This window comes from Callospermophilus lateralis, unplaced genomic scaffold (assembly GCF_048772815.1).
Source record: "Callospermophilus lateralis isolate mCalLat2 unplaced genomic scaffold, mCalLat2.hap1 Scaffold_45, whole genome shotgun sequence".
Lineage (NCBI taxonomy): Eukaryota > Metazoa > Chordata > Mammalia > Rodentia > Sciuridae > Callospermophilus > Callospermophilus lateralis.
The window spans coordinates 5536117-5680295 of NW_027514398.1; the positions used below are offsets into that span (position 1 = coordinate 5536117).

The 144179-nt window shown below is 41.8% G+C and overlaps 1 protein-coding gene, 1 long non-coding RNA gene and 3 pseudogenes across 2 annotated transcripts; all 5 read left to right on the forward strand.

Moving 5' to 3' along the window:
* The first annotated feature begins 1972 nt into the window (after positions 1–1972).
* LOC143388831 (uncharacterized) lies at positions 1973–3483 on the forward strand. Its single transcript, XR_013090076.1, has 2 exons — positions 1973–2062; positions 3449–3483. It is a non-coding gene; the product is annotated as an uncharacterized LOC143388831 (long non-coding RNA).
* Positions 3484–20882: 17399 nt separating this feature from the next.
* Positions 20883–21476, forward strand: LOC143388857 (F-actin-monooxygenase MICAL3-like). Its single transcript, XM_077108325.1, has 3 exons — positions 20883–20980; positions 21117–21190; positions 21281–21476. The coding sequence occupies exons 1-3, from the start codon at positions 20883–20885 to the stop codon at positions 21463–21465; spliced, it is 357 nt and encodes a 118-aa protein (XP_076964440.1). The 3' UTR covers positions 21466–21476.
* A 19419-nt stretch (positions 21477–40895) lies between these two features.
* Positions 40896–42384, forward strand: LOC143388927 (C->U-editing enzyme APOBEC-1 pseudogene; annotated as a pseudogene).
* Positions 42385–43836: 1452 nt separating this feature from the next.
* On the forward strand, positions 43837–81927 carry LOC143388877 (BH3-interacting domain death agonist-like; annotated as a pseudogene).
* Positions 81928–99192: 17265 nt separating this feature from the next.
* Positions 99193–107187, forward strand: LOC143388928 (synaptotagmin-2-like; annotated as a pseudogene).
* The last annotated feature ends 36992 nt before the right edge of the window (positions 107188–144179 follow it).

Here is a 144179-nt window from a genome sequence, read left to right on the forward strand (position 1 = left end):
TGCTATTTCAGTTCCCTTCACCAGGTATAATCAAGAAGTAGCCTGTATCCCTGTGTCCCATGGTTTAGGAACATGCCAGGAGAGAGCTTTTTGGGAGAGGGTATGAGGTTCAGTACCTCGTTTCCCTCTTATCTGTGTCTGACATCAGGAATCTCCTTCATCCACCCCCATACATTAGCAGCAAGAAGTGTTCTAAATTTCCACAAGTAAAGGAATGGGATACTAAAGGAGAAAGGGATACTGAGAAAAGAGAAGATTGGGGGAATGATAAAGAGGCTGTTTCTACTCAGGAGAAAAGTAAACCCCAGTCTTACTCAAAACCAGTGTTCACTAAGATGCAGCTGTACATGCAGTTTGTACATGCAGATTTCTCCTTGCACAGTCCTGTGTGACATTGTGGAAAATAATCATGTTTAAGTCCTGTATGTTTGTTTTAAACTTCTAATTTTACTCCATTTCTGTGTGTCATTTTAATTTTTTAAATCATCATTGTCATTACTGTTCTGTTTTGTTTTCTGTTACCATCCCCTTAAAAGTCGATTTATGTACCACACGCCTTGGCATTCAGGAGATCCTATTCATCAAAGGTAGTATCTCATTCCTGATGGCTGGTCGTCATTGCATGCCTGTCTGTGATTAACCACCCAGAGCAACCTGAGCCCAGGACCTGTGGCCACATCCTCACTAACTGTGTTCATACATGCATGTAGCTGTAGCCACCAGACCTCCTTTAGCTATGTCATGAGGAAGAAGGAGGATGAGACACACCCGCTCTTCACTGACTGGAGTGCATGTGGTAATGCTCCAGGTGCCTGGGAGGGAGGCAGAGCTGCCCCTGTGGGTCTGGGCACCACAATAAGAGGGGTTGTTCATCTCAGCTCTGTGGACTGAGACCTGAGCTTCCCAGGGCACTAGAATGCCACAGCTGTCCTTAAGGACTGCCTGTTGCCTCTTCACTTGACACTCCACTGTCTTTAAAACTCTTAGAGGAAAGACAAAGAGCCTGGACTTTGAGTTGAATTTGGAAGCCTTCTTTAAAATCTGTAAAATCTCCTAGTTTGGTTTCTTTTTTGTTTTGGTTTGGGTTTTTTTTTTTTGTTTGTTTGTTTGTTTTGTTTTGTTTTTTTAAGAAACAATACAGATGGCCTTGTGAATGAAGGCAAATCCCCAACATGTACCTCTTAGGGGTTGCCCAGTATCTATGCAAAGCGTGGGATTCTCCCCATAGCCTTCAACCTGCATTAAATTTGCCCAGTCACCTCCTCCATTCTTGATGGCACTAGCCACAACCACCTGGCCAGGCCACTTCCTCCCTTCCTTTTTGTGGCAACTGTTGCCTATGCAATCCCCAGAGGCCATCAAGGGTCACCTCCACAGTTCCTTCTTCAGCCTATATTGGTTTGGGGTTTCCCCAAATTTAAAATAGAAGCATTCCTGTTTTTTCTAGTTCAGATGTTCTTAAAGGAACCTCATGAATACCACTCATCTGAAGAAAGTGGCTTTTGATTCCAAGCAAGAAAATAAAAGGATTCTGGTTTATCCTTTTTTTCTTTTCCTTCCCCATATATTCAGAAGCATGAGGCTTGGGAAACATTTTACTTACATTTTTTACCCCCTCAAGGTCTTTAAAAAGCACAGAATTCCTTAAATAGGAAACAAACAAAGTGATCTCAATGATAAAGGAGGCTCCCAATACTCATTCCCCACATAGACTCCTTTCCTGGTCACAGAGGGGAAATGTCTCACCTTGGGGGTATCTAGGTGTGTCCTGTGGCATTTGGAGCTCCAATAGGGAAAGGTGCCAGGGAAGTCTCTTCAGTGGGGGAGCTTCACACTGGTGTATGCCAGCCACCAGCTCCCACTTAGGAGTCAGTCTACTCCATGCCCCTGCCAGGCTGCTGCACAAATGGATCTCGGACCTGACTGAGAAGATCTTTTTCATTCCCACTAGCCAAGAACCTACACAGAAGAAGAGCTGAATGCCAAGCTGACCCGGCGTGTGCAGAAGGCAGCTCGGAGACAGGCCAAGCAAGAGGAGCTCAAGCGGCTCCACCGAGCGCAGGTACAACCACAGACAGTGAGCCAGTCAAAATACACAGGTGGAAAGCCATGTGACCACATCTTTGTGTACACCCAGTTGACCCCTATCCACAAGGAAGGAGGGTGAAGAAGGCAGAGTAGAAGCAGATGAGTTGTCCCTGTCATCTGAGATGACAGCCGCAAAGTACAGTTCAGTGCAGATGTAGTGGCCCCATCCTTGCAAAGTCATCAGTAAAAAGGGAAGAACCACATTTGAGTTTCCTAAATTCTGTGGTCTAGAATAGTCATTTTAGAGTCAATTAGTTCTCTTACTTGTGAGCAATAGTGTCAGAAGTCAGTTTGTGGGAGGGTACATGTCATACACCTGTAATTCCAGCAACTCAGGAGGTTGAAGCAAGAGAATTGCAAGTTCGAGGCCAGCCTGGGCAACTTAGAGAGACCCTGTCTCAAAATTAAAAATTAAAAGGGCTAGGGATATAGCTCAGTGGTAAAGCACCCCTGAATCCAATACCTAGTACAAAGGGGGAAAAAATCAGTTTGTGACCTACCATGGACTTTGGACTTTGTGGGAGAGGTTAGAGTTATCCTGTAGGTATCAGCCTCTGTCTTAAGGCCTCATATCCTAGACCATTCTTTCCTTTTTTTTTAAACTTGTAGAGACAAGATTTTTAATCCAGTTTAGCAGTCTTTTTATCAGAAAGATCTGAGGTAGCCAGGCAAGTAGCATCACCTGTAGTCCCAAGAACTTGGGAGACTGAGGCAGGAGGATCATGAGTTCAAAGCCAACCTCACCAACTTAAAAAAATTAAAAGGACTGGAGTATAACTCAATGGTAAAACATCCCTGGTTTCAATCACCAGTGTCAAGAAAAGAAAGAAATTTTGAGGTGCCAGATGCGGTGGCCCATATTTGTAATCCTAGCAGCTCAGGAGGCTGAGATAGGAGGATCATGTGTTCAAATCCAGCCTCAGCAAAAGCAAGGCACTAAGCAACTCAGTGAGAACCTGTCTCTAAATAAAATACAAAATAGAGCTGCAATGTGGCTCAGTGGTCAAGTGCCCTTGAGTTCAGTCCCCAGTATCCTGCCCAAAAAAGAAAGAAATTGTGAGGTAATAGTATTAAAGGCTTCCTGCAGGAATTTCTTTTCCTCCAGCCCTTTAACTGCTCTAGAGAGGGCTGACATCTGCTTCAGCTGCTTCCATATTCCATGGACTTAGAACAGTGGGCCCAGAGTCTGCTAAGTAACAAGGCCCTGGGGGATTCAGATCCAAGTGGGATGCAGCCCATGAACTAGAGCTCTTTCCACCGTTTCGACATAACTTCTCTTTCTCCCTCCTTGAGTTTGCCAAGTTTAGTTTTCCTCCTGAAAACTAGAAAGCTGAGTGCTCATACGGCTGTCTTTTGACAGATCATCCAACGGCAGCTGGAGCAGGTGGAAGAAAAGCAGAGGCAGCTGGAAGAGAGAGGGGTTGCAGTGGAGAAGGCACTCCGAGGTGAAGCAGGTACAGTCTGGGTCCTTGTGAGGAAGTTTATTCTGAAGGAGACCCCAAATTCCCCACTGGGGAAGCCAGTTTTGCATCACGTGAAATTCAGTCCTTCTTCAGTGGGGTTTTCTGGGTCCCTGCATCACATCTGGGGCTTTCCATTAAGCAAAAGAAAAATGCATTGGGACAGCCCTGAGGCCCAATCCTGCTGTATAGCCCATCTTACAGCTTGCCATTTCCAAACAGAACAAAATCTTAGGCCCCCATCATCTGTTGATGGCAAACTCTGGGTTTGTTCCTCTTCCTTCTCCTCCTCCTTTCGCACTCCATCATTTTCCCTGGGGGAAAAATGCCTATGAATGATGGAGATTGTATCACAAGGAACCATCACAGAACTGCACTGAGCAGAACCCCAGCTGTTCCCCTACATGCTCCTCCTATCCTTAGTGTTGTGGGCCCCTTCTGCCCAAGCTTTAGAGCCCTTATCATCTCCTGAGGGTGGAGCTTACAGGTACTCTTGATACTCTTGTGTTTCCCAGGCTCAGCCCAGGCTTGATGTTCACTAAGGAGAGACAGGGGGTGGGGACATGATGTGCTAGCACAGGGTAGACACCAGGAGCAGCTGTGAGAGCCTGTGGTTTATGACTACCACTCTAAAAGGAAATGCTGAAGAATGTAATGCAGTCCTGTCTACTGCTCCCGGGAGTCTATTCTATGCATTTTGGCACAGAGAAGGCAAGGGAGTACCAAAGTCATCTCTGGACCAAAGTCTAGGAAACTGCTAGTTCAAGACCTTGCATCCACTGGGCCAGCCCCAGCCTCAGGCATGAAGTGACCAATCTCTGCTTTCTCAGGCATCCAGAATCTCATCCAGTCCCTGGATGAGGAACCTCCATCTCTTTACAAAAGAAAACGAAGGCCTCCAGGCTCAGCATGCAGATTGTGAGGCTGAGATAAAGAAAGGCAGTGGCTTCTTACCACTTCCTTATTCTAGAGTGGCAGAGGGGAACAGGGTGGTACATCTCCTGGCAGGTAAACTGTGTGTGGAACTGAAGAAGAACTGGTAAGGGGCAGCCATGTGACCAATGAGCTGGCTTTATGGTATGTGCCTGGTATCAAGATGGATTTTTTAAGATTGAAGTTCATGTGTTGGGGAGTGGGGATGAAGCATAGAAGCAGGTCCTCTTGTCAGGCCCTTTAAGGCCCAGAAATTGAAGTTTATCAGTAGGTCAGTGATGACCTTCAGGTGAAAAGGGCTGGTAGAGAAAGATGAGAATGTGGATATTCTTGGTTTTTGTGCCTCACCTAATGCTGGACTTAACCCTTGAAGTCTGGGTCACCAAAGGAAATGCAAAAACTTGAATCACTTAGTATCCAGAAAACTAGAAGACTGGGATGCTACCACCTGGCAAGCACTGGCTCCAGTGCCAAGAAGTGGAGATCCAGGTTCACTTAGAAGGGTAATCAGCCTTCCCAATAAACCATGATGTCCCCCACCAGTCTGCGGGGACTCCTTTCCCTGCCCTGCACACTCTTGGCTTCCTAGTCAAACTTTCCCCAGAGGGAGTTAGCCCTCCAGAGGTGTCCTGTGCCAACTAAAATAGACCCACAGGGCCCTACCCTCCTTGCTTACCTCTTGCAGAAGATACCAAGAGGGACCCTGAACCCATCATTGCTTTTTATTTCATAGATCACTTCTGCCAAGATGGAAAGTAATAAGTAGATCTCACAACACATAGCGAGAATAACTCCACAGTTGTATGCACATACATTCAGGGTAAGAGTTCCCCAGGAAAGGGGGACTATACCCCTCCATACAAGATTCTGAGTTTCAGGGAAGAGGGTTGCCATCTGGGTTGATGGTTTCTGTAAAGAACTCAGATCCTTGTCAGCTGCATGCAGTTGGAGTCTACAGCAATACTTCAGCACTTCTGTAACAATCATGTTATTCCAGCTGCTGAATAAGGGCCAGAAAATAACACCATTAAAAATGGACAGAGGAGGACTGGGATGTGACCCAATGGTAGAGTTTACCTAGAAAATGCAGAACCCTGCATTCCATCCCAATACACACACACACACACACACACACACACACACACACACACCAAATTGGCAGAGGATTTTACCAAAATTATTCTTTTCAATTGTTTAGATAAATTATATTTTCATGACCATGTACAACTGAATATCATACAAGTTAGTGCTTTTCAAACTTGCTTTTAGCAGAAGAGCCCTTTTACAACATTATAGATTCAAGTTAAAATAAAAAATAATTGCCCTAAAAAGTTAAAACATATACAAAACTTGACAACACAGGATATGGTCAAGAGCTGCACCAGCATCCAGTTCATTTGTGGGAACAAAGGTGAGAACAGACTGATATACACCAGTAGTTGCTGTAAATAGCAACAGTGTGTTTTTAATGACTTACCTGGAACTCTCAGGGTATTTTCAATTTAAAGATGTAGTTACTGGAATTTTTAAAACAGAACAGTAGCATTTTTCCAAGTTGAATCACTAACAAATCTAACAACTCGTATTCCTGATAAAGAACCAATCAAAGATGCTCCTAGAGTAAGCAAGAAACCCAGATTCACTATGATATCATGACATAATGTGTCATCCACCCTTAGTGACATGCTGATAAGTGCATGCTCTGAGAGGCTGGCATCACTATACTTGCAGGCCAGGATTTAAATGAATTACATAATTTCTTTTTTACCAACACATTTACAATGAATGCAGATACTTGCACACAGGAAGCAGAAGAAACTTGGTCCTGAGGGCCCCACAAAAGCAAGTTCACCTGGCTGCACAAATTAATTCGTTCAATGGGTTAAAAGTTGGCATATTAAGCATTGAGTATGGTATACATTTTCAACATTTTTTAAAGAGGTAAAAGCATTTGAGGTTCTTGGAAGATCCCTAGAACATTGTGAAGAACCCTAGGGTTCCACAGAAGTTTGAAAATCATTGTTCTAATCCAACTTCTTCCTGTAGATGAGACTTTGCCAAAATATCTTTAACCAAAATGAAGTCTGTGCTTTCTCTAAAGATGCACCTCAGTAACTCTGTTGAGATATTTCCCCATGATGCATTTAGTGTTGTAGGAACAGATGAGGCAAGGCACCGAAGATAGCAGGAAACAGTTTTATTTGGCTGTAGACAGGTTCAGAGGGCAATCAATCAATCCCCTGAACCCTGAGTTCAGGTAGTTTCAGAGTTTATGCCCAGCATGTAAGGGGAGGGGCTCAGAAGTTCACAGTCTGCAGAAATTCACATAAAAGCAGCTTTTTCTTTAACTATTTTGGGCAAGTTAACCCTTCAAGGACAACATCTGAGAAGGAAAGAGCTTCTTGTCCCCTTTCTTTCCTCCCCCTGCTAGCTGTTACGATGGAGCCCAGTTGGTAACTTATCTTAAAAATGTAAACATCTCTGTGGAGCGCAGCTCAAGGCCAGAGGATTTGATTGCACATTTCCACAAACTACTATACTGGATATATTTGTGAAAAACTAGTAAGGGGGTGTCCAGCAACTGGAGTGCTGGTATCTTCCCAGCCAGTGGCCAAGTAAAACAGGGCAATGCAAAAGTAGGAAGTGTATCTACATTGAACTCTTATGCAGAGATTCTTTTGCTGAAAGTCCCAAAATCAGCCATGGTGAAGATTTCTGGAGAAGCCCAGTTACACTTTTCTGTAGAGAAAGAGGTGCCACTACATTAGTTAACTCTCAAGATATAGTGCTACTACCATAACATCTCCAAATATGTTGTCTTTTTCTTATTTCAATATATCCCCTCCAAGGCTGGTCTAATGTCACTTCCCAGTGGACATATTCCTACTCGGCAGATACCATCTTTGAGGCTAAGTGTGCACATTGGCCACTCTTTCCTGCTTGTGCATTGCATCCTTGTTAGTCTCAATGCACCTAGTTGAACCTTGAAGAAATATCCTCAGCTGAGTCCAAAATCTGGAATTTTCCAACATGCTGGTCAGCCCCATCCCTAAGGGCTATACTACCAAACCAGCCAAATCTGCCATTCTGTCTCACTTGATGGTCTCAAGCTTCCATTGTGTCTGAAGGGATCAGACTTTGTTAGCCAACCTGCCCTTCCAGAGAAGAGATCTGATACAGACTTGCTACCCAGTTAATCTCTATTTGTCAAAGGCTTCTATATATTCAGAGCTCAAGAATTAGTTTCAGAGCTTTCAAGCCTAGGACAAGACCAAGACTTTTATGTGATTTCTGGTCCTGGGACATCCAGGTCACTTTTTTGTTTCTGGAACACTGATTCAAACTTAAAACCACTGGATCAACCTTGAGCCTGAGCTGGGAAGACTTTGCAGGATTGCATTCAGTTTTCAGATGTATGTCCATTCTTGAAGAGGAAACCCCATGTGGAAAAAAAGGCTGCCAAGAACAGCTTTTAGAATGTGAGGTTTAGAGAAAGGGTGACACAATAGCAACTGAGTTTTGTTGTGCTCTGTACCTCCTTACAGTTCTGGAGAGATGAGGATCACCTGCTCAAACCCAGTGCTCAGCTCCAGACTTTACATCTCAGGCCTTGCTGGGCTACCACAGGAGCTGAAAGTGCTGGCTAAGAGTGCTGGTGGCCAGCAGACCTCCAAGAGCCTCAGGGCAAATAGTTTCAGATTCAGAAATCTGCATAAGACTCAGCTCATTTCCAGAAGACTGACTAAAGTTATAAGACTAAACCTCAGAAGAGACAGAACCTCCATCTTAAGCTCCTCCAGCAGCGTGATTTTGCAAGGAGTGTGCTACAGTCACTAATGGGGCCATACACAGGAGTTCTTGGAAGTGCTGCCAACTGTGTTTAAACCCAAGGGTTGGGGCTCTTCCAGGGCTTTTTTAGGGTGTTCACATCTTGGGGCCTCAGCCTGGGGTTTTTAATGTTCAGAAATAAGTAGGAAGTAATAGCCCCTTATCCACTCTTGAACTTCTTAAATCTTCTTTTATAAGACTGAGTTCCTGTAGGGTCAGATTTCCCAACAAAGCCAAAGCCTTTTGTCCTTACTGAGCCAACATATGAAAAAGGATCACACTGGTAGTGATTGTTGGCTCTGCCCCCACTGATTTTAGTTAATCCCCTTTCACACCATGAGGTACACAGAGATGGCCTGCATGTGTGCATATAATGTACATATAGACATGCATGCTTTCTATCTGTTCCTTTTTGCCCTCTTGCTATATATATCTGCATGTTTCGTATGCTTCATGTCATTGATGGCTTTGGGTGTGGGGGACAACAAGGTCATCTGGTCAAATAACTCTCTCTTCACCAATTCCTTGTTGTAGACTATTGGGGAGAGTCTTATTACAGTGACCTCATCGACTTGCATCTGGGTGGTATGTATAGCAGCAACTGTTGCTGGTACTAATCCCTCTGACACCCTTCCCCTTCGTTTCTCCCAGTCCTTCCTCACAAATATCGAGAAGAAACCAACCTGATAACCAAATGGCAAAAGCACAAACCCTTTTCCAGGCTCAGTGGTAGAGCACTTGCCTACATGTGCAAGACCCTGGGTTTCATCCCCAATACCACCAAAAAAAAAAAAAAAAAAAAAAAAAAAGGAGCAGCATGTCAGATCCTCTCTGCTGCCCATATATACTCCAGAGGAAGATTAAGATAGCTTTTGCTGCCCAGAATTTTTCTAATGTCTCATAATAAGACTTTATCCACCCCACCTCAACAACCTTGCAGTCCCTTTGCTAGTCCGCTTGTTTGGTTGTTTGATAGCAGGTACACACACACTCAAATCCAACACAAATTTTGTCCTGAATCTTATCTTTCATAACTTGTAGGTATCATATCTACTATGAAGCTCACTGCCAATCACACTTTAGAGGCAGACATGGAGCTGGGGATATATATAGCTCAGTGGTAGTGCACTTGCCTAGCATGTTCAAGGCCCTGGATTCCATCCCCAGCACTGAAAAAAGAAAAAGAAGAAAAAAATAGATGACACAAACATGAAGAACTCAGCCTCAATCATTTTCATTAGGGTAGGCTCATGTATCCCCCAAAAGATCCCAGTGCATGCAAAAGGCTCCACTGTTGTGATTTTGACCCAAGTTCATCAGACTTGAGTTTATAAGTAGAGATGTCCATAATGATGGCCCTCCTCTTTGTCACATCCTGTGTCTTACTTTATACTTTTTTAGATAAAGACAGGAGAAGCCTCAGGCAGTAGTTCTCAAAGTGTAGTCTCTAGACCAGCAGCAGCATCACCTGGGGGCTTTTTCTCAGGCTCCATCATGCACTTTCTGAATCTGAAACTCTGCAGATGAGGCTATGGTATCTTGTGTTTTAGCAGACCTTGCAGCTGATTCATGTGGCTTCTAAAACCAGAGATCCACTAGCTGAAAGGAATTCAGTATATTTGCTGTTTTTCTGTACGAGACTTATCTTTTTTTTTTTTTTTTTTTGGCTTAGAGAAATAACCAATCTATGAGTCTTGTTTCTAAACTTTGGGCATCTTTTTTCCTTGAAAGCTGCCTTGTGGCAGGAATGTCAAGCAGGGGTTCAGGGTTTCTGCACCTGCTTAGTGTTCCATGTCTTCTTTTTTTTTTTTTCAGCAAATAGTAGCGATTTTATTTTTTTCATTCTAAAGCTTGCACACTTTCTTTTTCTTATGTTCCCTGTCTTCAATCAAGCAATCCAGTCTCTTGCTCTTTCCGTAGAGATTCAGTGCTTCTAGCTTGGCCTGAAAAAAAAAAAAAAAAGAGCTGGTGAAGATAATTCTCTCATTTTTTATTCCAACGCCATCCTTTTAAGAGAATCATTTCTTGGCTCATTCATTTTAAAACCAAAGCCAAGACTGGAGGTATGGCTCACTGATAGAGCATTTTTCTGGCATGTATAAGGTCCTGAGTTCCATTTCCAGCACTGCCAAGGGGTGGGGTGGGGAGGACCAAGGCTGTAATTCTGATTCCTATTATAGGACAGTGCCATATCCTTAGAGTACCTCCACCCACCAGCAGCTGGAGCCCTTGGCTCCTTGGATAGGTGGGACTGTGGTCTCTGTTCTCTGTGTCCCTCATCCCTTGATCCCATGGATCCCACCCCTCTACAGGCTCCTGGAGCTTTTGGAGTACTGAGGGATCTCCACACTCATGGCCATTGATGCTGAAAAAGGGCTGATGCTTACACCCTACTTAACAGATCCCATTTATCCCATTCCCTGTCTAATGTCCCCAGTCCCCTTCCCACTCCTCCTAACACTTCCTGGGCAATGGTAATGTCAATTCTAAATAAATCTTAATGTGCAAGAAGACATTATTACATTTAGAACCTTGTAGAAGGAGCTCTCAAAGCCCACTTCTTTGAGCTCATGCTTGCCTGGCCTTCCCAGTTGGAGCCCTGTTGTTGCCTCACAGTGAGTCTCATATATGTCTCTTCTGTTTTCTCATCCCCACTGTTCAACTGAGAAAATGCAGTAGGCCGTTTTTACAACAGCTCTTAGCTCTTTGGATCTAGAATGCCAACAAGTTCCAGGGGGAAATGAAATATATGAAAGAAAAAAAACTTAGTGTTCTTCCAAATTATAAAGTACCCTACCATCAGACACCTTATGACCCCTGCTACTTGGTTATCATCACTTCCCCTTTTGTCAGTGCACTCTCACTTGTATGTAATGTTCAGACTCTTCCTGTGAGCTCTGCTCACCATATAGGCTGCTGCTACTGCCTATTAATGACGTATGGAAGAAACATTCCTTTGTGAAGGGAGTCACTCTGCACACCAGGCACAGGGTAAAGGTCACCAGGCCCTGTCCTCATCAAGCCCCAAGAGGAAGCTTACATACCACAGTTAGATCCCTGTTCAGTTTCTGCTGATGTTTACTTCTCAGGGCAGTTGATAATATTCATTAATCAAGTGGGGAAAAGATACCCTTTGAACTGGGCATAGTGGAGAGCATCTGTAAATCCCAGCAACTCAGTAAGCCAAGGTAAGAGGATTGCAAGTCAGAAGCCAGCCTTGGCAACTTAGCAAGACCCTGTCTCAAAATTAAAAATAAAAAGGGCTAGGGATGTTGCTAATGATAGAGCACCCCTGGGTTCAATCCCTAGTACTGGGTGGGCAGGGGAGAGGACCTTTTAGAATCTGGAGCTTGAAATGTAGTTAGAATCAGATTGCTGTTCTACCCTTTCTCCCCAAAAGGCCTTACATCAACCTCATTTCTGGGTCATAGCAGCAATCTTGTTTCTCATGTGGGTGACACAGAGCTCTAAGTAACACTCAGATTATTAGGAATTTCATATCCTGCTCAGAGGAGTTCAGACCCCTAGTATTCTGTCTGTCCCACCATAGTGTCTCAGTGGGGTCTTTAGTGGCTTTCAGCTAACTATTTAAAGGCTCATTTTGAGGTGGGTTTATAGCTTAATGGCAGCATATGGAAGACCCTAAATTCAATCCCCAACACCCAAAAGTAGTCTCCTTTTAAGCCACGGAGTATAGAGAATAAAGATTTCACTTCCTCAAATAGCTGGATCTTGTGATTTGAAAAGAAAATAAACCATTTTACAGAGACATAATGACCCTTGGTCCAGAAAAGAAGGGTTTGCAGTGGCCATTGTCTTTCCCTCCTATTCTGGGAGAACACAGAACAGGTGTAGCCCAATCCACCATGCTTTGTTGCACTATATCAGATAAATAAAAGAAAAACTATATTTTTTTCTGAAAAAAATATAAAGAAAAACTATATTTCTTCTGAAACTTTTAGATTAAAAAGACCCACACCTGATTTTACAGGACCTTACCTCTTGATTTATGTCTCATAGGGAAATGGAAGGTTTAGAAATATAACATGAATTCCTGGAAAGTGATCTTTCATTCTTGCCAGGAAGTTTGGGTGGGAGGCACAGGGAGGCCTACTCCAGGCCTTGCCCCTTCCCACCTTCTGAGTGACTGTCTTCTATTTTCTTCTCTTAATTTGATGTTAGTAGATTTTTGCATCTCTGCTCATGCTGAGCATTAGCCTGGCTAGTTTTGCTTAGGAACTTTGAAATTACCAACATTTTCCAACATTCATGTGTCTGTATGTATTGGATCTCAGTTCTTAAATGAACCTTTTTGTTTTTTACTTTCTCTCCACCCACCCCACCCCATCCCACACATTCAGAGTCTAGAAATTCATTCTGCACTGAGTTTTTTGTAGCACAAGCATCTCCCCAGCCCTGTCATATGTATGTAGGCTAGACCTGCTATCCTTCTCACCATTTCACAGCCCTGATAAGGCCTCAGTGTTTGTTATTGCCCACAAAGGCTCCTGCGTTCTAGGGCATGCCATTGGCTGGGCAAATGGGTTTTTTGGGTTGGAGAGTGAGAATAGTTGAATATAGTCTTAGTCAAGAAAGCTTTTGCCAATTATGTAACTTGACAGCTGGGATATAGCTCAGTGGCAAGGCGTCTGCCTTGCATTTGCAAAGCCCTGGGTTCGACCCCCAGTTCCAAAAAAGACAAAAAAAAGAACCCCACCCAAAACAAATAAGATTAAAAAAAACCCAGATTATGAAACTTGAACAAGACAAAATAGAGGCAGCCACAGTGACACATGCTATAATCCCAGCTCCTTGGGAGGCTAAAGCAGGAAGATCACAAATTCAAGGGCAGCCTGGGTAACTTAGTAAGACTCTGTCTCTAAATAAAAAATATGGAGGGCTGAGGATGTAGCTCAGTGATAGAGCATCCCTCAGTTCAATCCCTAATACTGAAAAAAAAATCAATTATAGCCCCATTTCTTTTTTCTTACATGAGAATCACAAAGAAATTCTCCTGAGTTGAGTGTGTGATTCTGGCAAAATGCTTGCCCAGCATGTTCAAGGCCCTGGTATCCTTAGCACCACAAGGAAAAAGGAAGAGAAATTCTTACAACTCTAGACATGTTGTTCTCTGCAGGTTTAATCTGGGTGACTGAGCATGGTAATGACTGGGGAAAACCCCTGGGGTCTCTGAGGAAAAGGTGGACAAAAACCTCTGTAGCATCACTGAATTGGATTAAAAGGCATTGGATTCCTTAGCAGTAAACATGGTGCCTTTCTGCAAAACAAAGAAGAAATGCAAGTCCCCTCAGGCAAGATGAGGGATACACAGTCTGAGTAGAGATCATGTGGTAGGAAAATAGAACCTCAAAATGCAATTAAGAAATAAGCATGCCTATTGCCTGTTTCTGACACCTTGGAGGAAGTTGTTCAGAGACCTTAAGGAAGTCAAAACCAAAAAGATGAGGTTTTAGGTAGCTCAGTGGTAGAAATTCTCTACCACTGAGCTACCTAAAGTATAGCTGAAAAGGGAGTAATCTAGCTCAAATTCTAGTGTATCAAAAAGGAAGATGTTATGAGCCAACTTCCAACTTATAAAAGGATGATATTCTATAATGTTTATAATCTTATTATTTAGAATTCTTTATTCCCATAGAAGTATAGTTATAAATGGTGACTCAGCTCATAAAAAGCCTATTTTCCTTATAATGTCTCTGTGAACAGAGACTCCAGTACCTAGCCAGTGAGTTCTGAGGAAATGCAACACTCCAGGCTGGGACTTCTCAGGTCTAGATGCCCCATTAATAAACCCTCCCAGGGTCTGCCAAGTACTGGCTAAAGAGACCTTTCCAGCTTTAAGCATGTGGTGATGGCTCCTTTCTCTCACAGGGAGGATCTAGGGGCCTAGATGATGGCAGAGATGGATTCTAAGATGAGGCAGATCCCAGGGCTAGTTCTCAGCTGCAGGCCAGCTCCCTGATCATCCACTTCCTCTTTGTCCTCCTTGAGACTGGCCACCCAACTTGCCTTCCTGCTGCAACTACCCTCATCTTACAACAGAAATTTGTTCCTGATTTGGGCATTGAACAGAGGGGCACTTAACCACTGAGACACATCCCTAGCCCATTTTTATATTTTTATTTAGAGTCAGGATCTCCCTGAGTTGCTTAAGGCCTCACTAAGTTGTTGAGGCTGGCTTTGAACTCATGTTCCTCCTCCCTTAACCTACCAAGGCACTGGGATTGCAAGTGTGTGTCACTGTGCCCGGCTTTGGCTCTTAAAGAAAATGGGTTTAGCTGGGTGCAGTGGCTCGAGTCCCATCAGTTTAGAAGACTGAAATAGGAGGATCGCAAGTTCAAAGCCAGCCTCAGCAACTTAGTGAGACTCTAAACAATTCAGTGAGACCCTGTCTCTAAATAAAATACAAAATAAGGCTGGGGGGTGTGGGTCCGTGGTTGAGTGCCCCTGAGTACAATCCCTTGTACCGCCCCACCCCCGCCCCCCCAAAAAAAAGAAAGAAAATAGAGTTAATGGATGGCCTCATAGTGCCTGGTTAATTAGAGGTACTCAGCAAACATATTTTATGAAGTAATTAGTCTCTCACCTTGTCTTAAAATAAGCCCATGATCTTTTTAAGGTATTTCTAGTTATTTCTGATATTAGAACCAGTGTAGAAGCCAGTGGGCTAAATAAAACCAGGCAGAATCAAATGACTGAACCGGGAGTACAAAGCCTTAGGTCAGCTCCTATCACAGCAGTTATCTCTAGGCTTTCTGGGCTGTGAGTAAAGTTAGGCCTTGCTCTTGGCCACACCAGACTTCATTATCACATCCTTACTTCCTAAAAGAAAGGCACTAAACCTTTTTCTACCTCTCAGCCTCAGGGTTAGGGCCTTTTGGATTTTGAGTACTAAAAATGTAAAGTGGGGTTTGTCTTCATTTCAGATGAGTAGCCATGCTCCATATCTTGAGAACTGGCTTGTTTGCTTAATTTTTCTAGCTACCAAAACATTTTATTCTGTTAACTCGTAGGATGGGGGGGAGAAGATACAGCATGTTGAGATAAAGTATCTTAGAGACCTTTATGAGGAAGTAGGATGAAGATAGAAATATAGAAAAAACAAACCAGCATAGTGGCATACACTGTAATCCTAATGATTCAGGAGACTAAGGAAGGAGAATCACAAGTTTGAGGCCAGTCTGGTAAAATTAGCAAGACCCTGTCTCAAAATAAAAAGGGCTAGTGATGTAACTCAGATAGAGTGGTAGAGGTAGAGTGCTTGCATAGCATATGCTTGACTCTGGATTGCGTCCCCAGCACAGGGCCAGGGTGGGGGTGGTCTTCTATTTGGGGTGATGCCTTTGCTCTTAGAATCAATGAACCAGATCATCTGTTTCTCACATCTCCCTAAAAGGCAAAGAAACTTCTATCAGTTGGTGCCCCTGTGCCTCGTTTGAGTGTCCTTTCAGATTCTCTTGCGGTGTGGAACTCCCCATTCAATTGGGTTTTCCCTTCTATTTCTTCCTAAAATAATATCCAGTGGGTGTCCTTTCTGATTATAAAAGCAGTACAAATTCATTGTGGAAATTGTGGACACTAAAGAAAAAAGTACCAGCCCTGAAGCACCAGTCTTACTCACCTCCTCCTTGAGGGATAAGAGGAACCAGCCCTTCCAGTCTTCCATACCCTTCCTTTTGCCTTTTGTTATCACAGTGCCTTCCCCCTTTCCTTTTCTTTTTTTAAACACATGCTTTACCTGATGCCCCCTTTTTCTAATTTTGTTTCCTAATTTCTGTTTTCAATATCTTGTTATCTCAAATTGTATACTGTATCAGAAAGGGTATAAGAGGAATGTGATCTATATAAAAGGAGATAAAGGCTATATTTTGTGATGTCCAAAAAGTAGAAATGCACACATACATGCATATGCTTGTTCCTACTTGATTTTGGATGTGTATTGATTGTATATTGTGTCACTGTCCCTTGCTAATCAATATGGATGCTATTCTACTGCACAACACACAGCCTTTTTACATATAACGTTGGTTCTAGGAAGTAACAGAAGTGGTTTATTGACATTTTATTTAAGGGGTTTATCCAGGTATTCTGAACCTCAACACAGACTCTACACTTTGAAACCAAGAAATTTGAATATAAGTCTGCTCTAAGGCAAACAGAGTTTTTTAAGAACGAAATCCTCCTCCCATGTGACCAGGCATCAGCTCATCATGGTCTGATCTATTGAGAACACTGAATGTAATCACCATTTCACACACCCGCTTTCTGTATCTGGCTTTCGTATTAAAGTTGTACCCGGTATCAAATTGACTGTACAAAGCACTGTGCAGAATGGCGAAGGTCTGAGAAGAAAAAAAAAAAGTGATCCCTGCATTTATTCCATTGCAAAGTAGAAAGGTTTGTCTGTTTGGCCCTCCTGTTGACTTAAACTCCCTTCTCATTATAAGCCACCCATGCAGCCCTTCCCCTTCGATCCCCACCAAAGCCTTTTCTTGGACTTCACTGTCCCCTGTGTGTGCTGCTGTGGTTCTGTGATGGTCCCTTGCTCAGCTCCTCTCCCTCTTCCTTGAGTAACCATCAGGTCTCCCCTACAACTGGTCTGGAGATGTCTCTCTGCACACTGTCTCCTCTCAGTTGCCCCACTCTTACCAACAACATTAGTGTGAGTTGTTGGCCTGTCCTGTCAGCACACCCCTCTTGATCCTAAATCCAAAAGCATCCCCCAGCTGTGACACTGAACCCCTCCAAGAAATGGAAAGGCCAGAAGAAAAGGTGGGGTGGCTGGCTCTCCCTGGCATGTGGAAGAGATAGTGATACAAACCAATGGAAGACACTTCTGTGTGTCCACATTTTCCCAAAATTGTCCTGGCTCAGAATTTAAACACTGCAGGTGCCAGAGCTCTGCAGGCCCACCAACAGTTAGGGTGCCGCCTCCATAGACTCAGGTCCTTTCTATAGACACAGCACCAGAAGGTAGCAGACCCCTCATTGCCCCTTAAGACTTATCTAAGGTTAATTTAATTTTGAGCACATCTTAGAAAATTTCACTTAGGTTTGGTTGGCGCCACTTTCCTACCTAGAAACAATATTACCCCCAAATTCATGACAGTGTTTTACAGAGGTAGGCAGACATACCCAGGGGCTTTGGGCATTTTTGAGGAGGGAGCTCAACACCCAAGACCATGAAGGCCACCTAAATTTCACATGCTACCAGTAAGTTATAGAAGAGGAAGGCACAGCCCACTTGGTTGTGAGCTGCTGCTGCATGAAAGGAGTATCTGCATCTTTAGGAGGACCCCACCATCCCTCCCTCAAGTCACACCCATATCAGTGACTGCTCCTGATGCCTGAGCCCACTCTTGTTCAGTTTCTGTGCTGAAAAAAGGACTTAATTCATTTGTAGACTTTGTTTCCCCTGTTTCTGCTTCTCCATTTCTTGTATTTTTTCTTTTCCTCCTGTTGTTCCTTTCTCACTTTTTATGCTTTTTGTCCTCTGCTTGTTTTTTATTTCACCCTCACCCTGTCCCTTTCCAATTCCAAATTCCTCCTCCTCTTTTCCTCTTCCTTTTTTGTCTTTCTCCGTTTCCTCCTCCTCCTCCTCTTCCTTGTTTGGTCCTTTTTGAAGTTGAGCCCAGTGGCGGAACTCCACGGCATAGACCTCTCTCCTTCTGCCCTTGCTGTGTCCAGGAAGGTAACGTAACCTCACCCACATCATCCCACTGCCTCCGAGGGTCAGAGCCACATTAGTTCCACAGGGAGCCACAGCCCAACTATTTCTCTTTCTCTCTGATATGTGACAGTCCAATTTTAGAATGTCATGAATATGTGGCAGTTTCTGACAAGGCACAGTATCCCTTTGACTATCTGAGGGGAGGACCCGGGTACAGAGGGAAGCTGGAGAGCCTCCAGGCCCGGCTACTGAAGTCTACAGACTTCCTATAGCCTGCAGAACTTCTGCAGCATTTCCCCCCATCCCCCATAACCATTTGTACTTGGGCCTTTAAGCCTCAGGTTCACCAGATGGACTTGTATTGACAGAGTCAAGGAATACTGTCCTTACAAAGACTGATCTACACAAATGGCCCCAAGTTCTTTACCAAAACAAACACTAAAGCAAACTTCTCTACTTTGTGTCTTGCTGAGTGTGTTTTGTTTTGTTTTTTGGTGTTTATTTTTTGGTCTGACTGAAGTCTGTTGTGGTGATAAGATTTTTGTCATTGACAAGGCATGTGGGCAGGGGAAGGGGGAGTATGGCCATGACTAACCCTTGCTAATCTCTTACTCTGCTCTCCATGGCTCTCACATGTGATCTTCACCCTCGCCACCACATCCCCTTACTCATCGGCTGTGAACAAGCTCCACCATGGCTCATGAGCAGTGTTCAGATGTACCCTGGTGGAAATTTTGTCTTTATACATGGGAAGGTGGGAAGGAGGGAGAGACTTCCCGGTGTGCCCTCAGCTTGCCACACTGGACAGGCTTGCATGTCTCAGGGCTCCATCTTCATGGCCATGTGGGCACACTGTGCAGAGACGCTCCGGAAGGAATGCATGGAACTGAGCTGTAGGCTGGTTTAAAAGCCAAAGACCCAAGTCTATTGGATCGGGTGAGGAGAGCTCAGGCCCCCAGACACACATGCGGCACTGCACAGTCGCAGGCTCCACAGGCCAGGGGTTGTGAAGTGGGGAGCTTCCATCCTTGAGAGTAGAGCTCAGAGATAGCATGCCACCTCAGGAGCAAAGTTGTATGTTCACTGGGGCACAATGCAGACACTAACTCCTGCTTGTGTGAACGCAGTGCATCTCTGCCTCTCTAGAGTGGGGCCATTGGTTGACTGACTTAGGCCTTATGTGAGTCAAGAAGACAACATCACAAGAGCTTTGTCTTTGATTAGTGTGCAAGAATGCCAGATGATAGAATGCGGTCAAGAATGAGTAAGGAGCAAATCTGAGAGCCACCCACCTGAGGATGTACATAGTACATACTCCTGGGCTATAACACTAATCACTGTGCTGGGACATCCAACCAAGCAACTCAGAAAATAGAGCGTACTTTGAGAGATTTCCCAGTTCAGTGCCTCTTAACCTGAGACCTATAGATATACTTCAGAAAGCCCCTGAGTACCCTGAAATTCTGTCTAAAATTGTTTGATGCTGTAATGGGAGTGTAGAGTGCACTACTTAGTGGTAGAGCACTTCCCTAGCATGCTTAAGGTCCTGGGTTTCATCACAAGCACCACAAAATAATAATAATAATGCATATATATAAGCATTTTTCTAGCAAAAGTCCTTAGCTTTCATGAGATGCTTTAAATGGTTTGTAACCGCAAAATATTAAAGAGCCACTGACATAGTCTGTCTCTTAGGCAGGACCAAACTTTGACCATGAGCAGATTGATGCTCCAAGGAAAGGAGATTGTTTCCTCCTTGGATGGTGTGATTCCTTGTAAGGTTCTTCCTGTATCCTCCTACTGCAGTTAAGCCCAGAGGGTTGTGTTCTTCCTTATGGAGACTAGTCCTGTGCTGGTTCAGGTTGGCCTGAGGCAGCAGTCAGGTACCAGGCCCGAAAACTGGTGGTGGGACTGGATCAGAACAGGGGGTGGCCACCTTCCTCAGTCTCTAGGGTGTGTGGGTCTGCTGGTGGTCTGCTGACAGCTATCCTGGATGCCCTGTGTCTACCACACAGTCCCTTCTAGAGTGTTTGTCAAGAAGTATGTCCAGCCACATGTTAAGAAATGGTTTCTTGGCAGGTATAATGGCACATGCCTATAATCCCAGCATCTGGGGAGGTTGAGGCAGGAGAATCACAAGTTCAAAGCCAGCCTCAGTGATTTAGTGAGGCCCTGAGCAACTTAGCAAGACCCCATCTCAAAATAAAAAGGGCTGGGGATGTAGCTCAGTGATTAAATACCTCTGGTTCAATCCCTGTTACCAAAACAAAAAAGAAGAAAGGGTGTCTTTCTGATTAGGATACAAAGCAATTATGAGGCCTCAATATTAGTGGCCCCAGAGAAGAGCAACAGCCTAGGAAAGAACTAGGTTAAATGAGGGTGAAAGAGTAAAGTGTAGTTTATAAATTTAAATTTGCCATTTTTATTAGACTGGTTTTCTCCTCCAAGGAGACCCAGAACATAGCAAGTGCCAAATAAATATTAAATGAATTAAAAAAATTAAGAAGGAAGAACAAAGCAATTTAAGACATACAAAAGAAAGCTTCTAAGCAGAAAAAGTAACAACAAGCCTATGAGGAGGGAACAGTCACAACCAGCCAGGATTACTGGCAGGGATGAGGGCAGGGCCTGGACTGAACAGAACAGACAAAAAGCATAGGCTCCATTAGGCCCTGGGATCTGCACAATGCAGGGGCCTATCATTATCTGCCCCCCACCCCCCACCCCCAAGGCTGTAGGCAAACTTTGGACCTGGCTTGGGAGTGTTCCGGCAGCATCTTGCTCGGCTCTCTTTGCACATTTGCCCCAGTGTGATGATTCCTGTGGGCCAGGGGAGACCAAGATACCCTCCCTTGCTGCCTGACACACAGTCTTTTTCGGCAGGCATGGGCAAAAAGGATGACCCTAAGCTGATGCAAGAGTGGTTCAAGCTGGTGCAAGAAAAAAATGCCATGGTGCTCTATGAGTCGGAGCTGATGATTTTGTGTGTAGTCTGAGATTTGGGGGCCTATTCATGAGGGAACATAGGTACTGGGTCTGTCATAGATATACCAATCCTAACTTGGTGGGGTGAGTAGTTGCCCCCCAAGTCATTGTCTCTGTCTCCTTCCCCATCTCAGTGCCCGAGAGTTAGAGCTGGAAGATCGGCAGAGCCGACTACAGCAGGAACTGCGGGAGCGGATGGCAGTGGAAGGTAAGTGGGTGAGGGGAGATGCACAGGGGAAGGCTGGTATGGGCTTCCACCTCCCAAGCCACACACCTTGTGACTTTGGCTACTCCTCAGATCACCTGAAGACCGAGGAGGAGTTGTCAGAGGAGAAGAAGATCCTGAACGAGATGTTGGAAGTTGTGGAGCAGAGAGACTCTCTAGTGGCCCTGCTGGAGAAGCAGCGGCTCCGGGAAAAAGAGGAGGACAAGGACCTGGAGGCGGCCATGCTGTCAAAGGGTTTCAGCCTGAACTGGTCCTGAGTTTGTGCCCATTACACTACTTGGAATGTCAGCATCCACCTGGCTATGTTCTCCCAAACCACCTGGATCTAAGGTCCAAGGAAGCCTGGCACTTCCTGGGAGTTTGCATTCAGCCACCCACATGCTCATGTGCTATGGTGAAACCCCAGGTGATGATGATTATCTGAGATGACTCCACCTCCTGAGAAGAGGCCCACCTGGACTTCCCACTCAAGAAGGAGGAGCAGAGCAAGAGATGTACGATGCAGTGGGGGAACCCCGCACAGTCCCTGAGGACCTGTTGCCTGGTGCCCCTTCCTTCCGCCAGCATGTTTGGTAAGAGAAGGGAGCTGCTCCTTCTCTTCAAAGACACCGCCACTACAGAGAGCACCCCACAGAATGGGGCAGCTGCCTTCTTCATGCTCCCTGAAGCACCACCAAAGAAAGAAAAAAACACCCCACAAGCAAGATGTGGATAGAGTATGGGAGAGGGGCAATGACCGGTCAGGGCAGTAACCGCCCCAGCATTGCAGGGGAAGCTGAGGGATAGGCAGGATCTGAGTTCATTATGCAAATTATGAGAATGCAAGAGGGGTCTGTCCCCAGCCCCCACACAACACACTGGACTCCGAGTGGCCAAATGCCCCAGGCCTCTCTCTGGCTGAGGCCCGAAGCCCATGGATTGCTGCACTTTGCTTTTAGTTCACAACCATTTTGACACTGGAAAGTACTAACTTTGGGGACGGGGGGACCCTCCACATCAAGCCCCCCATTGACAGACAGGCATTGTCACAATTTAGCGCTTCACAGTGGGGCAAGAGATTCCCTTCTTCCTTGGTGTTTTTTCCTGTGTTTGCACATTGAAATGAAGTTGAGGACCTGGCAAGATGCTCAGCCACTCAGCCATTTCAGATCTTTTTTGTCAATTAACTTATTTTTTAATACTTGAAAAGAAGCAACTTCATTTTTATATCTTTACTAGAGACACTGATCACCTGGCACCTACATGTAGGGGTAACAGAGGTCTGCTAAGTCCTACACAGCCTGAATCAAAACTGACCGAACACTTGTTATATGCATCTATTTATTAGCCTTCTTCATAGTGTTACTGATCTGGTTGGCATCAGGGAGCAGCTTGAGACCCTCTGGGTCCTTGCTCACAGCTTTTCTGTCCCCCTGTAACTGTGTCCAGCCCTCTCCTCCTCCACCGGCACCCTGCTCTTGCTGTGGCACTGGACTTTAACATCAGGACCATTAACTTGTCAAGGATACATTTCAGCACTGTCAGCAGCCATGCTGAAAGGCAAAGATGCCAGCCGGTCTCTCGCTGTTGGAATGTTGGCTCTGTAGACCCATTGTTTTCTCAATCTTGGTGCCAGGGTTTATGTCCCTCCACGCATAAGTTAAAGAAGATTTGGGGATAAGCCCTCTTCTAGCTGGCTGAGAGGGTGTCCAGTGGCTCCTGTGATCTGTCTGACTGATAGGAATTCCCTCAGCCTAGCTGAAGGTCCAGCCAGACAGGAAAACATGTGCTGCTGCCAGTATCAACATTTAGGCTGGTCTCTCACCGACAGGCAACTCCAGCCCTGTCTTCCCTCCCCTGAATTAGAATCTTCTTGAGGTGGCAAGGGCTAATAAGTACCATGTAACTAGCTCTACAAGTCAAACTGTTCATTTTTCATGGTTCAACCAGAGAACGGGTGTGTACAACTCATCAAGCCACTGACTAAGAAGGTCAAGTTGTATTCATTAAATAACCCTATACACACATATATACACTAGATATAAGATTCACACAGATATCACCTATCTAGAAAGGCAGGTAGTGATATGAAAATGTATCCTGGCTCATTGCCAAGTACACTAAAATGACTCAAGAAATACACTTTATTTTAAAAACTTTTATTGCGCATAAAACAGTCCATTTCCCTTTGTGGGTCAGATATTACCACCTTTTAACATTTTTTTTCTTGGCAGTGCTGGGGATGGAACCCAGGGCCTTGTGCATGCTAAGTGCATACTCTACCACTGAGCTACACCCTCAACTTGTGAATTTGTTTTAACTCTTTCCTCCTTTCTGCTCCATTGAAAAAATTCTTCTCCTTTGAAAGTGTTAAGAATAGTCTATCATTGCTGGTCAAAATCAGCTTTAGAGTGGCTGCTGGGGGAAAAGGTCCAAAGAGTGGCTGGGATTGTAGCTCAGTGGTAGAGCATTCATTTAGCATGTGCGAGGCCCTGGGTTCGATCCTCAGCACCACATAAAAACAAATAAATAAAATAAAGATGTTGTGTCCAGTTAAAATAAATAAATAAAGATTAAAAAAATAAAAAATAGAAAGAGCTGAGGATGTATCCCCCTGTAATCTCAGCTACCCAGGAGGCTAAGGCAGGAGGATTGCAAATTTGAGGCCAGCTTGGGCAACTAAGTGAGACTATTTCAAAATCAAAAAGCACGCCTGTAATCCCAGTGACTCTGGAGACTGAGACAGGATGATTACAAACTTAAGACCAACCTCAGCAACTTGGTAAGGCCCTAAGGACTTAGTGAGACCCTGTTTCAAATTAAAACATTAAAAAAGGCTGGGGAGGGGCTGGGGTTGTGGCTCAGTGGTAGAGCGCTTGCCTAGCATGCTTGAGGCACTTGGTTTGATCCTGGGCACCACATAAAAACAAACAAATAATAACTAAAGGTATTATGACCATCTACAACTAAAAAAAAAAAAAGCCAGGTTGGGGATGCTGGGGAATGTGGCTCATAGGCTAAGCAACCCTGGGCTCAATTTCTAGTACCCCCCCTCCAAAAAAAAAATAGAGCTGGGACTGTAGCTTAGTGGAAGAATGCTCTTGGGTTCAATTTCCAATGCTGAAAATGACAACAAAAACAATGCCAGAAAATAACAACAAAAAGATTTTGTCCTACTCTCCTACCTACCATGCCCACCATTGTCCTGGCCAGGACCCTTTTCCTTCTGGAGTAGCTGGAACGCTCTGGCTGCACCTTCCATTGCAGTGACTGACTCAAACTGGTTCCACGTCTGCAAAGTTCAGTTTCATGTTCCTGTTGCTGGTCTGTCCCTTTCTGCTGCTTCCTTACTTCTTAGAAAGGAGCCATGATCATGAACTCAGAGATACTACTATTCACTGACAGATCAATATATCACAGATAGGGTAAATGGCACTGAAATGTGCCTTGGAGGACTCTCAGAGAACAGAGGGAAAAGAGCTGGTCAGCACTTTTCCTTTTGTTCTCTTGTGGATGATTCCAGGCCAAAAGGTGATGTCAACCCCTTCTGGGACTTTATGCACTGAATGAACTTGGGGATATTGAAACATGTGAATGATCTGAGCTTGAAGACTACAAATCTCAAGCCCCTGGGCTCCCTGGTCAGCTGGAAGGAAGGCTGCCAGGAACCTAGGATTGCTTAAACTTTGAGAATCTCTATTTCAAATAATATGCTTTCCTACAAGATGCTACTGAGGCTCAGTTATAAAGGGCAGATTTTTACCTAATGTGGGTGTTTGCCTCAGATAGTGTCTCAAGTGACAACCCGAAGCAGAATATGAAGAACAAAGAAAAGCACAAACACACACACATTTTGTGTGTGTGTTTGTGTATGTGGTACTGGGGATTGAACCCCCAGTGGATAAAATCTTATAACCGGCTCAAGTGGGAATATATGATGGCCTTCGACTCCTGACAGGAAAGATAATCATGGCCCAAGTAGAGTTGATGGGCACCTGGTCCCTGTCACCTATTGTTTCCAGAGGGGTTCTCTGGACCAGAGCACCCAAAAGCAGGATTTGAGGACAATTGATGGCATCACCTGATGGCAGGAAAAGGCGATTTTGTTTAAGGTAGGCCACTGGGGAAACCTTAGAAGTCCCCCCCTCTCCTCCCAACAAACTGCCAGAGCTGATAGTTCCAAAACCTCACCTGAACCCCGAATCTTCTCAGAGTCCCTTCCTAGGAATCACATTCAAAAGTGGAAAAGAGAGGAAAAGAGAGAATGTGCCATCTCATTTCACTTCATAAGCTGGCCAGACTGGCCCTCTTAAGAATACCCTCTTTCGTGTCACCCACTCAGATCATCCTCCCTGGTAATATCAAGTGAAGACTAAGAAACCAACCTCCATGGCCTGCTAAGCCAGGGAGCCAGTTAGACCAGGGCCTAGAGCCACATAGCTCTTCTGTTAAGGCTCCCAGACAGTGTCACACAGCTAAGCTTCACCAGGTAGTGATTTGGGGGCAGCTCCTCCTTTTATTTCCTACTCTTAAGGTCTTTTTACAGGTGGGGCTCAAAAGGAATTGGAATTTCAGCTATTGTAGGTAAGTTACATGTGCCACTTGCTCTGCCCAACAAGCCATCTGCTACCCAGACCAGTGTGAGAAGGAGACTGTCTCCATGATGTGTGTGTGCTTTTCAGGCCCCCATAGGATTTCTGAATCAAAATGGACAGCTGATTCTGAGGTATGGATTTCAACCTTTGGTTTCAACCAAGGGTGGGCCAGCTATGGAGATGGCCCAGGCCTCAAAACTAGGCAGTATCTGAGTTGAGGATCTCCCTGAAAAAATAAATAATGGGCCTGACAAAACTACAGCTTGCTTTGAATGGTCTCCATAGTGGGCAGTTATGGTATACTCCAAACCTAGAGAGAAGGTCCTTTATAAGTGGTGTGGAGCTGCCAAGTTCAGCTGCTGTGAAATGAGAACAAGGTTGTTGGTGTCCTTGCCCAGCCAAGAGAGAGTATTAGGGAGTGTGCATCAGTGAATGTGGGGTTAACATTCATGTGTAACCCTCACCCTGCTGCTTCTCCTGATTTCATCCTTAGGCACATCACTTTAAACTAGTCAATGCCTCTCTTTCTCTCTAAGGTGGGACTGTACCAATCTGCAGGATCCATGGGAGGACAATAGCTCAAAGGGTTTGAGTCAAGCCTGTGTAGATGCACATAGCTCTCTCATACTGGTCACTGGTGTGCATCTTGGAAAAGGGGTCATAAACCTCCAGGTAAACTGAGTGTTGACCAGATAGTCCCAAAGTCATTTCCTAACTATCTTGTGAGCCAACATAATTATGCACTCATTTTTTATTTTAAGTGTTAGACCAAATCCTCTGTCTATTCTCACACACTCATCAGGTTAATATAAGTAAGCTATATGCTTCCAGAACATTTATATTGGCCTCCACCCTCCCTGACCCTGAAGCCAGTTCCATCAGATCTGCTGTCCCAGCAAAACAGCTCCAGAACATGCCATGGGGACGTCCTCCACAAAGCCATTGTCAAGGATAAGAGATTTTCCAGGTAAAGGTTAGAGCGTGAGGGTGCTGAGCAGGAGCCAAAGGAATGAGGGTCTCGTATACACAGGTGATTGGTCCAGCAGGCAATGAAAGAAGCAGGAGAGAGCCCTTTTAAACATGGAAGGTGTGGGCTCCCAGCCTCTCTTCAGGTCTCTCTCCAACAGTCCAGATGCCATGTCTCTCTCCTTGGGAAAAAATAAAAAGGATGCAGTAGCAGCTGACAACCAATATCTTCCTCCCAGCTGCATTTCATTTTATTTAACTATTTTTAAAAATGTTTTTGAAAAATAAAATATTTTTTACAAATGTTATCAGGGCCAGATCACTGAATGACAGCTTCATATTGTGATTGAAAACATTTCTAGCACCAGTAATGAAGGTTTCCAGCTTTCGACAAGTTGTTCTTATCCTGGGCTGGGGGTGAAGCTCAGTGGTATAGCACTTGCCTAGCAGGCGCAAGGCCCTGGGTTCCATCCCCAGCATCAGAAGAAAATAAAAGAAATTGTTCTTAACCCAACCCATGAAAATCTGGGGGAAAAGGAAGGTCAGGTCAAGGAGTGTGGGCCTAAGACTCCCACTTCCTGGGCTGACTGCCAACGCAATGTTGGACAGTCATGGGCCTGAGCCCTCACTCCATGAGTTACTGGGAACAACCAGCTGAAGAGTTGCCCCCATTTCTCCCTCATTTTTGGTCCTGCAGCCCTGTCCTTGGGCTGTGACAGCACTTGGTCATTCAACCACCTCAGCAAGCAGGTGAGAGTCAGCAGAACCCCAGTTCCTGAGTAGTGGCTGCCCCAAATGTTTCCTCCCAGCTACCCAACAGGGCCTTAGCCTTGTCCCTGGGAGGCAGCCTGGGGCCTTCTAGAATTCCCTTAAAGAAAGATATTGTGCAGAAGCATTGAGAACAGACAAGTTTTCTCAAACACTGTACCTGAGAAGAATGGGTAAAGGAGAAAATTTCATGTTGCAATAATTTTGCAGTAATTTAAATACAAAATATGTCCCAGCCAGTGTATGTGAAATCATTCCAGAGAAGAGATCCACTCCCCTGGAGCAGGACATCCCCACCAATCCTGCTCATGATCTTTGGAGTTGTTCTGTTGGGAGGAAAGAGGGAAATGTGGTCATTTTTCCTTTGATTTTCATTGACTTGTTTGCATTCCTCATGTGGCCAAAAACTGAAATAAAGTTAATCATTATTTTTTCCCTTCTGTATGGAAAAGGATAATTTCTCCCTTTAACAAGCAAAGTTACACCCTTGAGGAGCTGGGATGTGCTCATAAAACTGGAGCTCCAGGGATGGCTTCCCGACTTGAGGCCTCAACATGGGAATACCTACCTACTAGGCGAGGGGCTGGTTCCCACGAAGTAAGGAGAGCTATCCCCTCTGCACCCCCCACAAGTTCCTGTGATGTCTTCCCCTCCCACAGACCTCCATGGGTTATTTGTTTGTTTATTGTGATGGCAAGAATGTCACTGCCAACTAGTAAGACTTTTCCTTCCTGTCCTTCCCTTGGCATTTGTTTATCTTTTTTAAATTTTTAAATTTTTTTTTTTAATTTTTAGTTGTAGATGGGCACAATGCCTTTATTTATTTATTTTTATGTGGTGCTGAGGATCCAACCTAGTACCTCACACATGCTAGGCAAGCACTCCACCACTGAGCTACAACCCAAGTCCCTCTGTTTATCTTTTTTAATATTTATTTTTTAATTATAGGTGGACACAATGCCTTTGTTTTACTTTTTGTGGTGCTGAGGATCAAACCCAGTGCCTTACACATGCTAGGTGAGTACTCTACCTCTGAGCCACAATCCCGGCCCCTGTTTATCTTTTTATATTCATGTGTGTGTGGTACTGGGGATGCAACCTAGGGCCTTACACATGCAAGGCAAGCACCTTACAACTAAGCTACATCCCCACCCCCACCTTTTTTCTTTCTTTCTTTTTCTTTTCTTCTTCTTCTTTTTTTTTTTGAGACAGGGTCTCACTAATCTGTGAAGCTGGACTTGAATTTGTAATCCTTCTATTTCAGCCTCCCAAAGTAGCTGGGATCACAGGCATGCACCACCATGCTCAGCTACTACATTATTATACATATTACTATATATCTTGACAAAATATGGTAGGCAGAAAAATTCTCTTCTTTCCCAGAATTTCTATGAACATTTCCTAATGCTTTTTCATCACTGTCATAAGGGGATTATAGCTAAAGCTAACCATTTTCATATAGGAGTTTACTCTGCTATAGGGAAACAGGATAGAAGGGGTCTGACATACAATAGAAAGACATATGGTAGCGGCTGGCTGTGTATCTCAGTGGTAGAGCTCTTTCCTTGCATGTGCCAGGCTCTGGTGTCCATCCCCAACATTGTTTAAAAAAAAAAAAAAAGCTCAAGAACCTGACTGTGTGATCATGGATGAAAAATGAGGAATCTGCCTATTTCGAGTCAGAACTGTAATAAGGACATTAATGAACTGACCCGGGATAAGGCCTCAACAAACAGAAGAATTTGGATGGTCCCGAATAGAGTGCAGCCACCAGGGCCCTTTGGAATCCTGAAAGATGAAAAAGGGCCTATTCTCATCCAGGTATGTCCTAACCACCTTGCCCGCCCAGCCCAACCAGCCACAGGGAAGTTGTGCTTTCCTGTTCCTACCATGTCTAGATTGAGAAAAGGATGAAGAACAACAGTTGGAGGCAACAGAAAAATTTTCACCCCCCAGACCACTCATCCCAGCCCCCAGACTTCCCTCCCCAACTTCTCTCCAAAGAGGTCTCCAGGGACCCAAGGGGAGAACTGGAGAAAGCATTGACAGCAGGAGCTAGGCAAACTCTATGGCAACAGAGGATGCTAAACAGCCTCTTCCAGCTGAGTTTAGGACTATAACCCTATATTTGGCAACTGAGGAGCACTTAGGCATAAATATATGTGGTCAAATCTTCAGGTTTCAAAATTCCAAGTGGCCTTAACTTTGAGAGCTGAAAAAGGAATTTAGCCAGGGAAGGGAGCCAGTGGCCACTGTATACTATTGAAGCTGGTTTCTCTACACTGGGAAAAGTGTCTGCAGTACCTCTTCCAAGCAGCCCTGAGGGTATCCTTGGTCCCATAGGTTCTGAGTGGTCCCTTATACCTCTCTAAAGATGAACCCATAAGTCTTCTCTTCCCCTCCCCAAGAATAAAATTCTTTACTGGAGGTCACTCGACCAAGAAATGAAATGAGCATTGGGCCAGGAATCTGTTCTAACATCTGGCCCAGTTTGGCCACTACCTGATTGGCTGATCTCAGGCATGGTTCTCCAAACCTGTTTTCTACCCTTGAAATAGTGAAAATAACATTTACATCCCTGCCCCATAAAGTGGGGCTGAAAAGGGACCATCAATGTGGTCTGAATTTTGAGGGGTACTGTGGTTGCTGAGTCATACAGTCATATGCCAGCCACCAGAGCCAAACATGGGTATCCCCTCCCTGTAGGCTGCCCCAGGATCTGCCCCCACCAAGGGACCTGCAACAGGAACCAGCATCAGCTGCTCAAGTTTGGTTTCCAGGAAATTTATGATAACATCTGGATCTCAGTGCAGTTTATAGGAAAGACAGGAAGTCATGGTGTTGGGTTGGATGTGGGGAAAATCCGGCACAGGACAGAAGGTGATAGAATCTTCATGTAGGGAAGGCACACATCTCCTGGCCTTGATAACAAATCCTGCCATAGCCTCTGCTTTGCATGAGGCTACAGGAATGGGAGAAACACAGCCCCTCATTCAAGGGACAGAGTTCCACTCTTGCACCCACTCACCCTGACACATGGCATTCATCACCTGTGCACCTTAGAACATAATTCTGTATATAGTGACTTGCCCCCTCTTTCTTACCATCCCTCACTCTAATAATTGGCATAGAGCACATTTAAGCCAGTTATAGCCACCCCAAGCCAGGCCCTCCCACTCCCTTCCCTTTATAAATAGGATTCTGCCAATAATCCAAAGGACTGACTTCAGTAAGGGTAGGAACAAGATGAAGGATGGCAGATAGCACAGAACTCATGACTAGGTCATTCCTGGGGGCCAAATACTGGAGGGCCTATCTCTTTGGCAGAGTCAATCCCACTCCCCCCTAGGAAAGTTGCTTGCCCCTACTATGGCCTGTCTGAGCCATAGCCAAATTCTGGAAAGGTCTTTGCCTTCCAGAGCTTCTTTGCCTTAGAAGTTAGCCCTCTAAAATGACTCTGCTTTACTTCCTTGAAAGGAGCCTTACTATCTATCAGCTATGATTTCTGGCCCAAATAGAATAGCCCAAGAGGAAGGACTGCTGAAGGTAATTTTGGAAATCCCAGACTGGTCTGCTAGCTCAGTGCAGATGCTGAGTCACACAGGGCAGAGCCAGCTTCCAACAGCTTCCCCAGGGCCACACCCACCTTCCTACTTGGTAGCTTACAGAATGGGACTGGGCAGACTGCCCCTCCTTCCAGTCCACTGAGACAGCTCAGATGTATAGTGCTAGACATTACTTTTATCCCAGATCCTGTTCCTGAATCTCACCATCTCTTTCCTCTCCTCCATCAGGATTTGTTTGCCTTTCTTCTCAAGAGAATTCTACTTTCCAAAACTCACCTATCCTTCAAGGTCCAGGGTTAGACAGAGTGGTGGGAAAGTACCTTGGAGGTTGGGGAGCTGGCTCAACCAGCCAACCATTAAGGGATCCTGCCCCTACAGGCTGCACCCAGCCTCCTCCTAGGGGCAGGATAATCATCCCTTCCTCTCACCCACTTCTTCCCCTGCCTCAGGCACATTTCCTTCAGCCCTTTTCAGGCCACCCAGACTGGCCTTCTTAGACAGCAGGCACCTTACCCTCATTGTTTTCTGTAGACCCATGGTAAGAGACACTGGCCTGACTCTTCCTTTGAATCCTTTTGGACCTGTTTTGGATATGATGGGGGCCAGGGGGGGAGCTCTGGGAGGCTTACTATTTGAGTCTTGGAGAGTGCTGTGGTCGTTAGAAATGAACCACCATCCTTCTGCTCTCTGCAACTTTGATGTTGGCTGAGAGAGCCATTGGGGGCCCAGCCCCCTGCCCTAAGACCTTGTAATAGTGAGCAGCTATGGAGATCTAAATGTAGGCAGTGCTCTGCACATGGCCCTGTATCTCTTCTGTCCCCTCGGCCCCCAGATGGTATATATGCATCTCCATTTTGCCACCCTGGATCTTGGGCAGAGATTGGCTGTCAGTTTCCTTCTCAGAGGTTAGAAGATGGAAGTGGCCAGGATAGAGAAAGCCTTAATTCCACAGATCAGAGGTCAGTTCAGTCTTAGGAGGAAGCAGTTGAGGGCTTGGAATAGAAAGGGGTGTGAGGAGATGGGCACTGGGAGGTGGGGCCTCCAGAGCCCCACCCCATCTGGATTTGTCTCTGGGGAGGTCAGAGGCCCCACAGCAGGCCTCTCCACATGCAGTTTGCAGGGACAAGATATATAAAAGCAAGAGAGATAATGGACTCGTTCACAGCCTGAAACAATATTCCAGCCCTGGGGCCAATTGTGAACAATTCAACCCTGTCCCTGACTTCTTAGAACTCAGCCAACTAGCCAATGGAGTTCTACTTCCTCCCTTCTTTTTTTCTCAGATTAGCATTGCGATTAGAGGTCTTCTCTGTCCAACCCAGCTTTTTCCTCTCTTCTTTCTCAGATATCACCTCCCTCCAACTTTTTCTCAAAGTCTGTTTACCAGAGGATACAAATGGCTACTTTTTTTTCCAAGATCTTTTTTTTTAATATTTTTATTTTTTAGTATTTGGCAGACACAACATCTTTGTTTGTATGTGGTGCTGAGGATCGAACCCGGGTTGCACGCATGCCAGGCAAGCGTGCTACCGCTTGAGCCACATCCCCAGCCCTTCCAAGATCTTTTTCTTCTTCTTTTCCTTTTTTTTTTCTTTTGTTTTTCTGTACTGGGTATTGAATCCAAGGCCACTTCACCACTGAGTTACACATTCCCAGTCCTTTTTAACTTTTTTTATTTTTGAGACAGGGTGTTACTAAGTTGCTAAAGCCAGCCTTGAACTTGGTAACCTCCTGCCTCAGCCTCTGGAGAAACTGGGATGACAGGCATATGTGACCATGCCCAGCTATAATAAAGCTACTTCTATGCTGAAGTAGCTCTACCACTGAGCTACATCCCCAATTACTTTTTTTATTTTTAAACAAGGAGCATGTTATTGTAAGAAGAAAGGTAACAAAGTAACAGACTTCTCCCAGAAGCAGGGGAATCAATAGGAAAGTACTGATTTGTTCTTTTCATGGGCTTTGGCCTCTAAGGGTCTGGCGAAGCGTCGGAGAAAGAGACCACCAAGAGACTGCTCATGCAATTGCAGAAGGGGATTTATTGGGGATCCATTCCAGCGTGCTGGGGCTCCCGGCCCACTCAGGAAGGGAGAGCAGCCAAGAGCCCCAGGAAGGGGTTGAGCAGCGCTTAAGTACACTTTTTGAGGAGGGCGGGGGCTTTGCATACATCGGAACAAATCATCATGAGGCACGGGAAAATTGAACAACAATTCTTAGACATGATTAGTACGTTCATTGGTGGGAACAGGTTGGGCGAGGGTGATTGGTCACTCCTAAGCGGGGTACACATTCAAACTGATTGGTTTTGGGGCCTGAATGCCTACGTGCCAGGCTACACAGGGTCCTAGGTTATTAAACAGAGAGTCAGGGGGAATAATTATTGGGCAGTTTGGGTATTGTCCTAACAGCTACAGGAATTTCAGGTTTTTGGGGGTAGCAGAGGAACTTAACAATACCTGGTCCTTTACTTTTTAACTCAGGCCTTGCAGCTTAGAAACTTTACAATGCCCGGTCTTTTACACTTTAACTTTTACACTTTAACTTCAATTTCTTTTACCCTTACAGGCCCTTCCTCCTCTTTCTATCTTCTCCCCTTCCACACTCTCCTTATTATCACTCACTGGTACCCCATGTCCATGCATCTTAATCTTTCTGTTGGACCTCCCCAACGCTCATATCCATAAGCACTTTTGTGAGCTAGGCCGTTGACCTCATTGGGAGACCCTTTTTACTCTTTCTGTCCAGACTTGGACCTGCCCGTCCCTTCATCATTCACCATTCTGCCCTGGCTGCCCATGCAGGTCTAAATCTCCCTCACCTCAGCCTCCTGATTAGCTTGGAACTACAGGCCAACATCACCACACAAGGTTCAAAGCCTATGTTCTCAGCTCAAGCACTTCACTGTTAAAACTAAATCCACACCAGACAAACCTCTGTAACCTTCACTTCAATGGCAACTTTGTCTGGTAATACAAGGTGTGGCCCAAATCTAAGCACCCATCCCTCTGGTAAGTTAGGCTGTCTCTTCCCCTCCATGCTCCCTAACAGGGAGCATGTTAAGAGGTGTGTGCTAAAGTACACTTAACCACTGTTTCTGGATTTTCTGTTCCTGTGTTGACTGAGGGTAGAGGCCCAGTTCGGTGACTTAATAAATGCATGATATTGTCCCAGTCTTTTTATTTTTTATTTAGAAATAAGGTCTCACTAAGTTGCCTAGTCTGGCCTTGACTTGGAATCCTCCTTCCTCAGCCCTCCAAGGTGTGCTGGGATTACAGCACATGCAACATGAAACCCAAAGCACTTTTGTACAAAGATGTTACCCATTGCTTACCACAGAAATGCAAAAACAAAAACATGGTAAGGTTTTTGTTTTGTTTTGTTTTGTTGTTTGGTGCTGGGGATGGCACCCAGGGCCTCATGCATAGCAGGCAAATGCTCTATCACTGACATATACCCCCCAGTCTCCTGAGATATTACTTCTTAATTGGCCTAGTAAAAATTAGAAAATTAGATCATGCCAAGCACTGATGAAGATGGAGAAAAATAAGACCATCAAGCCTTATTGTGGCAACATAGATGGAGTTCAACTGCTGGGGAGAGTGGCTGGTCTTACCTGCTCAGGTCCATCTCATGTCAGTAGTTCTGTTCCTGGCCGTCTGTTCCTAGATATCTCTCTAAAGAAATTCTCATTCAAGCTCCTAGTCCATGTTTGAGAATATTTATCTGAGAGTTATTTGTCACAACAGAAAGTTGAAGGTAATCTTGGGTTCCATACTTTGGGGAACAGATGTATTAAATGTGGGAGATGCCCACATTGAAGCACTCTGAGGCACTAGAAAGTAATGTATGTAGCAACATAGAGGAATGTTACAAACAGTGCTGAAAGAAGAAAAAAATGATATCAAACATATTAATAGATGCCTTTGAGAAAATACCAGGTTATATACAAATAAACGATATGTGATGTGCAGGATGGTTCGTCTTCCTCTCTGTTTCCACATGAAATTGTGCCAGATATTATTAGATGCATCTTCCTCAAACCAGTTTCCAGCCCTGAGTTTTCCTCTTTCCTTCCCCCCACCTTTCTTTTTTGTACCAGGAATTGAACTCAGGGGCGCTTAACTACTGAGCCACATCCACAGCCCTATTTTGTATTTTTTCTAGAGATAGGGTCTCACTGAGTTGCTTACACCTCACTTTTTGCTGAGACTGGCTTTGAACTCATTATCCTCCTGCCTCAGCCTCCCAAGATGCTGGATTACAGGCATGCGCCCCCACGCCTGGCCTTTTTGTTTGTTGTGGTGGTGGTGGTGGTGATACTGGGTATTGAACCCGGGGACATTACCACTGAACTACGTCCTCAGTTCTTTTTATTTTTTATTTTGAAATAAAGTCTTGCTAAATGCCCAGGCTGGCTTTGAACTTGCAATCCTCCTTCCTGAGACCTCCAAAGTGCTGGGATTACAGGCACATGTGCCCCATCTGAGTTATCTTCCTCACACAAGGACCAGACATCTGGATGTCCATATTCTCAGCTCCCCACACTCAACCTTGAACATGAAAGACCATAAACAGGGACTCCAAACAGAGCTGTCACCAAGTCCCTATGCTTTACCCACCTTACCACAACCTGTGTCTGTTGCAGATGTCACACTGGGAAAGGCTAGGCCTTGGTTCTTTCTTCCTAGAAGCTAGGTCTGTAGTGAGAACTGCCCTGAGGCTCCAGGCCTGAGCCTAGGTCATAGCCAACTGCAGGAGAGTGGCGCTGGTACTCCCCAAGCTCCAACACTATCTGGAGATCCCATAGGTTGAGGGTTCAGGCTTCGAGACTCTCACCCTACCACTTTAGATGTCAATCACAAGCTCAGAGTGGTTTATCTGTGTTGGAGACAGCTGTAGACTGGGGTTCCCACACCCCCTCCTTGGGTTTTAGTGACTCAGAACTCAAGGAAGTACTTATTTACATTTACTGGTTTATCGTAAGGATATTGCAAAGAAAACTGGGGTTAATACCAGATGAAGAGGTACACAGGGCAAGGTACAGAGGAGGGACAGAGCCGTCTCTGTACCTTCTTCAGGTACACCACCCTGCAAGAACCTCCATGTGTTCAGTTATTGGAAGCTCTCTGAATCCTGTTCATTTTGATTTTATGGAGACTTCATTACATAGGCTTGTATGATTAAAGCATTGACTATTGGCAATCAATTCAACCTTCAGCCCTAAACTTGGGAGATGGGACTGAAAGCCCCAAACCTCTAATACTGCCTTGAGTCTTTCTGGTGACCACCTCCACCCTGAAATCACCTAGGGACTACAGCCTATAGGCAGGCATCTCATTAGCATACAAGATACTTATCAGTTTGGAAATTCCAAGGATTTTAAGAGTTCAATGTCAGGAAATGGGCAAAGACCAAATGTACACAGTATTTCACAACATCATAGGGCACAGGGGTAGGATTTGACCTTAGAGAGGGTGCACACCACATAGGACTTTGCAGGCTACTGAAAAGACAGTGACTTTTATTCTATCATAGAGAATTTAAAAAGTGTAGTGACAAGTCAGGCATGGTGAATGCCTACAATTCCAGCTGAGGCTGAGCAGAAGGACCACAAGTTTGATGCCAGCCTGGACAAATTAGCAAGACATTATTTCAAAAATTAAAAACGGGCTAGGAAAATATAACTCAGGGGTAGAGTGCTTGTCCAGAATATGTAAAAATGAAACAAGAATATACAGCAAGGTCGTGGGTTCAATCCCCAATACTCCAAGAACAAAAATTTAAAAGCATTAAAAAGTGGAGTGACAGGAGCTGGGTGATAGTGAAACTCAATGGTAGAACTCTTGCCTACCATATGCAAGGCCCTGGGTTGATCCTCAGAACAGCAAAACAAAACAAAAAAAAACATAAAGCGCTGGTGGCGCAAACCTGTACTCCCAGCGGCTCAGGAGGCTGAGTCAGGAGGATCACGAGTTCAAAGCCAGCCTTAACAACAGTGAGGTGCTAAGCAACTCATTGAGACTTTGTCCCTAAATAAAATACAAAACAGGGCTGGGGATATGGCTCACTGGTCGAATGCCCTGAGTTCAATTCCCAATAACGCCCAAACAAACAAAAAACATAAAGCAACATAATCTGACCTCTTATAAAAAGAGAAAGAATGGGGGCTGGGGATGTGGCTCAAGCAGTAGCACGCTCACCTGGCATGTGTGCGGCCCGGGTTCGATCCTCAGCACCACATACAAAGATGTTGTGTCCGCCGAAAACTGAAAAATAAATATTTAAAAAAAAAAAAGAGAAAAAATGTAGGGAACAAAAATATAAGGAGACGTGTGTGGTGGCACACAGCTGTAATCCTAGTAGCTAGGGAGGCTGAGGCAGGAGGATACAAGTTCAAAGCAAGCCTTAACAAAAGTAAGGCACTAAGCAACTCAGTGAGACCCTGTCTCTAAATAAAAAATACTAAGTTCAATCCCTAGTACCAAAGAGAGAGAGAGAGAGAGAGAGAGAGAGAGAGAGAGAGAGAGCGAGAGAGAGAGAGAGAGAGAGGGGTGAGGGGGTGGGTGTACCTATTAGGAAGTCATTGCAACAATCCAGGAGGGAGAGAGAGGATGGTGACTTGGTGGCAGAGGTAACATAGCAGGTGTGCCAAAAGGAGGCTATGGAGCAACTTGGTCCATATACTGGTAGGAGCACAAAATGGCATCGCCATTTTGGGAAACCAGCACTGTTTAATGAAAATATCCCAGTCAGGCATGATGGTATATGCCTGTAACTCCAGCTGCTGTGAAGGCTGAAGCAGTTGTAAAGGAAATTTGAGGTCAGCATGGGTAATTTTGTGAAACCTTATTTCAAAATAAGAAATAAAAAGGGCTGGGGATGTTACTCAGTGGTAGTGATAGACCCAACCTGATCTTTTCTTAAAATTGGGAGCCATCTCGCCACAAAGCCATGAAAAGCTAATTTTGGCTTTACTATAAATTACTGCAAATTCTGAACCTGCTTTGAATGCCTGCCCGTGCCTTGAACTCACCCATGCCTGGCTCTCTGACCAGATAACAGCCCTCTCTGAAACTTTAGTGATGCCTCACAAATCTTGGCCTTTCCTGGCCAGATAACTACCCTCTCTGAGGCTCTAATGACCTTCATAAATTCTGATGTTGGGGCCAGCAAAAATGTAAACTACAATTTGTGTTACGCTAGTCAGAGTTCTGTTATCTGTAACCCCCCTTTGTATAACTTTCTGGTCTATAAAGCTGGGCTGCAGGAAAGCTGTGGGTGCTGTCTTGTTCCCGGTTTTGGGAGGGAGAGGCAGCCCGGCCCGTCAAAATAATTAACTTGCTTTAATTTGATTTTAATTGGAGTCAGTGGTCTTTTCTTGTGTCCTTGTCTAACAGTAGAGCACCCCTGGGTTCAATTCCCTGTACTGAAATAAATTAAATATCTCCCAGCTCTATGACCCAGCAGTTCCAACTCCTAGGTGTCTTACTCAAGACAAGTGAAAGCCTATGTTCACAAAAAGAATTTGTACAGAGTGATTGCGGTAGTGCTAGCCATACCAACTATATCTGGGAACATTAGGGTTGTTGAGCAGCATGTTCTTATGGAGACTTTCCACAATAGCCTGGAGCTGTATTTCACAGTACAGGAGGTCATGTTTGTCATGATGGCCCTCAGTCTCTAAACAAAAAGAAATTATGTTAGGGGGCTGGGGTTGTGGCTCAGCGGTCAAGCGTTTGTTCGCCTAGCGCTGGTGGGACCCAGGTTTGATCCTCAGCACTACATAAAAATAAAGCCATTGTGTTGTGTCCATCTGCACCTAAAAAATAAATATTAAAAATTATGAAAAAAAAAAGAAATTGTGTTAGGTGCCATAATGTACACTTGTAATCCCAGCAATTGGGGAGGCTGGGGTAGGAAGATCTCGAGTTCAAAGCCAGCTTCAGCAACTTAGCAAGGCCCTAAGCAACTTAGTGATACATTGTCTCAAAAAATAAAATAATGGGGTTGGGGTTGTGGCTCAGCAGTAGCGTGCTTGAGGCACTGGGTTCGATTCTCAGCACCACATGCAAATAAGTGAAAATAAAAGTCCATCAACAATTTTTAAAAATATTTTAATTAATTAATTAATTAAAATGGCCTGGGGGATGTGGCTCAGTGGTTAAGCACCCCTGGGTTCAAGTCCCAGTACCAAAGGGTGGTGGGGAGAGAGGGGGAGAGAGAGAGAAATTACATTCTGAGCCCTATTTTTTTTGTGTGTGTGTGGTACTGGGGATTGAACCCAGGGCCTTGTGCACAGGAGGTGAGCACTGTACTAAATGAGCTATAGTCTCAGCCTAACCCCCCATTTAAAAAAATATATTTTTAGTTGTAGATGGACACAATACCTTTATTTTATTTATTTTTATGTGGTGCTGAGGATCAAACCAGTGCCTCACACATGCAAGGCAAATGCTTTACCACTGAGCTACAACTCCAGCCCCAGAGCCCTATTTTAGAGGGCAGAGGAGTATGCAATTTATCATTCAAAGTTCAACAACTGGAAGTGATGAGAGGAATAAGAGGAGAGTTGAATAGTATTGAGACTGCAAGAATTACTAGTTATATGCATTTGTTAGAAATTAAACTTCTAACAAGAGTATGCAGTGAAGGCCCGAGGACAACTACTGGAGCCTAATTCAGTCTGGGTGGTCCACATATGGTATTAGTAATGTACTTACAGGCCTAGACCTTGGGCCAGAAGTCATTTTTAGCTTATGTGTACGGGTATACTAGGTGCAGAACAAAGGTGACTGTCACTCTACCTTTCTTCTTTTGAGGACACAGTGTTGAGCTGGGATCACTAATAAAATCATTTGTTCTGTGAGCTCAGACATCCTAATGAGTATTATCCCTTCACACCAGCACCTAGGGAGGAAATGAATGTATTTGAATAAACCTGCTTTCATTCAACATTCCTAGACTGTCTCTTTGACACTTCAGTCAATTAAAACTGCACACAAAATCCAGAAGCTTCATTAAAGTTAAGTGATAAAAAGGGATAGGGCTGGGGATGTGGCTCAAGCGGTAGCACATTCGCCTGGCATTCGCGGGGTGCTGGGTTCGATCTTCAGCACCACATAAAAATAAAATAAAGATGTGTGTCCACCTAAAACTAAAAAATAAATATTAAAAAATTCTCTCTCTCTCTCTCTCTAAAAAAAAAGGGGGGGGGGATAGGCATGTGGCTCAGTGGTAGCGCCGTTTGTCTACCATGTGTGAGGCCCTGTTTGGGGGGGGGGAAGACTTTCATAAATTTAAGCCATAAAGTTGGGCTCTTTTTTTTAATATTTATTTTTTAGTTATAGGTGGACACAATACCTTTATTTTTATGTGGTGCTGAGGATTGAACCCAGTGCCTCACGCATGCCAGGGGAGCACTCTACCTTTGAGCCACAACCCAGCCCTAAAGTTGGACTCTTAATGTGAAAATTGTGTGCTTCATCCTTTCTTTGTGTAACTGTAAAATTAATCTCTTTTTTTGCTTTGACTTCCAGGAACCTCGCAGATAACCCCATTCAAAATATTGTTATTTAGGTCCCACCTCAGAGGCCATGCTTCTTTCCCTGCCATTTTTTAGCTTTTGGCTTCCTGTTAACTGTAGCCATGGGCCATACATTTCAATTTCACTGGAGCATGACTTTCTCCAGTTTTGGGGCATAGACAAGGTGCCTTCACCCCACACATTCCAACCTGTGCCTTTTATCTTGAAGAAAATTCTCCAAGATCGAGAGGCAGCAGCAACCACTGGGGTCTCCCAAGATTTTATGCTACATGAAGGAGCTGGGTGTCCGTGAGAATGTGCTTCGACTTCTCTCAGACCAAGGTCCTTCAACTGGTGATGACACTCTGAGGAGGAGAATTGAACCCTGGGAATTTGAAGTCATCTTTGACCCCAGAGAACTTCACAAAGAGAACTGTCTGCTTTACAAAATCAAATGGGGCACAAGCCACAAGATCTAGCGAAACTCTGGCAAAAACACCACCAATGTTGAAGTGAATTTTATAGAAAAATTTACTGCAGAAAGACATTTTTGCCCATCCATCAGCTGTTCGATCACCTGGTTCTTGTTCTGGAGTCCTTGTTGGGAATGTTCCAAGGCTATCAGAATTTTTGAGTCAACATCCTAATATGACTCTGGTTATTTATTTATTTATTTTTATTTTTTTTCTCTATTATAATTTACATTTGTGTTCTTAAAAGTTTATTTTGATTGCTTGTCTGGTAATCAACTAACATGCAAGTATAAATGTTTAACTGATAAAATGCAAACTTTATCACATATTCTCAAGAAGTTTTAGAACCAAAAACTTCTTAAGACACCTGTCTTAAAACATGTTGTGTGTAAACTATTTCTTTCTTTTAAAAGAGTTTCTAGTTAGAGAAAGATTAAAAACAGATATATAGACCTTCAGTTTTTTATCTTGTTGCTATAACTGAATTCCACAAACTGGGTAATTTTTAAAGAATAAAGGTTTATTCAGCTCATGATTCTGGAGGTCCAAAGTTGATGGGTCATATTTGGTGAAAGCCTTCTAGCTGGAAGGACTCTGCAGAATCCCAGGGCAGTGTAAGGTATCACAAGGAGAGACAGAATGTCCTAACTCAGGCCTCTCTTTTCCTCTCCCTATAAAGCCACAATCCTATTGGGTTTGGGCCCCACTCTTCCAGCCGCATTTAATCTTAATTATTTCCCAAAGATCTCACCTCCAATACTACAAAGTTTCTACCCTCTTAATATCTCTTAAAAAATGGGGATAAATTTTTAAAAATGTTTTTATTTGTGTATTATAGTCATATGCATCAGCAGGGTTCACTTTGACATATTCATTCATGCATGTAATATAATTTGCTCCATTTCCATCCCCACTGCTTCTGTTTTCCCTCCCGACTCTGGTTATTTATATAGTACAGTGTTTTCAGCACATGGATCAGCACAACCAGCAAGGACTTAAGGACCTCATTAACAGTGGTGTAACTGTCCAGATTATGACAGACTCAGAGTATTGTTACTGTTGAAGAAATTTCACCAACTACTCACTAAAGAAGAAACTCACTGGCCAAAATATTCTCTTGATGGGCCATGCACTGGCTCTCCACTGCATCATTCTAAGTCTTTACCTTGCTTAAAGATTTCCAGAAGATGTCAAAATCAGCTTACATTTTTCATCCTTACTCTTCAAAATTGCTATTACCAGACAATTCCACCCAATATCCTTTTAGCTACAGGGCTGATAACAGCCTTCTGTGACTTGGAGATGAATAGAATGATTCCTGTATGTACTGTTTTAAGAACAAGCAATGGTGACACACCAAGAAGTGAGTACCATTAAGAATCTAGAAATTGGGGCTGGGTATGAAGCTTAGTGGCAGAGCACTTGGCATATACAAGGCTCTGGGATTGATCTGCAGCACTGGAGAAAAAAAGAGAAGAATACAGAAATGTTCAGAAGCAGCATTATCATGAATTGTTTAACTTCCTGCCATATTCCAAATTACCCTAAAACTTCATATCTTTTGTTTTAAACTTTGTATCTTAAAGCAATAAATATTTATTATCACAAAAATATTGTTACTTATTCTTCTTTTAAAAATATTATTTTTAGTTGTAGTTGAACATAATACCTTCATTTTTTTTATTTATATTTTTATGTGGTGCTGAGGATCAAACCCAGAACCTTGCACGTGCTAGGGGAGCACTCTACCATTGAGTCACAATCACAGCCCCTTATTATTTATTCTTTAATTATGTGGATATGCAATTCTGAAAAAGAATCAAATTGCAGCCTAAATTTAACAAATTAGTTCATTACACAATTCTTACTATAATAGTTTTTATTCCTTGTGAAATGAATGTCTCAAAAATTTTCAGAAAAGTTGAAAAAACATAAAGGCACAGAAGAAAACCTATGGGATTTTATTATCCCTATGTAACCATGTGTTTTTCTTCTTTTCATTCTTTTTTTTTTTTTTTTCCAAATTCAGTTTCTATTCCTGTGTTCCCCGGTCTGATACAGTAACTTTCTTGGTCCTATTTGCTTCCTCATTCTTTTCAGAAACTTTTTTCTTTGTTTATTTCTGTTTCTCTTTTGTTGGCATTACACGTAGTTGTTCTTTGGCCACACCACAGTCCTGTCCCAGCAGTGGGAACTATCTGGACAAGGGGACTGGCAAGTGGCTGGACTAGATTATCTGCACCCCACAGGGCTTTGCATCTTTTTCTTTCTCCCTGGTTCCTTGAGAACTGAGAACTGCCACCCCAGAGGTTATCTCAAAATAGCCTGGGAGGACTCCGAAAGCAGTTCCTCACCAAAAGCCTTAGGAATTGTCCTGGCAACGTTGGAATAAGTGGCCAAATTTGACAGCTATAACAATTGTTTGAAGGTGCCAACCCTGACAAGAGATGAGTGAAGCCAATGTCATTTTCATTGCTACCAATTTTTGTGCCGGGCCAGAATCAGGCCGTGGCAGCCCTTGTGGCGGGACAGAATCCCGGATTTGGAGACCTCCCCAGCCGGCTCTGGGATTCCCCTTTCTCGCTCACTCCCAGCCTGGCCGGTGTTCAGTTTCCCCAGAGGCAGGCGGGAGGCGGGAAGCTGGAGGCGCGTCGGAGGCGGGGCGGCGCGGTCGGAGGCGGGGCGCCGCGTGAGGGCGCGAGGGACGGAAGCTGGTCATCCGGCCCGCGTCCGGGCTCTCTCCGTGCGCTTTGGGGACTTTGCCTTGGTGCGGACGCGCCCTGCGCCCGAATTCCTGCGCGGCGTCTGGGTGGTGAGTATGCCTTGGCTCTTGGGCGCCCGGCCCTGTGTTCCCCGGCTCGGTGCCATCTAAGGGGTCTCCACCGAGCTCAGGTTGGGGCACGCCGTCCCCGTTCTCCTCATCTCGGTCTCGGGCTGTCTGCGCTTTGGGTCGGGACCAGGGGAGGGCTGGAGAGACGCACGCCTCAAAGTGTTTCCCGGAGCACTCCGCCGCCCTGCGCCTGGCGTCGGATGAGAGCCCCCAGCCTGGCCGTGGGTCCGCCCCGCCGCCAACCTCGTTTCTGCCCAGCCCCTTCGTGGGCAGCCCGCACACGCGGGAGCGCGTCCCCTGTAGCCCGCCCGCCCCGCAGCAGGGGTCCTGGACAAGGTAGCGGAACCCCATGTTCTCATCTGTGGCCCAATGGTCCTCCCTTTGGGCGGCGGTACTGACTTTGTTGTCTTCTCTTCACGTGGACGCCGGCGGGGCGGGCGGGCCGCGCCCCTCACCCGCAGGTGCTTGAGAGAGCTGGGAGAGGCGAGGCCACAGACACCTCCGCCAGGGTTCCGTGGACTGTTCAGCCCCGGCCATCTCTAGAGATGAGAAAGCTAACAGGAAGGACAGGCTCTTGCCTCACACCTGCTCTGTGGCAGATCCGGAACCCCAGCACAGATGCAGATGGTACTCCAGTCCAGGGCACTTCCCCTATACTTGCTGGTGCCTCAGAGTTCAGAGCTCCATGGCTCCACAAACGTGGCGGGAGTGGCAGCCCACAGGGCCGCTTGGAAACCCCAAAGAGTCCTGAAACTCTCATCCACCAAGTAGCTGGACTAGCAAGGGTTTATTCATTCATTCAACAAATATGAATGTGCAGCTGGTGCTGGGGTCAGGATAAGACCAGAGATGGCCGTGAGGGGATAGACTGAGGAACACAGGGAAGGGCTCTGTAGCTCTGCCCCTTCTTGGCCGGGATTAGCTTTCATGTGGCAGACCTGGGGATACATCCCAGAGCCCCTGACTTATTTCATGGCTACACTTGACCAATCTTCTGAGACATCTTCAAAGCCAGTAGTAGCTCAGCTGACCTGCTATGGAAGAGAGCTAGTGGAAGCTGCAAAAAAGATATGGTTTTTCCACATTCCATCTCCACCTGGTCAGGGCACTTGGCAGGCTCTGAGATGGGGAGGGCTTCCTGCGCTGGGGCTTTGCCATCTTGGGACAGACCCTGAAGACTGCCTGACATCCCTAGGAGTTAGCCATGATTGTGCCTGGAAGAGAATGTGGTCTGGCAGCCAGGGGTAAATAGGAGAGAGAGCGAGCACCAAACTATAGTGAGGGGGGCCTTCTTGGGAAGATGACACATGCCAAGCCTTACCTGCAGCTAAGTGTGACCTTGCCTCTTCTGTCCCTCCAGACCAGGGATGGAATGAGAGTAGGGTCAGCACTTAATAGCTGAAGTTTAAAAGCAGCCATCTTGGCCTGGGGTTGTGGCTCAGTGGTAGAGCACTTGCCTAGCATGTGTGAGGCACTGGGTTTGATCCTTAGCACCACATAAAAAAATAAAGTTGTAAAATCTAAAAAAAAAAAAAGAAAAGAGCAGGCATCTCACTTGGGATTGTTTTCCTGAGGAACAAAGTGCTGCCTCAGGAATGGAGACCTAAGACTGCGGGGACATGTTTCTATAATTGATCTGCAGTAGGATAGGACTGGCAAAGAAGGCCAGACTACTGGGGCTCTCTGAAGGATGAATAAGGGCATGGTTTTTCCACAGGAGTCCAGGCTGTGCAAGGAATGCCTGGGGAGGAACACTTATTTGCAAATGAGTATAAATGGGCCTTGCAAGGAGCCCCAGCCACACCCAGGCCTTTGGACTTTGAAGGAAGGATGAGGACCAGGAGGAGGATGGAGGTTTGATGATAGAGCCTTCTAGGCTAGCATTCTCAGCCTTGTGAAAGGCAATGAATGATATTCCCTTTTTTTTTAATTAATTTTTATTGTAGGTTGTTCAAAACATTACATAGTTCTTGATATATCATATTTCACACTTTGATTCAAGTGGGATATGAGCTCCCATTTTTACCCCATATACAGATTGCAGAATCACATCAGTTGCACAACCATTGATTTACATATTGCCATTCTGGTGACTGTTGTATTCTGCTGCCTTTCCTATCCTCTACTATCCCCCCTCCCCCCTCCCCTCCCCTCTTCTCTCTCTACCCCCTCTACTGTAATTCATTTCTCCCCCTTATATTTTTCCTCCTTTCCCCTCACTTCCTCTTGTATGTAATTTTGTATACCCCTGAGGGTCTCCTTCCATTTACATGCAATTTCCCTTCTCTCTCCCTTTCCCTCCCACCTCTCATCCCTGTTTAATGTTAATCTTCTTCTCATGCTCTTCCTCCCTACTCAGTTCTTAGTTACTCTCCTTATATCAAAGAAGACATTTGGCATTTGTTTTTAAGGGATTGGCTAGCTTCACTTACCATAATCTGCTCTAATGGCATCCATTTCCCTCCAAATTCTATGATTTTGTCATTTCTTAATGCAGAGTAATACTCCATTGTGTATAAATGCCACATTTTTTTTATCCATTCATCTATTGAAGGGCATCTAGGTTGGTTCCACAGTCTTGCTATTGTGAATTGTGCTGCTCTGAACATGGATGTAGCAGTGTCCCTATAGTGTGCTCTTTTTAGGTCTTTAGGGAATAGACCGAGTAGGGGAATAGCTGGATCAAATGGTGGTTCCATTCCGAGCTTTCCAAGAAATCTCCATACTGCTTTCCAAATTGGCCGCACCAATTTGCAGTCCCACCAGCAATGTACAAGAGTACCCTTTTCCCCACATCCTCGCCAGCACTTGTTGTTGTTTGACTTCCTAATGGCTGCCAATCTTACTGGACTGAGATGGTATCTTAGGGTGGTTTGATATTCCCTTTTGTCCTCTTTCTAGCAAGGTGGAGGGGTTGGTGACCAAATGGGAGTCTGTAACCATCAGTTTTCAAGGACAGGCAGCCTTCTTACTCAGGGACTGAGTGAATCATGGTGGTAATACCAAGAGTGCTGGCTCTGAAGTCAATCTGCAAGGAGCCAGGATGTAGAACAGTGGCTTCTGGAAGCACATTCTGTGGCAGCATCTCTGGCCAGGTTGCAGCTGTGAAGGACAGCACAGTTCTGCAGTGCCCCCTGAGGCCAGCTGATATGTCTACCCCTGCTCATCTCATCTGGTCTCCACAATTAACAGGATTAACAGCTCCTTGGCTAGCCCACCTGGCTGGTCACTCCAAGAGGTCACATGTATCCTTGTTTAAAGCCACTGATAGATCTAAGGAAGACAGCTAACTAAGGCTCAAAGGGTGGGGGATGTAACCAACCATAACATACAGAGTACCTGATACACAGAAGATATATTTGTAAGTTTTTGTTTTTGTTTTGAGTTGAGGTCTCTATGTTGCCCTGGCTGGTCTTGAATCCTGTGCTCAGGTGATCCTCCTGCCTTAGCCTCCTGAGTAGTGGGAACTATAGGTGGAAGTTGCAACTTCCACCTCACAATGCTATATATGTTTATTAGTTAACTTATTTAGGCTTTATAGTAATCAGAGATTAGATTAGCATCACCATTCTTCAGATGATGAAACAGACAAAAAGGGGTGTTAGATAATATGCCCAGGGCCACAACTGAGGGATTCAGACTCCAGGGCCCTAATTATAACCATTGCACCACATTGCCAACCTCCAAGGCTTCTCTCTGTTCTGCTATTTAAATGCAACCTACTTACCTGCACACCTTCATGCCTATTAGAAATTCATGGGTAAGCGGCAGAGAGAATGACCATGACCTGTAGCCTTTCTTTTCTTTTCTTTCTTTTCTTTCTTTCTTCCTTTCTTTTCTTTCATCAGGGCCTGGGACATGCTAGGTAAGTACTGTACCACTGACTTACCCCAACCACCATGGCCTTTCTGTTGACTCCTCCCTTGCTAGACCTTAGGAGGCAGACAGGCCTCTGAAGTTACAGGCAGCTAATGATGTGTGTGAGAGAGGACTCCCATTGGTGGAATTTTTACCCAAGAACTATCCTGGCAGATTCCCACAACTCTTTACCTGCAACTCTATCCTCCCCCCACCCCCACACTTTTTTGTCTGTTTGCCTCTCTTGGTCTAAATAGTAATGTTTTAAATAAAAGGCCATCTCAGTGAATCTCAAGCAACCATTTCTGGAAGTGTTTCTGCCTGAAATTGATTGCTTGGTTGGCTTTATGGGTGTTGTGCCTATGATCTTTTCTGGAAAAGACACACCAACTAAGAAAAAGAGGAAGAGCTGGGGTATGTCTCAGTAGTAGAGCACCAGCCTGCCTGGCATGCCTGAGGCCCTGGGTTCCACCCTTAGCACTGCAGAAATAAAGAAAGAAGGAAATGGAGGGGGCCAAAGAAAAGGAAGAAGTGTTTTGTTTAAGTTACCCTCCACTATCAGTATTACAAATGGACTTCCTTGAATTTTGTGAGCTTTGGAGGGAGAGAGTTTTTTGTTATTGTTTTGTTGTTTGTTTGTTCTGTACTGGGGATTGAAACTGGGATGTTCTATCACTGAGCTACATCCCAGCCTTTTTAGCTCTTTTATTTTTTTTTTCTTTTTCTTTTTCTTTTTCTTTTTTTTTTTTTTTTTTTGAGGCAGGGTCTCGCCAAGTTGCCCAGACTTTTCTTGAACTGGCAATCCTCTCCTGAGTAACTGGGATCATAGGCTCCTGTAGGGAGGAGGAGTTTTGAAGGTTAAAAGACTATATCTGGACATAGACCAGACTTAAAGAGGGGGTTGGTTGCTCTTAGGTATGCAGAATAACTGGAAAGACATTCTGCCCTAGTGAAAGGGTGTGGGTTCTCATGGCAGCTGTGGCTCAGGAGTGGGCAGCATAGCAGTGTGGCAGCTGCTCCTGGGGAGATCCCTGTCGTCTGGGACTAGTGCTCAATCTGCTTTGATGTCCAGATCATCATGGAACTTTCTGCAGAGCTTCCTGCCTGGACTTGTTCATCTAGATGGGATCCCCCAGCTTGCAGTTAATCATCCATGCTGATGGCTATGCTGGTGACCAGCAGAGCAGGTTGCCATCTACCATAGGATTGGGTTTCTTCCTTATTTGCTTACCAGTCTTCTTTCTTTAGAGGAAGGAAGTCAGTACTGTGCTCTGGGTGGGTGGGTGGGGGTAGGCTGGCCTTTGAGGTTCCAAATGCAATGTATGGGTAGATGAGCTGGAACAATCCAATTTGTCTGATATGGACCCTTGACCATGAGCCTTTATCTGAGACTGCTACTGGAGTCCTAGGCTAGAGGGTTGAGGGTCCCAGCAAATCAGGTTTAGCCACCTTCCCCACAAACCAAACAGAGGAGAGGAACTTGAATCAGTGTAAGTGCACTGGGAAGACAAGAGGACCTACATCCTTAGCCCTACCTTTAAGGGGATGACAGTTAATTCAGGGTTTTATAGAAAGGGGAACGAAGGCCAGATGTGGTGGCTCATGCCTATAATCCCAATGATTCAGTAGACTAAGGCAAGAGGATCACAAGTTCTAGGCCAGCCTGGGCAAATGTTGTAAGACTCTGTTTCAAAAAATAAAAAGTGCTGGGGGTGTAGCTCAGTGGTATGGCACCCTAGTAACAAAAAAAGAAAAAAAAGGGCAAGAAAGTGGGATTTGTATAGCTAGAGGGTTCGCACATCTGACAAAGAAGGTTCATCTTATTACCCAAGCCCTAGGAGAGATAGCTGACTCCAGGAATTCCAAGATCCAAAAACCAAACAGAAAAGGTAATGATAAAAAAAAAGAAAGAAAGAAACTTTAATCAAATGACCATATTGGGAAGGCAGAGTCACATGCTTCCTGATGCTCACAGGAACTTTAGGTTTAAACAGAGGAAGAATTGGGGCAAGGGCAAGAGTTACACATATTCAAGCAGCCTTAGTTAAACTATGGTCTGGTTATTTTATTTCTGGTTCTATGAGGTGGCTTCGACTAAGTCCTTGTCACTTGAGGAAGCCATCTCCATTTGCTGCTCAGGATATTTATCTATTAAGTGATCCTGGAAGGAAGCAATTTGGTTCCCATGAGACAATTGTTCCTGCTTGGGGGAGGGCAGTTGCATTATAGGGTGACTTGCCTGTAGGGATCTACTTTACATGGAAAGTGTAGGGAAATGACTGGAAGCTTCTAGGCACTCCTCTAGGGTCCTAAAAGAGGGTATCCCCACAAATCTTACCTCAGTCTTGAAGGGGGATGAGATAGATTAGGTAAATTTAGGACTATTACTAGTTTTTATATGAACATTCCTTAAATGATTATGAAGAGCTGAGCAGATCACAAAATTGAAGGTGATTAAAGGAGACAGATATGAAATAAATGCAGAGATGCCCAACTTTACCCTACTTTTAGTTACCGGTTGAGCATCTGCAGGTCTAAGAATCATTGCCTAAGTTCCTCTTATAATCTTGGACAGGAATGATCTGGTCCATTACATTTGGATTGGTCAGTGAGGGTCTTGTCAGCAAAAAGAAAGTTACTGTTTTTTACTAGGAAGGGGAAGAAGGGTTCTACTCATCACAAGATATTTACCAATCAGACCTATTCCTAGAATCCAAGGTAACTCAGAGCAGAGAAGACACATGCAAAATGGAGGCAGAGTTGCCAAGTTTTTAATCCTATTTTTAGTTACTAGTTACCCACTTAATATTTACAGGCAAAAATGAAGAGTCTTAAGTCTTTATTACACGGCCAGCAATAATGTTCTTTTGTGTGTAGGGGGGGTACTGGGGATTGAACCTAGAGAGGCTTTATCACTGAGCTCTATCCCCATCCTTTTTCGTTGTTTATTTTAAGACAGGGTCCTGCTAAGTTGAGTAGTTCTTTGCTAAGTTGCTGAGGTTGGCTTTGAACTTGAGATCCTCTTGTCTCAGCTTCACAAGTTGCTGGCAATACAGGTGTGATAGCACACCTGGCTACAATAATATTCTTGTATTTTTGTTATTAGGCATCTCTGCATCCATATTTCATTTAATTTGCATGAATATATACAGATGCTCCTCATCTTACAATGGGGCTGTGTTCCACTAAACCCATTATTATTGGGGTAGAAGGTTCTACTGCACATCACTCTACTAAAGCTCTGGAGACAGAAGTTGCTGGAAGAAGACAACCTTCAAAGCTAGCATTGAGGAAGACAAAGATAATCTTTTCGCATCAAATCTCTATGTTCATTAGGGCTTAAGGGCATAGACAGCATTTATGAGAAGAAAAAGGGAGTTCAGTGGGACAAAAAGCAGAAAATCCATGGGGCTCCCTCTTTCAAGAGCATCATCATCTCCTTCACTTGGGTTCTTGGATTCTTGGAGTTGCCTCCTTATCACATCCAAGGGAACTTTTGGAGCCTGCCTGGCTGGTGATGCATACCTGTAATCCCAGTGATTCAGGAGGCTGAGGTAGGATTCAAGTTCAAGGTGAGCCTGGGCAACTTATTGAGTCTCCAAGTAGAAAATAAAAAGGGTTAGTCCAGTGGTAATTCTGGGTTCAATCCCCAGTACCTTAAAAAAAAAAAGACTCCCCAAATCATTGTTATATGATCATAAATTAAAAAATGGTTGTTAAGTTATAAAGGCATTTAATTTACTTGACCTACCAAACATCCTAGCTTAGCCTAGTCAACCTTACATGTGCTCAGAACACTCATGTTAGCCCACTGTTGGGCAAGATCACCTAGCACAAAGCCTGTTTTATAAAAAAGTATTGACTCTCTCATGTAATTTATTGAATATTATACAGAAAGTGAAAAGTGTAATAGTTGTAGGAGTACACTTTTACACCAACCATCAGAAAGTGGAAAAATAAAAGTTGGGACAGTCTGTATTTTAATTCTTACATTAATTCTGTGAAGTTCTACAGTTGTGACCATTAATGGTAATGTGCATCCCACATGGATAAGCATTGAGGTGACTGTAGTCCTGAGCCCAGAACATGTCCCAAGAGCTCCTACTTGAGTCTCTGTCCTCCAGAGCCAAAGAGAAGGGGAAGACCTTCTTCAAGTGGCATTTGGGGACCTTTCTGTTTTTCCATTTGGTCCCCACAAGGCAGGAGGTGGTCCTTTTTCCACATGGGGAAAGTGAGATTACATTGCAAGTTCAAACCAAACAGGACCTGTTTACCTTTAGAAATTCTATTCTGGGCTTGAAAGACCTGAGCCTCTTAACATGCATATGATCTCAGTGGGGTTCAGCTGTTTCTGTAGGGGGAGCTGGCTGAGGTCAGAGTGGGAGGACTGAAGATCCATTAAGATTTGAGAGCAGCAGGAGTACTGGATAAGACTAGGGACTCAGAGCCAGGAAGGGAAGCAGGGTCCAGGGGCATTTGGGGCTGTGGCATGAAGGTGAGGTGGTAGGCATGTGTCCTTCCTGGTAGACAGTCTGGGAGAGTGAACTAGGGCTGAGGAACTCTGATCCTTTGAACATAGATGTCTCAAAAATCTATGTACCTCAATTCAGCACATAAGCCAGCTGGGTGAATGAGTCACTCCCCACCCACAGCCTCAGCTCAGCCAGTGTGTTATTAACATAAGATTTGGCATCAGAGGGGGCTGGAGAGGCTCCTGCCTTGGGCATTCATCTCTTTGGAGACAAGGAACAGGAAGTCACTGTGGGGTTCAGTGGGTGAACCCTAAGCTTTGAGTTCTAGGAAAGTCACTGCATTAGGACTATCTCTCTTCTTCCAGACTCAACTGCCTCTACATGTGTGTGTAGGAAGTAGAGGGAACACAGCCAGGCTAAGCACCATCTGGGGACTCTGGAGTCCATCAAGGCAAGCCCTGGTATAGTGGAGAAGATAGAAAAATCTTTCTTTCTTTTTTTTTTTGTATTGGGGATTGAACTCAGGGGCACTTGGCCATTGAATCACATACCCAGCCCTATTTTGTATTTTATTTAGAGAAAACAGGGTCTTACTGAGTTACTTAGCACCTTGCTTTTGCTGAGGCTGGCTTTAATCTCAAGGTCCTCCTGTCTCAGCCTCCCAAGCCACTGGGATTACAGGTGTGCACCACCACACCTGGCAAGATAGAGCAATCTTGACTGAAACTTCTCTAGAAATTCTAGCAGGCTCTAAGACCACTTGGCCCCAAAGGGTGTACAACCTCTGAAATGCCTTATTTTCTCTCCTGGGTATCCATTAGGAACCTTAGAGATCTCTTACCTCCAAAATCCTTACCTGGTCGACTAGGGAGCTGAGTTTGGGGCCCATGGTGACCATCTCCAGAGACATCTGTGAGATGACTGTGAAAGCTGCATCTTTTTATGTTCTAGTAATCTGCCCCCCCACCCCCCACACCCCTGCACCCTGATGTAGGTCTTTGACCCCTTTCACAGCGGAGGAAAGAAATTTTTCTGCCAGAGCTTGGGAGGCAGGAGGACTGCTGATACCCATGCACGCCCTTCTGTCTAGCCAGTAGACTCCCTTGTTCCTTGCCAGCTCTGACTAAGCACAGTGTGGGTAGCAGCCCCCTGTCTGTTTTAGGTTCTGTGCTGTGCTTTATCCCTGGCAATATCCCATTTTTCTCCATAATTAAGCTCTAAAAAGAAGAAAAAGAGAGTTCAGGAACAAGGTAGTAGGACAAAAGCTCATGTAGACATTTTAGAATGGCCTCTGGGACAACTGTCTCCCTCCTTGCTGGCCTATCTTGCCCCACTCAGTGTCTACAGGCCTTTTAGAAAACTCAGGGCCTGGAAGCAGGAGATTAGGTGTCGGAGGGCTTTAACATACAGAATGCCTGACTTCTGTGGGCCTGGTGGTGCCAGAGACACTCATGAAGGGATGTTCCAAATTATCTGATAAAGAGGCCCCTCCTTCCTTATGCTACCCTCCCTCAGCTGCTATATGTATGTATGTATGTATTGCAGTTTTGAGGATTGAACCGAGGGCCTTGTACATGGCTAAGCAAGCATTCTACCAGGAGCTCTGTGACCTATACCCTCAGCTCTGTTTTCTTTCTTTGTTTTTATTTCTTTTGTTACTGAGGATTGAACCCAGGGTGCTTAACCTCTGAGCCACATCCACAGCCTTTTTTTTTTTTTTTTTTTTTTGGAGACAGGGTCTCTCTAAGTTGCTTAAGGTCTTCACTGAATTGCTAAGTCTGGTCTTGAACTTGCAATCCTCCTGCCTCAGCCTCCCAAATTGCTGGAATTATGGGCATGTTCACTATGCCTGGCACAAATTAATTGTTTTCTTAATTTCTGGATTGTTTATTGTTAGTGTATAGAAATACAATGGATTCTGAAAATGCTTATATCCTACAACTTTTCTTTACTCATGTTTTAGTCCCAATAATTTTTGGTGGATTCTTTGGGCTTTTCTGTATATAAACTCATGCTGAATTAGTATGTTTAACAGCTTCCCCATTGGTTCCAGTTGCAGCCAGAGTTGAAAACCAGAGGGTGATTAGATAAGTAGTTCCCATGCCCTTGAAAATGAAGTAGGGGTGGTGAGACAGAGTAAAAAGAGATCATTTGCATTTCTAAGGAATGTCACTAGTGTCTGCAGAAAAGACTCCAGGGCCTGGGAGCTCAGACTAGCCTAGGTACAAAGGAGTTGGACTGGACCATTGCTCTAAATGCCAGCTTCTTCTTTACTGTAAATTTCAGTTTGGCTGAGTGATTGGAAGTGTGGCCTGCCTCATGTGTTTTTCTGGAGTGAGAGTGTCAGCAAAAACCCCTGACCAAACTGATAAGTGTCAATACCCAAAGGAATAAGTCAGCCAGTTAGGCAAACTGTGGTCCTAGAGACCATGGGAAGGAGAAGTCTAGGTCTGTGAGCACCCAAAGGCTTGAGTGTCACCCCCACAAAGGGCAGAGGTTGTCTTCTTGAAGCTCTGTACTGTTAGTTTTATATCCATGGAAGTGTGTACTAGAACTAGCAGGCACCTAGTAATCCTAGAATGGTTGAAGCATCCTATTGATTCCTTCATTAATTAATTAGCTAGATGAAATCTCTGACACATATCATTTTGTCATTTTATATTTGTATCAAAGTCAAGGTTTCACCTTTTTTTTTAGTTGTAGATAGATACAATGCCTTTATTTTATTTATTTATTTTTATGTGACACTGAGGATTGAACCCAGGGCCTCATACATGCTAGGTAAGAGCTCTATCACTGAGTCACAGCCCCAGCCCACTTTATTTTAAACTACCCTTTGGCAGTTTTGAAGATCAGCCACTGAAAAGCTTACTCAGTGGATCCACCTGGTCCTAGGTGAATTCCAAGCAACAGAAGAACTTTGTTGACTAAGAAGTTTGTTGACTAAGTTTCTCTTGGGGCCCCACCCTTCAATTTGTGTTTCCTCTTGGTTTTTGTTTATACATGGCATCTCCTCCCCTCCTTCCCCCTCCTTCCCCCTCCCTCTACTCCCTCTCTCTCCCACTCCCTCCCACTCCCTCCTTCCTTCCTCTCCCCCTCCTTCCCCCCTCCTTCCCCCTCTTTCTCTCCCTCCCCCTCCCTCTCTCCCTTTCCAGTAGTGGGGATACAACCCACAAGTATACATTTTATTTTATTCTACTTGCTTTCCCTCTACCTTAAACTTATACAGGTTTACTTAAATCCGCTAACATTACTCCTTTTTTGGGGACCTGGTGATTGAACCCAGGGGTGCTTAACAACTGAGCCATATCCCTAGCCCTTGCTTTTTATTTTGAGACAGGGTTTTACTAAGTTGCTTAGGGCCTTGCTAAATTGCTGAGGCTGGCTTTGAACTCAAGATCCTCCTGCCTCAGCCTTCCAAATCACTGGGATTATGGGCATGTGCCACCATGACCAGCTAACATTACTCAATGTTTAACATTATAAAAATTGTAAAATTGGGCCTGGGATTGTGGCTCAGTGGTAGAGCACTTGCCTAGCATGCATGAGGCACTGGGTTCGATCCCAGCACCACATAAAAATAAACAAAGGTATTGTGTCCATTTACAACTAAAAAATAAAAAAAAATTTAAAAATTGTAAATTTGCATTTAGTTAAATTAAATCATTCATGCTTTGACTTTAATTATTTTGGTTCTGGGAATCAAATACTGGAACTCATGCATGCCAAGCACCATGCTGTGTCACAGGCTGCATCCCCGCCTTGACAATTGTTTCTATTTTAATGGTATGGGAAGGTAAAGCTTTAGATAACTTAAAAACTGAATTGAGATAATTAATGAGTTGTCATTTTATATCCACATAATTTATAATACAGAATATCAAAACATTGATTATCAGGCATAACTTTTAGACTTTGGGTTTTGTTTGTTTCTTTTGGCACTAGGGATCGAATGCAGGGGCACTTTACCACTACATCCCCAGCCCTTTTTATATTTTTTATTTTGAGACAGGGCCTCCCTGAGTTGCTTAGGCTAGCCTTGAACTTGTGATCCTCTTGTCTGAGCTTCCTGAGTCACTGAGATCACAGGCATGTGCCACCACACCCCGCACTTTTAAACTTTTTAAAATTTCTAAACAGGTTATATCTCTGGCTGGTGTTAATGAATGTACTTTTCACTTCAAGAAAACATAAAAGAAGGAGCCGGGGTTGTGGCTCAGCGGTAGAGCACTTGCCTAGCATGTGCACACCCTGGGTTCGATCCTCAGCACCACATAAAAAATAAATAAAGGTATTGTGTCCAAAAATAATACTTAAGAAAGAAAGCATAAAAGAAGTCATCATGGTGTTGTACTCAGTGACTCTGGAGGCTGAGACAGGAGGATCACAAGATCAAGGCCAGCCTCAGTAACTTAGACCCTGTCTCAAAACAAAACACAAGAAGGGTTAGGGATGTGGCTCAGTGGTTAAACACCCCCAAGTTCAATCCCTGGTACTAAAAAAGGCATAAAAGGGACGTGTAGCTATAAAAAGTTGTGTTTATAAACATCTGCTAAAATGTTTGTATGTGACAGATAGCTCTCCAATTGTCACCTCCCAGTTCATTAGAACTAATATATCTATTTTTTACGTATAATAATTAGTTATAACTAGTATGGAATACAAAAGCAGTTGTGGATATGCTTTTATTTTTCAAAGAAATGGGGTAGTATATTTCTTCCAATTGCTTGGTTTCCAGATCTCTTTACACATAAAAATTAGGAACCAAAAGCCTTTTAATTAAATGGGTTTTATCTATTAATATTTTCTATGTTAAAATTAAAACAAAAATTTTAAATGCTTATTAAGTCATTTGAAATGTATGAAATTGCTTGTTAGCATAAATATTTTAAACAGTAATTGTATTTTAAAAAACAACATTTTTATTGAGAAGAACAACATGGTTTCATGTTATTTTGCAAATTTCTTAAATATCTGGGTGAACGCAAGACATCTAACTTCTCAGACTGTTGTAATATCCATATCTTCCAGCCTCTAGAAAACTCTACTATGCCTTTGTGAGAGAAATAATGTTAATATTGTTGTGAATTATTTATTTATTTATTTATTTATTTATTTATTTATTTTAGAGATGGGGTCTCGGTATGTTGCCCACATTAGTCTCAAACTTCTGGGCTCAAAGGATCTTCCTGCTTTAGCCTCTTCGTTAGCTTGGACTACAGACGTCCCTGCACTCAGTTTATTACGGAATACTTTTGACCTGATAGATTCTCTGAAAAGGGCCTCAGATACCCTCTCCTAAAGTGATTTCCCAGTGTATACCATAATACAGGGGGACAAAAGTAGAGGCCAGAACCTGAAAAGTGATTATCATGATAGCTTATTACACCTGAGTCTGAAAAGAAGCTATGAAATACGTCATCGCTTGCTTGCTTTGGTGTTTACTTTTTTATTTTACTCATTAATGCCTTCACTTCAAAATGAAAGATTATTCCTTACTTTATCCATAATCCACGGGATAACAGAGACTCTGTATGGCCGAATGTTGACTTTGTTATGTTCTTGATTTTTTTTTTTTAAGGGGAAAACCAAAGAACAAAGGTTCATCACTTATGAAAGAGCCAAGGTTTGTGAATTTCATTAATGGATAACCAAGTCTCCTCTCTTAGGCATGTATGATCCTTTCTTGATAGTGTCTTATCAAGACACCTGGCAACACTTTGACCTTGCCTTCCAAAGATAATACCCTGAATTTAGAAGAATTATTTTGTGTGTGTGTGTGTGAGATTTTTGTTTGGTTTTGTTTTACACTGTACCACTGACCTGTATCCCAACCCTTTTAGGATAGCATGGGACACTGAGACAGGAGGATGACGACAAGCCCTAGCAACTTATTGAGGCCCTAAGCAATTTAGTGAAACCCTGTCTCAAGATAAAAAACAAAAAGAGCTGAGGATGGAGCCCAGTGGTAAAACACCCAGGTTTTCCAGTATCAAAAAAAAAACAAAACAGAAAAAGACTCTAAATTAGTACCATTGGAAAATCTCAAATATTTGGTCATTTGCATTATGAAAAAGAAAAATAACTGTACCAGCAGTGCAGCTCTGTGTATGTGTGCATGTGTGCATGTGTGTGTGTGTGTGTGTGTGTGTGTGTGTGTGTTTTAAATATTTATTTTTTAGTTGTAGATGGACACAACACAATGCCTTTATTTTTATGTAGTGCTGAGGATCGAACCCGGGTCCCACTCGTGCTAGGTGAGCGCTCTACTACTGAGCCACAATCCCAGCCCCAATGTTTGTGTGTTTTTAATCTTTTTTTCTTTCTTTTACTGCAGTGCTAAGGATCATACCTAGTGCCTTTTGCATGTTGGGCAACATCCACCACTAAGCTGCACCCTCAATCCCATAATACATTTTTATTCTTAGCGAAAGCATTGATCAAATTTGTTATGATAGTTACGTACTGGTCATACTCTCAGAATTTGACTATCCATTCTTCTGTTCTGATTACAGGTGTGCACTTCCATGCCTGGCTGATTTTCTTAAGGAACTGTCATCTGTGCCCATATTTTTAAAAACTAGGATATAATTGGATGAATTGATAGTGTAAACAGAACCTTACTTGGAATAGCGTATTTTTTAATGATGCTCAAGTAATCAGCAATGATGACCCATTTTTATTTATTTGTTTTTTGGTATTGAGTATAAAATGTAATGGGTGTTTTTATCACTGCGCTACATTCCTAGCCCTTTTTATTTTTCTTAATTTGAGACTGGGTCTTACTATGTTCAGCCTCCTGTGTTGCTGGGATTATTGGCATGCCCAGCGATGACAAGCCATTTTTAAAGGAATTGAGACTGATGTTTTGTAAACAAATACCTACAAAGCCTCCCTCCAGGAAAATTGGCCTAGTCCCTGGCTTATAGGGAAGTAAGGAAGGTCACTTCCTAGTAGGCCCAGAAATTTAAGATATTTGGGAGACTTGAATAAGGAAGATAAAAGGCTGAATATACAGACAAGGACCAGACCATATATAAAAATAGAGCTGCAGTCAGATGTCATGCCACATGTCTGTAGTTCTTAGGAGGCTGAGGCAGGAAGATCACTTGAGCTCCAGAGTTCAAGACCAGCCTGGTCAACATAGCAAGACCCTACCTCAAAAGAACAAACACAAACAAAACAAAACCCACCCAGAATTCTGACATAAAGTCTGCAAAAGCCAGCTTGGAAAAACAGCCCCTTATCTACTACAAACTGCCCTCATGCCAGCCTGCTGTATAAGGCAACCTGTGGGAAGCCTGATTGCTATCTTTAGTAACAATTCATCAAACCAAACAATGACTTCTGCCAGCCTCAGTTGGCCAGGATATGATAAAGAACTGACAGCTTTCCGAATTTTTGTTCCTGTCTCCAACTTGGGACCAAACTGAGAAAGCCACACATGCCTCCTAATCAGTCAGTGGGATGCCCAGCTTCTACTTCCAGCTTCCCCATGCCAGCAGCCTCTAGCCAAGGCACATCAAAGCCTTCCTTTTTTCTACCTCTTGGGATGGGGACTGACTCCCTGCTATAGCAAGCTCTGAATAAATTGCCTTTGTACCTCTCATTTGGTTGGCCTTCATTTATCCCACACAGGAATTCCAGAACATTTACAGATTTTGTGGGTGAAACTAGGTACAGTTTCTTAGATATGGTATTCTTCCCTCAGAATAGCAAATACTAGAAGCTTTTAAAATTCCAGTCTGTGCTGGGTGCTGTAATCCTGGCTAGTTTAGAGGGTGAGGTAGGAGGATTACAAGTTCCAGGCCAGCCTGGGCAATTTATTGAGATCCTGTGTCAGAATAAAAAGGGATAAGGGTGTAGCTAGTTTAGTTTCCCCCAAAAAAAGTCCAATCTGAGAGATACGTTATGAAAATTTCCAGACAGAAGTTGCCTTTATGGCTTTAGCATTTATTCTATACTGTATTATGATTTTATATTTGCAAAAGAAATATAAGGAGGTTTAGCTTGTTAGCCCTCTTGCTGCACCTATGGAAATTATCAGGTAAGCCCGGCAGGTGGCAAAACCTGTAATGCCAACTACTTCTGAGGCAAGAGGATCAAAAGTTCAATACCAGCCTCTGCAACTTAGTGAAACTCTGTCTTTAAACAAACTATATATATGGCTGGGGATATAGCTTAGTGGTAGAATGCCTTCGCACCCCACACACACTAAAAAGGAAAGAAGGAAAGAAAGAATTATGTCCATCTAACAAGTCTAGACCTTTTTTAGAATTTTTATTTTTATTTTTTTGGTGTTGGGGACTAAACCCAGGGCCTTGAGCATGCTAAGCACCACTTGACCACTGGACTACATCCCTAGCCCTGCAACTGGGTCTTTTCCATATACTTTCACAGCCTTTGAGCTATTTTATTGTTGTCAGATTATAGAAAACTGTCAATACAAATGATCGGACTAATGATTTTGTTCATAGAAGTGCAAATGATGGGCTGGGGATGTGGCTCAAGCGGTAACGTGCTCGCCTGGCATGTGCAGGACGCTGGGTTTGATTCTCAACACCATATAAAAATAATGATGTTGTGTCCACCAAAAACTAAAAAATAAATATTAAAAAAAAATCTCTTTCTCAAAAAAAAAAAGTGCAAATGAACTTTGCCCAGTTGAATGCAATTGATTATCACCTTTTGGATATTGGCCAGTTTTGCATCTCTATTTTTTTCTGATTTCCCATTGCTTATACATGTGGCTCTTTTGAATAATTTTAACATTTTATTGTTTTCCCCATTAAATAATGAGCTAAATAAAATGTTCAACAGGTGTTCATTTAAGACGATGGGGCAGGGGGAATTCCCTTCTCCAAGCCCATTCTTCCTGCCCCCCCTTTTCCTCTCTCCTTTTTTGGTGGTACTAGGAATTGAACCCAGGACTTTGCACATGTACAAGACAAGCGCTCTACCTTCAGCTACAACTCCAGCCTCCTACCTTGGCCTCCAAGCTAGAATTATAGGCAGTGCCACTGCACCTAGAACATTATTTTTTTGATGAAGGCAACAAGGAACAGAAAAGCAAAGTGTTAGTGGTGCCTTTTCTTTTCCTTTTTCTAGTTAATTCATACTTATCAGCCCTAAATCTAGGTGGCACTTTTTCTTCTCCAGATTCCAAATGTAGGTGGAATTTTATGCCTCATTTTTTTTCCATGCCTTATTTTATATCATACAGTTTAAGCTTTTCCTGGCACCTGGCATATAGTGGACACTTGGATAGTTGATGGATGAATTAATGACCATATTCTTAATGTAAAACACACTTTTTTCATAGTTTTTTTATAATTATGTATTTTGTACATAAACCCTTTATAGGTCATATTTGCCTTTGTGTGCCTCTTCTGTTCATAGTGCTGTACCTTGGACATGGGTCCATGCTGGCTAATGGTGGATGTGGCACACATTGACACATAGCTAGCTAAGTGATGGACCTGGAGACGAGCAGAATTGGGTTCTCCTGACTTCTGTTTCATGTGTTCTTGCAGTGCCATATTTGAGTGATCTCAAGGTCTGTGGGTGGTGGGGGGATATGAGAGGTAGGTGCACACAGTTAATATTCATTTGTTCTGTAAGAAATTCTGGGAGTCAGCTATCATCTTTGAATAGGACTATGAGGACAGAGTGACCATATATTAGCCAAGGAGATGCTGCCCTGCCCAGGTTTGGGACACTGGGTAGCTGCAGTAGTGCACACCTGTAATCCCAGCTACTTGGGAGGCTGAGACAGGAGGATCACAAGTTTGAGAGCAGTATCGGCAACTTAGCAAAACCGTGTCTCAAAATAAAAAGGGCTGGGAGAGCTGGGGTTGTGGCTCAGCAGTAGAACGCTTGCCTAGCACATGCAAGGCCCTGGATTCTATCCTCAGCATCACATATAAATAAATAAATAAAAGGTGTTGTGTCAACTACAACTAAAAAAAATATTTTTTAAAAAAGGGGGGCGGGGCTGGGGATGTAGTACAGTGGTAAAGCACCTCTGGGTTCAATTCCCAGTATCACAAAAAGGCAAAAGGAAATACCTTTTTATTTCCATTGACCCTTACGTGCGCTTGCTCCTGCCCCAGTATGGCCCAGTCTTTTGCTTTGACCATGTGTGATGGTACAGGGCTAGGCCTTTTGAGAACTTTGGGGGTTTCACTGAATTCAGGGACATTTAGCTTTCCAGATGTGAGTGAGGTTCCTGGGGCCTCTAAAAAAGGTTTACATCTGTTGTCTGTTTATCTTTCTTGAAAAACTGGCTCTGAGGTGAGTGTTCATGTGGCTCACACCCCCAGCTTGGGTGACTTTGCAGCTGCCAAGGCGTTCAGTATCCTTGCTGGGCATCCACAGGCAGAGGCCCACCTGGTACCAGGCCTGTTGCATTCAGGCACTGTTAAATGGTAGGTACTGTTTCCTTGTTTTGTTTTGTGATTGAAACAAGGTCATGCTGTTTTGCCCAGGCCTCAAACCTCTGGGCTCAGGCATTCCTCCTGCCTCAGCCTCCTGAGAGCTGGGACTATAGGCCCTCACAAATGTACCTAGCCTGGGCATGGGCTCCTTGTTATCAGTAATAATACAGTTGACCTTCCATATCTGCAAGGTATGGAAGCATGGGTTTATTTTTATTTTTTTTAATCATATATGTACTTAACACATAGAGATATTTTTTTATCTTTTCTAAATAAAATAGTATAAGAGCTATTTACATAGCACTTACATTATTAGATATTATATAAGTAATCTAGAGAGTTAAAGTATATAAGAGAATGTGTTTAAGTTACATGAAAATACTACATCATTTTATATGGCATTGAGTTTTGGTATATAAGGAGGTTCTGGAACAAATCTCCAAGGATGGTGAGGGGTGACTGTGTTTGCTATCTTGGTACTACAGAGATAAGGCATAAAAGGCCTCCTAGTTCTCAGTCTGCATGTTGCATGGGGCCACTTTATATAAGGCTTTCTGGTTCCTAAGCATGTTTTCATCCATTATCAATGGTAAGTTGGCAGGTTACTATTTCCTGTTTCCTGCCCACCTAGCCAGTTTCCCACTGGTTCTCAGAAGGGAGGAGATATACTGGTGGCTACTTGAGCTTTTCTTCTTGCTGGTGACTTAGGTCAGGAGTTGGGGGGTTGAGATAGAATTATTGTTGACTCAGAAGTCTTTGGTTTTTTGTGGGCCTCATTGTCCCTATCCTCCTGGGCCCACTCATAGCAGACAGTTGATTCATTGAATTTCTTCCTAAATCATGAATGAAGCCAGATGCAGGGCATCTGCTCAGAAAGTTTACACATTCTCCAAAGCCCCAGCTGACCTAGGGAATACAGCATCCCCACCCCCCAATTCTTTCTAGGTTTTGTCCTAGAGGAGCCTGCCTATGTCCTCACAGCCCAAGTTGAGCCATAGTCACAGTCCCCTGACTACCATGAGACCTGTACACAAGGTATATTTTACTTTCACATCTGGCATCATTTGATTCTGGACTTAATAGGAAAATGCCACAGCAGGGTATTTATCATGATTATTTTGTTTGTTTTTGAGATGGGGGGTCTTGCCCAGAGTGACCTGGAACTCCTGGGATCAAGCAGTTCTCCTACTTCAGCCTCCAAGTACTTGGAACCACAGGAGTGTACTCTGGCTCCCAGCTGACTTAGCTCTATTTTTCAGTGGTGAAAATACTCAAATTATTTAAATGTCCAATAACAGGAGATGGAGATGCATTATATTTTGTTGTGTGTGATACACTTACACACACACAAATAGGGGTTTCAGTTTGGGGCACTGTTGACATTTTTGGGCTGGATAAGTTGTGAAGGGCTGCTATGACACTGTAGTATATTCCACAGCTTCCCTGACCCCTGCCTACTAGATGCTAGGAGCCCCTTCTCCCCATTCTGACAATCAAAACTACCTCCAGACACTGCTAGATGGCTTTCGTCGTTGTTGTTGTTATAAATGGACAGCATGCCTTTATTTGTTTATTTTTATGTGGTGCTAAGGATCAAACCCAGTGCCTCACATGTGCTAGGCAAGCACTCTGCCACTGAGCTACAGCCCCAGCCCTGCTAGATGGCTTTTGAAGATCAAAATCATCCCTGATTGAGAACTACTACATTAAGTTGTAGGCATTAGAATATTTTTGAAGATTGTTTATTTAGTGGTCCTGGGGATCGAACCAAGGTCTTTGTGAATGCTTTCTGCTACTGAGCTATACCCCCAGCCCCAAAAGACTATTTAAGTGAGAAAATGACCAAAAATGAGTGAAAATAGCAAGATATGAAAGTTTCCATGTAGATATAGGAGCTTGAGTATTAAAATCTAGAAGGAAGTTGATCAATGTTTGCATTAATCCTCCCCCAGCTGCCCACCCCGCTTCTGTCTTTTAGTGCTAGGGATTGAACCCCACTGGAGATAGAACCCAGGGCTTCACACTTGCTGGGCACGTTCTGCACCACTGAACTACATCCCTGCCATGACAGATGTCTCGAAAAGATGTAGTAGAACAAGACAAAGAGCTCAGACCTTGAGGTAGAGGACTGGGTTATTGTCCGTTGTGCCACTACTTGGGCAGTGACTGGGAAAATGGCTTGATCTCTGTGGCCTCTTTCCTGAGGAGTAGGTTCTGTTTAATCTTTGACTTGATGCTGGTAATGATTCTGAGTTTTCCCCTTGCCCTCGAGCTGCCATCCTTCCATTCGTCCATATACACTTCTATCATTTGCTTCTGGACCTTTTTCTGTCAAACAAGTACCATACCCACCCACCAGTGGTAGAGCTAGACAGATGCTCTACCACTGAACTACACCCCGAGTCCAACCACCCTGATTTGATCATTACACACTGTATACATATATTAAATAATCACACAGTACCCAATAAATTTGTACAATTAAGACAAAAATAAAAATATATCCCAGTGGGAGAGCCAGCACAGCCTCCAGCTGTGCAGGGTGCCTGAGGTCAGTGAGCATCTGAGACAGGAAATGCAAGTGCTGAGAGTGGGGTGGTCCATGCCTGGTTTTGAAGGCTGAGTATCCCTGTTATAGCCAGCTTCCTTCCTGGCCTCTTCCTTTCTTCCCCAGGACAAGTTGGTTATTCATTCTCCTGCTTATTTTTTATGTCCTATGCATGTAGGAACCCTATGAAATTGCCAATATTGTTTTTGCCCTTCAAAATAAAAATTTTATTTGGCTTAACCCGATATTTTGTGTAAACTCACATATACAATTACTTGCTAAATAGAATTACCCTATTCCAACTATTGCATAGACGTTTTTGTTTAGTCTCTTGGACATCTTTTTTTTTTTTTTTTAAGAGAGAGAGACACAGAGACAGAGAGAATTTTTTAATATTTATTTTTTAGTTTTCGGTGGACACAACATCTTTATTTTATTTTTATGTGGTGCTGAGGATCGAACCCAGCACCCTGCCCATACCAGGCGAGCGCGTTACCACTTGAGCACATCCCTACCCCTCTTGGACATCTTAATACTGATACGCAACAAAACTCTTATTCTGTTTAATGATTTTATGTGTATTCAATTGTATAGATACATTTTTATTTTTGTTTTAATTGTACAAATATATGGGGTACAGTGTGATAATTTAATACATGTATACAGTGGGTAGTGATCTAATCAGGGTAGTTGGACAGGAGGTAGAGCTCAGCGGTAGAGCATCTACCTAGCATGTGTATGGCCCTGTGTGTATCCCCAGTACCCCTCTCACACACAAAAAAAATCAGGGTCATTGACATTTCTTATAAACATCTAAAAATTATTTGATTAATACATAGTGTATATAAGTATGAGGAACAGTGTGAAATTTTCATACATGTGTACAATGTATACTGATCAAATCAGGGTAATTAAGATTTTTTTTCTTATTGCTTTGTGTTTGAAGCCTTAGAATTCTTCTCTTCTAGTTATTCATAAAATATATAATAGGTTTTTATGAATTATAGTTTCCTCACTGATCTATGGAACACTGGGACTTATTTCTTATGGTTTTTTTTGTTTTGTTTTGTTTTGTTTTGTTATCCAATCTTCCTCTATCCTTCCCACCTTTCCAGCCTCTAGTAATCACTGTTTTACATTCAGGTCAACATTTGCTTTTTTTTTTTTTTTTTTTTTTTTTTTTGTAGTGCTGGAGGTTGAACCCAGAGGGCCTCACTCACACTAGTAAAGTGCTTGTACTGAACCACACTTCTAGCCTGCATCAACTCTTTTCTTTTCTTTTTTTAAGATAGGGCATTTTTTTAACCGTTAATTAACTAACTAACTAATTAATTAAATGTGTTGCTGAGGATTGAACCCAGTGCCTCATACATTCCAGGCAGGTGCTCTACCATTGATCTACAACATGCATCTTTCTCCATTTGAATTATTTCAGTTAACATAATGTTCTTTAGTTCTATCCATTTTGCTGCAAATGATAGGCTATCATTCATTTTTATGGCTGAACATTATTCCATTTATGTGTGTGTGTGTGTGTTCGTATGTATGTATGATATATGTGTGTGTGTGTGTGTCTGTATATGTATATATATTTATACACACACACACCACTTTTCTTTATCCATTGAGCCATCAATGGGTCCCTAGGCCGATTACATTTAGTAGTTATTGTGAATGGTATAGCAATAAATATGTAGGTAGGTAGGTAGATTTTTTTTTTTTTTTTTGGTACTGGAGATTGAACTCAGGGGCACTCAACCACTGAGCCATATCCCCAGCCCTCTTTATTTTTTATTTTGAGACAAGGTTTCACTAAGTTGCTAAGGCTAGCTTTGAATTTGCTATCCTCTTGCCTTAGCCTCCGGAGCTGCTGGGATTACAGATGTGTGCCAACACACCCAGCTAGATGTATCTTTTGTGTGCCAATTTCATTTCCTCTGGATATATACCTGGGAGTGGATAGCTGGATCATATGGTAATTCTATTTTTATTATTTTGAGGAATATTTATACTGTTCTTCAAAGTATATGTTCATCCCCAACAGTCTATAATAGTTATGTTTGTTTGTTTTTCCTGGTATTGGAGTTGTTCTACCACTGCATGAAATCCCCAACCTTTTCACTTTTGAAAGTCTTGCTTAGTTGCATGGGCTGACCTTGAACTTGTGATCCTCTTGCTTCAGCTGTGCAAATAGCTGAGATTTTAAATATGTACCACTTGTCTGGCCAGGACGTATTTTTTGACCTCAGTTCTCAGTTGGCATTTGTCTAGTTAGTAGTGGGTCATTTAGTTTGTCATGTGTGTCCAATGTAAGACTTAATCTTTTGTATGTCAAATGCAGTCTCTTTTTTCATCATTTTTATTGGAAATTTTTTCTTCATAATATGAACAATTGAAGCCATGTGACCTGATCGAAGGAATTGATCTGCCCCCTCCTGTCACTTACTAGTTCTGTGGCCTCAAGAAAAATTCTTCCTAAAACTATATTTTCTCCCTTTTAAGTCAGGATCAATGCTGTCTGCACAGCAACATTGTGTGGAATGCAAGATCATAAAACTTGTCAAAGATATGGGTTGGTATCTTTGTTATTGGAAGGAATTGCTGTGATAGTTGTCATCCTGAGGAGATAGATTTCCTGGAAATTTTTAGATATATGTTGAGAGCCACAGCGAGTCTGAATGGCCCCTGGCATTTTGCCAGAAGTAATGGTTGAGAGGCAAGCCATTAAGATGATGCTGGATTGATTCAATTGTATATTAGACCTTTACACCAGTAATAGGGCGGCTCTTGCTGCCTCAGGCGCCTGCTACTTTGGAGTTCCCGTGGAGTTCTCGCGGGGTTCTGGGAGAATTGGCACGTGGAGCCCTGTGGAGGGAGTGTATTCCCGGGAAGTGTGTGTAGAGTTCGGGAATAAAGAGTTGCTGTTTGAACCTACAAGGCTTTGTGGCAGCTTGGTTATTTGTGCCCAGACAGACTGCGACAGATATACTTTATTTACTGAGTATATTCTTATAGGAAACTTACTAATGTAAATATTTACTTTAAAATAGTTTGTAAGCCAGATCAGCCCATTGGCCTGATCCATGAGGTCTTCCTGAGAATGGAATAGGAGAGTTTACTCTTGGATGGAGGACTGGCCCTGGGGAGTTCTAAGGGATCTGGCAAGTCTCAGGGAAGATCCAGGAAAACTTCAGTTTGCTCAGTAGGTTGTGGCCCACAATTCTGTGCCAAGGGGAAAGAAAGGAACCCGACTGAATACCATCTGCTGGCAACAGTGACCTCAGCTGCTCGGTTGCAGTGGCCAAAGTTCCTGAGCCAGAGCTGAGGCCCGTCTTCTCCATTCTACCCTGTGGGGCATCCCTTCAGGATACAGCCACCCACCCTCTATGTGTGTCCTTTTCTAGGTGGTGATCTTGGACCTCCGTGAACCAAAACTGAGTTGGAGCTACCAGGTGCTGCCTGTGCCATGGACTCTGAGGTCAGACTCCTGAATTCTTTTGGAGGAATTCTTGGAAAGGGGACGTTAGAGGGTTGAGTGTAGGCTTGTTCTTCATGCATTTGCCTGTGGATGCTGATCTAGCCTGACCCCAGTTCCCAGTTCCCATCTGAAAGCTCTGCTAAGAGGAACCACAAATCTACAACAGAATTACCATTTCAACATCCCTGAGCCTATGGACAGTACCCTCGGTGCCTGAAAAGTCTTGTGTTAGTTGGCTTTCTGTCACTGTGACAAAATATCTGAAAAATTCAACTTAAAAGTAAGATTTATTTTGACTCATGGTTTCAAAGTTTGATTCCGTAGTAACGTGGCGCTGTTGTTTCTGGGCTTGTGATGAGGTAGAACATCATGGCAGAGAGAGTGTGATACAGCAAATCTGCTTACCTCTTTGCAGCTCGGAAAGAGAGAGAGAAGGGAGCAGAGACAGGATATACCCTTCAAAGATACATCTTCGAGTGGCTGCTTCCCCAAACTAGGCCCTACCTCCTAAAGTTTCTACTACCTCTCAAAAAAGCACATTAAGTTATGAATCCATTAATGGATTAATCCACTGATGAGCTCAGAGCCACCATGATCCAACCACCTCCCATAGGCCCCACCTCTGAATACTGCTGCTTTGGGAACTAAGCCTTCAACACAAGGACAACACAGAACTTTTGGGGGGCATTCTAAATCAAAACCATAGCAGGTCTCAGTATGTACTTGTTGAATATCCTTTCAGAAGAATGGGAATTGTGGGATTTTTCAGGTTGATAACTGGAGAGCCCACTACCTAGTGGGCTCTGGAGAGATGTTAGTTGCATAGACAGAAGAAATTTTAGAGCTCCCACTTGTCCCCATAAGGACCAGTTATCAGTGTGGATAGTATTCTATGTTGGTGCCAGGTGAACTTGCCCATTGTGTCTTCCAGTCCACCACATTTACTTCCTCTCCCATATTTTTTTTTCCTTCCCCAGAGTGCAAGGAGTAGAATTTATCCAGGTATAAAGAATAGAAACAGAACTCTGGCAGGGACAAGAAAGGACCCCAATAAGTGTTGCCTTCTCTCCCATATTCTTGAGATGTCTTCAGGTTAAAACACAACTGCCACATCCTCCTTGCATAGCACCCTAGACAATCTTTCCTCTCATAAGGTAGCACTTTTCCTGACACCCTTTCAGGATAGGAAGGGTGAATGTCATTACTCCTACTGTTGTTTTTTTCTTTACCTTCTGGGTGAAAAAGCTGAGACACTGAAGGTTACCCAGTGTTTTACAGAGTTGGGATTCTCACTGAACCACTGAGCAAAAATTTTCTCTTACATTTTGGGGTTTGGTCTTTCTGTCACTATCAGAACTTTCATCCTATTGTAGATACTTTGACTTTCTCAGATATTTTCCCCCACTCTGGAATTTTAAAAAATATGGTAAGATCCCATAATATAAAATTTGCCATTTTCACTTTTTTTTTCTTTTCTTTTTTTTTTTTTTGGCAATGGGGATCGAACTTAGGGCACTCGACCACTGAGCCACATCTCCAACCCTATTTCGTATTTTTATTTAGAGACAAGTCTCACTGAGTCGCTTAGTGCCTTGCTTTTGCTGAGGCTGGCTTTGAACTTGCGATCCCCTTGCTTCAGCCTCCTGAGCCACCAGGATTACAGGTGTGTGCCATCATGCCTGGCCTGTCTTCACTATTTTTAACTGTGTGGTTCAGGGTCATTACATGCATTGTTGTTGTACAACCATTGCTACCATCCAGCTCCAGAACATTTTCATCTCGCTCAACTGAAACTGTCCCCATCAAACACTAACTTAACTCCTCCCCGACAGCAGCCCCCAATAGCTACCATTCTACTTTCTGTCTATGTTCAAGGACCTCATATAAGTGAAATCATACAGTTTTTATCTTTTTGTGACTGGCTTATTTCACTCAGCATTCTTCTTTGAATTTATTTGCAGTACTAGAAATCAAACTCAGGCCCTCACTCATTCTAGGCAAGTATTCTACCACTGAGCTATATCTCTCTTTTAATCTTTTATTTTGAGACAGAGTCTAAGTTGCTGAGGCTGGCAATTTCCTGCCTCAGGCTTCTGAGTAACTGGGACTATAGGCATGCACCACCATATCTGGCTTGAGATATATATGTTTGTAAAAACAAATGAGACTGGTTTCACTTTTTGTTACTCTTATCTAGTGTTCTTTTTGCTAGGTTTGAACACCAGATTTATTCTAATTTATCAAATGCATTGGAGGTTTTCGTCTTTCTCTGCATCAGAACTGATTCTATAGCATAAGAATTATTTTTACTTCATTGCATCAGTTATGTAAAATATATAGCAGAATTTCTTAAGTGTTCCTCATTTCTCTCAATATATTTTTTCCTATGATCTAAAAAGATAAATATTAAATTCCTTCTTCAGCTTTTATTACTGGAAGATTTAAAAGAAGTATAGTTCCATACTTGGCATGTCACAAGCTCTGTTTGTTCATGGAATGAAATAAATTCTGTTTCCCAAACCACTTCCTTTTTCATGGCACTTGCCTGTCCTCTTGGCTTTTCAGCTCACTGCAACTAAACATTTCCAGATCCCTCATTCTCTAACATGAAATACTTCCCTTTCCTTTGCCGGCCATCTCTCTTTATTTTATGTAATAAAGATTATAGAATGTATTGGATAACCTGATCTAGCATGACTGGCAGCTGCTGTATCTCCACATTCAGGCTTCAGATTCTTGTTTACCAACTCTGGATCAAAAGGTGGTCCTTGGGCAAAGACCACCTTTATTAATTTCCTTGGGCTGCTGAAACAAACTGGGTGGCTTTTAAGGACAAGAGTTTAAGCTGGGCGTGGTGGCACACACCTATAATTCCAGTAACTTTGGGAGTTGAGGCAAGAGGATCATCAGTTCCAGGCCAGCTTTCACCACAAAAGCAAGGCCCTGTGTCAAAAAATAAAAAGGGCTAGGGCTGGTTGCGGTGGCTCACGCCTATAATCCCAGAGGCTCGGAAGGCTGAGACAGGAGGATCTCGAGTTCAAAGCCAGCCTCAGCAATTTAGCAAGGCCCTAAGCAACTCAGTGGGACCCTTTCTCTAAATAAAATACAAAATAGGAATGGGAATGTGGCTCAGTGATTGAGTGCCCCTGAGTTCAATTCCCAGTACCAAAAAAAATAATAATAAAACAAAAAGGGATATGATGTAGCTCAGTGTCTAAGTTCAGTCCCCAGTACCACCAAAAACAAACACAAAAACCCAGGAGTTTATTCCCTCACAATTCTAGTGACCAGCAGCCTAAAATCAGGTCATCATTGTGGTTGCTCCCTCTTTCTGAGGGAGATTCTGTCCCAGCTTCTGGAATTACCAGTGATCCTTGATGTTTCTTATCTTGGACATGCATCACTTCAATTCTGGCCTCTATCTTCAGGTGGCATTTCCCTGCATGTCGTAGTATATATATTTTACTCCTACAAAGACACCAGTCATTGGACTTAGGGCTCACTCTGATGAAGTTTCTTAACTTGAGTATGTCCAGATAAGATCCTATTTATGGGTACTTGGGGTTAGGACTTGAACATTTTTTTAGTGGAGACACACTTAACCCATGATACTGCCCCCGGGTTCCTTTCTTCTCTTCTAATCAGGACATCTCCTTGTGACAGAAATGGCCATGTTTTTTGAGTTTCTAAGCTGTTTTGTACCCTCTTGGCCTCATAGTACAGGAATTGTAAGAATTAGATTCAGTAGAACTTTTACATAAAGTTTGCTTTTATTTGAAAGTAATCCTGAAGAAGTAACAGCCAAAGAGCAATAATACACATATTTTTTTAAAATATTTTTTTAGTTGTTGATGTACCTTATTTTTTATTTATTTATATGTGGTGCTGAGGCTCAAACCCAGTGCCTCACATATGCTAGGAAAGTGCTCTGCTACTGAGCCACAACCCCAGCCTCTCAAGTACCATATTTTATTTAACCTTTTTTTTTTTTTGGTGGTGTTGAGGATTGAACCCAGGGCTCATTGCATGCTAAGTACTTGCTATATCAGCAGTTTTATTTATTTTGTCCTATTAAAAAACTTTTCTCAGGGCTGGGGATATAACTTAATTGGTAGAGAGCTTACCTCACATGCACAAGGCCCTGGGTTCAATCCCCAGCACCACCAAAAAAAAAAAAAAAAAAAGCTGTCCTGGGAGTTTTTTTTTTACTTTTCTAATAAATACTTTTTTGTGGGACTGGGGTTGTGGCTCAATGGTAGAGCGGCCGCCTAGCACATGCGAGTTGCTAGGGTCGATCCTCAGCACCACATAAATAAATAAATAAACAAATAAAAAGTTGTTTTGTTTTTCTGATGCAAATTATTAAGGACTTAGAGGATTACAATATCTTTTCACCAGCACTTTTATCTTCCTTTGTTCTTACAGCCCCTGTGAATATTTGGCATACATCTGGACAGGTCTTGGAATCCCGAGCCTTCCAGACTACTTATTCCCTCTTTATTTTAGAGCTATGGTTGCTCTGGGCACATGGTGCCACTGATGCTATAGGTACTCACCTTTGTTTTCAAAAAACATCCTCACATGCAGTCAGCATGCTAGAAAGGCCCCTCCTGGCTCCCATAGTGCAGGCATTTGCAGGAGCTGCATGCGGCTTAAGTGTTACCAGTAGAGATGGACAGTGAGTGGGGACTGTGTGCTCCAGCCCCTCCTGGTCAGAGCACTCTGGGGTTTTCATTAATTAAGCCTCTAGAAGTAGACCAAGCTGGGCCAAAGGCAATGTTGACCTGTGGGTACCACCCCCAGTATGTATTGAGAGTCTTCTGTTGGCCCAGTATCATCCTAGGCCTACAAAAGAGATTATGGAAAAGAAAGAGCTGCTAACTTCTAGAAGAATAGCCAGGAAAGCTGGATTTTATTTGGTGAAGTATCCCTGGTACTTTTAAAAAAATAATGTAAATACATGGATGGCATCTAAATGATATTTGCCTGAATTCCCTGAATCAGACTGTAGCATAGGAAACTCACCCCAGCCACAGATTTCAGGTAAAGCAAATGGTGGATGAATCACTTGTAGAATTGAAGCTCTCTCTTTGGCATCTACGGAGGCATTGCTGCAGGGATCTTGAATCTACATGATATTCACCTCTTAGGCCAGTAAGGTTCTTTCAAGACCATCTGTACCCCATAGAACTGTCTGCTCAGGTACAGGAAGGGCTTCTGGCCCTGGCCTGGGTTCCCAAGAGCCTTCCTAATTCCTCTTTTATCTTAGGTCAGCAATGGTTCAGGCCTCAGGATGAATACATCACAAACTTGCTGGTGCTTGACTTCCTCCAAAGCTTCTCTGACTGTAAGTTTCACCAAGAGCTGAGAACTCTGGGCCAGGAACTACCTGTGCGAACTTACCTGGAGGGGGAACGTGAAGATGAGCTGCAGACTGACGGCAACCATGCCAGTCTCTTCATGGGAAGAATAGAGGCAGGTAGGCACCTGACTCCATGTCCTTTGTGCCAATCCTGGGCTTTGTTGTTACTAGTAACATCTGGGGATATCCATTGCTGGGTTTCTGTTCTCGTGACTAAAAGGCTAAGGGGTCACTCTAGTTAAACTGGGCTAACTGGGATGCACGAAATAACCACACAAGAGACACAAATACCTTTTTCTTTGGGGTTGCTGTGACCGGCTCCTCTGACCTTAAGGGTCCACAGAAAGAGAGAGAGAGCGAGAGCACATGCTGACCCCTTTTATTGAGGAGAAGCTATTCAAATGAGGCAAGGGGTCAGGTTTCAGGGGGCTGAGTCTATCTTCATGATGTCCACTGTTAGCAGGTTGACTGACACTTGGGTAGGCCACACCCAAGGGCACAGTAAGAGGAGGGGACACACACAAGGCACTTCCATGGAAGATTCTATCCAAAACAGGGCAAGGGGTTATATTACAAAGGAACAGGTGAGCATAGCTTCACCCATGAGGCTGTAGCAAGACACACCCATTTCTGTGACTGAGCGCCTCAGCACCTAGCTGGAGAGTGTAACTCAGTCACCCGTAAGGTTGGCCTCCCACAATCCATGGGCTAGAAGGGACATTTGGGCTCAGTCTTGACCCATGGAGTTTTAGGCTACTATATATGTTCATATTATATGGTTTGATCTGTGTTTGATTGCCTCTAGTGGTGCTGAACTTATTTTAGGTGCAGCATCTACCTTCTTATGTTCATCTACCAATATGAAAAGTGTTTTCCCAAGTAATTCTGGAAACCACTGAGCTGTATTAAATAACCTGAAGGACTCCCCAGTTTGGGTTTATGTAGTTTCAAGAACCAGAAAGCTTTAAAACAGTGGTGCTGGGGTCCCATCTTTAGGCAATCTGATTTGATAGATCTGGGGCATCACTGGTGTGAGTAAAAGCCCCACAGGTGATTCTTACACAGCTCTACACCATCTTGAGCAGGTCCCAATCCATGTATTTAAAGGAATTTTTGTATCCCATATAGAACTTCACATTTTTCCTTTTTTTAAATATAAGAAAACTGAGCTAGGGGATCTCAAGTGGTTGTCTGGCATACATGAGGCCCTGGGTTGGATCCCTGGCACAAAGGGAGGGAAGGGAATAATTGAAGTATTATGAACCTCATTTCCAGATGAGGAAACTCAGGCCCAGGGACATATAAATGACTAGACCCATTCAACTGATGGGTATGTCCAAGGCAGTACTTGAGCCAGACCCCTCTTGAACTTCTTGGGTTGCCTCCCATCATAATCAGTGCTGCCTCCTGTTACCTGTTTCCAGATTTTACCATTCTGAACTTTAATCCCTGTGCTCTCTTCCTTGCCTCTATTCTTACTAGTATATATATTTTTAGATGTTGATGGACCTCAGTTTTATTCATTTATTTATATGCGGTGCTGAAAATTAAACCCAGTGCCACTAGGCAAGCACTCTACCACTGAGCCACTAGTGCTGCTTCTGGAGAAAGAGCAAGCTGAGGAGCTCAGGACGTTGGTTCTCAGTAGTGTGCACACAGACTTTACATGAGGAACTTTTTCAAAATGTGCAGGCCTTGAGTCTACTCCACCGACCCAGGTCAGCTGTTAGAGTGGAAGACTTCCAGGTGATTCTGACCTTGATTAGAATCACTGCCCTGGGACTGAGGGTGTAGCTCAGGGGTGGAGCATTTGCCCTATTGCTCAAGGCCCTGGGTTCCACCACTAGCACTGCAAAAGAAAAAAAATCCCTGCCCTGAAATTCCACAGTGACCCAGACCTTCCAACCTGTCCTGCACAACCTGGTTGTCTACTCTGAAATTTCCTGTCACCGAGATTCCAGTGCCCCCTGGTGGCTCTGGGGGAGACCAACAATTGATTCTGCCTTTTGCCCAATCTCATCTTAAATCTGGTGAAAGGAAATGTGGCCCAGTGTTTCCCACTAGTCAAGGTATGCCAGAAACTTTCTTTGAGCCTAACCAGTATGTATTCTGACAGTCCTAAACTGAATAAAAGCATTTGATCTCTTGGAAAGTTGTAGGAAGGACTGAGGACAGGCATGGGCCCGAATGGCTTCACTGTCAGAAGGTGATACAGCAGTAACTACAACCAGAGTCTGTCTCCTGCGCTTTTCTCTTGCTGCTCTCTACACTGTCCCTTACCTTTAGACAGCAAATCCTGACTTGACCCAAATGGCATTTGAAAAGTAGATTAATGGGGCTGTATACTGACCTTACTAGTGCTCTGAGAGAACATTGGCCTATGAATTAAGTACCTGACAAGTTTTGGAGGCAAGGAACAAAATAGAGACTCTGAAAACCTCAAAACAAAATCAGATATAATTTCTGATGTTGCTGATCTGGTGGTTAGAGGGAAGAGAGATGTGTACATGATTCACAAAAATAAGGTGGAAAGGCTTTGGCAAGTAAGTGAGGCACACATCATTTCTGAGGGAACTATAAGGAGAAGTGGGGACCCTTTGCTCTGAAGGGAATCAGGAAGGAATTCATGACTCAAGTGAGGTTGAGCTAGGTCTAGAAAGATGGCACAATGTAATTCTTTGGAAATAGGGAAGAAGAAATAGCCATTGATTAAGCAAAACCCTGAAGATGGGAAAGCCCAAAGGCTATGAAACACAGAAAATGTTTGGATTTGGCTAGAACATTACAAGAGTAGAAAGAATTAAAGGGAATTGGAAGCTAGAAGATGACTTAACCACTTAAGTAGAAGTGAGCATGGGGAAGGTCCTGAGTAGAGAAGCAGTGTCGTATCTTGTTGTGGTGAGAGGCTAAGGGTGCGACTCAGTGGTGGACCGGAATACTTGCCTGGTGTGTCTATGGCCCTGGATTCCATCCTTAGAGGCCTAATAGGACAAAGAAAGAAAGAAGACTGAAGGAGGGGCAGATGAAATCCCTAGAGTGCAGAATTTAAGAAGGCTCTTACCCCTGAGGTTGGTAAGCATATTAGACTTCTTACTGCTTCCTTCAGTCCTGCCCAAGTGCTTGTTATGCCCTCCTGTTTCTGAGGAAAATAGACTGAAGGACAATGTTATCAAGATGAGAGCTCAGAGAAAACCCTGAAAAGGGTGGCAGCAGCAGATAGGAGTTCTAAGATCAGACCTGACAACGCACTGAGAAAGGGTGCAGTGGGAATAGCAGAGACCTCAGGTAAGCCAGGTTTCCGTCCTGGATAAATAGGAGCCAGAGGGGAGTTGCAAATACAGGAGAAATGCAGGACTTAATGAGAGAGATAACAATAGTTGTCATTTATTGATATCAGAAGCTAGATACAGGATCTGTTCATTCATTTATGCACTTATTTGGTTTTTGGTTTATTTGCTTTGATTTATTTTGCTGTGCTGGGGATTGAAGCTAAGCATACATTCTACCACTGAGCCACACCCCCAGCCCCATGTAGTTGGTTTTTGTTATGTTTGCAGGAATTAAACCTAGGGGTGCTTTACCATAGAGCTGCATCCTCAGCCCCTTTTTACTTTTTATTTTGAAACAGGGCTTAGGACCTCGCTAAATTGCTGAGATTGCCCTCCAACTTGTGATCCTCCTGCCTCGGCCTCTTGAGTTGTTGGGATTATAGGCATGTGCCATAATGCCCAGCTTCCAGACAGTTGTGTATTGAGCACCTGCTGTGCGCCTGTGTCAGTTTAAGTGCTGAATATTTAACAGTAAACCAAACTGATTTTCAGAATTATAGGTTTGCTGGGCATGGTATCACATGCCTATAATTTCAGCAACTCACAAGGCTAAGGCAGGAGGATAGTAAATTTGAGGCTAGCTTGGGCAAGTTAGTGAGACCCTGTCTCAAAATAAAATTTTAAAATGGCTGGGAATATAGCGTATTGCTTGCCTAGTATATATGAGGCCCTGGGTTCAATCCTCAGTACTAGACCCCTCCCCCTGCAAAAAAAAAATTACAGCTTTTAGGGAGTTTATATTCTGGTTGAGGGGTGTCAAACAAATCATAGAGTTATGTTTAGGGTAATGTGTAAACGTGTCAAGGAAGGAAAAGAAAGAGGAGAAGACTGGGACAGAATAAAGGAGGTGAGGAAGGAGCTGTGTTCTGTTGGGGAGTGGCGTTTAGGCAGAAGGGGCAGCATGTGTGGAGGCCAGGAATACTGTGGAGGGACTAACATCAGGTAGCAGAATCTTAGTTGACCAGGTGGGGCAGATCATATAGGGCCTGGAAATTGATAGAGAAAACCTGGAGTTTTACTTAATGAGGTAAGATTGGGGAGGGGAGTCAGCTCCACCTCTTCCCTGTAAGGAAGTAGGACATATGCTTCAAATTCTCATGGCCAGGAAGGTGGGGGGGACTCAAACCTGGTCTGACTGTAAATCTTCCTTCCTAAAAGCTTCTAAGATTGACACCTGTTAAGTGTTATACATCAACACTTAACAGGTGATAGCCCTGAAGATTGCTGCCAGGTTCTTCTTTGAGGCCCATGGTGAAGACTGCTAGAACATGACTGACCCTCTTTGGGGACAGTTCTTGAGTCTGTGTTCAGGGAGAGGCCTGCTTCTGGAGCTGGTCTGCTGTTCACTCAGGCCTTTCCCTGGTCTGACAGCCAGTCCAGAAGTCACACAGGGGCTCAAGCTGAGTGGAGCCAATGTTAGTGAGGACTGTGAGCGCGTGCTGTGGAGGCAGGAGCTGTCCTTCTTCCAAAGCAGACTCCTTTCCTGTGTTGGGTGGGGTGGAGGGGGATGAGAGTATCTAATGGAGCCATTGTCTGAATCGTCTTTGTCCTTATTGCCCTCTTCCTTTCAGATTCTGAAAGTCAAGAAGAAGTTATACAGAACATTGCCCGGCATCTTGCCCAAGTCGGGGATGAAATGGACCGTAGCATCCAGCCAGAACTGGTGAATGAACTGGTGGCATGTTTTATGAATACTGGACTGTCAGAGGAAGTAAGTGAGGGAATACACTATTGCTACTTCTGAGTAAGATGGGATTTTATTTTATTTTATTTTTTTAGAGAGAGAGATTTTTATTATTTATTTATTTTTTTAGTTCTTGGCAGACACAACATCTTTGTTTGATGTGGTGCTGAGGATCGAACCCGGGCTGCATGCATGCCAGGTGAGCTCGCTACTGTATGAGCCATATCCCTAGCCCCAAGATGGGCTTTTATGATTGTCACTGGAGCCAGGGCCTGTTCTGTCTCTCATCAGAAGACCAGTGTCCCCTGAGATAGCTCCATGACTGTCTATCTGGAACTTTGACAAGAGAATTGGGAATGGAGTTAGAACATGATTGTCTTTCAGGAGAATTTAATGGAGATTTAGAAAACCTGAACCTTTATAAGTGAGAGGGATAGAAGACTCAAGAAAAATGAATAAAGTATATATATATATATATATATATTTTGTGGTGCTGGGGATAAAACCCAGGGCCTTGTTCATGAGAGACAAGCACTCTACCAATAGAGCTATATCCCCAGCCCCAGCAAAATATATCTGACTCTTACCAAAATAACTTTTTTTTTCTGATTTGGAGAGTAAAGATCCCAACACAGAATTTTCAGTTACTTTCCCAGGTATAACAAAAACAGTGATAGTTTAGCCTTCTCCTCTTCCCAACTTCATGGCTGTGTTTAGTTACATAGATATTGCTGCTCACATGGACCTCTGGGGGCATCCAAAGATTGGTGCAGGTCACACCCTAAAGCCTTCAAATAAATACTTGTAGCTGTAGGAGGTGAGAGGAGAGAAAGTTTAATTCTTTTGACTTCTACCAACTGAGAAGGCTGATAACCTCACTACCTTGTTGGGCGCCCCCTTCCATGACAGCTGGTCTTCAGTCTGGCATTCTCTCCCCATCTGCTATTCTCCAGCAGCTGTCTAAGAATACAGAAGCATCTGGCTATGCACTGCCTGGGGACACCTCCCACAAGGGTAATTGTGCATGTAAGTCATTGAGCCTAAGGTCTCTCAAGTCCAATGGTCTAGTATTTGCCTCTCACCTTTGGTGAGTAGGTTCTGCTTGTCCCCTTAAGCTAGGGTGCACAATAGTAAGATGGGCCTAAGTTGCTGGAGATAGTTATCAGTCTTTTGAGGTTATGAAAGGGAATGGCTTCAGCTCCTTGTGTTCCATTAAATAACATACAGTGTTCAGTAAATGTGTATTAGGTTAATGAGCATTCCCTGCAGGAAGTAGTCTCCTATTCCCTTTGCATTGCCTCAAAACTAAATTGTCTATCCTTCTCTCTGTCCTGTAGCCTTAGCTATTCCATCAATACTTCCTTCTGAGATGCCCCTTTGTACTTACCACCAGGAACTGTAAGAGGAAAGACTATTAGTAAACTGTCTTTATCTCTGTATAGGACAGAAGCAACTGCCTGGACACCACCCTGAAAGCAGCAATGCAAACTTATCCTAAAGACATGGAGAACGAGAAGACCATGCTTATTATGACCATGCTATTGGCCAAAAAGGTGGCCAATCATACACCATCCTTACTCCATGATGTGTTTCATGCAACAGTCAACTTTATTAACCAGAACCTATTCGCCTACGTGCGGGACTTAGTCAGAAATGTAAGAATCACTGATGCCAGCTCCTTTCTATTTCCTGGAGTCCCCTGGTCTCTGCCTGCTTCCCATACCTTTTTCCTCAAAGAACCCTAGAACCCAGCAGAGCCCTCTGCTATGGGGCCTCTCTCAGCCCTCCTCAATCTGATCTCCCCGAATGATGAAAGCGCAAGGAAAGCAGTGACAAGACATGTTGCTGTCAGGAGGGACTTGAAGCCTTCCTCACACCATGGATAGAATCATAGCAGCATGGTGGGCATAAAAGAAAGTGTCCAGAGGGACCTTGACTGAGCTTCCTCAGTCTGCCCTCAGCTTTACCTTGTCACAAACATAAGTGCAGATTCTCAGAATATATGGTTACAGAGGAGAATGGGGAGAGATACCAAAAGGAATAGTCAAAAAGGGTCGGGGGGCAGAGATGATGTGCATTTTCCTATACACAGAGAGCATATCTGTCACATAACCAAGACATTAAAAGTCAGTCTTCATGACACTGCCTAAGAAGGGTAAGAAAGACATCCTTGAAGACTGATGCTTCAGTTTCAAAAACCCCAGTGGAAGATAGGTGGATGTTTCTTATTTCAAATTTTAAAACATCAGTGTCTGAATTTTTTCAATATGTTAGAGCATTATTCAGGCTTACTTTTTAAATAAAATAGCACCTAACCCTGTGAATAGTTATTGATAGGCCTTAAATGCCTCTGCTGCGTGCTATTCAGTTATAAAGGCATCTACAAAATAGGGGGTAAAACATGCTGAACTCTTGAAAGAAGCCAGAGAAAGCCTCTGAACAGGTCTCCCCCCAACCAACAACCATTTTGAGGAATAAGAGGCAAAATGTTAACATTTGTACTGTTGGGTACCAAATAGATACAGCTTAAAGGGAATAGTGATTCCTCTGACCTCCTAACATGTCTTAACAACTGAAGTGATTATGGAGAGGCTTGAATTTACCTCTGAGCCTTTGGAAAGCCTGTGGTTTTGTACTTGCCCTTGTGTAACAAAAGGGAGGGTGCAGGGATATAGGATTAACAGGATCTGGAGGCTCTGTACCCCAGCTTCCCTCCTGTTAAGACACTAGTAAATGTCTTAAGTACTAAATCCTGGTTGTGAATTAAACTGGTTATTCTGACTGGTGTTCTTTTCTTGCTTAGGAGATGGACTGAATAGATGACTGCAGAAGCACACCAGGCTAAACTTGACGTTGTGACAGCAGTGTAGCTGCCTCCAGAGAGGAGCCATGGCCACGTAAATAGACATCTTAGAAAAGAGAGGCCTGAAGAAGAGCTCTTTCTCCCTGATTTCAGGATATTTTCAGCTGGTGACCCATTTAGAAATTTCTACATTGATGTATTTTGGACGAAAAAGTCAACTTGCACACATTTGCCATCTCCTACATGTGTACCTTGTGCCTTTATCTCAACAGCTTACAGGCTCCCATTTGTAAATTACATTGAAAAGTAAGTTGTAAGGCAGAAGGGAAAACATACTCAGTGATTTTTGATTTTTTTAAATTGCTGTTTATTAAGGAGGAGAACTGCACATACCCCATACATATTAAAATTTCTGCTAAAAGCAGGGGACATTATGTTTCCAAGAGAGTAAAAAATATAATCTGTGTGAAATCCTGGCCAAATGGCTCAGAGGTTCTGGTCCAAGGTGCTGTTCCCAGACGATGGCAAACTCTGGCCTCAACACAGATGTTTAGTTTGATTTCCTTGTGGATTTGGGGTTTTTTTTTTTGTTGTTGTTGTTTGTTTGTTTGTTTTGTTTTTGTTTTTAATATTTTTATCTGTAGATGGACACAATATCTTTATTTTTTTATGTGGTGTGGCAATTTGAACTCAGTGCCTGACACATGCTAGGCAAGCGCTCTACTACTGAGCCACAACCCCAGCCCAATTTCCTTGTGTTTGAGTCAAGAGAATTATTTAAAAGGTGTCATGGCAATATGAGGGCCCATGTAAACCACTGTGTCCAAAATCAAGTAGCTAAATATATTTTTCCTCTTTCCAAGAAGTCAATGCTTTGGTAACATTTGGAAGCTCATGGAATGCCAGATGTCCTATTAATAGCCTTATCATAATTGTTTGCAGCCCCAACCCGCACTGAGTTCATCCAAGCATGGAATCTGCCTCAGGACAGAACAGGCCTCTAGGCATAAAAGACAAACACTGTTAGATTTATCAGTTATGCAGGTGAAGTGCTTCCCCTTCTGAGAGACAGGGTCCAAATAAATACGGGTAACTCCAACTCACTCAGGTAGAACCTTTCCTTTATGGAAGGAAAAGCTTTAGGTTAGCAGTGGTTCAGAATAGGCCTTTCACACCTGGAAGCCACGGTCTAGGATTCAGTCTGGAAGGGTGATGATGTGCGTTGAGCCCACATCACTTGTGTCACCTTCAACAGTAAAGTTCTGTGTCTGCAAATGTAATGCTTTGGTCTGGATGTGGTGGTGCACACCTGGAATCCCAGCTCTTCTGGAGGGTGAAACAGGAGGATCAGAAGTTTAAGATCAGCCTATGCGACTTAGTGAGACCCTGTCTCAAAATAGATGAATAGGACTGAGATTGCAGCTCAGTAGTACAGCACCCCTGGCTTCAATCCCCACAACCTGGAAAAAAAACAAAAACAACAAAAAAAAAATGAACAAACAAAACAATGTGATTACTTAGGGGAAACTTATGGACAAGAGCACAGAGGGACTAATACACAGTTTCTTCTTAACCAGAAACATTTTTTTCTGTTCCTTAAGAGTTTAAATTTGCTTTTGGAAACTATCTTGTTTGTGAATGATACTTCAGGAGCAAGAGCCATCATGTGCTCTCCCATTCACCGTTGCAACCAATAAAAGCTGTTCCTAGTGTTTAAAAAAATGAGTTTGAATTCATCAGAAAAGAAAAATCTCCTACTTTGGTCAGCATTCAGCACACACCACCCCAGGGCTGGGTATCCAGTGTGACCAAAAGGTTACAAATACTCAAAGCAATAGATGCTGCCTGCAGTATGAAGGCCACCATTTGAAATAAATCTTTAAGTGACACTATTATTTTGAATATTTTTGAGTGGGCTTTTTTTAAAAATAAAGATTTATATCACAGTAGAAATAGGGTGAATCACACAGATGCCTCCATACACACTCATACATGCAGCAGTCATTACAATTAGGCTCATTAGGAGAGAGATTTTCATCCAAAAGAAGCCATTTGAAAAAAATAATCAAATTTAAACTGATGGAAAAGAAATCTGAACAGCAAGTAATTTCAGACTATTTTCTATCACACTGATGATTCATAAAATCTTGACCTTCTGCTGTTTCACTTATATTAATATCCTTGGCCACCATTTAATACAGCTCACACAGGTCTTGGTGTCAGTTTTTTTCATTCTGTGTCTGATACGCTTTCTTGAGTATAGAGCAAGGTTAAAAATAGGGCTGGGGATGTGGTTTAGTGGTCAAGTGCACTTGAGTTCAGAAAAAGAAATGAGGTATTAATGGACACTTTTAATCTGAAGAGAAAAGTAGAAGACTACAACATCAGGGAAAATATGACTAGGCAAAATCGTTTGATGCTTGCCAACAGCTCACAGTACAATTCTCTTACTAGAAATCAGGAAGGAGCAGACCCATTACAGACTCAACAGGGAACATGTACTTCAACTCCCTTTTCATGGGGTAGCAAACCAGTAAAAATGTCAAAAACCAGGGCTGGGGTTGTAGTTCAGTGGTAGAGTGCTTGCCTCACATATGTCAGGCACACTGGGTTCAATCCTCAGCACCACATAAAAATAAATTTTAAAAATAAAGATATTGTGTCCATGTATAACTATAAAATATTTTTTTTTAAATGTCAAAAACTTGGTTTAAATTGAACATTGTTTCTTCTGGCGGTGTAGAGATCACCCACTGAGGTTAACAATATCACTATAAGAGGTTCCCTCAGAAAAGATGGGAGCAGGGTAAGACTCAGTAGTGGCTACTGTGAGCTTATGACAAGGCCTTGTAAATATCCCTGAGAACAACTCCCATGTGAGCTACAATGAGGCCACTTTCTGCTTGGGGTCCTGTGGAATAAACATCAACATATGGAGGACCAGGAAACAAGAAAGCCAGGTGGGGGCTAAAGGGAAGATGGGATGTATTGATATTTTAGTAACAGGACAGTTGTTGACTCTCCATGGAGTCCTCTTGATAAAGGAGGTAACTACAACACAGTGTATGAATTTCACTCTTCCCTGATATAGAGTCAGACTCTATTAGCAAGGCAAGAATTGATGTGACATTGTGTTGTGGATTATAGAGGAAGGGTTTTCACTGGGAGGTCATGGGTCAACATGTGTGTGGTCAGTTCTCCTGGTCGTGACCTCTGAATGTAGGGAGTAAAGCCTACAGGTATTCTCCACCTTGCTCCACATCCACACTACAGGTCTATGGCATCAGCCAGGGAGGAGGAACAGAGGATCAAGGACTAGGGGAAGGGAAAGAGAGAAAAATGTGCCGTGGTGCCACCTGCACCTGGTTCGCTTAACACTTGAGGATGATTCTGTGTCAGGATGCCTAGCCTTGCTTACAAGCAAAACCACTCAACACATTAACCACGAAAGCAAGAGAAGCCACCAGCACAGTCAGCTCTTCTGCACCCACAAGGCATCTCCTTCAGCATCTAAAGCAAAGATCAGCTGCGATTAGAATCCCTGGAAATTACCTTCCTTTTTTTTCTGTAATGGAACATGCTATGTACTTGGAAGAGCCTACACAGTATCTTACAGAAATTAGAAAAAGGCTGTGGTGAGCAGGGCACAGATGGCACTCTGACATTTGCAGCCTCCTGCCCCAGCTGCCCTTGTACAGTAAGCAACTGGTACAACTGTCTGTCAATACTGCTTTGGAGGGTCATAAGTGTTTTTTTTTTTAACAAAAACAAAAAACACTGGACTTTAAGTCAGAGTAATTCAAATTATTGCTTTGCCCTTCATACAAAAGGTTTTAGGAAAATTACAGTTTCTGATAAGGTTTCCACAATCAGTAACATGGGAAGCTAGGCGTATGAATAGGTATCAGAACTGTGACAGTGTGTGAGGGCACTGGAACAAGGGGACATGTTGCAAAGCTCAACTAATATTTGCAAAAATTACGGCTAAACTTTTTTTTAACTCCTTAGAAAGTGGAGATTCTAATATGGAAAACACACCTCCTAATGCACCCCAGTTTGGAGGTTATAAGTGATGTCAGGTCTTGGTTCTGGCATGGAGTGTTTTGCTGAGACTTCACATGGATACTGTTGGGTGAGGGTTTATTCATGGGCTGAAAGTTGAACCTCTTAGTGATCAGATGGCCTCTTGCCCTCTGGCTGATGACTACCACCTCAATTTCTGTGAAAGTGAAGTTGTGTGAAAAGACAAATTGAAAGAGAAGGGATGAAGTTTCTTAACCTATAAAGCCTTTTATTTCTCTATAACAGCTCTTAAAATGAGAAAAGTCAAATGTCTACATAGCACACCTTTAGGGAAAAGGGCAAGGATCAGGCATTGCTTTTATAGTATTGAGGGAATTAGCACAAAGACTGAGAAAAATTAATGGCTGTTGTGGTTCAAATGTGTCACTGGGTTCATTGTTTTCTACAACAAACCCATGAGAGATGTGACAGAAACACAGGAGGAATCAGGATGCCTTTGGGTGGGGAATACATGAATCAGGTCAGCAGTGGCATTTCTTTATCTAAAATATTCTGTAATTTTATTACTATTACTATTCTAAGCCTACCCCAAGGACCCTGTCTGGATCCCAGTGAATTGGATTCCACCATAAGAAATAGGCAAAGGATGCAAAAATGAACTTTATACAGTTTAGTGAAAATGAGGAGAAACCATTTCAATGCTTCCCCTGCTGGTCCCACAGAAACTCTTACAATTTATAGAAACAAAAGCCACATGATACACACATGAAGTGAGCCTGTGCTAGACAGGTGGGTGCAGAGGGTAATCTGCACTCCCAGCTTCCTTGTTGTCCACGAGGCTGCAGGTGGGTACAGACCTTCAGCGTCTACTCTCACTATGAGCAAATTTGGGATGCAGAAAACATTATCAGGAAATTGTCCTTAACTTCAGTCTGGTTCATACTGATCATAAGAGTCCTCCTAAAGCACAAGGTGATTACTGATTCCTGTGGGCTTGGAATTAGCACGTTAGAACAGAGAGGTAAGTTGGCATTCTTTAATTCTAGTATTTTTCTCAGGAAACCTTCCCCTGGCTTTTGGTTAACTGATCAGAAATCATGAACAGAGCAGTTAAGAGCTCTACACAGAGCATGCACAAGGCCCTGGGTTCAATCCCCCAGTACGGGGGGTGGTGAGGGGCGATGGAGTTTTGCAAAAGGTTGAGGACATAGCACAGTGGGACAGCATTTGTCCAGTGTGCTCAAGGACCTGGGTTATATCCCCTGCACTGGGGTAGCAAAAAAAAAAGTTTTACAGAACTAACAAAAACTTTTCCTCTATAGTTCACAAAGAACAAGGGATGACAAACAGGGTAATACATTTAATTCTGACATTTGTGTCCCCTAAATAAGTTGGATGTAGGGGCTGGGGTTATGGGTCAGTAGTAGAGCACTTGCCTCACATGTGTGAGGCACTGGGTTCGATCCTTAGCACCAAGTAAAATAAATAAATAAAATAAAGGCATTGCTTCCATCTACAATTAAAAAAAATCTTTTAAAAAGTTGAATGTATTCTTAATTTTCCTTTAGCTTGGACCTGGATATCATCTAAGACAAGGGACAAGAAGAAATGGCTTCTACAATCAGCACCCCAAAAAGAGGAAGGGGATTTGAGAAATAAATTTGTTTAAAACACAGTAGCAAAAAACAGGGACTGTGGTAAGAAACAGTCCTCATTAGGCTATTCATGCAGCTGCTAGAGGAGGAGGATCAGAAATTAAGGAAAGAATAGGGGCACTGACATCCTATTACTCAGCAAATAGCAAAGATGCCATCTAGATAAGTCAATAGAAAACGTATTTATCATTATCCAGAAAATTCACTTGGCCTAACTACTTTAGACCAGTGTTCAATAGCTGGGAAAATAAAGCAGCAAGTAGCCAATTAATATCATACTTTTTCCTTATTCTTGCCTTGTAGAGAACATAGGCCCAAATATCCTAAGAAATTATTTCAGGGGGCTGGGGAGTAGCTGAATGGTAGAGATCTTGCCTGGCATGTACAAAGTCCTGCATCCCATCCTAGTGCCCAATAATCAAACACATAGTAATTTTAAAATAGTGGGAAGGTAACTCAAAATCTTATATTGTCTTCAGCAGGGCATGGTGGCTTTCACCCACAGGCCCAGCTCTCAGGAGGCTGAGGGAAGCACATCACTTGATCCAGAATAATAGCACCAGCCTAGGCAACATAGAGTGAATCTAAAAAATTAGACAAAAGTAAAAAGCTTTAAAATTTTGTCTTTTAAAAAACCTAAATAGAGCAGTTAAAAATATAAGCAATAACCAAACACCTTTTGTGTTTGTATGCTACTGAGGAAGAAACCCAAGGCCTCGGACATTACGTCAAATATTCTGCCCCCTCGCATCCCCAGCTAATCCTCAGCCCCTATTTTATTTTATTTTTTTAATTTTATGGCAGAATCTGGCTACATTGTTCAGGGTTGTCTCAAGCACTCCATCCTCCTATCTGAACCTCCTATTTTGTTCATTCTAATGCCAGTAAAAACAGCATCGGAAAGATATGCCCCATATTTTTAGCTCTGAGAAGCTAATTACACTTAAGATGTGTGTTCCTGGGGCTGGGGATGTGGCTCAAGCGGTAGCACGCTCGCCTGGCATGCGTGCGGCCCAGGTTCAATCCTCAGCACCACATACAAAGATGTTGTGTCCACCGAAAACTAAAAATAAATAAATAAATATTAAAAAAAAGATGTGTGTTCCTAATTCAGTGAACATCGAACCTCAATCAATTGTTCCCTTCTTTTGCCTTCTCTTTGCACTTTGAACACACCTCTATCACTGTATGCAACATGATGCACAACTATTTGCATTTAGTCTCTTCAACTAGGACTGAGCTTAAAAGGACCTATATTTTATTCAATGTTTGTATACACAGCATCAAGCATGGTGCCTAGCATAGCAGGTGCAATCAATGAAGGCTTATGTATACTGAAATTAATCCCTGATGGGCTTAAAGAGCATTACACATTTCATTCATTAACCTTCAGAAAATCCTTTAATCAGGCAGATACTACTAGTGATTTAATTAGCAAATTAGAGCTTATTTATAGATAATCCAAAGAATATTTAGGAAAGTGATTTCTCTAAGGCCATGTTGTTAGGCAAAAATGAACATTAGGTCCTGGGGTTGCAGCTCAGTGGTGGAGCTTTTGCCTAGTCCAGATGAAGCACTGGGTTCAATCTTCAGCACCACATAAAATAAATAAGGGAATTGTATCCAATACAACTAAAAAATAAAATAAAAATTAGTGGGTCATTCTGATTCTTTCTGAAGAGAAAGAACATGAGTTATGCTGAGTGGGGTGGTGCACACCTGTCTATAGTCCCAGCTACTCAGTTGGATGAGGCGGGAGGATTGCTTGAGCCCAGGAATTCAAGACCAGCCTGAGCAATAGAGGGACACTCTGTCAAAAAATAAAAAATAAAATGAGTTGGTGCTATCTATGATTCCTGCTCTATAAATCAGAACTCCACTTTTGATGATCCACACCGATGCTTAAAAGACACACAGAACTAAGACCCACCCTCATTGGACAGGAAAAAAATCAGTAATTATGATTGAGATTTTAAAATATAAAAAAAATTTGATCTATATCACCAAGTCCAAGTTTGATGGATAATGTTCATGGTTGAAATAATTAGAACAAAATCATGTTTTGCTGTTGGGGACAGCAAATCAAGTCAAGATGGTGCCTGGCAGTTTGCCAGGAAGAGTGGTTTGTGAGGCAACGCCACCGAGCCATTAAGATGATGGGGATTCCTTATTGGCTGACTGCTGTAGCTAGATGATGCTAATTGAGTCAAGCTGTGTGTAATCAGTTAGGTATCTATACCTCTGCTGTTCCGCAATAAGGCGGCTCCTGCTTGGGTGCCCGCTACTTTGAGTTCCCACTCAGTTCCCACTGAGTTTCCCTGCAATAAAGCAGTTCCCGCTTCAACCTTCAAGTTGCTTGTCACCTCCCGGTTATTTTGCCCAGCTGGACTGCGGCATTTTGCTTTTTTTAATCTTATTTTCACTTTTTTTGGGGGGGGTGTACTGGGGCACTAGACCACTGGGGACTGGGAAGGCTTCCTGATCTGGTCAGGCCACCTGCACAGGCACAGGGACTGGCCTCAAGCAGGAGGAGAAGCCCTCCAGTGCCACGGGGTCGGGAGAAAGGGTGGCCCATGGTGTGGTTTGGATGTGTGTGAGGTGTCCCCCAAAAGCTCACGTGTGAGAAAATGCAAGAAGGTTCAGAGCAGAAATCACTGGCTTACAAGAACCTTGACCCATCCAGTGACTTGATCCCCTGATGGGAGTAGCTGGGTGGTAACTGGAGGCAAGCGAGTCATTGGGGGCGTGACTTTGGGGTCTACACTTGTCTCTGGCAAGTGGAGTCTCTCTGCTTTCTGACCACCATGTGAGCTGCTTCCCTCTGCCACACTCTCCCGCCATGATGTCCTGCCTCACCTTGAGCCCCAAGGAATGGAGCCGGCCTTCTGTGGACTGAGACTCTGAAACGCAGCCCTCAATAAACTTCTCCTACTTTATAATGGTTCTGGTCGGGTCTTTTAGTCCCAGCAGTGAAAAAGCTGCCCATGACAGCTCATGAGTACATTTGTCTGTGCTTTGGGCTGTGGAGGGGGTATTTGGGGAGATTTCTCTCCAATGGCTTCCAATTTTTTTCTTGTAATAGCAGATGAGAGAGAGAGAGGGAGAGAGGGAGGGGAGGGTGTGTGAGCTGCAGGCCACCGAGGTGGGGACCTTGGGGATCCCCTGTGAAGGAGGCAGGGCAAGCTGGGGAGGTGGCAGTGGAGGGTGGTGCTGGGGTTCAGCCTCGGTGCTGCCCGGGCTCTGCCCTGTGGTGCTCAGTGCCCAGGGAAACCCTGGAGCTGGAGAAGCTGATGGCGGCATTTCTCCAGGGCTGGCATCTTGTCAGCTGAGTGACATGAACAGAGCAGCCAAGGGAGTGTAGGGGATTGGGGGAAGGTCACATAATTACAGGGGGAAACGAAGATAGGAGGGGCTCATGGTAGCCCCAAAGAGACTTCCACAGAAGACCACGTGAGGCTGAGCCTGAGGGAGCAGATGCAGAGGCTGAGATAGGGTCTGTTGGGAGGGTGAGTGACAGGGTGCTATGGGGACAAGAAATGCACTTGAGAGCCAACCAGGCCAAGCAGGGCTCTTGGTTGCAGCGTGACAAGAAGCCGTGGGTGGTTTCAGGTAAATCAGTCTGGCTTCAGGGTGGAGATGAGACTGAGCTTGGGAAATGGAGGCTTCCAGATGGGAGGCCCTTGTGGTACTCCAGATGGAGGGGTAGGAGGTGGCTAGGTTTGGAAAACACTGAGTTGGGCTGTCCAGTCTGCACATGGCAGGATGTTGGGATGGCCCCATCTGGACAGGAGGGGTGACCCCAAGGCTGTGGGTCTGAGCACCTGGTGGCATTTCCTGGAGGTCTGACTAAGCAGAATCTATTCCACCTCTTAGGACGTGCTGCCCCATACCTGCCCTTTATCCAGGGTCAAATGTGTCACCTTTGTGAGCATCTCATGACTCTCTCACTCTCTGGGCAGCTACAACCCCATGGTGTTTTTCAGTGAGGGGCTTAAAGGTGGTCCAGGCTCTGGGCCCTGGAAAAGCCACCTGTCCACCTCTGCTGCTCCGTTAATGGACCCCCCCCCCCTTGGCAGCAGTAAGTCATTTCCCTCTGGAGGCATCTCCAGGAACGTAGCCTCATGTCTCATAAGAGCTCGGGCTGACAGAACTTCGTTGCTGATTGTCTCCCCTTTTCTCCCTTCCCTCTGGGTCAGGCTCCATAGTCTTCCTCACTCACTAAGCCAAAGTGGAAATTTCAAAACAGAAGTTTGTACGTGTAACCCCACCCCCATCCTCTAGTCTTTCAAACATCTTCCTGCCACTCTTGGGGAAGGACAAAACTCCTAGATGCATCCCAAATGTACGTGCCTGGTCTGGCCTGGCATATCCTGCTGGCCTCGTTGGGATCCATGCTCGCTCCAACCCAGGTTCCGTGGCCTTCCGTGAAGTTCCAGGCTGTGTGCTCACCACACTCTTCTCACCCCTGGACCTTTGCACGTGCTGCCCTCTCCGCCAGGGCTGCTCTTTTTCTGCCTCTTTACCTGGACACTTCCTGCTCTTCCTTCGGGTCACAGCTCAATCCAGATGGGAGGCCCTTGTGGTACTCCAGGTAGAGGTGGAGCTCCCACCACCAGCTGCCTCTCCTTCCTGGCACTTCTGTTACAATTTTACATCCATATGTGTGCAAATATTTCACATCTACCTTATGATAAGTTCCACAAGGACAGCACGGGACGAGTTTGACACGTACTTAAATGAATGAGTGAGTCTCTCTCGCATGTTCTCTCTATGCCAGCTCCTATGTTCTTTCCCTAGTCTGGGTCTGTTTCACTTCTGGTCTGTTGATCTGGCCTCCTACTGGCCTTGGTCACCAGCCTCCCCTCCCCACCCACTGTGCTAACTTCCCAAAGTCCTGTGTTTAGCAGGTCAGGGTCGGTCCTCTGCTCATAGACCTTCCATTTCCTGGACTTCTAGACCTCCACAGATGTACCTTCCCCACTGGGCATCTTGGTCTGCAGGGGGATCTGAACCCCAGGAGCCCCCGACCTCCTCATTCCCGGCTCTTTTTGCCCCGGGGACTGATTCCTGGTGGTCAGCTCGTGGAGAGAAGGTCCATATCTAATATGGACCTTGGGTTTCTCTGCTGTGCTGAAGCCATTTTTAGACACCTCCTAAGGGGCCCCAGGAGCCCTTCCCAGATTCAGACCCAACCTACATTTACTGGATGTGTGCCAGCCAAGGTCAAATGTGTTCTCGAAATTTTCAAAAAGTTTCTGAAAAAATAGGTATCATTTTCTGCAATTGTTCTATAAGGAAATGAAGCTGTGGAAAGGGATTGGTGGGGCGTCACCTGAGCATGTGTAGTATGTTCAGGGCACTCTCCTCAGCCCTCCCCCAACTGGTGCTGCTCTGCCGGGGTGGGGGTGGGGTGGGGCTGGGGGACCGCAGGGACCAAGCAATGGCGGGGTGGGGGGTGCGTGTGAGCGGTGGCAGAGCTGGGTGCAGGATGAGGAGTAGGACTGCCAGGCCCAGACGTGAGAGTGTGGAATCCAGGACAGATGGCCATGTGGGTCCAGTCTGAGTGGTGGCATCTACACAAGACCCAGAGCTACCATTATGCTTCATGGAGAAAAACTGAAAATTTCCCTCTCGAGACAGGAGCAAAGACAGATGTTCCTTCCCACATTACAGTCAACATAGGTTCTAGCCAGGACGGTTAAGATCATAAAGGATGACGTAAAACAGTGTCCATTTGCATGACTCTGTATTTGGAAAGTCCTAAGGAATACACCCCCCAAACACACACACACACACAATTAGAATAAATAAATGAGCTTATCAATGTGGCAGCATACAAGATCAAGAAACAAAAACCTATTGTATTTCTCTCTCTCTTTTTGTGTGTGTGGTATGGGATTGAGCCCAGGGACGTTCTACCACAGACTTACATCCAGCCATTTTTATTTTTTGAGACAGGATCTCACTAAGTTGCTGAGGTTGGCCTTGAACTTGCAGTCCTCCTGCCTCAGCCTCCCAAGTCACTGGGATTACAGGTGTGTTTCACTGTGCCTGTCAAGAACTTATTGTAGTTTTATACACAAACAATGAACAACCTGAAAGTGAAATTCAGAAAATAATTCCAGGGCCAGGCACAGTGATGCCTGCCTGTCATTTCAGTGGGTCTGCAGGATGAGGCAGGAGGATTGAAAATTTGAGGTCAGCCTCATAACCTAGCCAGACTGTGTCTCAAAATAAAAGGGCTAGAGATGAAGCTCAGTGGAAAAGTGTCCCTGGGTTCAAGGCCCAGTGCCAAAAAAAAAAAAAAAAAGTAAAACAACACACACACATTCACAAGAGAACAATTTCAGGCTGAGGGTGTAACTCAGCAATAACCCATGCCTGGCTTATGTGAATTCTTAGGTTTCATCCCCAGCATCCCCAGTAAATAAATAAATGAAAGTAAAAAAAAAAAATCTATTTACACTAGAATAAAACACCTAAAATAAATATCACAAAATAGGCAAGACTTGTATGTTGAGAACTAGGAAACAATGTTGAAGAAATTAAAGACCTAAATAAATGGAAAGACATTGTAAAATTTCATATATACACAATGGAACATTACTCAGTCTTAAAGAAGAATGAAATGATGGCATTTGCCGGTAAATGGATGGAGCTGGAGACTATCATGCTAAAAACAAAGAAAGCCAATCCCAAGGAACCAAAGACCTAATGTTTTCTCTGGTGTGTGGATGCTAATTCACAGTAGGGGAGAGGCTAGGGAAGAACAGAGGTACTTTGGATTAGGCAGAGGGGAGTGAAGGGACGGGAAGAGGGAGTGGGGTAGGAAGGATAGTAGAATGAGTCAGACGGTATTACCCTCTGTGCACATAAGACTCCACAACCTGTGTGATTCTACATCATGTACAGCCAGAAGAATGAGAAGTTATACTCCATGTGTGTATGATATGTCAAAGTGCATTCTACTGTCCTGTATAACTAATTAGAAAAAATAAAAAACAAAAAGAAAAAAGATGGCAATAATCCCTCCACTGATCTACAGATTCAACACAATCCCTACCAAAACCCCAGCTAGTTTTCTTATATAAATAAATAAGCTGATCCTGAAAATCCTATGGAAATGCAAGGGGCCTAGAATAGTAAAAAAATCTTATAAAAAGAATAAAGTTGAAAGAGTCACATCACCAGATTTCAAAACAGTTTCAAGATAGCATGTTACATGGCATAAGGAGAGACAGACAGATCAACGAAACCGAGTTGGGAGTCCAGGAAATGAACCATTGCATTTCTGGTTAGCTTGTATTTTACAAGGCTACTGAGATAATTCAGTGGGGAAAGAATGTCTTTTCAATAAATTGTACTGTGTCAAATGAATATCCACATAATGAATCTGGACCCTTTCCTTTTCATTCTTTTTTTTTTTAATATACTGGGGATTGAACACAGGGGCACTTAATCACCCCGGCTCTTTTTATTTTTTGAGGGCCTCACAAAGTTGCTGAGGCTGGCTTTGAACTCACGATCCTCCTGCCTCAGACTCTGGAGCCTCTGGGATTACAGGCATGCACCAATGTGCCTGGGATTTTGGGATGACCCCTGTCTTTATACTATGCACAAGAAATGACTCAAATTGAACTACAGATCTTAATGTAAAACTATAGGAGTAAGAGAACATAGGAGCAAATCTCGGTGACCTGGGGTTATGTGATTGTTTCTTAGATACAACACCAAAACCATAAGCAACAAAAGAAATACACTGGTCATCATCAAAAGTCATATATGTGATAACCCTCTTGGTCCCCTGCAGGGTGGGCGTGCTGCTCCTGAAGCAGTGTGGGCAGGGGCTGGGAATCTGTTAAACTGGAACCTCCCCCGCCCACCCTCTACCATCTGACAAGGAACAGGTATCCAGAATATGTAAAGAACTCTTACAACTCAATAATAAAAAGACAAACACTCAATTAACAAATTGGCAGAGGGCTTGAATAGGCATTTCTCCAAAGAAAACAATCAAATGGCTAATAAGCACATAAAAAGATGTTCAGCATCATTAGTCATCAGGGAAATGCAAATCAAAGCCACAATGAGATACAGCTTCATCCCTCACTAAGAAGGCTGTAAACAAAAGGCATGACACGTATTGTCCTGGATATGGTGAATGTGGAGCCCTCATCTGTTGCTGAAAAGAACATCAATTCCTTGCAGCCACCTTGCAAGATAGTTCGCTAATTCCTCAAAATGTCAAACACAGTAACCACACGACCCAGCAGTCTCAGTCCTCAGTGTGTATCTAAGAGACAGGGAAATACATGTCCACACTAAAACTCACACGTGGATGTTCATAGCAGGACTGATGATAACCCCGAAGTGGAACAATACAGAGGTCCTTAAATGAATGAATACATAAACAAAAATGTGTCCTGTTTATACAATAGGGTATTATTTGGCAATAATAGAAATAAAGAACTGATATACGCTACACCATGGTGGACCCCGAAAACATCATGCTAAATGAAAGAAGCCAGTCCCAAAGGCTGCGTGTAAGGAATCCATTTATCTATCTATCATCTATTTATTTACTGATTTTTGGATACCAAGGATTGAGCTCCTTGGCTCACTGAGCCAAATCCCTGACCCCTTTTTACATTTTATTTAGAGACAGGGTCTCGCTAAACTGCTTAGAGCCTCTCTAAGTGGCTAAGGCTAACTCTCAATCCTCCTGTGTCAGCCTCCTCAAACTCTGGGACTACAGGTGTGTGCCACTGCGCCTAGCTTAGGAATCCATTTATATGAAATGTTTAGAAAAGGCAAATCTATGGAGATGGAAAGATGGCTGGTGGCGAGAGCTAGGGGGAGAGTGTGTGTGGCGAGTAGCAGTTGGTGGCCGTGGGGTTTCCTTTGGGGGAGGGGAAATGTCCTAAAATTAGCTCATAGCTGTAGTTCCACAACTCTTTGACCACCCTGAAACCACTGAATACTTTAAACAAGTAAATTATATTGTGGATGAATTATAAACTTGGGAGAGCTGTTTTTTTGTTTTTTTTTTTTAAAGGTCCTGGGCAGTTGGGCAGGCTGTGGGCATACCTGGCTCTCATTTTTCTTTGGTGATGGGCTGACTGCAGTTCTCAGAGAACCTGAGGGGCCTGCCAGCCCGAGAGCAGGTCCAGGGGGCCCTAAAAGACAGAACTTAAGAACTCCTAAAACTCTCTCTCAGAACTCAGTGCAGTGGAGAATTGACCCGACCAGAACAGTCTCACATTTTTCCTTTAAAATTATCCTGCTGCAAGCACTGTGATGGACACCTGTAGTCCAAGCAACGCAGGAGGCAGGAGGATTGCAAATTCAAGGTCAGCCTCAGCAACTTAGCAAGGTCCTAAGCAACTTAGTGAGACACTGTCTCAAAATAAAAATTAAAAAAAGGGCTGGGGATGTGGTTCAGTGATTAAGCACTCCTGAGTTCTATCCCTGGTGCAACATAAATGAAATAAAATAAAACTGGGTGCATCCTGCTCTGTAATTCCATGCTTGTTTTTGTAACTCCATGTGTATTTCCTTGCTTGTTTTAATTTCAAATATATTGTAAATCATTGGAGTCCAGTGTGATGGTTCACACCCGTAATCAATCCCAGTGACTGGAGAGGCTGAAGCAGAAGGATCACAAGTTCACAGCCAACTTAGACCTTCCACAACTTAGTGAGATCCTGTCTCAAAAAATAAAAAGGACAGGGAATATAGCCCAGTGATAAAGTGCCCCTGAGTTCAATCCTCAGCCAAAAAAAAATGGAAAATTGTCATTAGGTGAAACGGATGCTGTTCATTCTTATGAGCTGGTCTGCCTCTGTGTCTACACTGCTGGATTTCCTGGGGTGCAGCAGCCAATGGACACCTCCTTGGAACCCATGGTGTGTTTGGTGTGGAGGGAGGAGGCACATACCCACTCAGTCGTGAGAAGCAAAAATACCATTTGGACACACGATTGGGGGTGAGGCAGAAACTCAAGAATATAACCTCAACCAGGCATGGTGGCATGCACCTGTAATCCCAGCAACTCAGGAGGCTGAGGCAGGAGGATTGCAAGTTTGAGGCCAGTCTCTGCAAACTAACAAGGCCCTGTCTCAAAAAAATAAAATAAAAAATCCAGGTGGTGGGTGGTATAGCATATGTGTGTGTGTGTGTGTGTGTGTGTGTGTGTGTGTGTGTGTGTGATATTGAACCTGGGGCCTTGCACATGCTAGGCAAGAGCCCAACCAATAAGCTACATACTCAGCCACATAGTAATATTTTTGCTAGCAAACAGTTGGAAACTATCTAAACGTCCAGACATTTTGACATTGACTAACCAATTACTCTACAGTGGGATATAATTTAGCTATTTAATGAAAAAGGAAAAATTTAGGGATAAAGTAAAAGGTTTCTGATAATATTTTAGGTAAAAAACAAAAGGTAGAACACCAAATTATATATAGCGTGGTCTCAACAAATCAAACAGCCAGAAAAATATAGTGGCATGAAATATACTGAATGCTCACCTTATGTCTCTGGATGGTGGAAATGTGGCCTCTCCTTCCTCCTTTGCTCCTTCTTTCCCTCCCCTTCCTTCCTCTCCCCTCTTCTCTCTCCTTCATCCCCCAATTTTGCCTCCATTCCCAGATTTTCTGCAGTCATCTTGGGTCACATTTATTATTAGTGAATCCAGTTCTTGCAGGTGGAGGAGGGGCATAGCAAGGGATGGAGATCCAGCCTTGAGGGAAGAGGTGGGTGCTGGGGGAGACGGGGAGGGAGGGAAAGAGGGCTTAGGAGAGAGGCCTAGAGGACAGGGGAGGAGACAGAGCCGGGCAGTGAGTAGGAGTGTTGTGCGTGAGCCTTGTTTGGACAGGCAAAGAATCAGGGTAAAGTGACTGTCATGGAAGTCAGGGAGGACAGAAGCTGAAAGTGACCTCCCTGAAAACCTTGCCCTTTCCCAGACCTGCTGCGGGGTTAGATTTAAGTGAATCTGGGAAAAAGATTAGATTTCTAGGTTTTGGCGTCTGACAAAGATGTCAGAGAGCCGACTTGTTCAACTGAATTACTTTGGCAATATTTCCTAACCTCTCTGAACCTCTGTTTCCCCATCTGGTAAGTGGGAACAATAATACTTTGGTTGTTTAGATTAAACGAGGTCATACATGGAGAGTACTTTGCGCAGCCCCTGAATGTGTACTGACGTGATGGCTATTGTGTTTTTGCACAGGTGTTAATGTTATGCAGAACATCTTTGAACTCTAAAGGGATTGCCATTAATAGTTTTTGGCTTTTTCTGCATTTTTGTTGGTGCATTATAGTTGTGTGAAGTGGTGGGATTTGTGGTTACATATTCATGCGTGCATACAGTATGACGGTGTAACTTGGCCAATAGCGTTCCCCAGTATTCCCTCTTCCCTCCCCTCCTCCCTCCCCTGGTCCTCTCCACTCTGCTGACCTCCCTTTGATTTTCATGAGACCCCACACCTTCCCTTTCCTTGTCCTCTCTAACGTCCACACAAGCTCTTAAGACAGCTTTCTCTGGTCCTTTGGGCAGCGCTTTCTGCATCGGGGTCTCTGGATGCTCACCCTGCCCTCTTCCCCTCTCATCCCCAGCTGTCCCCTCTGCCACCATGAGGAACATCTTCAAGAGGAATCAGGAGCCCATTGTGGCTCCTGCCACCACTACTGCCCCGCTGCCAGTCGGCCCTGCAGACAACTCCACGGGGAGCGGGGGCGCGGGGGCGCGGGGGAGAGCCAGGAGGACATGTTCGCCAAGCTGAAGGACAAGTTCTTCAACGAGATCAACAAGATCCCCTGTGAGTGGCCCTGGGGGCTGAGAGGGGACTCTGGGGAGGGCCTGTGGGCAGGGCAGAGCTTGCAGGCGGGGGCGCCCTGGGATGGGTTTGCTTCCTGAAGCGTGGGTCTCAGCCTGGATTCTCTGCAGAACCCCTTTAGGAAGGGGGGCTATGGTCTTGAACTAATGGGGTGACCAAGGAGATTAGTTTATGTGCCTCAACTCCCAGCAAGGGGAAAATATTTTACAATTTAGAACATTATTTTAAAAGGAAAAATTTTGTAGAAATCATAGTTTTCGGTAGTATAGTAAAACCACTTCATTTTGAAATATGGAAAATAAAAGTCCTGCTGCTTTCTGAATTCTGGCCAAGGCTGTCTGCACAGGCCCAGTTTCTGGGGGGGCAGCCACACTGGTGAGACCCAGTGCTTCAGGACCACGGAGAGCAGCCCACCCCCACTGGGAACACCTGACCTTGCAAAGCCCAGGCTTCCTGGTGGCCAGAACCTTAAAGAGCCTCTGTCGGTGAGTCAGCCCTCTCCACGCTAGTGGTGGGGCCAAGGGACTCTTCCTTCACACGGGTGTGATAAGGACTAGTCCATCTGCTCCAGCGTGAGCTTCTCCGAGGATCAAAGTAGACACACTCCTGTTCATGGAGCCGAGCTGGTGTTCTGAGCAGCACCCGTCGCTCTCTCCTCCACCAGAGCCACAGGCTTGGGAAGAGCAGGGCATTGCTGGACAGTCGCCCGAGCACCGCAACTCTGCAAACCACTGGGCACGTGGCTTAAGAAAGGGACAGCGCGGGCATTGGGTTGGGGGTCACGGGCCCCTGTTTTGCCAGTGCTGAGGGCTCCAGGCCACAAGGCCCAGTGTGCTGACCGGGGCTCTTCTCTGTCGGCAGTGCCTCCCTGGGCTCTGATCGCCATCGCCATGGTCGCGGGCCTCCTGCTCCTCACCTGCTGCTTCTGCATCTGCAAGAAATACTGCTGCAAGAAGAAGAAGAACAAGAAGGAGAAGGGCAAAGGCATGAAGAACGCCATGAATATGAAGGACATGAAGGGGGGCCAGGTAGGCGAGGGTGGCTGGGCGTCTGCCGGCCACCACGGGGTGGCTCCGGGGCTGCCACAGCTAAGCTGGCTCCTCCTGAAGACTCCACAGGGCTCTGTGGGCTACATCTAGGGTAACCTCATCCACCGTCTGTTAGTGGCAAGGGGAGCTTACCCAGGTGACAGCATGAGCTCATCCCTGAGAAGGAAAGGGAGAGAGCCAGGCCCCCATCCCAGGCAGCCACTGGAACAGAGGAGGGCAAGAGAGACCCCTCCATCACCAGGAGAACACTGCGGGTGACCTGTGTTTTCCCACCAGGAGAGACTGAAGGACAGCAGGTGCCTGTTTGCAGGCATCTAGCTGGGCTGGGCTGGGGTGAGGAGTTGAATGAGCCGGGAGAAAGGTCTTCAGGCACCAGGTCAGGGGTGAATGGAATCATGACTCATCAGAATAACTGTTTTTTATTTTTTGGTACTAGGAATTGAAACACGGGCCACTTTACCACTGGGCCAAACCCCTAGCTCTTTTTTTGTGTCTCCCTGAGTTGCTTAGTGCCTAAGTTGCTGAGGCTGACTTTGAACTCACGATCCTCCTGCCTCAGCCTCCTGAGTTGCTGGGGTTATAGGCATGCGTGGTTCATCATAATAATTTAATTTAATTTACCACTGTCTTTTGGTGTTGGTCAACCTCAAAAGGTCCCTTAATATGCCAAAGCCTCAAGTTTACAGAGGCCCCTGTGTGCATCATGGTCCCCATGTTTTCATCGGGGATGACGGGGTGGCATCTCTCGCTCAAGGAACCAGGATGGAGGTTGAAAGGAAGAGGCAGCCTCAAGAATTTGACTAGAAGTCATCGTGGTCTTGAGTGCTTATGTGCACGTGTATACACGGACCAGAAGAAGCCTGCAGTGTGTGTGTGTGGGTGTGCACGTGTGCACGTGTGTGTGTGTGTGTGTGTCCAAGAGTGACCTGGGCCAAGTCGTCCTGAGCTCACCTTGTGGCGGTGACATCAGGGGCTGGCTTGAGCCACAGGCTTTTCTCTGACATCACTTTCTCTCCTCTCTTCCCTCCTGTGTGGACGCGCCCTGCTCCTGTTGGCCTGGGATGCCCTGCTGGTATGTCTTGCCCAGGATGAGGAGGGGGGTCCAAGCTGGGTAAAGTGTGAGGGAATGTTCTTGTCACAGAAGTGAGTTCCCTGCCTCCAGAAGCAAGCTCTGCCACGTGGCAGAGCTCCTGGCCGCCTGGCACTGTGCTCCTGGAGGGGAGCGAGGCACCACGCCCAGAACCTGGCTTCCCCATGCAGGGCTGGGCTGTGCCCGGGCTGCCCGTGGGCTGGGGGGCAGCGGCGTCCCCCCACCTTCCCTCATGGCCCCACTCAGCTCTGGCTCAGGGTCTGGCACAGAGGGGCCAGGTTCCCATCACCTCTTGCTGGGTCAAGCTGCTCTCTTCTCTCCTTTTAACCCATTTCCCTATCCTCAGGTCCCCAGGATGACGATGACAATGAGACGGGCCTGACTGAGGGGGAAGGCAAAGGGGAGGAGGAGAAGGAGCCGGAGAACCTGGGCAAACTGCAGTTTTCCTTGGACTATGATTTTCAGGCTAACCAGGTGGGTGGGGCTGGCGGGGACAGGCAAGGCAGGGCTTGGTTCTTGGGGCAGGATGGGGATAGACGCAGTGATTCTAGAGGTTGCGGACATTGTCCCTTTCCATGGAGAGGGCAAGTTGGAAGACACAGGGGCAAGTTGGAAGACACCTTGGGGTCAACCCTGGCATGGCCACCATCTGATCTGGGGAGGTTCCAGGGGGACTCTGCTATTAACCTGCCCACCAAGCTCAGGTAAAGCAACTCATCTCTCAACTTCAGGTTCTCCAAACATCATTCCAAATTTCTGGGAGTGGAGATGGAGACCAGTCTGCCCTCCAGCAGGGGCCTGGCCTGCTCTCCAGCTGCCCCCGCTGGGAGGGACGGGCAGGGCTAGGAATGGGGTGGGACCTGGTCTGGGGCAGCAGGTACTCAGGCCCTTCCCTCTCTCTTCACAGCTCACGGTGGTCGTTCTGCAGGCTGCTGAGCTACCTGCCCTGGACATGGGCGGCACCTCAGATCCCTACGTCAAAGTCTTCCTTCTTCCAGACAAGAAGAAGAAATATGAGACCAATGTCCATCGGAAGACCCTAAACCCTGCCTTCAATGAGACCTTCACCTTCAAGGTAAGGAGGACAGGAGAATGGCTAAGCCCGCTCTCTGCCTCTGAGTTCTGCAGACCTTTCCCTGGTGCTTAGCCATGGCTGGGGCCCTGGGACCAGCTCAATTCGACAGTGGTAGGCCAGGTGTAGGCAACATGGAGTCCCTGTAGACCTCTGTGGAGGATGGGGCTCCCTCCTACTGTTCCCTCAGGCCCCCATCTCCTCTCTGTCTCTGAGCACTGCTGGGAGCCCTGTGGGATGGCTGGAGCAGGGACTCAGGCACCTGCCCACAGCCTCGCCTTCTGATCCCCTTGTGCCCGACAGGTGCCATACCAGGAGCTGGGGGGCAAAACCCTGGTGATGGCCATCTACGACTTTGACTGCTTCTCCAAACATGACATCATTGGAGATGTAAAGGTGCCCATGAACACCGTGGACCTTGGCCAGCCCATCGAGGAGTGGAGAGACCTGCAGGGCGGAGAGAAGGAGGAGGTGAGAGCAGGAGTAGGCCGGGCCCAGAGGAAGGAAATGCCACTACTGGCCTGGGCTCTCTCCCCTGGTTCGCTCAGCATGATGGGAACAGGGTGGACGGCGAGTCGGGCTCCAGGGTCAGGGTCCAGCTCCACATGCCTGGCTGCTGACTCTGGGCAAGTTGCTGAGACTCTCTGGGTGTGGACTCTCTCCTTTAGACTCCAAGGTGAAGATTAACTGTCCGTGTAAAGCGCCTGGTATTGTCCACCCAAATAAGGAAGTCATTATTACTGTTTCTCCTAGATTCTGCTGTCACTTAGGGCCAGGGACGCATGACTGCCTCAGTTTACCCACCAGGAAGGTTCATATTTGCTCTAAAGTTTTCTCAGCATTGAAGCGTGTCCTTCAAGCAACTGCTAAGGACACTTCCTTCAGCCACCACATATTCGCTAAGCACTGACCGTGTGCCCAAACCCCCATTTTAGCAGAGACCTTAGGAATCAGGAACCCCGAGTTCTCATCCAGTCCTCAATGCCAGAGTGCTGTGTGACTCTGAGGAAACCATCTCCCTCTGAGAGTCTCCATTTCTCATGGGTCACAAAGAATCCTTGTCTGTCTACACACACTGCAGTGCCAGTAACAGAAGAAGAAGAAGGAAGAGGAGGGGTGGGGGGAGGAGGAGGAAGGGAGGAGGAGGAGGAGGAGGAGGAGGAAAAGTGTTTGAAACCCATAAACCACTCTGCAAGGGGAACGGTTGGCCAGGGGAGATGGCTCAGGGAGGAGACTTCTGAGATAAGCAGTCTCCAGTTCCCCTGGGAATGAACACTTGACCTTATACCTGCTCCTGGACTTCCCACCTGACTTGGGCCTGGGGAAGGGGCTGAGCATTTCCCACACCTGCCTAGGACTGCTTGGTCCCACTGCCCCAGCTTCCACTCACCCATCAGCCTCCTCAGGATGCGGCTGTGAACTGCATCTTAGGCCAGGCCCTGAGGTCAGACACTGTAGGACCTTCTCAACCATCACAGCTGTGGGGACTAGGGACTGAGGGAGAAGGCAATATGGATGTGCTAGTCTTGACAAGATGGGGTCAGCCATGCTAACGACAGTGGGATGGCTGAGGTGACCTGAGTCCCACTTCTTTCCCTGGACAGCCAGAGAAGCTGGGAGACATCTGCACCTCCCTACGCTACGTGCCCACGACCGGGAAGTTCACTGTCTGCATCCTGGAGGCCAAGAACCTCAAGAAGATGGACGTGGGTGGCCTTTCAGGTACATGCAGAGCTTCTGGCTGCCATTGGGTGGCACCAGTGAGCCAGTCACGGCCCAGAACCCCAGGAGATTGCACACCCCAGCAAGGAGGAGGAGGTCTTTCCTGTCCTGGAACCTGGGTGTCTGCCTTCAGAGCAGGGGAGCTCTGACCCCCTGTCTGAGGTGTCTTCCCAGTGCTCCCCGGCCATGCCCGGTGGGCTACAGAGGATCAGAGAGATTTCAATGAGTTAGTGACAGGATTTTGCTTCTCCCAGGGAAGTGTAGGAAGTGGATGAGGCCTACCCAAAGTGGGCCTCTCCATCAGGCCACCCCACTGGGGACACTTCCAGGAGAGGCGGTAGGCTCTGCTGGCTCTGCCCTGGCAAGGGACTCCATGCGTACATGGCGGATGCTGAGTTTTAGACTTACCTGGTGAGAAATGGGACCGACCCTGAATCACCAGGTACCGGTGGTTGCAGCCCCCTGTCTCTGCCATGCTGTCCCAGAGAATCAGCCTATGCTGGACTCGTCACTGAGCCAGTATATGACCTTTGATGGATCATTTCCCTTCTTCAGTCTTACTTTCTCATCTGCAAGTTTGGGAAGATGGACTTGGGCAGGATCAGGACTAGGCAGAGGTGCCCCTGCCTAGCACAGTCATCACCAGCTGAGCCCCATACTCTCTCACAGGCCTAACTTAGAAGCAGAAATTTCCTCAATGTGAAACTCCAGGAAGCCACAAGCAACCAGTCAGAACTGGTCCTTGAGGTGAAACCTACTGCCAGCCTTGAGGATCCTCTGTGTCTTTTGGGTTTCCTGTCCTGTGCTCCTTTAGAATTTGGAAGGACATGGTTGTACATATGGGCCAGGGGGTGACACCAGTGAGACTGGAAGTGACTAAGGAGGAAATAGTCTCTTTCCCTTCCATCCTCCCTTGGTCATCCCTGCCCCCATGTTCCCTGCTTCCTAAGTCTGCTCCCATCTTCCCCTCTAACCCCTTCCTCCCTCCTCTTCCCCCCCCCACTTTTCTTTCCTTCCCTTCCTCCATCCCTTTCTTCTGTCCCACCAGAAAGTGCTGTACATGGTGGAGATGAGGTTTGTTTTTCTCCACTTCTGGGTGGGACTGGGATCTGGACTTGGTAAGGTGGGAGACACAGACCATTCTGGGCTGGAAGTCAGATGCAGGGGCTTGCAGGGGGGTGGTTCTCTTCAGGGGAGCTGTCCTTCCCCCTCTTCTCCCTCTTTGAAGGGCAAGAGTGCCAAGGGGCTCTTCAGGGTTGAAGTTGTCCGGTTTGAGGTGTCCATAATGTCATTTATGGAATCTTCAGGGGAATAGCAAAGATGTGATCCCCAGAGGAATCTTCACAATGGAAAGCTTCAGATGTGGCTCAAACATCTCAAATCCACAAGTCCAAAGCCAACATAATGGTCTTCTCCCTCCCTGATCCCATCCAAACCTGCTTTGTCTAAATTCTGTTTTCAATGAATGACCCCACATCTTGCCAGTGGCCCACGTCAGAAGCCTGAGTTTCATCTGAGACCCCAGTCCTTTTTCTTTTCCCATTTATTCAACATATTTCCTGAGCATTTTCTAAGTGCCAGGCACTTGCTAGTGGATGGGAAAATAAGTGTATAGAACACACAGACCTGGTGTCAAGGCCCTCATAGTGGGAGGGGCCCAGAAAACACGGTGGGATGGTGGCTTCAGTGTGCCTAAGATTTAGGGGAGGCTTTGCAAAGAAAGCTTTGCCCTAAGAGATGAGCCTGAGTTGGTAGGGAGGGGGGAGAAAGGCATTGACTGTCCCCTCAACAAGTCCAAATGATCACCAAGTCCTCTTGATTCTCTCCTCTAAATACCTCTCTGGTCTGGCCCTGACTTCCCATCCCCACTGTCCTGGTTCACATTCACTAATACATCCCTGCAGACCCCTAGCCATCAGGTCCATTCCTCCCACCTCAGGGCCAGGGTTCTCCTAACAGATCCATGCCACCCCTTTTCTTATGTCTTCAGGAGTTTCCTACTGTTTATCTGAATGATAGATAAAAAGCAAATACTTAGCTGACTCCATCCTGCCCAGCTGACCTCACTTCCTACCCAGCTGACCTCACTTCCTGTGTCTCAATCTATACTTCATTGAATCTAAACTTCTGTTTCTCAGTTACCAGTGCACTCTACTGTCTCTGTGCCCTTTCCAAGGCTAATCTTCTTTTCTGGAACTCTCTTCTCTTTTCTGCGGTCTGTGAAGCCCTTCTTGTATTGACCCAAGCAGGACTGTCATTTCCTCTGAGTTTCCGTTGCACCTGGTGTTCCCCTCTCTAGCATAACCTTTATTATTTTGTGTGGCAATTTTTTGATTATGTGCATGTTGATGTCATTAGAGGTAAAATTCATCTTTTCCTCCTCCCATCCCCTCTGCAAGTACTGACAGTGCCTGGAGCATTTCTTGTGGTGCACAAAATGCTGTTGGTAGCAACACAGGTTGTCCCCAAAGGTGTGACCTTTGCCTCCATGTAAATTCAGTCTTATTGGGAGCCCAAGATGGAAGGCAATAAGGAGCCCAGGGAGGCCTTTCTTCCCAATTGTTTGGAGTAAATATTGATGGAGGGAAATTTGGATTTGGAATTCCATGTCTTCACTTTCCAACATCCTCCCTCCTTGGCTTCCCTTGCAGAAAGTCCAGGTGGTGGTCACTGTGCTGGACTATGACAAGCTGGGCAAGAATGAAGCCATCGGTAAGATCTTTGTGGGCAGCAATGCCACGGGCACAGAGCTGCGACACTGGTCTGATATGCTGGCCAACCCCCGGAGGCCCATCGCCCAGTGGCACTCACTGAAGCCGGAGGAGGAGGTGGACACACTTCTGGGCAAGAATAAGTAGATGGTCGCGGCTGGGTCCCCGTGCCCTTGATGGACACTGACAAAATCCAGAGCTATCAATACCTCAGTTATGCGACCTTAGAGGTTTTCTTCATCGTTTGTGGTTGTGTCCTTGTTTTTCCTTCCCTTTTCTCTTTTTCAAGACCAACTTTCCTTTGATGGCTGTGTGAGGAGAGTCCCCTAAGAGGTGGAAGAAAAGCCTGGCTCTGTTCGTCATCCCAGAAGCTGCAGTCACTGCATGCCCTGCCGGTTCCCCCTCACTCTCTCAAAGCTTTGTTCAAGCCTCACCCTGGGTGAGGCCCTCTCCTGGTGGGAAGTTGCAGCGCTTCCTGGTTTTTGTGCATCCTGGACCAACAACATGGCAGCACATCTTGCTTTGCAACAGCCAAGGCAGCACAGTAGCCAACGCGTGTGTATGTGTGTGTGTGTGTGTGTGTGTGTGTGTGTGTGTGAGAGAGAGAGAGAGAGAGAGAGAGAGAGAGAGAGAGAGAGTGTGTCTTTGAGTATTTTTCTTCATTTCTGGGATGAGCCATGGACAGTGGGAAGAGAAGGCTCTTCAGGGACATGAGGAGATGAAGAAAGTCCACTGTCTTAGTGGAAGATGGTCTACCAGATGGCAGGAAGGCTCAGAATCCCAGTCAGAGGCTGAAAGCCCACATACTCCTCTGGGTGGACATCTGGGAGGCAGCAAGATGTGGGGACTGGATGTGTCCAGAACTAGAAGACACAAAAGGGTCTACAAAGAAACTACTAGAGCTAATAAATGAATTCAGCAAAGTGGCAAGATATAAAATCAACACGCATAAATCAAAGGCATTCCTGTATATCAGCAACAAATCCTCTGAAATGGAAATGAGGACAACCACTCCATTCACAATATCCTCAAAAAAAAAAATAAAATACTTGGGAATCAACCTAACAAAAGAGGTGAAAGATTTATACAATGAAAACTACAGAACCCTAAAGAGAGAAATAGAAGAAGATCTTAGAAGATGGAAAAATATACCCTGTTCATGGATAGGCAGAACTAACATCATTAAAATGGCAATATTACCAAAAGTTCTCTATAGGTTCAATGCAATGCCAATCAAAATCCCAACCGCATTTCTTGTAGAAATAGAGAAACCAATCATGAAATTCATATGGAAAAATAAAAGACCCAGAATAGCAAAAGCAATTCTAAGCAGGAAGTGTGAATCAGGAGGTGTAGCGATACCAGATTTCAAACTGTACTACAAAGCAATAGTAACAAAAACAGCATGGTACTGGTACCAAAACAGGCGGGTGGACCAATGGTATAGAATAGAGGACACAGAAACCAATCCACGAAATTACAACTATCTTATATTCAATAAAGGGACTAAAAGCATGCAATGGAGGAAGGATAGCATCTTCAACAAATGGTGCTGGGAAAACTGGAAATCCATATGCAACAAAATGAAACTGAATCCCCTCCTCTCGCCATGCACAAAAGTTAACTCAAAATGGCTCAAGGACCTTGATATCAAATCAGAGACATGGCATCTGATAGAAGAAAAGGTTGGCTCCGATCTACATATTGTGGGGTCGGGCTCCAAATTCCTTAATAGGACACCCATAGCACAAGAGTTAAAAACAAGAACCAACAAATAAGACTTACTTAAACTAAAAAGTTTTTCTCAGCAAGAGAAACAATAAGAGAGGTAAATAGGGAGCCTACATCATGGGAACAAATTTTTACTCCTCACACTTCAGATAGAGCTCTAATATCCAGAGTATACAAAGAACTCAAAAAATTAAACAATAAGAAAACAAATAACCCAAGCAACAAATGGGCCAAAGAACTGAACAGACACTTCTCAGAGGAAGACATACAATCAATCAACAAGTACATGAAAAAATGCTCACCATCTCTAGCAGTCAGAGAAATGCAAATCAAAACCACCCTAAGATACCATCTCACTCCAGTAAGATTGGCAGCCATTATGAAGTTGAACAATAACAAGTGCTGGCGAGGATGTGGGGAAAAGGGTACTCTTGTACATTGCTGGTGGGACTGCAAATTGGTGAGGCCAATATGGAAAGCAGTATGGAGATTCCTGGGAAAGCTGGGAATGGAACCACCATTTGACCCAGCTATTGCCCTTCTCGGACTATTCCCTGAAGACCTCAAAAGAGCGTACTACAGGGATACTGCCACATCGATGTTCATAGCAGCACAATTCACAATAGCTAGACTGTGGAACCAACCCCAATGCCCCTCAATAGATGAATGGATAAAAAAATGTGGCATTTATACACAATGGAGTACTACGCAGCACTAAGAAATGACAAAATCATGGAATTTGCAGAAAAATGAATGGCACTAGAGCAGATTATGCTAAGTGAAGCTAGCCAATCCCCAAAAAACAAATGCCAAATGTCTTCTTTGATATAATGAGAGCAACTAAGAACAGAGCAGGGAGGAAGAGCAGGAGGAAAAGTTTAACATTAAACAGAGTCATGAAGTGGGAGGGAAAGGGAGAGAAAAGGGAAATTGCATGGAAATGGAAGGAGACCCTCATTGTTATACAAAATTACATATAAGAGTTTGTGAGGGGAATGGGAAAAAATAAGGAGAGAAATGAATTACAGTAGATGGGGGTAGAGAGAGAAGATGGGAGGGGAGGGGAGGGGGGATAGTAGAGGATAGAAAAGGTAGCAGAATACAACAGTTACTATTATGGTATTATGTAAAAATGTGGATGTGTAACCCATGTGATTCTGCAATCTTTGTAATGTTTTGAATAACCAATAAAAAAAGAAAACAAATTCTTCATTCTGTTATTTCTTAAAAACTTACAATCTGACTGAGAAGATCACAGAAAATATATTTGGCAAGGGAAGAACATGGATATATTTAAGATCATGTAGAACAAGAGTTGGACCTGAGAGAATGTAAGCAAAGAAATATTTAATTTAGAGGGATCCAGGAAAACCGTCTTTTCTTCTGTCTTAGGAAGGTATGCAAGAGTAGGAGTATTTTCCCAACTCACTCCTGGGGCTTAGGATATACTTTAAAACACAAACAAAACCTATATAAGATTGATGACAGTAATCCTGATGTGGGCCATGAGGTTTACCTCAGGTTATGAAATAGTTAGGGACTCTATCAACCATAAAGTGTGACACACAGAGGGGGTATTTTAAAGGATTTCTGAGGAAAACTACAACACTTGCAGTCTCTCCTTAGCTTTCATGATCTAGGAAGGGAACTGTTCACCTGGGAATCCTTTGGAGGTCCTCTAAGAATTATTCCCGGTATCAAAAACCATACTACAAATGTGTAGAAGTGATTTTTAAAAATTTAATATCCTAGTATGAAAGACACATTAAACAAAATAGAATACAGTGTAAAAATAAAAGGAAATATTTACAGTTCATATATTATAAATTATATTCATATTTATATACAAAGAATTTCTACAAATAAATAAGACCATACATTTTCATGAAAAAAAGTAAAGAAAAAATGTATTTTAATTTTCTTGATTTATTTCATTAGCTATTTACATAAAAATACATGTCATATACTTTAAATACATATAATAAAAGAAAAATAATAAAAAGGAGATATCAAAGCATCAGTTTACAAAAATATTAAAAGAAAAGTTGCCTGAACACATTCAAAACTCTCAATTATGGGTGAATAAAAATATAATCAACACAAAAAAGAAACTTTTGACGAAAACACAATGTTATTAGCATACAGTGTTGTAGAGGGCAATAACATACATCATCAACATGCTTATAAATTGTCTTATACTCCTAGGAAAGTAATTTCTAATATCCAGCAAAATATTTAATCTGCATATACTTTGATAAAGTAAATTATATTTTTAGAAATATATTCATTACAATGTAGTAAAGGAATTTGGTTTCTGAAAAAACTGGATCCTGGGTCCTGTTATACCATTATTACATATATTCCCTAGAAAAAATGTTCTTATTTTTAAAAACCTCAAATTACTCATTTGAAAACGAGATAATAAGAACAAAATTGCCTCACAGGGTTATTCTGTAGATTAAGTGAAATCATGCATGTAAAGCAATTAACACATCTTAGGGAGTTGATAAATGTTAAATATTATGATTATTTTTAATTATACTATAGGACAGTCTCAAGTGTAAAGAAACAATTTTGTGAATATGTTTATTGTATTTAAAAATAATAATTTCTATTAATAGTATTTATTACAGTCTTAAAATTGAGGCAGTTATCTTTGTAAAGTTATATTGAACAAAGAATGAATTTGTACTCAGAAGACAGGAGAAATGATGCTGCATATGACTCAGGCAACACATGCAAAGGATGCAGATTCAGAAAATTACTACTATCTAGTAGGCTGGTCCTTAAATGTTTATTAAGTACACACTTCTAGTTCTTTAAAAGGATGTGCTCTAGAGATTAACAGGGATTCATAAAAAGTGGTGGTCTTTATATATGAAAGAAGTGTTAACTTGCCATTTTAAAACTCTGCATACTTTTCATTTCAGAAAGTCATAGCTGTTCCAAATTTGTTTTTGAGATTAAGGACTATGAATGAGCATCATTGTGCTTTGGAAACTCAGTAGTATTAACAATAGAAAGACTGGGATTTAAATACATGACATTCAGTTAGGATGCCAAACTGAATGAGTCATGTCCATGGACTGCCCCAAATTTCTGCCATTGAGTATATTCTGCTTAACATATTTTTTTCCAAAGAGTTGGGGGAGGTATTAATGGTATGACTCCTAAATTTTCAGTCCACACATACTTAGTTTAGGACAATTCAGACAAGTGATCCAATCAAGAGTTTAAATGATCTCAGGAATAGGGACTAAGTTAAAATCAACAGATACTGATTAACAAAGGAAACTATAAATAGCTTCAAGTTCAAATTATCAATCACCCAATTATAGAAGTTCATGTGAAAAACTACTATTATCCACAACAATAACGTTCCCCAATTGCACTGCAACTGTTAAAAAAAAAAAATTCTCACATTGTTTTACCAGTCTCCCATTCCCTTCAGTGTTTGGATTATTGTATTCCATTTTGGATAACACATTTTAAAAGAAACATTGAAACCTATAATAGTTCCAGAGGGCATACAAAAACATGTTATAGATTTAAGAGTTGAAGGAAGTAGGCATGTTTCCCCTAATGAAGGGGAAATTGAGGGGAGAAATAATAGATCTATTCAAACATCAGAAGGTTTTATTTTTATTTTTTTCAAAATAAGGAACTGAGTTGTGATATCCAATTTAGAGAGTAGCTGAAAGCTGCAGGGAGGTGAGGTTTATTTTAGGAAAGACTTTCTCACAATTAGAGGTGTTCTATATTGCAGTAAACATTTTTTGGGGGTATTAAAATCCTCATAGCTGGAAGTACTTAAGTAAACAGTAGGAAAACGCATTCAGGGTTGTAGAAGAGGCTGTGTGTATAGGAAAGAGTTGGAGTAAATTACTTCTACATTTATTTTATACAAAGAAGCATCATAAAGTAGAATGAATACTAATCTTGAAGGCAGAAGACATCCAGGCCTAACTTGCTCTATCACTCACCCATATTTTAAGGCAATGTAACTTACAGTGATGTGAAAGTTTGATTAGGGCAGGAGATAGTCAGCAATAGCTACAAGGAGACTTTTAGAATAACTGGAAATGCAGGGTTTCAAAGTACAGTGGTACCAAGATTCTCCTCAACCCAATGAGAAGGGAAGTCACAGGGACAAGAATCTTCCATAATGAACACACATCCTTCCACAATTGTGTCCTTGTTTACATGGCTTTAAAGTTCTAGTCGTCTCCTATTAGGTATGTCCTGTTTATTTTGTCATTTATTTTATAATAGCATCATTGACTCACAGGGATTCAAAAAAGGTCTTTGTGATTCAGTTTACTTTTGTATTTCAGTTATCACATGTCTTGGTTTTTTATGTAATTCCTCCCTAGCCATTCCATTCATTAAGCATCTTCATAAAACAGTTTTTTGTCATCTGAGATTTAGAATAAATAGATTTCATGTGCTTGACTCTGGATGTTTTTACAAAGCAGATTATATAAATCTAGGCACAGAAGACTCTGTGAGACCCAAGCATTATTATTTTAGTCCTCCAATCATAAAGAATTTATTCTGTTTGATTTTGTAATCTCTGCTTCAGGAAGGAGCTCAGAAGACCAAAAATAACATTACAGAATAGGCCAAACTTGAACTCCACGCACCCTCATCCATCTCAGGATGACCTTCTTTTCCCTTGTGGACATTCTGTACTACCCCTACAAATCCTTGGTACCCTCAAGCTCTCCCACTACATCAGAAATGTCACTGAATGGTTACTGTGATGAGAAGCAGAACTCTTCTCAACTGAAACTCTTTCTTTTATTTAAGGAAAGTTTAGCTACTCTGAACTCTCTGTGTGGAGTAGAAGCCACTTCATACACTGAAACACTGGAAGTCTTGGAAATTGATAGTTGATATGTTCTTAATATTTTCTGAAAATATTGGTATGCTTTTCTCATTTTAGAACTTAATCACCAATGTATTTCATTAACTGTTTGCATGAATATATTATTGTAGTATCTGTCTCCCTGGGTATTGTGAGTGTTCCATGGAGGTAGACACTGTGTCTCTCGTTAGTCACTATAGTTCCAAGATACAGCCCAGTTCTTGTGATAAATATGAAATAGAGAATAAATGCTCAGTGAGTACTCACTGAATGAGTGAATATTGTTTCCAAATGAAAAGAAAATGTTGGGTGGGCTTAGAAATGAAGGATGAGTATGATAATACTCATTTACATACAACCTATTTTATACCACATAATGTGATAAATGCTTGGAAAACAAACTTGAATTAAGTCTTTTACCTATGCCAAGTGATGATTGAACAGTAAGCTTAGTATCAGAAATAATTGTAAAACAATGCAATGGAGTATTGATATTCTTACTTTCTAAATATTTAACACCAAAAAATGGTTTATCACATCTTTCTATAGCTTCCACACATTCAACCCCTGCCTCCTACCATTCTGGCCTTTACATCTATCATATGCAATTAAACTCCAAAAATCTCATCTTGCATGAGGATAACTTGAGGTTGAAATTTCATTTTAGAAGAGGTCCTCGGCAGGATCACACTGACATTATTCTCTGAAGGCTTTGCCTGAGATCCATCTTTTCTTGGTATTTTCCCATTTCCTACTCTGTCTCCTTCATTCGTTTACTAGTCACCTAATGAAGAATCTTCTACATAATACACTTGTATGTGAATCCCTGTCTCATGATCTGCTTGTAGGAAACCCAGCCTTTGGTTATCACTCTCCTATTTGCATTATCTTGGTGATCATCTTGTACTTATTATGAAATGAACAATTATAAATAAGACCATTTCTTCTCAAGAGTAATTTTAATTTAAAAGCTAAATTGACCTTGGAAATCTTTATCTTACTAATTGTTATATTATTCTTTCATATCCCAAAAATTTCTATACATGGGAGTCATGACAAAATTAGTAGATTAGTGTTTATCAAAATTCATCTACTTTGAAATAAAAGAGGTCATAAACTTTACTGGGAATAAAGGCTGAGCTAGCAGCACAGGATAACATTGCCTATTAAATTTAATCCAATCAAGATACCTTTTTTAAGAGTTCAATTTTGAAAAAAAATTGGACAGTAATAATGTTGAAAGAGAATGAGGTTGTAACATTCCAGACATTCCCATCCACAGTTTCAAGCAGAACCTGAGAAGTTTGGAATCTGTGACAATAAGAGATAGCCCATTAGGACTGAACTGAGAAACTTCACACTTATTCTCAATTGGGAGCTAATTACCAAGAATTCCAGAGTAAGGGATGCATTTTTTTTTATTTCACTGCATTGACAAGCTGTACTTTTAACTAAAAAATAGTTATTATAGTGTGTCTGCAATAGTCTGATTTTATCAGATAAGTCTGCGCCAGTCACATAAACTGGATATTATCATAGGTAGTCTGTTTCCAATATATTGTCTCTGGCCACTCCACACTCACCTCCAGCCATCCCCTGCCCTCTGCCTTGGTCAAAGATCCTGCCTTTGACAGAGTTTTAGAAAATTTTTCTTTTAATCCATTTACCCAATACGTTACATTATAAAGAACTTTTCTGTATTTTTGAAAATAAGTATTGTGTTTTCTCATAAATAATTTACATATGAAACCAAAACATCATTTGCTCATTTGTTGATAGATTCAGTAGTCAATATCCCTTGAGCACCTGCTACATTGTATTGACAGTTCTACACAGTGGGTTGAACACGTGAATTACATACAAAATCCACTCTCATGAAGCTAAAGTTCTAATGAAGAGGCTAATGTGTATAAGAATACATATATTAGGGAAAATTTAAGAAAAATGTGTAAAGCCTACACATTTGTTATTTACTGATTGAAAATAATCATATTTTTAACCTCAGCTTATTAAAATTACTCAAGAAAAGAATGGCTTTGAAATTATCCTACTTTTTAAAATCTACCAAGTAGAAGTATGCAAAATACAATGTATTAGTAGAAGATTTTAAAAAGCTTTGCTTCTTTCATCTGGAAATTAGATCTCAAGTCTGATTGTAATATTCATCCTGACTGGTATTCTCCAAGTGGATAATTACAATGAAATGGGGTAACTCTTGCATGCAGGCAGGAATAACACAATGCAATAGAGTCCCCAAATTGGAAAAACATCTCTGTCTAGGGATAGACTTCCAGAGAAGACTCTTGATCTTGAACTTGCAGTGTATTCATTTACTAAGGCTGCTATTGCAAAGCACTGAAGTCTGGGTGGTTAAACAATAACCACCAAAAATATAAATAAATAAATAAAAAGAGATTGAGTTGCTGGCAGGGTTGATTTCTTCAGATGCCTTTCTTCTTTGGTTACAATTGATAGTCTTCACATCTTTGTCTTTTCATGGGCTTCCCCCTGCCTATGTCTATATCCTAATCTCTTCTCATAAAGACTCAAGTTAAATTGGTTTAGGGTCCACCCTAGTGACCTTGATTAACATTAATTGCCTCTTTAAAGTTTCTGTGCCCAAATCCAGTCATATTCTGATAACAGATCATTGATACTTCAAATTTGAATTTTGGAGAAAGAATAACCTATAACAAGTATGATGTGCACCTGATATTGGAAGCTAGAAGAGGGATGGGGATGTTCATTTGAAGTCATAGACTATACAAAGATAAGGACAACTAAATGGATGCATGTACTTAGAATTGTAATATAGATGGCTGATAGAGTCCCGAAATATAGCTAAGTGACTTTTCCATAAATGATATAAGCCTTTGAGTCTGACCCCTTATTAGAAATGGGTGCCATGTTTCATGTCTGCTATTTTAACCATGTTTTACACTAAGTACCATATTGTAACTCTTGGTTAAGTGTTGTTATGTATAGCATGCCTTTTTTAATCAAAGGAAGAAATGAAGGTTCAGATGGGCTTTTGTTCGATTATTTATCCATTCATTCATCCATTTGTGCTCACCTCAGTAGCAGTGGGAAGCAAAGACAGAGAAGAAGGTGTCAGAGACAAAATGCTTTCACATGTACACCCCAATGCCTGATTTCCCCCAACTAGACCCCAACTCTTAACAAATATTTACTAGATGCACTCTGTGTTTAAAAAACTAGATGCTGGTGATGAATAAATAAAAAGTATACTTTCTGCCTTCATAGCACTTTTAATCTAGAGCAAAAGAATTCTGTTCAATAACTATTCACTGAAATGTGATGTGTATGCTGAAGAGGAAATAGAAATTTCAGTTGTATAAAAACATAAGGACCAGGTAGAAGTAAAACTGAGATTTTAAATGCATATTTACCAATCCTAAAGCCTGTTCTCTTTAACTAATGTGTTTGCTATCTCAGTTTCCAAAGGTAATATATTTCTAAATATGAGGAATTTATTTTGGAGACCCAGGAATATCTTTAAGTGATACAGGAAAACATTTGTGTGTTACTCAGCTTTTCATAATAGTAAGAAAATACATGAGAAAAACAATGTGAAAGAGGAAAGAATTACTTTGGATCATAGTTCCTGATGTTTTAGTTCACAGTCACTTGGCTCTATTTCATTTGCATTTGTGGTGAGATAAGATGTCATGGTATGGATCATACTGGGGATTAAGCGCACTGAGCTACATCCCCAATACCCAGGTTTGTTTTTCTTTCTTCTTTTTTTAAATTTTGGAACAAAGTTTCCCTAAATTACTGAGGCTGGCCTTAAACCTTCAATACTCCTGATGAGATCACAGGTGTGTGTCCCAGTATGTTTTCTTTTTTAAATGCATGTATTTAAGCAAACATAATCATCTAATTTAAATTCATACACCAAGTAAGTAATTACAGAAAAATAAAATTGATATGGCACAAATCCTAATTGAAATTTGAAGAGTCCCCCCCCCCCCGCCCCCACCGTCCTACCAGTACTCTGGTTAGTTCTCTTTCTGATTTATTACTTGTTCTGATTCCTAAAATGGGACCTGCAGTATTGACCTACTAAGCATTTGGTAACTACAGTATGGTAGTTCATTAAAATGTAAATTGGGTTAAGTACTTGGGAAACATACAGGGGAATATATAAATAATGAAGAACAATAAGATGCTGTCTCTTTCCCTCAGGAACTTTGCTTCTCTAAATAGTTTGAACCTTATCCATAGTCATGAATTTAGCTAAGAAATACTCAATAAAAAAAAATCTAGAAATAAAGCAAATTAGCTGAGGACTGCAATGTGAGACATCAAATGACATCAAATGATAAGAAAACTAACTCTGAGAATGCCATTTGTATTTAATGAAGGAGACTGTACCAGTGTTTGCCACTAATTGTATTATAAGGCACATTAACATATTCCTCTTAGAGTTTGCCCTTCCAGAAATGTGTAAGTCATGTCTAGATCAGTTCAAAAGACAGAAACCTAACCAGGACTAGTTTAAGAATAAGGGGCACTAAGGATCTTCCCACCAGTTTCAGAAAAGCATCTCCTGGAGAGTCTCTTTGGGTCATATACTCATATGGGCACTACTCCTTAAAAACAGGAAATATTTAGTCGTAGTCTGTATCACCATGGAATAAGCACGTTGGAAGACATAAGTAGAAAGTAATAGAGGTATGTGGGCAAATTAAAAGAAACAATCACATGAAGAAATCACTATTTAAACTTAAAAGGATGGAGCAATCAGGTAAACTATGGGATTTGTCACCTTGAGATAATGTTTAAGGATTTAAATTTTTCTGTCTGTTGTGTTGTAACCTAACCCCATCTTTCTCCTCACACAGATCCTGCCATGACCCTTAGAGGGTGCCTGAAATAGCAGTTACTACCAAATTCTATACATGCTAATTTTCCCTTATATACAAATATTTAATATAAAGTTCAAGCTATAAAATAGGCACATTAAGAGATTAACAATCATAAATAATAATAAAAGAGAATTATAGCAATATACCATGATGTGACTATATCTTCTTCAAAATATCTTGATATACTGTAATTATCCTTCTTGTAATAATATGAGATAAGTCAATACTGTGCAATATGTTATGGTTTGGATGTGAGGTATCTCCCCAAATCTCATGTGTGAGACAGTGCAAGAAGGTTCAGAGGAGACATGATTGGGTTGTGAGAGTCAACCCAATCAGTGATTTAAACCCTTGATAAGGATTAATTGAGTGGTAGATTAAGGCTGGAGGTGGTGGGAATTGGGGCATGGCCTTTGGTATGATATTTACATCTGGCAAATAGTCTCTCTCTCTCTCTCTCTCTCTCTCTATCTCTCTCTCTCTGCTTTTTGATTATGATGTGAGCTGCTTCCCTCTGCCACACTCTTCTGCCATGATGTTCAGGCTCACCTTGAGCCTCAAGAAATGGAGCCAGCCTTCTGTGGACTAAGACCTCTAAAATCATAAGCCTTTCCTCCTTTACAGTTGTTCTCATCAGGTCATAGCACTGAAGAAAGCTAACTAAAACACAAAGACATAAAGTGAGGTGAATAATGTAGGCACTGGAGTATAACATTAAGCTACTATGTAAGGGTTACTTGAACATAAGCACTGTGATTTTACAGTGGTAATTCTGATAGCAGAGATGGCTACTAAGTGACTAATAGGCAGGTAGCATATACAGTGGGGACACACTGAACAGAAGGTTGATTTTACCACATTACTTAGAAGAGCAAGCAATTTAAACATATGAATCAATTACTTCTGAAAATTTCCATTTAATATTTCCAAATCACAGTTGTCTTCAGATAGCTAAAATCATAGAAAATGAAGTTGAAAATATAGAAGGGATACTGTATCTTCCTTAATCCATTGAGGATTCCCCTTCTTGACTCTTCTGGTAATTTCTCTTCCAAACCTTTACCTCTTACATATTATTATCTTTCAGAACCCCATTTACATTACTCCTATTAATTTTTAACTGATAAATACAATTGAAATCCGAGCAATGGTTGATTGCATTTTTTTGTTATCATTGTTCTTTTCTATTGATTATTTTTATTGAATTCTTCCTGTATGTCAGATACCTCCATAAGCAACATAAGCTCAGCATGGCAATTTGATCTTTTTCACTCCTGGCTTTAAATCCCATCTCTTATTAACACTGATATATATCCCTTCTAGATCAAGTCCAACATATTTACATTCTCAGGGAAGTAATATATACTTCTCTCAAGAGACCTATCTCAAATTCAAACTGTACCAAACAAGATATACCTAAAACCTTCTTTGCACTGTCGCTTCTATTTCAGTTAATCACCAATGTAATCTTGGTTATGTAAGTTATAAGTCATTGTTGAATCTTCCCTTCCCTTTGATTGCTATAGCACAGTGAGTCTAACTATAAAATCCTATCTGTCTTGTATTTTGTCGTTGTTGATATTAATAGAACCCAGGCCCTGTGCATGCTAAACACATACTCTTAGCTGAGTTGCACACCTGCCTTTCCTATTTTTATTCTCTTTGCCTTTGCTTTCTTACAGATATAGTTCAATGGCCATTTTGTAAACAAAACTTGGAATACAGTCAGATTTACTCATTCATTAACTTACATGCTGAGGCTCCTTTTATCATAGAACAAGAATGCTGAGAGATTGCAAGACCATATGTCCAGAAAAGCCTAAAATATTTATTATTTAGTCTCTCCTAGGAAAATTTTTCTGACTCCTCCATCAGCCTAAACCTCCATTATCACTTATGAGGATACATGTAAGATGCTCTATTTTTTCTGTGTTCATTCACCAAGGCTCCAATCCTCCTTCCACATCTATCCATGTGTATTTGCAAACACAACTCTTGCCATGTTAACAACCTCACTTGAAAAACAAATAATGACAAGATTTTGATATTTGTATATTGTCCAGATGAAAAAAATCTACCCCCATTTTTGTACATAACAAAATACTATAACATTTAGTGTCTCTGTGAATTGACTGGAAAGTGCTTGGGTTATTCTTACATGGTGGGACTTGTATAGTCACACTCACATGACAGATAAGAACTAGCTCAGTTGATATTCTGATGCTTGGGTCTTTCTTTACTTTTTTGTCCCTCGTCTTCAAGGAGACCATCCTGTACTTCTCATATTTAAAATGGGTCTAAGAGTTATTTATCAGTTCTTACATTACACTTGCTGGTAGCCAAATGAATGATACAGTCACTTGGCCAAGTCTAGGATTCGCAGTGAAAGAAGAAGACTGCTTAAAGGTAACAGTTCAAGGAAGCATGATACTCGGAGGGTCAAGAACGTCAGTCTATCACATCCCTGAAACATATTTTCAAGACTTTTATGATCTGGTCTCAGATTAAATTTCAGCTCTACTTCTGATTCATCTCATCAAGCATCCTCATAGGTGCAATCAGCTCTTATTTGAACAAAATTGCTTAATGTGTTATATGTTTTCATACATTTGTGCCTTCACTCATTCTTTATTATTCCTAGAATTTTTTTCTTCTCCTACCTTGATCTCTTGAAGCAATTCATGCCTGTTGAATCCTAATAATTTTTCGAGATTTGCTATAAATCTCTATTTTCCTTTGAGGTCATTTCTGGCTCTCTCAGTCACATTGATCTCTCCTGCTCAAAAGCAGATAGGCACTCACAGCTAGCATGAACATGTCGTATTGCCTTTCTGTACATTTGTTTCTCTGCTTCCTTGTGAAAAACAGTAGGACATTAATTTAGTCTTATCAAAATTTAGTATGTTCAAAACCTAGAATGATGTGTGTTTTATGAAATCTTGAATACACTTAGAGACCAGAGGTTTGAAGTGCAGTGGGGTTCTGAAACAAAAACATTTAACCTCCTAAAGAAAACAGAAGAAAAATTTCCACTTTCTTTACAAACTAAATTCTAATTATGTGAGATTTTTTTTCTATTAGAATATATAATACATGGTGATGACAGAGGGTAAAATTCTGTGCTTTATTTCAAGTCACAGGAAACAGAGATGAGACCAAAAACATTTGCACATAAAATGGAATAGGATTATCATTGTATTCAAGTTGAGAAGAAGGATTTATCTATGATAATGTCTTAGTGTTGAGAAAATAATATGATTTCTTGTTAAGCAACATGGGCATTGTAAAAGCATGGTTTTTATAACGTTGAAGTTGCTTGTTCTCTTTTATGTAAAGCATGGGCAGGCAGCTTAAACTCAGCTTACATTGTTAAGTATGTTCTCTTGAGTGCATGGCAATGAAACAGTGCCTTGGAAAAAAATAGAGATGCACTTGCATATGTTCATGCAAATGTACATACAGATTATAAGATGTTTCTGTTTTTAAGAAATAAAATCTGTCAGGAATAGTAAAATCATAAACAGATAGGACACAAGAGAGAATATGACCAGTCATTGCCACAATAAAGTGAGAAGTACAGAGAGAACAAAGAGGAAGAGAGAAATTCCAGTCAAGAACACATTAATAGCTATAATTATAAAATCTTCCCTTAGCAGATGAAAAATACAAAGACTACAAAGATTACAAAATTTTAGCTAAATAGGTAACTTTAAATCAGATTGTCTTATGTGATCAGTCATTAGGGAAAATGTAGTATGAAAACATATCTTGGTTGGATATATATATATATATATATATATATATATATATATATATATATATATATATATTTGCAAGCACACAAGACTCTTTATTGCAAGCTGGAGCCTGGACTCACAGCCATTTCTGACGCAGTGGTCCTGAGGAGTGAGTGATTGGGCATATTTTTATTAAATTAATTTTTAATATGGAAAATCTAGGAAATGTCAAATAAAATGTGAACTTTTAAGTTATTATAAAATATTAAATATTTGTTAACAAAAGGCCTGTATTCCTTTATGTCAATGATTGTGTAGAGCTACATTTTAGTTTCCATTTAGGAAGTACATGCCCTCCCCAGATTCCTACCTCTGCTCTATACTCTATTGCATTATATCTGCTCCATTTTATGTTATCTGCTGAGCTCTTGTAGATATTACAGTAAGACTTGAAATATTTTTAAAATTAATTTTATAGAGGTATTGACATTAATTTTATTTAATGTTGAAACATTGTCAGATATGTTTCCTTTACCATTTTTTGTTTTTTGTGGTCAGCAAAGTTGTGTATAGAGGGTATCAGAACTTCTAGCTGAGAAGCTGTTTATTGTCCTTGAGAATATATTTCTTTAAAAAAAAATGGTACCTATTAAGTTATCCTCTCCATGAAATGACATATAAGTTTTATTTATTCTAATTAGTGATATATAATATCAGGATGCATTTTGACACATCATACACAAATGGAGTATAACTTCTCATTCTTCTGGTTGTACTTGATGTAAAATCACACAGGTCATGTAGTTATATATGCACACAGGGTATTGATTCTACTATCCTTCATACCCCCATACCCCCATACCCTTTTCCCCTCCCTTCACTTCCCTCTGCCCAATACAATGTAAGTCTATTCTTCCTAGTCCTCCCACCCTTATTATGAATTAGCATCCACATATAAGAGAAATATTTGGCCTATGGTTTTCTGGAATTGGCTTATTGTGCTTATCATGATATTCTCCAGTTCCATCTATTTACCAGCAAATACCATAATTTCATTCTTCTTTAAGGCCGAGTAATGTTTCACTGTGTATATGTACCACATTTTCTTTATCCATTCATCTGTTGAAGGGCACCTAGGTTTGTTCCGTAGTTTAGCTATTGTGAGTTGATATGCTATAAGTATTGATGTGACTGTGTCACTGTAGAAATATATCTTTGACCAGTTGTTTGGATCTCATGCAAAAATGGAATCACACCAAAGAAATAAATTATAATTTTGGCAAAAATATATTTCCATTTGTTTTACTGTATTTAGGTAGTGGCTAAATAGATTTGTGGACTATGGAACATTGTAGAATATCATCTAACATTTCTTTAATGTAAATTAATTTTTCCAATTAATGGCATACAAGGTAATATGTTAAGTGCATTACTATTAGTAATACTAATTTGAATAAAGGAGGGTGATTTGTTTAATGAAAGATTATTTCAGCCAGTCAATATGGGTAAATATATGATGCTTTAGAAGCTATAGATGGATCAGCTATCAATGATAACATAAACAGAACACATTTACACACACATAAACACACACATATACGCAGAACAGATAACTTTTTTTTTTAAAGAAAACATATGCGCCATTTATTTTGTTTTATAAGCTTTTGTTAAAACACACAAGAGTAAGAATTTTTTTTTTTTTTTTTTTTGCTTCTTTGCTCCATTAGGCAGCAGTGACAGGGACTTGGGGATCAGCGTAGGACCTCAGGACATCCACACAGCCACAGGAAGATGCAGATCACTCTGATGGAACCCAGCCCACTTCCAGAATTGCTAGATGTGAACTTCACAATTTATCTTAATTGGGGCAGACAGAGCAGATAATTCTTAAACTCACCAAAACAACATGAGTTTTATTCAACCTCCAGTAACATCCAGCTTGGACTAATAGGTATCTTTAAAATTTGATGCATGTTTCAGGTTATATTAATTAGTTATAAATCACTGAAAAAAGAAAATTTATATTTGAAGCAATGATGACAGGCTTTTACTAACAATAGCATGAGTAACTTAATGGAGGCCCTTGAAATCTGGTTAATTTGAATTCTAATGGATCATCATTCCTATAGAATGTAATTCATTTGATGGCAATTGCTATTAATAACAGGGACTCTTTATGAAAATTGGATATTTGAATTAAACTACATTCATAGCCAAGGATAAAATTTATTTGATCCATAAGACAGACTCCATCAAGAATTAAATATTCCATCTTGAGATATCTATATTAGAAACTGAATTATGAATCCTCTGAGGATTAAATTTATTATTTTGTTATTTGTACCTTTACATTGCTTTTGGTCATTTGCATACTTATAATTTCTAGAACTGAGATGCAAATATTTTGCATTATAAATTAAACACAAATTATTCTTCCTTTTAGTTGAATAATAATATATGATCATTTTGATTTTCAAAGAACTTCCTTCTAAAGTCAGTAAAACTTTAAAATCTCACCTTAAGAATTCTTTCAAATAGTAGTTTTATATAAAATATAGCCTTTCATTGCCACAAAGGGGCTTAGAAATTTTGACCAATTTGGTATTAATTTGGTATTAAAATTATAATATTCATTTAAATTGGTTTTCTCTTATACTGTGGTACTTCATCTATTTGTGTTGAAATATCATACTAAGCTGCCTATTACTGCATTCTTGTCTATATTTAATATATATATAGCTAATATAAGATGTAGATTGTTTGTAGCCTGGGACCAGACATATACTAGATAGGAAGAAAAGAACTTACAAAGTAGATTGTATAAGTTGCGTATACTCTATACACATAGATGCAGGTTCTTCAAAATCCTGAGTTTATGCACACTTTGATCACTTATGTTTTCAACACAATATGAACAATTTTAAAAGTTTTAGAATAAGATATAGTCCATACTTATACAATTATATTAAAATGGATTCAACTATCATGTATAACTAAAAGAACCAATAAAATTCAAAAGAAAAAACAAAATTGAGTCTTGCAATACACAGGATGTCTTTCAAAATATTTAGATCCTTAACCTTTTTTGCCAATGTTTTATAATTTTACGTGCATAACATTTGCACATTTTTAATATTTAATTATTTTAACACCACTGTGAATTATACTGTTAATTTCTTTTTCAGATTTTTTTTGCTTGTACATATACAAATGATTTTATACGTTGGTTTTCTATCATTTATCCTTGTTGAATTTTAATATTTTTAATATTTTTTAGGACAACTTAGATTTTTGTACATTATAGAATCATGTCAACTGTGAATAAAATAGCTTTGCTTCCAAAAAACAAGTAAATGGTATATTTAAGCCTGTGATATCAAAATTTCACTGCATTGTGTACCTTGCAACTTGGCAATTACAAAGAGTACAAGAATATCCCTTAGCAACATTTAAGTCAATACCAGATACACTAAGAAAATGTCCTTTGCTTTGAAATGCATCATTATTTCTCATTTTATAACAAGTTAATGTTCAAGTTAAAATATTGAAACAAACATTTAAAAACTACCCACGAATAATTATAAGATATTGGGTTTTTTTTTAAAGAGAGAGGGAGGAGAGAGAGAGAGAGAGAGAGAGAGAGAGAGAGAGAGAGAGAGAATTTTTTAATATTTATTTTTTCGGCAGACACAACATCTTTGTATGTGGCGCTGAGGATGGAACACAGGCCACACGCATACCGGGTGAGCGTGCTACTGCTTGAGCCACATCTCCAGCCTAGATATTGTTACAATATTTTTAGAGAGTGCATCACAGATAGAAAATATGTTTAACTCTAATATCCTATAAGGGATTCCTCCATATGACAGGAAATTAAACTAAGTGATATCTCAATGTCTTTATGCTTGTAGAACCCCTGATAGTTTTAGGAAGAATGATTGTATCTGAGAGGCTTTATTTATATGACAACCTATAGCTAACACATTTTCTTGAATTTTAAGGGAGGCAATATCATGTTGTGCTAAAGAGTCTGGTTGCTGAAGCTAGAATGCCTAAGTTCTACACTAGTTATACATATTTAACAAGTCATGTAAATAATGTGTGCCCTAGTTTCATCACTAATGAAATAGGTATAACAATTTTACCTACCTCATAACTCTTTAATAATGATTAAATTATATATACACATTTTTTTATTTCTGTGTATTGATATATATGCTTAGAACAATACCTGTCACTTAGTAATCCCTAAGTGTTAATCCCTAAGTAAATGTTTCATGAAAAGCAAGTCTCTTTATGATGCATTATTAGTGTAAATAACACCAATTTTCATACACAAACTGCATATTTGTGCACACTGAAATTTAGAAATATGATTTCAACTAGGCAAAATAATAACTGAAACCTAAGAGCAAATTATTATATGTCTTTGGGCAGGTCATTGAATAGTTATGAGCTGAATTTTCTCTAGCTATGAAATGGCAAAGTTGTCCTACATGATTCTATATTTTAAAAAATGATTCCATAAATCTATTCTGCTGCAATCAAGCAGAAGTTTCTATTTTATAGCAATAAACCAACAAATAAAATACAAGTAATTTATTGTGGTCCTAGATAAATAATAGATGATGAAAATATTAAAATAAATGCATGTTCACGTTTCTTTACTTTTTTTTGTATATCATGAGTTCTATAAATGGAGACATGTATCACATGGAACAATTAAGTTTAAAACTGGGCTCAACTGTATATTGACTTGGATTGTCCAAGTTATCAAATTGTAAGTTTTTAACTTACTCTGATAGCATCAGGAAGGATGCTACAAAACTCAAATATTAGTTTGTGCTAGCAGTAAACACACCTCTCCTTTCTTATCATTCTATCTTGTGTGGAAGGAAAAGACAATAACATAAAGATAATAAGCCTTGTAAATATCTGGCCTTTTTATTTTTGTTTGATATGAAAAACCTGAATATACAGTCCTTATTTAAAAAAAAATACGTGACTAAGGAGATCAAATTTACATAATGTGTTAAAGTTTCTAGATCAGTCTGTCTTAATCAATATATTATGACAGTACCCCTTCCCCTCCCCAATTTATTGAAACAATGTGTTTGGAGTTTAAATTGTTAATGTTGGGTATCTATAAAGCAGAGATAGAGCATTTCTATAAAATAACCTACATTTCTGTAAAACTATTGTAGTTTAAACTCCAATCCAGGTTTTGCCCTGTTAAATTACAAAAACTATAGAGTAATAAATTATGAGCTTTAAAACACCCCTAACATATACCTTACATCTATTCTTGCTTGTAAAATACCAAGAAACCCTACCATAAATATCACCTCAATGTTGAAAGAGAAGCTTGATAAACTCTTCTGGCCCTGCTGATATGAAGACAGATTTAATGTAGTAATTCTATATTTGAAAGAGATTTATAAAAGAAATCACAAATGTGTGTTTTAGAGTTGTGATAATTACTGACTCCCAGGAATATTTTAAATTTGGGTGTGCTGTGGTGCAGGGATTTTCTAAAAAGATCTTTTCCAGTCCTTGTAAATTGAGAGGAAAAGTAGATGTAAATGAAGGGTCTGCTCTATTGTATGCCTGAGGGGAAAAGCAAGTTAAATGGAAGAAGTAAACAGATGAGCCAGGGCAGTACATGTGACAGATTGGGAAAGAATTTCAAGTATTACTAGACCCCTCCATATCCTGAGTCTTCTCCAGAGGCCCAGGAGTGCACCCGTTCTTAGCATCTTTCCAATCAAATTCCCCTTTAGCTTCAGGCAGTTACAAGAAAACTCCTGTAACATCTCAACCAAAAGTGCCCTAACTTTAGTCATATTTGTCAAGATGCTGTTCCTTTGGAATTACAGGGATGGTATGGCCTCCCAATTTTTTTTAGTTTTTTCTAATACTGTTTACACAGAGTCTGGTGTATATATTCCATTACAAATATATAACCAGTTGAGAAAACTTTATGCAGTGAAATATTTGTGTTTATTGACCCTTCTCCCTTGAAATGATATCTCGATTTTTAATTTTCTGGATCTCCTTTCCATACTTCATAAAGTAATCATAAGATTATGAATTCAAGTTTTTATAGTTGAGAAGTTCCAACTCTCAGTAGGATTTCAATTCCTTTCCCCAAAAGGTTTTGGCTGACTTCCCTTCCATCATGTTTAGAACTGTCTCTGGAAGTCACAATGAGTCTTCAACATCCAAAACAGGCCTTTAGTTGCTGTAGAGCTGAAGAATACATGGTGGCCTTAATAATTGCTGAAAGAGATTCTTATGGAAAAATGGTTGTGAATCAATGATTATAGCGGCACAATTCACAAGAGCTTGACTGTGGAACCAACCTAGATGCCCTTCAATAGATGAATGGATAAAAAAAAAATGTGGCATCTATACACAATGGAATATTATGCAGCACTAAAAAATGACAAAATCATAGAATTTGCAGGGAAATGGATGGCATTAGAGCAGATGATGCTAAGCGAAGTTAGCCAATTCTTAAAAAACAAATGCCAAATGTCTTCTTTGATATAAAGAGAGCAACTAAGAACAGAAAAGGAAGGATGAGCATGAGGAAAAGACTAACATTAAACAAAGACGACAGGGGGAGAGAAAGGGAGAGAGAAGGGAAAGCATATGGAAAAAAGTAGGAGACCTTCAATGTTACACAATATTATAAGAGGTTGTGAGGGGAAAGGAGGAGGGAAAAAAGGGAGAGAATTAAACAACAGCAGAGGAGGTAGAGAGGGAAGATGGGAGGGGAGGGGAGGAGAGGGGGGATAATAGGGGATAGGAATGGTAGCAGAACACAACTGTCACTAATATGCCATTATGTAAAAATGTGAGTGTGTAACCAATGTGATTCTGCAATTTGTATTTGGGGAAAAAATGGGAATTCATAAATTGAGTCAAATGTATGAAAGATGATATATCATGAGCTCTGTAATGTTTTGAACAACAATAAAAAAAAGAAAAAAATGGTTGTGAAAAGTTACATTTAAAAAAATGTTATAAACCACACCACTCAACGTCCACCCAGTTCTCTGGTGCCTTACCCTCATTGGATTCTCAGTCTAATAATTCACTGACTTTAATCTCCATCAAATGCAGTAGTCTGAGTAATTTAGACTTCACCATCTAAACGTGATTCACTATCTTAGAATAAAGATGCCTGGTACCAAGAAAGCTGCATGGAATAGCTTTCAATTCACTCCATTTCAGTGTAATCTTAGCAGTTAGTTCCTTTGCACTGCTCTATATTCTAGAATATGTTATGCACAGCTTCCAGAGTTTAACTAAGAATTTATATGTTTGACTGGATCTAAAATATTACAGGATATGTATTTAAAGTGTTCTCCTGGCCCTGCTGCCAGGAGCGGTTTGCATTACGAGCAGAATTCGTATTAGAAGTTGCTGCTTTCATGTCTGTGACACGGACTGATACAATCTCTCTGGCCTGGGCTTTTTCTTGGGCCATTATAAATTGTCAGTTTGGTTCAGTCTCCAGTCCCCTTCGCAAGGCTTCATCATGAACTCTACACATGATCATCTTGCAACGTGCCTGCTAATAAATCCTCTAGATTACAGTATTCAGGAAAATGGCACATCTCTGAAAACTTAGCAGCAATGTCTTCACCAAGTAATAGATTCAAATGGTGAAATTTAAGTTTCAGAACAATAAATAATGGTGCTGCTTTGATGATAACTTCCAATAACCATGGAGATTCATCAATTGCCTGATCAGGGATATAAAGAAGTCATATTAAGACATGGTACACTTCTAATTTAGGTCCTCCAAGTTTTTATCATATAAATATAATATTACTGAAAATTAAAGTGAAGAAGCAACACAAATATCATCACCTATAAAAACTAGATTATCCTGTTCTGCAGACCACCCCCTAGTGTTCAGTGTACAATGTGTCTTAGATTATGAAGGAAAAACACAACATCAACTCTCAAGGAACCCTTACATTTAACTAAAGATAGCTTTTCTTTTATGGATCTATATTTGATTACAGAATAGATGGGGTGTAAGCAGTTTATGAAACAGTGGAAAGTGGTCGACTGAAAAGTTTTAATTCTACCTATACATTGTATGATATATATATTTGCATTTCAACTGACTGGCTTTAAAAGGAAAAAAATGATCTTCATATTTCTTAAGGTTTTTTTTTCCTTCTAACATTCTGTAAATAAGTTAGAAATATATACAGATACACTTTGGACTATTGATACCTTTCCTGCACTCTGCATGTCTTAGTTTGAAGCCAAGCTCAGGGCATCTGAACCTTAGCAGAGCCATGTGACACCATGTTCTTCCAGGTTGTATCTTGATTTCCATTAATGTAGTCATATGCAACTTTGTCCTATATCATGTTATTAAAACAAAACCTATGTTAAATTACTTTCTCTGTTTAAATTTGGTTCATAAAATTATCTAGTGCTCTCTCTCAGTCTCTATCAAGTGACTTTCAAATTGAGTATATTTTAAAAGTGGAATGAAATTCCACTTTTCATATTTCCCTTAAGAAATGTAAGAGAATGTTCTCAATGGCAAAGCATAAAATCAAACTCCACAAGGAGACAGTAGTCAAGAGTTTTATAATGTCACTATAATACTAAATAGGGCTTAAATTGAACAGGAGGAGGATGTCCCCTTGGGACTCATTTCTGGCAAAATTAAAAGAAGTTGTGTGTTATGATCTGATCCACCTATATTTAGTATATAATAAGAACAAAACTGGCTAAAATATAAATGGGAGCAGAGGTCATTTTAATTCTGGCTATTGCTTTATTTTAATATATAAATATTTCATATTTATAAAAAGAATCAGTTATAGGCTTGATTTTAAAAGATGTAAAAAGATTTCAACCAGGAAATGCATTATAGGTGCTCTAATATGCTGGGTGTAGTAGTGCATACTTGTAATCCCAGCTACTTGAGAGGCTGAGGCAGGAGGATTGCAAGTTCAGGATCAGCCTGGGCAACTTAGGGCCTTTCTCAAAATAAATGGGTTCAATCCCCAGTAATTAACACACACACACACACACACACACACACACACACACACGTGTGCATGCATGCACGCACACACCTATACACACACACACTTTTTTGTCTAGTACCACTTTTCATGTATTTTTAGATCTGAATTTCAGATAAAATTCAAAAAAATTTATAAAAAGTATGTTGCATATGTTTTTTTATAGTCTCATGTTTAAAACAATTTTTTGTTTATGTGAAATTTAAACTTAACTAGATTTCTGTATGTTATATAGCCAGTTTTGTTATGTTTAGAGATTTTTTTCCATTTTGCTTTATAAATTTATGTGTACAATTATTCGAGGCGTTTTTTCATTACGTTTGATGCTATAATCATAATGGACAAACTATAGAGAAACAAAATATTTGGAGGAAATCTAGAAAATTAGGTGAAGGTACCTTTTATTGAAAGAAAGGAAGCCATTAGAAATGATGCTTTTATGGGATTTTCCGAATTCAATTCAGTTTCTATTTCATAGTAAAATCCAAACTGGATAAAACTAAACAATCAATATTATTTAAATGAATATGCAATGGCTGTTGAAAGTACCTAGATGTTACAGAGTGAAACTACAAATGAGAATGATAGATATCTGTATACTTGAAGGTGGTAGAGATCAATATTCATATTAAGAAATAGTCTCTAATTTTTTCAATGCTGGGGATCAAACTGAGGCCAAATGCATACTCGCACTCTAACACTGAGCTACACAACTCAGGAACATTTTCTTAAACTATACATTAATAGGATAGAATGGGAGATACTTAGAGAAATTAGAGATTGGTGGGCAATTACAGTATCCTAAAAGATATAGGGGTTTATGATTTATGAGTGTGGTTTTTTAAACACGCTCCTTTTCAAACTGACTCACTAGATGGTTTTCTTAATTATGCTTGCTATGACTTCATTGGGTTATTCAGATGTTTTTAACATCAGATATTCTTTGAGAAGCACATTATTATGAATTTCACAGAGATTAATTGACAGAGATCTGACAGTGAAATTTGTTTGTTCTAGCTGACGCCATTGCACTATCCTACCCCAATCCATTTGTCAGAGGTAGCCATGATGTTTGAAAAACCCAAATTTTATCAGGTCAATATATTACTTAAAAGTTCCTTGAAGTTATCTTTGGCTGTGAGAATTAAACCAAGGGCTTAAGGTATCTCAAATCAATTGTCCCTACCTGCCTGTTTTGACACATCAAGTGCACCTCTCCCAGTCCTGGATGTGTTCCATGTATACTAGTCTACTTTGGAAAAGCCAAATAATAAGGCATAAATTAGCAGTTTCTCACACTTGATTGATTCATTGATACTGAGGATTGAACCTAGGGGTGCTTTACCACTGAGCTATATCGCCTTTGCTTTCTATTTATTTATTTATTTATTTAAATTTTGACAGAGTGTTACTAAATTACTTAAGGCCTCACTAAGTTGTCTGGCCTGGCCTTAAACTTGCAATCCTCCTGCTTGAAGCATCCCCAGTCTCTGGCAGTATAGGCATGTGCCACTACTTCACTCCCCCAACCCTCCACATATACTTTAAGGTTGATCTTAGCACTGGGAGTGTTTTCAGCAATGGAAGTTATGGCCACAGGTAGCAGATCAGAGATTCAGGTAAGAATATGCATAATTCTTACTCAGGCTTCTACCTTGACAGTTTATATTGCTTATTGACATTCTTTCTTCTTTAGTGCATTTACATTAATCCAAGATTTTAATTTTTTAATCAGAGTTTGGGTACATAGGTATTTTTTTTGCTCTATTTATTTTGGTATTCTTGAACTTACATTGATCCAACTCAGATTGAGTTTTCTAGCCAATGTATTTGGTAAATCCTACTTAAATTAATATGGAATCTTTACTCATGAGTACTCTTTCCTAAAACCCACTTTAACATCATCTGGGTGAGTAGTTCTCAAATTTAAAAATTCAGCAGAAACACCTTTATATCTTGTTAAAGCATGATTTGCTAGAATGCCTAATGCTATATAGGACTGGATTAGGGCTTTAAGGATTTGCATTTCTCGTTTCTACTTTTGTAGCTTGTTCATTGGAATAGGGGACAGTATGCCTGTCTAATTCTAAAAACACTTGCACTTGCAATAATAAATCTATTTTATCCTTACTTCATCAACTTTGTTTTCGAATTTTTCAGCTTCCAGTTTTCTCAGCTTACTCGTAAACCTGGCGCCCTTGTATAGTACAGGGCAGGAAACACAAAACAATGATTCTGTGGCTCCATCTTCAGACACCCACCCTCCCCTCAGATTGCTGTCCTCTCCTTCATTGTCCTGATCCTGCCAGGCTCCCACTTGTCCACAAGGTAATCCTGCACACTCAGCCCTAAGGTCAGTTTGTAAACTATAAGTGTCCTTCAGTTTGTGTCATGAATTCACCTAGAAATGTGTCCCAGTTGAACACAATCTTTCCTGGTTCAGTGAACTAAAGTTTGAGTCTACCCTAAACTCATTATTTGTGAATAATTTCTGGAGCCTTCAATTACCTACAACTAAGTCCTTTAGTTGTTCTTAGTTCTCAGTGGTATAATTTCCTTTGACAAAAACTAAAAAAATTAGTCACAAAGAAACTGACTAAATACTATTAGCAGAAGTAGATAGAGCAGGAACCAGCTGCAGGAATTATCTCTAATTCATACTTTGTTGTAGCATGACCAGAGCAGATTCAAAGAGGCAGACCACATCTAGGAAGGTAGGAACTAAAGACTTGCCCAATTTTGCTGTATCTCAGTTTCTCCTCCCCTCGGCTACCATTTGTAAATTACTCTGACTTTCACGCCTATCTGTTCATTCCTAATACCTAGACAAGCACATTCATCCATTCTTTCATCTAACAAAAATATCATACAAAAAATTGGACTAATTTTATGTAGTGCAGATTATACTAGGAATTCAAATAAAACAATAGCTTGATATTTTCCTTTATTTTAAGACATTCACAGAATGAATTGGGAAATGAATAGGTAGTAAATAAGATGCTAAATTGTAGTGATAGACTTCAGACTTCAGAACAGTGTAGGAATACAAAGGAGAGAATATTGTATTTCTCCCAGAAGGGGAAGGGGAGTAAGGAGAGTATTCAGAAAAGTTGATGCTCATCCTGTACTTTGAAAGATAGTCTGCTGTAGAGGCAATGGTGAATGAGATTAGTATAAAAAACAGTAAAAAGTAAACAAAGCTGGAATTTTATTTTCCTTTTCAATAGATGATAAAAGGGAAAAACTTGGAGTTACTGTGAAATTATTGGACTCAACAATCTCAGCAGCTTAATTAGTAGTGGAGTTCAACAACTAACTCAAGCCTTCTCATTGCTGGTCAAGTCTCTTTATATCATCCCAGGTTGGATGTTTTCTCTGAGCAGAAAACTCAAGATGATTGTGTTAATTTAGAAGTTGCTGGCTGCACATTGTTTTCTTTTCTGAATTGCATGATTAGTCAACTATAAAATCTTTCAAGTGAGAGATAAGAAGTCTCTCAAGATTCCCTGAGAGAACTCCACATGAATCTGTATTTAGATGCTTTTTATTTTTTATTTTACTTATTTAAAATTTATGGTTTTGTATAAGTGAATTAAACAAATATAATCTTTAGTTTTACTAGTGAAACCTTCATATATTTATTCCCTGAAATCTTATATTATACTTCATATGTTAACTTTAGAGTTTTTTTTAATACTTAAATTAAATTTTTGATCATTTCATTAGAAAGATTCCACCCAGGTTTCTAAAAACATAAAAGATTTTTAGAAATAATAAGTGATCTTTAAAAAGTATCATCAAAATATTTCCTGCCTGTTTTTATAAAAAATTAGGAGATTGTTCCCTGTTTTCAAACTCTCTAAGCTTTTCAAATAATGTAGTTATCAGGAATTAATAGCTTTATTTTCAAGTCAATAGAACAACAAATGAAAGTAATATAAAGTAAAAACTTAGAAAATGCAAGTTGAGGATCATAGTTATTTGTGCTACCTTAGCAAAAATTATCAGCTTGGTTATGATCAATGACATGCAAACTCTCTGCAGGGTGTGGATATGCTCACCAGGGAAGCAATGTTGCTTTTAGCTAGGGAATCCAACTCTTGAGGAGCATAATTACACTCACTCCTCCCTTTACCTGGGCCCCTCCCCACCTTCAGCTTATAGTTATAGTCTTGAGAGCTATGCCATTTTGGAGACTTATCAGCAATACATGAGCAAAGGAGGAAGAAGAAAAAGGAGTAGAAGAGGAAGAATTAATAGCCAAATAGTAAACCCTTACTGACTTTTCTGAGGAAAAAAGTAGAAGAGGAAGAATTAATAGCCAAATAGTAAACCCACTGCTACTATTCTAACAAAGCTAAAGCTTTGTCCTCTCTCTGGCCTGATTCTGGCCTCTGATGCAGGATCTTGCATCAGCCAGTGCTTAAGAGTTTTTCATTGTCTGATGGAGATGGTTCTATTTTCAACTCATGAAGAAATCAACTCATCTTCAAAGTCTATTGAGGTTGCACTGGAAGCCTTCTAAGACTTTTGAAGTTGAAAAAGAACTACACTTCCCAGCCCCTTGATACTTTGTGCTCTTCATTGATCTCTTCTTATGTTGTTCCCCACATTCCAAGTGCTCTTTTCATAACTGAGTTACATATAGCAGTCATTCTAACTGCTATATTACCAATGTCTAACAAAGTGCTTGGTGTATAGAAGATGCTCAGTAAACATTAGTTAAAAGTGTTCACCAATTCATCATTTCACACGCATCATTATCTTTATATCACGTAGCACAGCACTGTGTATTCTACAGGCCCTCAATAACTATTTGCCGATTGACACTCTTATAATATGCTTCAAAATAAATCATTACTCCTGGGAGGAGATATATAAGTTGTGTCTTAAACACATTTTATAATACTTCTTTTTGTTTTATGAATTGAGTTTACTTGTAATGAATTACATTTGTCTACATTGAATACATCTGGTTTTCAAATAAACACACACAAATCTCAATGAAAATATGAAATTCTTTCTTACAGTGTGGCAAAATATAAAAGCTATGATGCAACTCTTGGAAACTCTACCCTGATTTCCTATTCTAATTATATGCAAATAGGAACTAGTAGAAATTTGGGAAATTTTAGTTGACAGTGTTTTGAGAATTAAACAAGATACCAGCACAAACAAAACTTAAATCAGACTGCATTGCATGAAGTACATAACATACTGGCAGAAGGTTTCGTGTTTTTGTTTTTTTAATTTGGGGAGAAGGCATATCTTATAAAAATTGTCAAGGATTTCCAATTTGAAGCAATTTTCTAAGGCTTAAATTTCTTTTTTTCTGATCAAAAGGCACTAAATCTTAGCAAGTAAAAAGCTGGCCTTCAGCTATTTATTTGTATGCCTGTGTGTTCTTCCTGTTTGGTATTCACCCCAGGGGTTGTTTGAGAAACTACTGCCTCTTAGGAGAGTGTCCTGGAATCAGCATGGTGAAGACATTTAAGCCTCAGTCTCTAAGGACTTCGGTAAAACCTGTAGCAATATACTCAGTTGATCAAAGAATTTTATTAATTAGACTTGGGAAAAGAACAGGATGAAGCTGATTTTTCCAGGATTAATTGTTTTACTTCTGAAAGATTAGTTGTGTAAAATCTGATTCTTTAGGTAATAAACCTCACTCTACCTGGAGAAATGAAAAGAGTAATGATAATAAAGTTAAAAACATGAAAAACCTTGAACTCCCCTGGAGAATCCTCATGATTTCATGTCTGTTACTGACACCTTTTTCTTTTTTTCATCCACAAACTTGGTAGGTCACTATGAGGCTGATACTTAGAGCTTCCAGTGATGCTGGGACAGATTTATTCTTAATACAAGTGACATGAAGTCTAATCGAAGACTTATAGGGAATTTGAAGACTGTGAAGTTCATTGATCTCTGCTTTCTCTATCCAAATAGTTGATTTTCACTAAAACTCAGGGGAAAATTTATCCCAACCTTAAAGTCTCCCAAGAAAGAGAGGTTCCATCTCTCAGTAATGAACAATTGCCAACGTATGGTTCACCGCAATCTTCTTGTCCAGTGTAAACAAGGGTGATAAGATAGCTCTCAAACAACTGCTTTACTCTTACTTGAAGGGTATTTCTCATCAGCTTGAACATTTTCTCTTCTCTAGACAGAATATGCTTTATTCTTTGACTCTTTCTCAACAGCCCTCTATTGGTCTACTTTTGAGATTCCACTTCTTTGTCCAGCCAACATTTTGCACTTTCTGTTATAATTAATACTGTTTCTAAATGATTGTGCTGAGGAAAGATGCTGAGTCCAAACTCATGCTAATGGATGGGTCAGGAGGAAATAAGTTTCAAGTGTATTTTTCCATGTTGTGACCAATGACTATTTATCCTAGAACTGGCAAGGTTCACACTGACTCTTTTATGAAAAGCAAAATCTCCATGTGAACATCATATGTTTCATGAATACTAGGTACCATGCAATTATAATTAAAATGTTGGATGTTAGGTTTTACCCCAACACTTTTGATTTAAATAGTCATGTTGATAAGAACAAAAATTGCTGATCGAGAAGAAAAGGATTATTGTGTGGGAAAAAGTGATTTTAAAATTGAAAGAAGATATGACTTAGAGTAGAATTTCATACATACACATGCACATAAACCACAAACACATATGTTCCCCCTGAGCAAACATTTATTGAGCCACTATAATGTGCCATGGGTTTTCCTGGAAACAAGCTTATTCAACATTCTAAAACTACAAGATAGCTGTTGATATTGTTCCCTTTTTGTCCGCAATGAACTAACAACAGAGATGTTGATAATCTTCTTAGTGTGTGTTGAAGATAGCAGGGACCCAGGAGTATCCACCAGCAGAGATCACTCTTAAAAAGACCTGTAAAATAAGCAGTTTGAATTCCATAACTAATGCACTATCCTTTGATCCTTTTCAGCTCAATTTTATACCTCAGTACCATTGTGGGACAAAATACTGGAATATGCTTTCCTCAGTATACCAATTTACAATAATTTCCAGTAGTTTGCACATATGTGTATGTAGATATTCATAGATCTAGATGAATGAACAAGTTATGAAATGGTGACAGCTTTTCGCACAGCCTACATTTCTGAAAATGTTTAAAAATAAAATTTCCATATCCATCTCAATCTAACTTTAAGATATATATACAGGCACTATTCCATTATCTTAAGTATGTGCACTCCCCAGTTTATAGATGTAAATGGAATATTTCTCAGTACTTCACTTCCTTCTCTTAGCCAACCTATAAGATGCATTTTGGTGAAATACAGTGTGGTGGAAATTGTTGACCAAGGACGGAGCTTCAGTTACTTTAATAATCGCATTGCCAGAAAATCAAGGTAATTTAAAGAGGAATGGCCTTCCAATTGTGCAGAGTAACAGATTCACAGTTTTTCCAAATATAGCATAATGTGGAAGACATTATAAATAGAACAATGTTCTTGCTAAGCAAGTGAGTAATTTTCCAATGTCTACTTTTTAATTTTCTGAATACTCCAGATTATCATCCCCCACACCACTTAGCAGTATTCATTCATCACATTTTTCATGTCTTTTTCAATAACTTGATCTTCATGCTTGTCTTCTAACTGTGGGGTTAACATTGTTCTCGATTTACTCTTTAATTGTACTGTTGATCAGTGCTTTTACCACATGATTTATGGAGCTTTTAGTTGACATGAACCAGGGTTGACACGGTTTATGTAAAAAAAAGACTTTCTACAAAATGGACCTTGTCATTTTAATCTTTCAAGGAACAGTTTTATTATGTGGTATTTCATTTGGTGGTTAGTGCCACTACACCTTATTTTGTGTTTAAAGGGGCCATGTTCACCCTTCTCATATGAGCCAGGAACAATGATGCCCTGCCCACCTTCTTTATTTTCTTTAGCTCTCTTCATGCCATTCCTCTTATTCTTCATATCTTCACTGATTTTTCCTTTCTAAAATAAACAGTTTGCCCAGGAATTTGTTACCAAGAAATATCAATTTTCAAGTGATTTAAGAAAGTCTCTCTCTATATATTCTTCTCCTGGCATGTCTATTAAGATTGCAGTAATTTTCTTATATGGGAAACTTAATGTAGGTAATCAGAAAAGTGCTCCCCCTTTCCTTTGTGCTTTACTTTTTCCTATAAAGCTTACATACACAATTTTATATGACTAGAAATTTGTACAGCTCCTTGCAGTTTGGAAAGTACTTTGCTACCTGAATATACATGATCCCCTCAAAGACATTTTCAGATTGGCAAGAATGTGCTGCTACCCTCATTTCATAGAGGAGGAAACTGATTCAGAAAGTTAAGTGAGTTATCTATGATCATCTAACAAGTATCAGAGAGGAAGTTTTACTGTGACTTCCAATCCAGCTGTTGTTTTTATGATTTTGTTTTTTGGGGTTTGTTTTCATGCTATATTAATACATTTCACTGAGACTATCTGCCATGTTGAATTACAAACAGATATAACTGGAATATGTTTTCATATCAAAATAAATCAATCAAATATATCAATCTAAACAAAAAACCCTTTTCAATTATATGATACAATTATAATATAAAACCATTCAACAGTGTTATTACTCCTTATTTTCAGGATAACTGTAGAGGCCTTCAGGACTCAAGACAAGTTTATTTTAGTTTTGCATCTTTCAGCTAGACATATTATCTTTCATTTTCTGGTAATATTGGAGGCTATATCATGTACCTGACAAATGTCCATGGAATATAAGCCTTCATAATACCATTTTATGGAGTAGCTTCCTTGGAAGATAGCTAAATGCTATTTGTTCCTAGAATTATAGTATTGCATTTAAGAGTTGAAAATGAATGTTAAAATGTTTGGGGAGCATCCCTAATTCAAAGCCAGCTTTATTAGGTTTTAAAATAGATTCTACAGTCCACTAGTCTAAAATACAATCTACATAGACTATGATGAAAAAAAAAAGAATATTCAGTGTAGTGTTTAATTTTTCTGAGTTCATTAGTGTATATGCACCTCTTTATAACTCCTATGACTGTATATCAATGGTGGTGATCACCAAAGTTATGTATCTGAATGCATATTATAAAATATGAGATACATTATATCCCAGTAAATACATTTAATGACACAATTATTGCTAGCAATTTAAATAAGTGGAATTTTAAATATTGTGAAGACTTTAATTTCTCAATAGAGAAAAGGAAAATATAATTGAAAGTTAATGAATAATGGAAAATATACCTACATGCAAAACTATTTATAGCAATTGTTTGTCCCAATGGGTACTTAGTAAACTAATTTCAGTTCTGATTTTAATAAACAATTTAACAAGCCTTTATTTGGCATATAATATTCTGTGCCAGGCCCTGAAGATACAAAGACAAATTAATTGCTCCCCACCATTAAAACCTTCTCAATCTGCTTAAATATGCTCTGTGTGAAGAATGAAGCGTGTGAAAAATACCATGCAAACACCAGTGGGTACAAACATTTATTCTGATGGTAGCAGCAGTGGTATGAGGTGTGTTTGGGTAAAAATAGAGAGTCAAGGTGCCATGTGATCGAGGCTGAAGAAGCAGGAAGAAGCATGACCTAAGAATGGAGATAAAATTAGGTTTGGATATCCTGAAGCCTATATTGGTTTATCTTTTATTCATATTAACCCTTTTATCAAATAACTTCAAAGTCTGTATGGGGTATTCAAAGTAAAAAAAATCATTATGTTAGAACCAGATCTAGGTGTTGGCAGGTGTCTGATGGTCTTATGCATATTGATCATGATGTTTATCAGCTCATCTGAGAAACAAAGGGAATCTTTAAGAAGCTTGGTTCTCACTTCAGCAGAAAGGATATGGGTCCTCAGGCATGAATTTCCCTTTGGTTGTCTGTTTTGGGTTGCTGATGCTGTTGAAGGGCATGCAATTTATTACAGGTGATGACAATTATTAGTTTACATTTCACTTCAGTTCAAGTTTTTTTTGCTGAATCATGATTTCCAAGGTGATGTCTTTAACTTGGTCTCCTTTTCATTTTCTCGGTGTGTGCATCTGCCTGTGAGCTTAATAAGGTAACTCTTACACTTTAATTTTTATGGTACTATCAAATGAAAAAAAGGAATGTTTAAAAATCTTTATAAAACACAATTATAAAATATGCTGCTGTAAAGTATTTTATTATTTATTAGCTTAGATATTTACATTAGGTAGGAAGAGGAATTCTCTTATGCAGTAATCCTGAAGGAATTATTTAATTGGAGATCTAATAAGATAGCAAAAGAATTGAGCTTGGCAACCCACACAATTAATTGAGATTAAATGAGCAATGTATACATTTTAATTATGTTTAATAATATATACCACTTAATTATATTTATCTAGCAAAAATAGATGCAGGAGAATGCACAACAGGATTTTAGCGTTCTAGTGCCTGATCAGTTAGAATCTGGTTAAAACAAACAAACAAAAAAAAAACTTTTGATGCTATGCTACTCTATGTTCAGTGCTCATACTGTATCATTCTTAAATTACTTTTAGATATGACTTATGCTTTTTATTAACTGTAACATATAAGCCTTCACATTGTTTGCTAATGCACTTTCGTGCCCTAGAATGTCTTCTTTCTCAGGCTGCATGATGGTCTATGTGACCTTAGTGTGACCTTTGTCTCTAGTCTGTTCCTTGAAGCCCCATTTGGTACACTATTTGGTAATTTTCTGTTGTGGTGGAAATTAACTATGCTTTGCCCTTCACTAGTCTGAGACCGATGTTATAACACCATGCCACTTATGGATGTCACCCATTAGGCATATACCTGATGCTAGAGTCTAAGGATTCTCCTTCCAGTCCTAATTCCAGGATCCCTAATGTTTACCATATGGTAAGCACCAAAGGGGTAGAGGAGCATTGGTACTGCCTTATGTTGTATTTGTACCACAGTGCAAATCAGTAACAGATGCCTATTAAACATGAAGTGAGTATGTATTGATTTCACTTTAGTTATCATTGTTCATGTCCTTTATTTAAAAAATGTAGACCGGACTGATTCTCTGACTTAGGCAAATATCTTTTGTACAAGAACCATGATGGATATTTTATTAACCTGGTTACTTCATCTTTTTCCATCCACTCTGATTCCTTCCCTATAATAAAATGTGTTCTCAAAATGGTTCACCTTAATTACCGTGGTCATTTCCTGCCCCTGAGTAACTATTGTCTAGTAGTGGTTTCCATAGTTTTCAAATAATGTGTGCCTTTTTAATATTATTTGGTTGCTTTAACTATTCTCAAAATCCTCTTTTATGTTGATAACAATTTCTAATTTCTTTGCTAAGCTTTCATTTTTTTTTCTGTTATTGAACAGTTCATGAATCTCTCTCTTATTCTTGTCCCAATGTTGTGATGATGATATTTTATTAACTTGTGAATTTTCTGTCATAGTTCACATGGTTGCCTTAAAACCTGCAAGTTTATATAAATATATGCTCAAAGCCAAAATTCTCTGAATTACACAAGACAAAACATTAAAAGTTTTCCTTTACCCCTTTCTAACTCAATCCCCTTTCCAAAACTAACCATATTTAACAATTTGGTATATATTTTTCTGAGCATCTTTCTATGCATTTACATATATACATATGCATGCAATATAGAACAGACAGATGCATTAATTTACATAACCATATGTATTGTTCTGTGATGTACTTCATTTATTTAGCCATATGCCCAATAGGTGATTATATGATAATACATATATTTCTACCTAACTTTTTAGCAACATCAAAGTATTTCATAATAGAAACTACATTTTTTTAAACCACGGTCACAGTGTTACATTAAATTAGGTTCATAATTTTTACCATTCAATTGATAAAGTGATGACACTTTTTGTTGGCATATTTTGACATTCCTTTTGGTGATTTCTCAAATGCCTTCAATTAGAAATGTTGTGTAAATAAATATCCCACAATTCTAATTTTGATTGATGTTACCAATTGACTTCCAAATAGAGTTTACCAATTTATACACCAACCAGAGTCTTTAAGATTGGATATTATTCATCCATGAGGTTATATCAGCCTTACAAATGAAATTTTAAATCTCATTTTGATTTTCCTTAGAGTTACTAAGGTTGAATTCTTCCTCTTTGTTTTTGAATTTAAGTTTCTCTGTTATGAAATCTCAGTAATACTTCGTATCCATAATTTTTTTTATTTATTTGATTGTTTTATTAATTTACAAAGCTGCTTATTTATTACAGATAGTAATCTCTTTAGTATACTGTAATTTATGGGAAACTTCCAGTATTAAGCAGTATATACCTATTGCTTATTTTTATGTATCTTCTTTATACAAGAAGTAAATTCCATTAACTCAGGATCCTAGTTTTATATCTTTTCTATTGCCCTCAGTACTCAACATAGACACAATAAATACTAGACACTAAATACTGATTGTCAATTGATGATGGAGACTACAATGACAAAATTAAGACAAGGGCTGCCAGAAAAGGTGTTCATGTTTCAAGGCTCAAACCAAAGGATGAAAAGAACTGTATGCCCATGATAGGAGTGTGCATTTTTGTCGATTCAACATTCACTTCTGAGTTCGTTGTTAGGCACATTCATTCATCAAAGGATGTGTTTTTCTTCACTAATTTGTTTAGCTTTTTGCAAGATAATCCACATGGAAAGGATTTTTAAGACAAAGTATTTTCAAAGGCTTCTCTTTTGAAGTCATGTCATCAGTGCTATTCCATCAGGCTGTATGCAAAAGTCAACTACATTCAAAGATATTTCACTTGTCAAATTAGTCTTTGCAT

Bases quoted from the DNA above. Each gene is read 5' to 3' on its own strand.
- LOC143388857 (XM_077108325.1), top strand. From the start codon at position 20,883: ATGGGCAAAAAGGATGACCCTAAGCTGATGCAAGAGTGGTTCAAGCTG. The intron at 20,981-21,116 runs GTGTGTAGTCTG...TCCCCATCTCAG, and splicing joins GAGTCGGAGCTGATGATTTT to TGCCCGAGAGTTAGAGCTGG. The intron at 21,191-21,280 runs GTAAGTGGGTGA...GCTACTCCTCAG, and splicing joins GGAGCGGATGGCAGTGGAAG to ATCACCTGAAGACCGAGGAG.